Source organism: Alosa alosa, chromosome 2, assembly GCF_017589495.1.
Source record: "Alosa alosa isolate M-15738 ecotype Scorff River chromosome 2, AALO_Geno_1.1, whole genome shotgun sequence".
Taxonomy (NCBI): Eukaryota; Metazoa; Chordata; class Actinopteri; order Clupeiformes; family Clupeidae; genus Alosa; species Alosa alosa.
The window spans coordinates 21,181,763-21,323,508 of NC_063190.1; the positions used below are offsets into that span (position 1 = coordinate 21,181,763).

At 40.8% G+C, this 141,746-nt stretch overlaps 11 protein-coding genes across 21 annotated transcripts; 7 read left to right on the forward strand and 4 right to left on the reverse strand.

Annotated features, from left to right (window-relative positions):
* Window positions 1–3,711: 3,711 nt before the first annotated feature.
* On the reverse strand, window positions 3,712–11,203 carry si:ch211-114c12.5 (zinc-binding protein A33). Its single transcript, XM_048237152.1, has 11 exons — window positions 10,055–11,203; window positions 9,665–9,747; window positions 7,340–7,464; window positions 7,158–7,238; window positions 6,233–6,346; window positions 5,821–5,928; window positions 5,601–5,729; window positions 5,194–5,245; window positions 5,040–5,066; window positions 4,901–4,927; window positions 3,712–4,437 (listed from the first exon to the last, which is right to left on the reverse strand). The coding sequence occupies exons 2-11, from the start codon at window positions 9,696–9,698 to the stop codon at window positions 3,908–3,910; spliced, it is 1,227 nt and encodes a 408-aa protein (XP_048093109.1). The 5' UTR covers window positions 9,699–9,747; window positions 10,055–11,203; the 3' UTR covers window positions 3,712–3,907.
* Window positions 11,204–17,565: 6,362 nt separating this feature from the next.
* Window positions 17,566–25,118, reverse strand: LOC125288437 (macrophage-capping protein-like). Of its 4 annotated transcripts, none has more exons than XM_048234825.1 (9): window positions 25,002–25,118; window positions 23,812–24,005; window positions 22,770–22,924; window positions 21,911–22,072; window positions 21,547–21,696; window positions 21,193–21,279; window positions 20,865–20,997; window positions 19,733–19,824; window positions 17,566–18,612 (listed from the first exon to the last, which is right to left on the reverse strand). In XM_048234825.1, the coding sequence occupies exons 2-9, from the start codon at window positions 24,002–24,004 to the stop codon at window positions 18,547–18,549; spliced, it is 1,038 nt and encodes a 345-aa protein (XP_048090782.1). In that variant the 5' UTR covers window position 24,005; window positions 25,002–25,118; the 3' UTR covers window positions 17,566–18,546. The 4 variants fall into 4 exon arrangements, with proteins under 4 accessions (XP_048090782.1, XP_048090773.1, XP_048090792.1 ...); XM_048234816.1 differs by having other exon boundaries at window positions 23,812–24,044; XM_048234835.1 differs by having other exon boundaries at window positions 19,733–19,821; window positions 23,812–25,118.
* A 1,492-nt stretch (window positions 25,119–26,610) lies between these two features.
* Window positions 26,611–32,133, forward strand: slc25a35 (solute carrier family 25 member 35). Its single transcript, XM_048234847.1, has 5 exons — window positions 26,611–28,292; window positions 28,575–28,640; window positions 28,764–28,916; window positions 29,361–29,495; window positions 30,787–32,133. Exons 1-5 carry the CDS (start codon window positions 27,921–27,923, stop codon window positions 30,955–30,957), a joined length of 897 nt encoding a protein of 298 aa, XP_048090804.1. The 5' UTR covers window positions 26,611–27,920; the 3' UTR covers window positions 30,958–32,133.
* A 447-nt stretch (window positions 32,134–32,580) lies between these two features.
* rangrf (RAN guanine nucleotide release factor) lies at window positions 32,581–42,290 on the reverse strand. Of its 3 annotated transcripts, none has more exons than XM_048234878.1 (6): window positions 42,160–42,290; window positions 41,552–41,741; window positions 41,277–41,393; window positions 36,669–36,831; window positions 35,826–35,872; window positions 32,581–33,272 (listed from the first exon to the last, which is right to left on the reverse strand). In XM_048234878.1, exons 2-6 carry the CDS (start codon window positions 41,614–41,616, stop codon window positions 33,149–33,151), a joined length of 516 nt encoding a protein of 171 aa, XP_048090835.1. In that variant the 5' UTR covers window positions 41,617–41,741; window positions 42,160–42,290; the 3' UTR covers window positions 32,581–33,148. The 3 variants fall into 3 exon arrangements, with proteins under 3 accessions (XP_048090835.1, XP_048090817.1, XP_048090826.1); XM_048234860.1 differs by having other exon boundaries at window positions 35,826–35,920; window positions 42,160–42,264; XM_048234869.1 differs by having other exon boundaries at window positions 35,826–35,920; window positions 42,145–42,235.
* A 3,919-nt stretch (window positions 42,291–46,209) lies between these two features.
* LOC125288479 lies at window positions 46,210–50,866 on the forward strand. Of its 2 annotated transcripts, none has more exons than XM_048234888.1 (9): window positions 46,210–46,305; window positions 46,414–46,671; window positions 47,471–47,572; window positions 48,554–48,610; window positions 48,742–48,930; window positions 49,424–49,519; window positions 49,853–49,995; window positions 50,336–50,557; window positions 50,690–50,866. In XM_048234888.1, the coding sequence occupies exons 2-8, from the start codon at window positions 46,424–46,426 to the stop codon at window positions 50,536–50,538; spliced, it is 1,038 nt and encodes a 345-aa protein (XP_048090845.1). In that variant the 5' UTR covers window positions 46,210–46,305; window positions 46,414–46,423; the 3' UTR covers window positions 50,539–50,557; window positions 50,690–50,866. The 2 variants fall into 2 exon arrangements, with proteins under 2 accessions (XP_048090845.1, XP_048090853.1); XM_048234896.1 differs by having other exon boundaries at window positions 48,820–48,930.
* A 15,175-nt stretch (window positions 50,867–66,041) lies between these two features.
* On the forward strand, window positions 66,042–77,300 carry grk1b (G protein-coupled receptor kinase 1 b). The gene is made up of 8 exons (XM_048238198.1): window positions 66,042–66,254; window positions 67,613–68,324; window positions 69,883–70,010; window positions 71,665–71,822; window positions 73,117–73,200; window positions 73,899–74,023; window positions 74,194–74,395; window positions 74,988–77,300. Exons 2-8 carry the CDS (start codon window positions 67,626–67,628, stop codon window positions 75,272–75,274), a joined length of 1,683 nt encoding a protein of 560 aa, XP_048094155.1. The 5' UTR covers window positions 66,042–66,254; window positions 67,613–67,625; the 3' UTR covers window positions 75,275–77,300.
* Window positions 77,301–77,817: 517 nt separating this feature from the next.
* On the forward strand, window positions 77,818–90,238 carry arhgef15a (Rho guanine nucleotide exchange factor (GEF) 15). The gene is made up of 16 exons (XM_048238088.1): window positions 77,818–77,902; window positions 78,047–78,522; window positions 84,990–85,712; window positions 85,979–86,027; window positions 86,195–86,267; window positions 86,412–86,645; window positions 86,981–87,141; window positions 87,298–87,450; window positions 87,635–87,764; window positions 87,906–87,980; window positions 88,205–88,297; window positions 88,470–88,624; window positions 88,739–88,903; window positions 89,041–89,126; window positions 89,434–89,538; window positions 89,824–90,238. The coding sequence occupies exons 2-16, from the start codon at window positions 78,132–78,134 to the stop codon at window positions 89,973–89,975; spliced, it is 2,745 nt and encodes a 914-aa protein (XP_048094045.1). The 5' UTR covers window positions 77,818–77,902; window positions 78,047–78,131; the 3' UTR covers window positions 89,976–90,238.
* On the reverse strand, window positions 90,195–98,123 carry LOC125291367. The gene is made up of 18 exons (XM_048238090.1): window positions 98,021–98,123; window positions 97,808–97,897; window positions 97,553–97,677; window positions 97,207–97,350; window positions 96,209–96,274; window positions 95,836–96,036; window positions 94,410–94,506; window positions 93,987–94,204; window positions 93,597–93,750; window positions 92,996–93,204; window positions 92,694–92,811; window positions 92,328–92,533; window positions 92,009–92,123; window positions 91,631–91,800; window positions 91,152–91,249; window positions 90,754–90,902; window positions 90,569–90,620; window positions 90,195–90,428 (listed from the first exon to the last, which is right to left on the reverse strand). Exons 2-17 carry the CDS (start codon window positions 97,893–97,895, stop codon window positions 90,580–90,582), a joined length of 2,199 nt encoding a protein of 732 aa, XP_048094047.1. The 5' UTR covers window positions 97,896–97,897; window positions 98,021–98,123; the 3' UTR covers window positions 90,195–90,428; window positions 90,569–90,579.
* Window positions 98,124–116,895: 18,772 nt separating this feature from the next.
* Window positions 116,896–120,953, forward strand: LOC125291094 (claudin-15-like). Of its 2 annotated transcripts, XM_048237638.1 has the most exons (5): window positions 116,896–117,341; window positions 119,664–119,828; window positions 119,924–120,005; window positions 120,230–120,340; window positions 120,561–120,953. In XM_048237638.1, exons 1-5 carry the CDS (start codon window positions 117,116–117,118, stop codon window positions 120,658–120,660), a joined length of 684 nt encoding a protein of 227 aa, XP_048093595.1. In that variant the 5' UTR covers window positions 116,896–117,115; the 3' UTR covers window positions 120,661–120,953. The 2 variants fall into 2 exon arrangements, with proteins under 2 accessions (XP_048093595.1, XP_048093596.1); XM_048237639.1 differs by lacking the exon at window positions 120,561–120,953 and having other exon boundaries at window positions 120,230–120,344.
* A 1,923-nt stretch (window positions 120,954–122,876) lies between these two features.
* On the forward strand, window positions 122,877–127,171 carry LOC125291095 (claudin-15-like). 3 transcript variants are annotated; one of them, XM_048237640.1, is made up of 5 exons: window positions 122,877–123,321; window positions 125,659–125,823; window positions 125,919–126,000; window positions 126,224–126,334; window positions 126,555–127,171. In XM_048237640.1, exons 1-5 carry the CDS (start codon window positions 123,096–123,098, stop codon window positions 126,652–126,654), a joined length of 684 nt encoding a protein of 227 aa, XP_048093597.1. In that variant the 5' UTR covers window positions 122,877–123,095; the 3' UTR covers window positions 126,655–127,171. The 3 variants fall into 3 exon arrangements, with proteins under 3 accessions (XP_048093597.1, XP_048093599.1, XP_048093598.1); XM_048237641.1 differs by lacking the exon at window positions 122,877–123,321 and adding an exon at window positions 124,396–124,974; XM_048237642.1 differs by lacking the exon at window positions 126,555–127,171 and having other exon boundaries at window positions 126,224–126,338.
* A 3,193-nt stretch (window positions 127,172–130,364) lies between these two features.
* On the forward strand, window positions 130,365–135,043 carry LOC125291097 (claudin-15-like). Of its 2 annotated transcripts, XM_048237643.1 has the most exons (6): window positions 130,365–130,447; window positions 131,916–132,136; window positions 134,106–134,270; window positions 134,348–134,429; window positions 134,706–134,816; window positions 134,903–135,043. In XM_048237643.1, the coding sequence occupies exons 2-6, from the start codon at window positions 131,920–131,922 to the stop codon at window positions 134,997–134,999; spliced, it is 672 nt and encodes a 223-aa protein (XP_048093600.1). In that variant the 5' UTR covers window positions 130,365–130,447; window positions 131,916–131,919; the 3' UTR covers window positions 135,000–135,043. The 2 variants fall into 2 exon arrangements, with proteins under 2 accessions (XP_048093600.1, XP_048093601.1); XM_048237644.1 differs by lacking the exons at window positions 130,365–130,447; window positions 134,706–134,816 and having other exon boundaries at window positions 131,799–132,136.
* Window positions 135,044–141,746: the final 6,703 nt, after the last annotated feature.

Below are 141,746 nucleotides of genomic sequence, written 5' to 3' on the forward strand. Positions count from 1 at the left end.
GTACATTTAGTGGCGTTACACCAACAAGGATTCCGGGACACTGAAAGACCGGGTACACAAAACTTGGTGGGCATGTACCCCACATGGATAGCATGGAACCGTCATTCTTCGTTTTGATCTGTAGCCCCCCGCTGGACTGGACCCTTCAAAGGAGGGTAGGGCAGACACAGTTCTCTGTGAATATCTTGAGAACTGTAGGGCCTAGGATGACCAATTTTTTTTCGTATATGTTTGCCTCCAGGGTCATGTTAGCCCATTCCATGTGCACACATGTGCATAAACAGATACACACGCACACACATACATTTACAGTAATCATCAATTATGACACATACTCACACAGTAGACATATGTGCGCATGCATGCACATGCACAAACACACATATCACGCAGGCAAACACAACAAGCACACATACACACACACACACACACACACCCACACACATAAACATAAATTTGTACACGCACACATGCACACAATTCAAGAATTTTTCCGTCATCTACTCCCTGAATTTTTGGTCATTGATACCGGGACACCGAACCACCGGGTACATGAAATTTGGTGGGTATGTAGCCCCACTAGACTTTTACGGAAAAATTTCATTTCGTCCCGGGGACCACCACCACCCCCACCCGCCCACCCGTGCTGGGCCCCTGAACCATAAAAAAAACAGTTTTTCCTAAATAACTACCTGAACCGTGGCACTGAGGATGAAGAATCTTTTTATGGTATGTTGGTCTCAAGGGCCCACATCAACCTGGCTCATAATCACTCATTTGTGATTTGCACCCCACCCCGGTAAAAATGAAAATGCAATATTATTCTGCTTTAATCGCCCCTATCTTCAGTTAAGATGTTCAGAACTGCACCAAATTTTATGTGTATGATTGACCTGGCATTCTCTGGGGGTATGCCAAGTTTCGTAGAATTTCATCCATGGGGGGGTCTAAAAAAATTAGGTTATGTGTACATTTAGTGACTGTACACTCATTGGCCTGTAAATGGCGGTGCACACATATACACATGCACACACACAGGCACCCACATACTATCGGTATTAGAACGGCCGATACATAATTACAAATTCAGTAGGATTAAAAGAAAGCCAAAATAAATATTCATCATCATCATGGCTGCATTTTCAGTATTGGCGAGAAGTAGTCGTTTGTCCACTAGATGGCGATCGTTGCAGTGAGGCGTAATTTTGTTGGAAGTTAAAAGTGGGTTGGAAAAACAATGGACGCTTTAAGGACTGTAATTTACCGCGAGCGAACATCTAATAAGGATAGGACGATGTTCACATGAAGTGTAATTCCCATTTCTTCTTGAAGCCGAAATAAATCTGAGGATGTTTATCGGACATGCTTGGTTTTTACTGCAGGTAGGTTAATCTTGTAATATCAATAAGGACCTAGGTAATGTTACCGTTAGCGTTGGTTGAGTGATGGAGGCATTTGATTGATTGCATTTGTAGAAAACTATAAATGCGGTTATACCAAACAAATGTATAGCAGCACTGTTTGTATCTTCGACTGTCATTTATTGCCGTGCTACAAAATCATTCTGTGCAATGGAAGATTTACCAACGTTACACCGGTCTGATACAGTTTTGCCTATACATGCGTGAGACTGAGACGCCTGTTTATTTTGTTTTAAGTGCGTGCAGGGTGTGAGAGGGGAATCGATGTGCTTTGATTACAGCTTGGTAGTTGTAGTCTGTGAAATTAAAAAGCACGTGTGTGTGAAGTATCCAAACAATGACACCTTCATTTCATTATGGCTGCTTTAGCAAAACACCTTAAGCTACTGTGTAGTGGGTCCCATTTAGAAGTGGCTACTTCTTTCGCGCTTTCCTTGACTCGTGGAGCTGCGTGAATGTTATTACAACTTTTCGCCGCGATATGACAGTTTAAGTCCGCTTGATACTGTAAGGCGTAAAGCCATTGGTTTCAAAGGAGATTTTATTTTTGTAGCCAGCATAGCCTATTGACAATTTATGTTGTAAATAGGCCTACCTTATAATCCTACCTGTAGCTTAGGGAAGCTAACAGCTTTCTATTAGGATCTAGTTTGTTAGTTACCGTTTTGTCATAACTTCCTGATGCATTTTTGCATTTAGAATAGCCAGAGCGTGTATATCTCAATCGGAAAATTAAACAATGTCGGGTGCCTTTGGACTAGGCTGGGTGAACCCAGCCTGATCTGCCCGCTATTTATTTTTTGATTTCTTAAAAGATTGAGCTTGGTCTGATGAAAGCCAGACTAGCCATGGACCTCAGTTAAACAATGCAAGGGAACATGAATCAGCCTATATTTGCACGAACAATAACGGACAAAAGCTCTTCAACTTTGGCCCGTTAAAATGTGTATGAACAGTCTAGCGACGCATTTCATCAAGGCCCATTTGGACATGTCAGTTATTTGCACCACTGGTTAGATGTAAAACAGCATTTCGTTTCAGACTAGGCTACTGTTACTTAATTTGTGCATTAACAATAACGTTTCAGACTACTGTTACTTAATTTGTGCATTGACAATAAAGTATTACATGAACTAAAGATGACTAAAATCTTATGTAGAAGAAGAAACATTCACAAAAAATCCATCCATCCAAAAATGACGTTTGTTTTTGATAGCTGTTGAAAACGGCATGGAACTGACAGAGATGTTTTTGTTTATAAATACATAAAAAAAATAAAAATAATAAATAACATTATGCTGATACCTTTTGCTTTTCCCAAATACAATGTAGCCTACAGGTGTAAGTGACCTTTCATCAATCCAGTTGCAATGGATGAACTGTGATGAACTGCCCTACTTGTGATTGTTTAGAGATTTTAAAGGTTTTATAACAATGCTATATCTTCTTTGGCTATTCTACAATCTATTCACCTTTTCAGCACCAGTAGGCTACTTTCTGTGCAGCCCTTTTAACACACTCAGGCATGCCAAACAAGCATACACAAAAGTTTCAAGAGTGGGGATGGAGTAAAATATGGAGACAAATTGAAGTGTGATTTATTTTGCCCAGAGCGGATGTACAGGACTGGCTGGGCGGTCATATTTTTGTACCGCTATCGCGGTACATCTAGTTATTATTATTATTATTATTATTACCATCGCTTTGAGCCCCACGGTGCTGCGCCCTATCGAGATATAAGCATACCCACTTTTTGCGCCACTGGGTAAGGAGTTGACAGGTGGGGGTGGTGGGGTACGGAAAGAGTTGACAGGTGGGTAAGGTGGGTAAGGGCTTGTAACCAGTGGCATTGGTAACAACAATGGGGGAGGAGGTGGTACTGAAACTATGGCTAGTGGCTGTGGATAGCCATACTGGAGTGGAGCAGTTTGATGATGGTTGGTTGCAGACGTTATTCCTTGTCTTTGTGGATTGTAGAAAGCAGTGGCTGCTGATGGGGCCAGAATGATTTGTTTTGTGTTACCTGCTGGCTGTTGGTCAGGCGGGGTGCTGTTTCTTGGCCCATGTGGGGTTCCCATAACAGCAGCATTCTGTCCAATGAAGCTGTCTTTATCAATGTCCACTGCACTTCTAGATGTCTCCACCATGTTACACAGGCCTAAGGCACAGTTATGTTATGTACAATAGTATGGACCTCTCCCCGTTGTATACTACACACAGAAGTAACATATGAACACATCAGAATACAGTAAGAATACCCCAGAACACATAGTATGCAAGGATACAGGAATAATTTGAAGCATTGCATTTTATTCACATTGAATTTTGTCATGTTACACCATTTCAAGGGTAGAGACTGACCAGTCTGATGTGAAAATAATGTACCATAATTTATCATAAGAATAATTCAGATGGGGGAGCAGAAATGGAAATGAGTTGTTGACAATAAATTGGAATTTGTTTTGTTGCCAAAGCTTTTGAAAGCATTACATTAACATTATCTCAGGGGATGAAATAGTCATGAGCGTACGTCCATCCAGAGGTGCGAAGAGGGGGTAAAGCTTTTCACGGAAGGTACCCTTGAATGTGAAGATATGTGACCGTGTCTCCACGTTGTAGAAGGAGATCTGACCTTCGTCATAGTCCAAGTAAATGCCCATTCTGGTGGGCACCAACTCCTGAGGCAGAGGGGTCTCCGGAGTAGTGCAGGCATAGAACTGCCGAGTGCTTCGCCACAGTGTCCAGTAGCCCTCCTCAGGGCACATGGTGAAGCGACCCTGGCGCTTTGAGGAGGCTGTGGTCAAGCCTAGCCTCCAATAGCCATTGTTGGCCAACTGTACCTCCCAGTAGTGCCGGCCGACGACCATACCCTCCCAGCCCAGTACACATGGCCAACCGTCAAAGCGCTGTGCGCTGAAGGACACTTCTATCTCCGTGTGCGCCTCCTGCACCCTCTTATGGTCATCAGACACGATCAGCCATGGGTGATTGGTCATTGTGTCCAGCATTACATTGACTGTGTGAAAACCAAAGTCATAAACATATGGTTACCATCTCAAAGGATCAGTGTTTCATTATGCTATTATTCATATGATATATGAATGAGTCACAAGGCACAGCATGCAGTATACATTAATACAGGTGTTGCTATTAAATAACAAGACCTGCTATAAACCTGTTACTGACAGTCTCAGATGAGAAGAAGATACTTGCAACTAACTATAACTTACTCATGGAAGAAGACCCACTACATTATGGAAGATGGAAGATCAGAATGCAGGGGTGTGTAGTTGCAAGTTTTATACATTAAAATTGGATCACACTTTTCATTTATATGTAATAGTTACTCCTCTAATTGATTAGTAGCCTAGAGTAAATGTATGAAAATAAAATCTAAAAAGTTGAGACATGCAACAAATATTATCTGACAAGTCTCACAAATATGATCTAACAACAGAAAACAGCAGCGGAAACCCTACCTGATGCACTACAGATCCAATCCCACACTAAGGGAAATATGAATTACACAATTTAATTTCATATGTTATCAAAATAAAAAAATAATTAAGATGACCATATATTTAATAAAGAATAATGTAAAAATGTCAACACTGATACCTGAATTTGGGATGTACTTTGGTGTCTCTGTTTTGGGAAGAGAAACTCAATTAGCGTTAATAGCTTACCTTTACAATAAGATATCACACATCCAAAATAAATTGCTAATGAGACATTGAAATGCATCAGCTCCACTGATATTAATGAGTTTAACCTGTCTTCCAGGTGCGCTGTTTGGTGACAAGCCACAGCTGAGACACAGAGTCCTGAAACAGAGGGACAAAACAAACAAACTTTGTAGAATGCAAAAGCGTGCCTGTCGTTTGTTGCTTTGTATTAATTCATACTGTGCTGCATAGATGTAGTCAAGCTCAGGTGGGACCATGAAGATAATTTTGGTGAGATGAAATCTCCAGAAAGCAATGGGGTGAGAAAAGTACTTGCACATACTATTATCTGACCCGCTACCTTCTTGAATGCAACCGATAGACGATTGAGATGTTGACAATTGCTATTGTTTGGAGTAGGGAAGAGCTCTTTCTTGAGAGGACTTTCAGCAGTCACAGTGATTGCATGGCCTTTGGCAGTTTGTCAAGTGAAATTTGCTGACTCATGTCTTACCCGGTCTTCTTTCAGCATCGACCAGGTGATAAATTCCAGGAAGGGGAGCAGGGTCATCATCAGTTTCTTCTTCCGCAGTTCCAGTAGTCTCAGAGCCTGGAGAATCTCCTCTCTCATCAGACCACAGCTCTTTTCACACACACACACACACACACACTCTTTTTTACAGCAGATCCATATCATGAGAAAAGTATTTTCAAGCGATATACATGAGATGTACCTCGGTGATACGCTGAAGCTCTTTGGCCCATTCTATGATCCTCTGGTCTACTTCAGTGTTGTCACTCTGTGTTGTTGCCTTCTTCTCCTCACTAACATCACTGAACAGCTGTGAAACACACACATACGAGGCAGACCATTGGACTACTACGAATATCAGCCACTTGTCAGATGTCATCATAATGCTCTGTACCTGTACTCTGCTAAATGACAATAAAGTTGAATCTAATTTAATCTAATCTAATGTCATCATAATGCAGCTACACAGACATATACAGTATATTACAGTACAGTACAGTACTGTACAGTATATTAATAATCTACACTTTGTTCTTTGGTTTACGTATGCTTTGAAACAGACATGAAGAGTAACAGACATTAAATGTTATATAAGCATGATAGAAGCTGCCTACCGCGTCTACTGTCTTGAGCTGCTCAGCCCATTTTAGAATGAGTTTGCGACTCCGCTCGAGACTACTGGGTTGGTCTTTCTGGTCTTTGCTGCTGCCAGCGTCCGTTCTGCTGTTCTGATCATGTGCGGGAACACACACACACACACACACACACACACACACACACACACACACACACACACACACACACACACACAAAGGAATGTGACCACCCAATACCATAATCATCATCATGACCATTTCCAAAAAAACTTGACTGGCTATATTCAAGATGGTTTGTGATCATGGTCTCTTCCCCAGATAACTGCATATGAGAACCTTGTCTTGATAGTCCACTGATCATAGGACACATGTGATTGTTATGGCTCCCATTGTCGTCTAAGGCAACAGAATGAACAGATGATGACCTGTGATAAGTGGCGAGACGAGCTGTTGTCTTTATTATTACTTAAAACTTATTACTATAAACTTTATACAGCAGTTTATATGATGCCACCACTATATTATCCAGTGTTTTCACCCACTTCATCTCACTTGAGATTACTCAGCGTCTCCCTACTATTCTGATTGGGCTCTAAACAGTGCAGAGATTCTTGCCCTGTGCCATAAAAATAGAAGTGATGACTGGACAGCTACATGGTGCCATCATATAAACTGCTGTGTAAAAGAATAATCAAACAAAAAGACAAAAGACTCATCTCACAAATGATCATGGCTAAATCAGCATTAGTTAAGAGAATTTATAATGGATATACTAATAACAGAGTTAGAATAGTAAGAATGACATCAACATCATCAACAGTTCATCAACATTCTGTAGTGTTACAAAGTTACACACATGTTAAGTTGATATCAGCAGTGGGAACTGTATTACTTCTATGACCAGAATGATAAAACGGCATTAAATCAGATTAAGATAGCCAACCTTGCAAACATTCTCAACTTGTTGCTTCCAGTTTATGATAAATTTTGTGCATTCCTGTAGGCCACGCAGATCTTTCAGGTCCTGAGGAGGACAGTAACAAAAGGGGTGATATAAGTACACAAAAACATAAATAATAAAAAAAAAAACAATATGTAAACTATTGACAGATTATCCGAATTAACCTTTGGTTTGCGGGTGGTAATTTTGGTGGGTGCTGAGCTGTGCATATGAAGGAACTCATATGGAAGTGCCCAGCGCACAGCTCCAGTGGAGCTGCTCTGGGCAATGTTCTCCGGGTCTTGGAGTCCTGACACACACACACACACACACAGGCAGACAAATAGACACACAAACACACACACACACACACACACACACACACACAGAGGCAGACACATAGACACACAAACACACACACACACAAAGGCAGACACACAAACACACACACACACACACACAAAGGCAGACACATAGACACACAAACACAGACAAAAACACACACACACACACACACACACACACACACACCGAGAGAGAGGTAGACACAAACACACACACACACAGAGGCAGACATAGACACACAAAAACATATTGGTACCAATATACTGTGCAGGTTTCTATTCACACGTGCATACACATTTTAGACATACACATATGGAGGGATCCCATAACGTATGAGGACTAGGGCTGTAACGATATGCGTATCGAAATCGAAATCGCAACACTCGGTGTGAGAAGGCAGAATCGCACCCCTTCCAGTGTTTCCCGCAGCGCTTGCTACCTAAACAACACACATCTCCCGCCTTAACTACCGGTAGGCCTATGTTGTCAAAAATAAATAAACAAATCATAATTTCGTAGCTCTCGTAGCTTTCATTGTGGCCTAGAGCTATGGGTGCAACTTTACCAAACAGTATAGAGGTACCTTAAACCCCCTCTACTTGCCCACTCTCTCTCTCTCTCTCACGCGTGCTCAATGGACACTCAGCATGCACATTTAATCCAAATAAAACATTCACAATTGTGAAAGCAAGGACGCATAGAAGACCATTCTTATTAATATTATAGCCTACAATAGCCTATTGTATATTATTATATCCTCCTGACTACCAGAGTTACATTTTATCCTCTCTAGAGGACAACTTGACTTAACTATCTCCCAGACCATGCATACTACTGAGCTAAATCATTTTGTTCTTTACAGAGGACATTCAGGACTTAATTGATAACAAATATATATATATAAAAATTTTTTTTTTTGTTTGTTTTACCATCGCTTTGGCGCCCCGTGGTGCCCTATGTGCCGCATATAACGCGCTTCAGCTTCACTACAAGGCATATGAAGTGCGTCCAAATTTACCCATTCTTCGGAACTCCTCGAGAAGTAGGCTCACGGTTAAGAGTTTGTCAATGTAGCCTTAATGATTTCTTTTCACAAAATGCTAAGCATGCATGTATTTCAGTTTCTTAAATGGGTCAATGCATGATTTCATAACATACCAAATAGAAAATAAATTTTAAATATAGCCTACATATCTGTACATATTAAAATCAGATTATGTAGGCTACACAGTATAGTTAGATCAAGTTGGACAGTAGCACATTTTAATCATGGATAGTAGTTGGACAGTAGCACATAATTTTATATATCTATAGTGGCTGGTGAAAGAGTTGAGTGGCTTTTTTTTTTTGGGGGTTATAGTGGTGTCCCCACCAAAGCTCAGACCAAACCTACTCCCTTGAGGGGGGGCCACTATCCCCCATTTATGCAGTGATCGGGCTCCCTTTTTAACATTGAGGTCTATGGCAGAATCCAAGAATTTCCCAGAATTTGTCAAAGCCTTATTTTTGTAGTTTTGTACTCCGGCTTCTGTCTGGCGTGGAACCGAGGCGTTCAAACGTCAGTCATACGTCAGTGACACGCCCCTGTGCAGGCGGGGACTGAACCAGAGCCCGTCTCTGACTGAACTCCACTTTGCCCTCATAGACATGAACTAGGACGACCCATCTTGCTACGCATTAATTATCTTTGGCCCAATGCAGTATCTAGCTTTCTAATATCTATGGTGATGGACGCCATTTTCCAGGAAGAGAACGAGGAAGTTCCCAAAACCCCACCCCCATACATTTGATACCATTTAAAAGTCCTAAACTCCTCTTCAGAGAACAAAAGGAGTTAGCAGTATATATGTTAGGAGTTAGTTGTATATATGTTGTGGGAAATATTCCAGTTTATAAAGGTCCTCTAGAGAGGACAAAATATACAATTTATATGTGTATCTATATTCAGTGTTCAAATCAGTCCAGTTTATACAGGTTTTCAAATATTCTAATCCTCGAGTGTTCCAAATGAATAAAATGTCTAAAAAAAATCGAGGGGATGTATCGAACCGTGGGTCAAAAATCGTGATACAAACCGAATCGTGAGTTTGGTGTATCGTTACAGCCCTAATGATGACCATATGAAAACATAAAAAATATATATTTTAAAATGAAAGAGAACATACTGGTCTTCTTCACTTTCTTCTCAACTGTGCTCATCGTTGTGGATGATTGTTGTGTTATTCCAGTGTCACCGTTTAGGCTGTGCCTATAGCATAAACTTTTATGAAAAATGTATACATGCAGTTATACTACTTCTACTACTAATACGGTCCGGGTTCGATTCCTCAACCCACCATTGTGAGTTAGTGTCACTTTGGATAAAAACATCTGCTAAATACCAGTCAACTTTAACTTTACTACTACTACTACTACTACTACTAATATTAATAATAATAATAATAATAATAATAATAATAATAATAACAATAAAACTTTTTGATTTTTTAGCTTAGTATATTGTAATGTAAACCTTATACTATAAACTATATGAACATGATAGTTAAATGCCTTACCTTTATGAGGAGCCTCAGAGACCTGTGCATTCCAGATGGAGCAGCGAGGAAAGACACCGTTCTTCCTGGGTCAGCTCGATTTTCTTTTTGTGTTGTTCGTCATCTCACCAACCTTTGTGCTTTCATACAAGGAAGGTTCATCAGTTGGTAGTTTATTTTATTGCCATATCATGGTTTGGGAAGGGAGAGGGAGATAGCACCAGCACATTTTATGACTTTATGTAATCAGTTTTACTTGTGGTTAGGGAGAGGTGGTCTTTTGATTAGCGGATTGAAACCGCCAAGGAGGTTATCTTCTGGTCTGGGTTGTTTGTTTGTTATCGGAACAGGACATAATAAGCCTTTAAGACTGTCCAAATGCCCTTCTATTATTATGTAACCCTTATAAGCTTTGCTGGTGAAACTTCTAATAAAATAATTGCAAGGGGAGCAAGTGAGCAGACATTCCCTGCTGTTTAATGCTGTATATGTTAATACTTTTTGATCCTGCACCTGTTTTTTGGATGTGAGCACCACAAAATATTTTTTGAACCCTTAAACGGTCACTGCTTCCGTCTGATCTCTGTATCTCAGAGTGCCATCCAGTAAATAAAAAAATATCGAGTGAGAATTGATGAAGACACTGTTATAAATCATAAAGACTGGTTGATTATCAAATATGGTATGGTTGTTTTGCATGCACAAATGATAATGCCACACCCATGACAGTGACTGTATCTATTGATTTGGTCCTGATAACAAATCAGGATCATCACAGAGGTTACAAGGAAGACCTGAGTCAGGTAGAGATTCTCCTGCCTGGAGGTTTTGCCATGTTGTCAGATTTGATTTACTGACATCTAACTGAATTCATAATTGTGAAAAACCTTTGTTTGACATGCAATGCAATGCAATGTGTGTAAAACATAGACTGTAAAATATAGCACAGACAAAACTAATGGTTGACACAAACACAAAAATTGTGACTGGAGGATGACTGACTCATAATGTCCTGTCTGTGTTTCAAAGTCAGTCCACATATGTCTACATGCCTTGTTAAAAGAGCACTGCATTAACGATGCATAAACATTATTGCCACATTTGGGGCCGATGACATTATGGGGGGCAGCCGTTGCCTACTGGTTTGGGCTTCGGGCTTGTAACCGAAGGGTTGCTGGTTCGATCCCCGACCAGTAGGAACAATGTGAGCGGGGAAAGTGGTTAAGCACTGCTCTCCCATGCCCACATTCATGGCTGAAGTGTCCTTGAGCAAGGCACCTAACCCCTCACTGCTCCCCGAGCGCCGCTGTAGCAGGCAGCTCACTGCTCCGGGTTAGTGTGTGCTTCACCTCACTGTGTGCTGTTTGTGTTTCACTAATTCACAGATTGGGATAAATGCAGAAATCCAATCTGTGAATTTCCCTCACGGGATCAAAACAGTATACAGTACCCTCCAGAATTATTGGCACCTCTGCTAAAGTTGACTAAAAACCGGTATAAAAAACAATCTGTTGGTGATTTATTGTAATCTCACAATGAAAGAAATTAGGAAAAATCCAACCATGAAGGGAAGCAAATTTATTTTGAGAAAAAGGAAAATCTCATAAAGAAATAAATATTTTTAACTAAAGCACATTGCTCACAATTATTGGCATATCTTATATACAAAACCTAACAGAAGCATTTTCCTATCTAATTTCAATTTATTTAAGTTAATCAGACTGTCTGTGAACTTTCAGAAGTAGTTCATGACTTTCTTTTAATAAAGTCACAAAGAGGCTAAATCCTCCAGTCATTTTTCAACATTGGACAGACAAGAGAATACATTAAATTTAAATAAAAAGAAAGTGTGTTGAAATTTGTAACTCAAAGAATGTCTATGACAACTAGGTACTTTGTTGAAAATGCCTATATTTACAGTTAAAACAATGATTAAAAGGTTCTAATTATCTGGAAATGTGACAAACAAGGACCCATGGTTATCTTGCCCCCACATACAGTAAAATTCCACACAAATTCCACAAATTCCAAAAGAACCACTGTTGGAGAGTTACAGACAAAGGTAACATCTTGGTGTCACCAAGTCCCCCAAAAAATCTTCAAAAGTGACCTCACTGATAACAGATTATTTAGAGGGCATGCCAAGTAAAACCCTGTCCAGTCATTTTACCAGTTGCGTGTGTTGCAGTGCTGGAGACGCATCCTGTTCACTTTACATGGGCTTACGTCATCCGTTGCCGAACTGAATTGTGGGTCCGTTGCATCGCTTTGCTCCCTTCGCTCGCGTTGGGAAGTTCAGCTGTTGCTGCGCCGACGGACGACACCGGCAAATCAAGCCAATCGACGGACGGTACCAGCCAATCAAATTACGGTTATTGACCGTTTCAAGAGAGTTCCATTATCAGCATCATAGTTGTTCCCACAAGGCTTCCGTTTTAACATTCCATATTAGGCTAGTGACAAATGGTCAGAAAGGATTTTAGTTTTTGAGATACCCCTACCGGAGGTAGAACTAAACCCAACAATGTTTTTCCTCATCTCTAAGGTCTCCCATATATGAAATGGATTCTTAGCTAAAAATATTTTACAGCTAAGATTGTTAAATTAAAGGGACACCAGGCAAGCCTGATGCTTAGGCCAAGTATACTTGCGTATACAAGGAATTTGGTCTCTGCATTTATCCCATCCGTGAATTAGTGAACACACAGAGCACACAGTGAACACAATTAGGTGAAGCACACACTAACCCGGAGCAGTGAGCTGTCTTATTACAGTGGCGCTCGGGGAGCAGTGAGGGGTTAGGTGCCTTGCTCAAGGCACCTAACCCCTCTCCCATGCCCACCATGGATGTGGGCATGGGAGAGCAGTGCTCAACCGCTTCCCCCGCTTTTTTCCCTTCTGGGTCGGGGATCGAACCGGTAACTCTTCGGTTACAAGCCCGAACCCCTAACCAGTAGGCCACGGCTGTCCCCAGTACCAGAGACAAGGTCCTTCGGGCAGCTTCTGAAAGGCTTGATGAAGATGTACATTCAAATTCTTTCATGCCCAGATCTCTTTGCATATGATGCCAAATACCATAAAATGTGCCTTGCACACTACATCTCTAAAAGAAATATAACAGCAGCCATAGAAAAGAATAAAAAAAGCAGACCAATGTCTATAACAAAGCGTTTATTAAGCTCACTGAAGACATTGATAAAACAGTATTGTCCAAAGATATAAAAGTGAGATCTCAATTCTTTGACTGATAGCTATGACAACCTACTAATGACCATTGCTGAGCAAGAAGGTGTGTCTATAGTTCAACACAAGAAATATAGATCCTGGAAACTAAAGGAAAAGCTGATACAGCATTACAAAGACAGAGTTGCATTTGTTCCACGTCCAAGACAGTCAGATCTGATCTGCTCAGATAGTATGACCATATTGTGCACTGAGGGAAGCTGCTAAACTCACAGAAATAACAGTAGACTGAGACTACGTTTCCACAGACAAGTCAGAGTCTTTCCGAAATCCAAATATTACACAGGGCTGCAGACATATTGAGGAAAAGCATGGATCAGGTAGAGCATGACAGTGAGTAATATGTCAGCAGTGACTGTCTATTATGTTTCCAATGCAGCAAGTATGTACCCAACATCCTGTATGACTGTGAACTGGTGTGTTGATTAACATGCCCACAGAAATTACCAAACATGTGGTGATGACCCAGCTTCAAAGGAGAATCTGTGTGTTAATTTGTCATGATCTCATTGAACAGAGCTGTCACATCCATACGCCAATCACACTGGGACTTCCCATTTTGATACATCATGAGTTTGGTAGTAAGACAGTCATCAATGAGCTCAGTGCAATGGGACACTGTGTTTCCTATACAGAAGTTAGGCACTTCTCACATCTGTTGCAGCAGACCAGATACCAAGGACAGGGAGTGGTGTCTACATCCCAACTGGCCCCACTGGAGTTGCTGAACATGGAATTTGTGATGCAGCCATCAGCAACTTTGACCAAAATGAAGACACCCTGGATGTGAAGCGTAAAAGAATGGACAAAATGTACCTGTAAAGTTTATCTCCATCCATTCATATCAATCGTGTTTAAGGTGGTGAGGGACCTCTGAACCTGAGGGAACCTGTGCTAGGCATTTATCTGCTGTGGAGACTTGGCCTCTTCAGAACACAACAGACGTCAAAGCATGAGTTGTACACTTCCCATCCAGGGTGTCTTCATTTTGGTAAAAGTTGTCGATGGCTGCATCAACAATTCCATGTTCAGCAACTTAAGTGAGAACAGTTGGGATGTAGACACCACTGTCCTTGATCTATATTTCTTGTGTTGACACACCTTCTTGCTCAGCAATGATCTTTAGTATGTTCTCATAGCTATCAGTTAAGGAGTTGAGTCCTCACTTTCATACCTTTGGACAATACTGTTTTATCAATGTCTTCAGTGAGCTTAATAAAGGCTTTGTTATAGACATTGGTCTGCTTTTTTCATTCTTTTCTATGGCTTCTGCTATATTTCATTTAGAGATGTAGTGTGCAAGGCATTTTATGGTATTTGGTATCATGCAAAAAGATCTGGGCATGAAAGAATTCGAAGATGTACATCTACAAGCCTTTCAGAAGCTGCCCGAAGGACCTTGTCTCTGGTACTTGCGACTGTTCCAGTTGAAATTGCAGTCAGAGGTTCTGGTTTAGAGCTGGCCTTCCCACAAATGAAACAATCTCTCCGCATTTGAAATTATGATGTATCAGCACTACTCAGCCTTCTTGGTGCAGATGTGCTCTCACTCTCAACATTTGCAACTTGCTGCTGCTCACTGATTTTTGTCTTACTGCAGTAGTTCGCTATACATGATACATGATATGAAACTTTGATTTTGGAGAAAATATCATCTGTATATGGAGTTTTATGGACATCACCATCTCTCTCTCTGCTGAGCAAGGGTAAGTATGCGTTGGAGGCCTTCTACTGTGGGGTTTTGGACATAAGGATCTTTTTTCTTGCCCTTTTCAAAATGTTTCCCACAAACTTTGGATCCAATGTCTGTAAGTAAGACATTCTCAGTAGGCCTTTTCACACTGCCAAAATCGCCGCGATTTTATGTACCAGAATCGCGGAACGACTGTCCCTTTCACATAGACCGAGGCGGAACAGCGGGACAAAGTGTCTCGCCAAATTTACTACCAAGCCCCCTTGACATTTTGCCGAGTTTTTTCGTTCCGGCATCAGTGTGAATGGGTCATAAGCAACAACAAAGCAACTTCACCCTACAAATGCAAGCTAACCAAAGTGCAGTCGGTGCTCCCACCAAGGTTTTGGAAATCACACACCTGCTGCATCTGAAGGCCCACACATAATAAGGCCTACGACTATCACTCTACATGCCCCCTATTGCACTTCACATTTTAATTTGCTAGCTGATCCTGCCTCCTGGCTCCCCAAAATGCCTCATCGTGTGAACAGATGAGCAGGCCGGCAAATTTTCACCTCATTTTCAGACACACGTTGCGGCAAAAGGACGTCTCCTCTTCCCGCAAATTTAGCGTAATCTCTGTATGAAAAGGCCTTATAATTCAAGAGACTAGTGAAAAGGAAAAATTTCAGAATTTTCATTGAAATGCAAATCAAGTTGAATTACACATGCAACATTAGTGAGAGCGCTAAGTACTTTCTTAGCTAGGGAAAGTAGTTTCTACAACTAACTGTTTAGCTACTTAGGGGTGAAGTAAGCAGTGTAGGCTCTACTGTCCACTGCTGGTCTGGACAGACAAAAGCTAACAATATTATTTTCCATTATTCAGTATTCATGACTTGACCAAAACAAAATTCAAGTGAATGTAAATATTTTAATAAAGGTGTTCCATTCCAGTGTTAACCTGATTCAATTGGATCTGTGTTTCATATGAAATGTATCATTATTAAATGTGAATATAGGTCAGCACTTGCCTTGCAGTAACAATGAATTTATCAACATTCTTCTAACCACTGATAATGTGATTTGGACTTGAGACTGTATTTTGCTAGTGTTCTGTTTTCTTTCATTTTGGACACCTCATACATTGAGTGACAGAACACCCTAACTTGTCATACTATATTTACATATTTGGTATTGTTAGATTCAGTACAACCCCACCTTTCCCATATCGCCATCATATGTGTTTCTATGACAATCCCTGGTAAAGCAGTAAATGAAAACATTCTGCATTCATTTTTTACATGTCCGCTTATTTTAGGTGTATGTTTACATGTCTCTATTTATTCCATACATCAGTCTTTTCTAGTAGGTAAAGCAACTTCCTGACTATAAACATGCCATGTTTCAAAGCTCTCAGAGCTTGTGTGATTGATCTGCACTAGTTTATATGCCTTAACTCCCATACGGACAGGCTATATTTTAGTCCTTTTTTGGTTTTGGGGTATATATAACAATATCTGTTAATTTAACAATCTTAGCAGTAAAATATTTTTAGCTAAGAATCCATTTCATATATGGGAGACCTTAGAGATAAGGAAAAACATTGTTGCATTTAGTTCTACCTCCGGTAGGGGTATCTCAAAAATGTGGGGCCATTGTCACCAGCCTATATGTTATCTCAATGAAACGGAAGTAGATTGGGAACAAAATAGAACGTTCAAGCATTGTTTTTGTTTTTCTTGTTGAAAAGGTCTATACTTCAAGTCATTTGCCTAGCTACCGTCGGGAACACCCACTGGCATGCGTTGACGGAACACAACTGTGTGTATGAGCCGTTACTGAATGGTACAGTGACTTTGTCTGGAAGTGTGGTCTATTGTCAGATGAAATGAAAATTGCGCTCTTTGGCTAGAAACACTTTGGTGTTTTTGGCGTACATAGAAGAATGGCTATACTGAAAAGAACCCCATGCCTAATGATAATTATGGTGGAGGGCTGTGCTATTGTGGGGCTGTTTTTATTCCCAAAGGCCTTGGGAATCTAATTAAGATGCATGGTATCATGAGCACCAAGAAAAACCTGAACATTTTCAATGGAAATCTGTCAATCTCTGTCAAGACACTAAAAGTTGGTCTTAATTGGATCATTCATCAGGTCAATGAACCAAAACAAACGTCCAGATCACAACAAATATTGTTTGCTGAACACAAAATCATACTTCAGACATTGCCATCTCTGTCCCCTGATCTAAACTCCATAGGAAAACAGTGGAGTGAGTCAAAGAGGAGAGAAAGTGTGGACCTAGGAATCTGGACGATCTAGGGAGATTTTGTAAAGCCGACGGTCTTAAATCCCTTGCTTTGTATTATCTAACTTTATGGGGTGTCATTGGAGAATATTACAAGCTGTTTTATTGGCAAAGGGAGGCTTAAGAAGGTATTACAAGCAGGGGTGCCAATAATTGTGAGCAATGTGTTTTTGTTAAAAATATTTCTTTCTTTATGAGATTTTCCTTTTTCTCAAAATAAATTAAATATGAAATAAAACATTTTCATTGTGAGATTACAACAAATCACCAACAGATTATGTTTTATACCGGTTTTTAGTCAACTTTAGCAGAGGTGCCAATAATTCTGGAGGGTACTGTATATACTTATACTTATGGAGAACTGACTCAGTGTCAGCATCAGTAAAAACTTTTTTTTTCAATTCTGTGGAAACTAAAACTGTGACCTTAGCATCGCTGGCACCGTGGTCATTCTAGTGAATTACGGGAAGGCTGTTTATGGTCAATAAGCCTGCCCTCTGTCTAAAGTTGCTATCTACAGTAGTCGGTGCCAACATTTGGGCCTTAAGTCAGGATATGCAGTAAAACAGGATAGCCTACTTACCAAGGATCAATGATCTGCTTTAAGAAAATGTACTTCTGACATTTTCCCTTTTGTATTCTTTATTATGTTTTTCTAGCTTTAGCTAAAATATTGTTTAGAAAGATGGTGGTGATTGATTCTGTTGGTGATGATAGGATCAGGATCCAAGGCTGTTTATCTTGTTTCTCAACCAAGAAGAAGTAAATGGATTTCTTATACTTTAGTACAACCACAGTGTTTTATCAACATTTTTCTAATTGTACATCAGTAAATACATAAGGAAGCCCCAGAGATGTTGGAGACACATCAATATACAAACTGTGAACTATTGGCTTTGATTAGATAATAATAGACAAAAGTGGTGCCTATCATAGTCTATTAGCACTGATAGATCTATAGTTTAGAGTAGACTATTGGGACTGATAGATCTATAGTTTAGACTATTAGCACTGATAGATCTATAGTTTAGAGTAGACTATTGGGACTGATAGATCTATAGTTTAGAGTAGACTATTGGGACTGATAGATCTATAGTTTAGACTATTAGCACTGATAGATCTATAGTTTAGAGTAGACTATTGGGACTGATAGATCTATAGTTTAGACTATTAGCACTGATAGATCTATAGTTTAGAGTAGACTATCGATCTGTTTTTTTGTCACTCCAGTTTCCATTTTGTGTCCCTCCAGTTCAGTGTATGTATGTCACTCCAGTTTTTTTTTTAACTCCAGTTTTTGAAAAATTGCTTAAAGAGGATTGATTCGCGGCCCTGAGGGAGAATTTCCACCTACAAGAAAGGAAAAAAACAGGTGTTAGTCAGCACTTAGCAGTCTGAGATTTTCTTGGGAAATTATACATGGTTCTTGCTCTCATGGGGGAAATACTCCCATGTGCGTAACTCAAAAGCGCTTAACTAGAAGTTCGTAAAAAAGGACTTTCGAGAGAACTGGAGAATGCGGGACACAGTCAAGTCAAGTCAAGTCACGTTTATTTATACAGCGCATTTCATACGCAGAGGTCATTCAATGTGCTTTACATAAACGCAGCAAACAGAAATAGCAAATAAAAGCATAGAAGGACAAAAGTCAAAGAATAGTTTAAAAAGTAAAGAATAAAAGAAAACATAAAACACAAAGGTAAAGGTACATAAAAGTATAAAAGGGCAATAGTTTAAAAGTGTTTAAAAAGTAATAATTAAAAGACATAAAAAACAACACAGAATGATTACTCAGAGATAGTGATACTAGTCAAGCACCCAGTGAACAGCAGCACTATATGGAGATTCTTGAAGTAGTCCCAAACAGTGAATACCCTGGACTCTTCCATTATGTATGTAGTATTTACATAATTACTAATTACTACATAAGCTTAATATGGGCACTAACTTACATTGTTCAGATGTACACTCTATACAGAGGAGGCTGATGTTACTGAAATGTCACAAGGCATGGAATGAACCGCACACCATATAGCTCCCGTGTGATTTCATTTTGTTTTACAGAGCACTTACATTTTTAAATCACATGGGAGTTAGATGGTTAGAGGTTTATTCCATACTTTAAGTTTAACATTTTTGAATCAGCATGCAACCTTTTTAAGTTTGGATTGTATGTGATTGTTGTACCTGTTACTGAAATGCTCGCAGTCTTAACAGGAGACTGCTACCAGGGCTTAAAAGCAAGGAACATTTCTGTGTCTGAAGTTATCTATTTTCAAATCATAAACGGCCAGGTCCACGCCTAAATGCTGTCACCGAGCCTGAGAACTTTAAGCCCTGTGCTACTGTCAGCACAAAACTTCAATCTGTGGTTTGACTTTCTAAAAATCTGTGGTTCGAGTCACATGCCATGATGTGGTTTTACTTTTACTTTCTGAGTTAACAGTGATATAAAATACCTGTGTCCTACCTGTGTTTCCAAGGGATAGCTCATCCGCTGGATAAATTGGTCAGCTATTTTCAGAGACATCATCTTCTCCTCAGAGTTGGCTCCATGCCCTGCTGGTCAGTCAATCATTTCATTAGCCACCAAAAGTAAACTCACTGCAAAGCATACTTGATCTTCACACACACAGACACAGACACACACACACACACCCAGATGGGCAGTATTTATGATAAATGTATTTAAAATATGTATTTTGTCATTTGTATTTTATTGAGTTGAAGAAAATGCCTTCGTATTTTGTATCAAAATACTTCATAGGTGTGTATTTTTGTAGTTTAACAATACTGCCAAATATTTTCGGGTAAAACCAATACTTCACAATCACATCATAAAAGTGTAAAACAGTTAATGCAGCCTCTGACTGGTGCTGACTTCTTGTGGTCAGAGTATTGAGATTCAGGAAGATGCTCCACTGCAAGATCATGCAGGTTGCTCACACACACTGTGCTGTACATTTCCTCTCTCGCACCAACCTCAAGTTTCTTGAGAACTTTACCACAAAACCATCAGCTTTTTCTTGAGAACTTTATCGACTTTAACAACTCGATATTGGTTTTTCACATTGCTCTCCGTTTTTTTTAACATAGATCTCACCATAGAGCTATGTGAAAACTCGGATTTCTCCTTTAATCAAACATTCTGTATCTCTCAGGTTCGGTCGTTAGTTTGTGCCACTTGACAAGTTAGGTTGTGACTTTTTGAGTACATCTCCGATTCAGTATTTAGGCTATAAGATGTAACAGGCAGGTCAGCATAGTTGATCTGTTGACCATTTGCAGATTTATGGCATGCCAGAGTAAAGCTGTTGCTCTCAAACACTGTCCACTTAATCGAGTCAGTGTACTGATGAAGGAATAGATAAAATAGACAGATATGGAATGTTTGCAAAGTGATTCATGCTCCTTTTAAAGAGTAGTACTGTACTTACTCTCAATTACAGTATTTTATTTTGATACATGGTGTGGCTACTGTATTTAGTAGTTTATTTTGTATCTTATATTGTTTATTAGTTTATTATTTAGTAGTTTATTTTGTATTTTATATCTTATTTTAAAATACATTTTGATGGATTTTTGCCCATCCCTGCACACACCTTTCCAGACATATATTTTGCCGTTGTAGCCATTGTCCAGTATGAAGCAGTCGTCTCTTTCTAGTAGCTCTTGACAAAAAGGGCATTTGTCAGACAACATGGTCAGTGCCATGGATCCTGTGGCATCAGACACCTGTGGAGGGAGAGAGAGAGAGAGAAAAAGCGAGACAGAGAGAGAGAGAGAGAGAGAGAAAGAAAGAAAAAGAAAGGAAGAGAGAGATAGAGATAGAGAGAGAGAGGTTCCAAGGTGACTGGAGGATGACTGACAAGTTTAGAGACGCTCAATCATGAGGCAGAAAGTACAACAGTGCTATTTGAGTCCCCTCACCTTGTACAAAGTGGCTGAGTTCAACACGTCTGTCTGGGTGTCATCCTCTGGTGTACTCTCTCCCAAACGTGGAATAGGTCCAAGAACCTGTAATTGAAGAAGTCCATTGTCTTGCCTACATGCTCTAGTAACCTTAGTGTCAATGTATCTGTGTCTGTAACATGTTAGTGTCACTAACATCTGTGTTGGTCATTTGTCTGTGTTAGTAATGTGTTTGAGTTATTGATCAGTGTCAGTGTCAGCGTCAGCGTCTGTGTCTGTGTCAGTAATGTGTCAGTATCAGTTACATGTCTGTCAGTAATGTGACTGTCAATAATATTATCCTGTTTATTTTTGCTGGTGTTGACCTCTGACCTCAACCATTTCCAGTGGCTCCTCTCCCTCTCTGACATAGATGATTTGGGCTTTGCTGTTTCTCTCCGTGTCACGTATGAGTGCAGCGATTTCCCGTACCTTCTGACGCTCAAACATGTTTGCCTTTGATCCGCTCCATGATACAATGGTCTGAACAAGTGCACAAAGACACACACACACACACAGGTGCATGATGAATACATTACATAATCATACACTTTTTCAAAGCCTTATCTCCCCAGCTATCAATGAGTCTCCACACCCCCATTACGCCCATTCACACCCAAGATTCGCCCATTCAAACCTTTTCATGTGCCTCAACACACACACACACACACACACACACACACACATGCACACACACCTCCCCCAGATCTAAGACAAAGCAGTCCCCTTTGTTGAAACTCTTCCAGCTCAGCTCAACCTCCTTGGCTCGGACATTGCGCTTCCCTTTGACCTGGTAGAGACGGTGGACCAGACCAGAAGCCCTCTGGGCCCTCCTAAAGCCAGACTCCACACCACCCTCCTTCAAACAGAATAGAACACAAGCAGATACATCAAAAGGATTCACTGTGTATCATTTTACTTGACACTTGTCATAGGACATAAGATCTGTAAATGTAATGTAAGACTTCAATAAATTGAGAGCAGATGGTAAATCTGATTATTTTGAGTTATTTGAGTGTGAGTTATTTTGAGAGTTGGTTTGCAGAACAGAGTCATGTGATCACTATTGGTAACGGCCTTGACAGTATTCTGAATGTCTGGTGCTGTGACAGTGTATGAGCATTTGTCACCCTCATGCCTAGAGCATGACCTAACACAGTAACATGACACAGTTATGATGACATGATTATGCCTAATCATGGGATATATGTTCGCATATCTATACAAAGGCTATGTCCCTCTTAAGCTGATGATACAGAGGGCAACCTTTGGAGCAATGAGGCTGGACTTTGTTCCTGAGTATTGTTGTTCTGGTTCTGGTGTTGTTCTCATTCATATTGGGTAACAATTTGTTTCCTGGAGAACTTTAATCGTCAGTAGGCAAACTGTCGGTGTGAGATCGGTCATGTGGTTGCTTGCCACCATTGCTCAATTAGTTTCCACCTTCATGGTGGAGAGCTGGTTGCCTACTACTCTCCTTGGGGCCTCATGTAATCCATGTGCCCCTGCAGATAAGGACACAAAGAATAAAGTCTATCTTGGTCAGCGTAGCTCACCTTGTAGCTGACTCCGTTGGGGAAGAGGCTCATGAACTCGAGTGTCTCGTAGCCCTGGACCTGCCGGTGCTGGACTGGGTGTCCGCCCAGGAAGTGGTCCAGCTGGATGGCCAGCATGGCACACGCCCCCTGCTCATCCCGTGAGGACTTCTCTCCTGAAAGGGCAAGGTTGGGTTGCAGTTAGGATATGGTTGGTTGGAGCCTTTCTTGAACTCTCTGAACTCGCTGGCAAGCTAATAAACTTGTATCATGGTGACACATTGTCAGGGTTTGTTTCAGTCTCACGCATACACGCACACGCACACGCACACGCACACCCCACCTGTTAGTGGTGGTGGGATAAGGACATAAAGTTATGATTATCTACATATTGTAACTAAGAAGCCAGGGATCTCCTTCTGTACATCCGTGTCTGTCTTTGTGTTCTTCACATGAACCGTTCACACTTGGCGAGTGTAAACACTGTGTCAACTGGCATAGTGAGACTGTTACAGACTGTTGCTGACAAGAAAACAGTTAGCAGATTTTGACCTCTTCTATATGGCAACTGAGGAGGGGAACAGCTGCTGTGTTATACAAGTGGTATTTGCAGTTGCCATATTGGAGAGGTCGAAATCCAAAATCCAATACTGGACTAGAATGTTGAGAAAAAGAAAGAACTTCTAATCCTCAATCCCTTTCACCCTCTATCTCCACTTCAAGACTTTTCAAATCAACCTTATAGCCATCATATTCAATGAGGTTATTTCCTCTGGCCCTCTTGACTCAGTTGACTTACCATTTTCGAAATGTAAAAAAATAGCACAACAAAAAATCATTCATAAAAACTATCAATGTGTATGGCAACTGCCTTAATCTGATTTTGGCCTAATCTCACTCCAACAAATCCCCCCAAATTTCAATTCTGCTTTATAATCCTGTCTAATCCAGTCAAATCCAGTCAGTCTGTTTCCAACCAAAGCCTCCACTAGGACACGCACTCTTTCTCTCTCTCTCTCTCTCTCTCTCTCGGTTTCTCTGTCTCAGAACTAACCCTACACACCCATCCACATGTGCAGGTCCGCTCCCTCCTCTCCGCGGTTGCTCAGCACCAGGTAGGCGTCCCCGTTGAAGAACACCCCCAGCCGCTCCGACTCAAGAGGCACGGCCTTCATCTTCTCCACCCTCCACGCGCGCAGCCCCGGCTCGCGGACCTCCGGGCCAAACTGACCCGGCACAGCCCGGAGAGGAAGCATCCTGCCGGGGCAGATGAGAGGGGTCAACAGGTAGGGCGAGCTGGTAGGGGAGTCCAAGAACGCGAAAGAAAGCGCTGTGTCAAAGCTGGAAGTAATTAGGAAAATAATTATGATGAAAGGAAAGCCGCATCAAATACATTTCAGATTAACGACGAGGGCCAGAAAAGGAATGAAGAGTATCCGGAGAGAAAAGCGAAGAAGAAAAGGATGACAAACACGAAGAGCAAGAACAAAAAAACATTGAGCGGACTTGAAGGGGTACACTGAAGGGGAAGGAGAGATGGGGTCAAAAGAAAGGCAAGAAGGGGGGTGTGGTGGGTCCATTAGAGGAAGACAAAAGGGAAAGGATGGTAGGTGAGAGAGCAGAGAATCCGGGCATAATGGCAGCGTAAAATGAGACGCGATTGGACAGGGCAAATAATTCATGAGGCAAGCCGATGCTGAAATCATAGTGAGATTAGAGAGGTGACGGGGCAATGGGGCCGAACTGCGGAAGAGCGCAAGAGGCACAAGATGTCCATAAATCCCACAGTTTCCCCTTTCTGGCATTACTCAAAGGCTTTGCTCAATGTGTTGCTATTTATGATTTTACAAAATAATTTATTCTCATCAAGTTTGGTTTATTTCATTATTTTCAGAATACAGATCAATATGTTCTTGTTTACGATCATATCTTGTCTATCACACAGCCACCAGGTCCAGAAGTTGGATGTGTGCCTTTTAGAATGGCTCCTAAATATTCAAAAAAATAGTATTTCCTCAGTCGAATTCACCAGATTTGTTGTCATTACTGGTCAACATTAAATCTTCCTTTGTGTCATGTTAAGTCTAGCTCTAGCATACAGAAAGCATCTTTCAGACAACCAAATATCCTTACTATCAGTATGATGTCACAAATATACTATTGATTCAACTTCATATATTGTAACTTAAGGTCATCTAATGTTTTGGCAATAAGGACTCCAACCAGCAACAGATTGATTTGAGGTTTTCTTACCTTGTGGTTTATCCTCTTGAGCTTCTAGTCCTCTTCAGACTTCAGAGATTAGACTGTGGTGTGTGTTACCGTTTCACAGTACTACTTATTGTGAAAAGTGACTTCCCCAGTGGTTTCCTGAAGTCATCATCCAGCTCAGTAGTTTTGAAAGGCAAGTGCAGTGACTGAGACACAGGCCATACAGTGCATCATACCTCCAGTGGACCAGAACTCCCACACATGTTAGTCCAAGAAAGGTTTTCTGTCCATATTTTTGGAAGATTATGTTTCACTACTTCTTTGCACCTGTAAACATGCATTCTCTTTGGAGAAACAAACATGGAATGGAAATTAATTCATTATCTTAACCTGCCTGGTGCAAAAGTAAATGCAGACCTGCACTGGATTGATGATAACAACACTGCTATACACAGTATTGTTCAACCATTGTTTGCATTATGTAAAGTTTAATTAATCATCAGCAGAAATAATCAGGCAACTCCTTATTCCAAGTAATACAGAATAGAATTCAGCATTGGAAAACGGGTAATGGAAAGACATAATGGTACGGAACACTTTGATACAGTAAATTGCTAAATACTGCCACTAGGGGGAGATCTCACCGTATTTTTCATCATTCAGGCCGTATTTGGCCTAATAAAAATCAAGACTGGCAAAGGTCAACAGAGAAACTTGTGTAACTAATTACACAGGCAGGTATTGTAAACAGCCTAAAAGGGCAGTCCAGGGATAGCCAGTGTGAAATGTGACTATATTGTTTATAATAGCCAATCATGATGTAAGGGAAAAGGCTAAAGGTGCTTCTGCTTCTACCACTGTGATGCTGTAAAATTTTCTTTGGAAAAGGAGGGTAGTGGTGAGTGAGAACTCCATGGAGGTTGGTTATACGGAGAAAGCTTATCTTGGGATTTGTGGGAGAGTCGCTTGGTGTACCTCATAGAGGAACATAATATGACTGACGTACAGTGCTGCATGTATCTGAAGAAAATCACACTTCTTAACTTCTCCCCATCCCCTACTCCTGCAATTCCTTGTAAACCACAAGTCTGACATGCTCTCCCCCTTGGTTGCTCAATAATTGTTGAAACTCTGCTTATGTATGCATATGTATATTTCACAAAATGTTCAAATGTTTGTACAAAAATATATGTTCTAAAACCACACTCATCCTCATATTCTCTACAAGGTCACATAAGAACTAAAGACAGGTTTACAATGACAAACAAAGATGACACCCAAATGTACATCTGTATTTGCATTGCACAAGTATTTATTATGATACTACACACATCTATGCATGTGCGTATGTGTGAGTGTGTGTTTGTGTGTGTGTCAGTGTGATTTTTAGTACCAGTATGTGTGTCTCTGTGTGTGTGTGTGTGTATGTGTGTGTGTGTGTCCCCGATGTGTTTATGTACGTATGTGTATGCCAGTTTTGTGTGTGTGTGTGTGTGTGTATGTACAAAATTGTGTGCACTGTCATTGTGTTGAACCAAATGTGTGTATGGTGGATGAAATCAGTCCCTGCCATTCTATTATATGCAAACACTTTTTAATCACACCCAATCTGGGATTCCTACTTTGTCAAACTCATAAAAATTCAGACCAACATACTACCAAAAAAATGGTTTTGGGAGTTATGGGACAGTTTTACTGCAGTGGATTTCTGTGTCCAAAATATTGCATTTGTGTAGTAAAATGCAGTGTAGTGTAATGCAGTTTTCCTTGTATAACATGTTGCATTTCTTGCATATGAACTGCAGTTTTGATACTTATGTGGGTGGGTGGGGGTTCTATTCATGCTGAGATAGTGTAGGGGCGGTATAATTACAGAGGGAGCCTTGTACTGTAGGACTGAGAGGGTGGGTTTCATTCACTCATCCCATTCTCAGACCTCCTCCTTTTCTAAATATATAGCTAGTTAACCGTTAACCTCTCCAGGCTACTAAACATGCTTATTTGTGTGTTAAATGGAGTTAAATCCATATTTGCTTAATTGGGTTATTTAATGGAGCAATAGAAAATATATTAACATCCTATAGGCTTTACAGGCAGCTCTTGCTCTTGCATTCCCCTTTCCCACCGACCCCCCTCGGATACCAACTGAGAGCCAAACTCGTGAGTCATGATCCAAGTTAAACGTTCACAGTCAGCCCTCAGAATAGCCTTTTCATAACAATGGGGACTATCTGACACAGCAAGTACAACTAGATGAACTGCACAAGACAAAGAGGGCCCTCTGGGCTAACCCTATCACATGGTTATTCCGAAGGCAAATGCAGGCTGAAGTTACAGGACACCTCGCTATAGGCTACATTTTCGTGCGCTAGACGTATATGTAGCCTATGATATCATAGACATTTGATTAATTTATTTAAAGGAGCAATTTCAAAAAAACAAATAATGTCAGTGACTAGACAAAGGCCTATGCCCTATTTTAACACTCATGTCATGTTATAAAAATGCATGATACATCTGTTGGTAGCCATAACTCAAAACACGATGCAAATATGCAACGTTACTAAAGTCACGTGGAAATAGACCGTGTTTTGGATATCCAATCAAAGGGGGCACGATGAAGGTTGGAGCAGCATCTCGATTTTAATTGGATAAGACGCAAAGCCTCAGGTTTGGTCGGAGAATCATACGTTGACATAATGTACGAGCATGATGCCTATACGTTGTCGTGAATGGCGTAAAGGGACGTAGCAAGGCTTTGAATTGTATATTACCGTTATGCAATGTAGTGACTTTATACGGGACTTTTGCTGAATACCTTTGCTTTTTTGTATCACCCCCAGACGTTTACAAGACAGTGGTGAAATCAGTCAAATGAAACAATGTAACGTTAGCATCGCGGCTAAATTCATTAATAGCATCTGTCGACAACTGTAGCGCCCTACAACAACATAGTTAATCATGGATTTCGTTTTGAGTGGGATGGCTGCTTGTGGGGCTTGTTTATTTACAAACCCACTCGAGGTAGTGAAGACGCGGATGCAACTTCAAGGAGAGCTGAAGAGCCGGGGAACGTACCAGGTCTACTATCGAAATGTGTTTCATGCCTTCTACACAATTGGCAAAGTCGATGGACTTGCGGGATTACAAAAAGGCTTGGTACCAGGACTCATTTATCAGTTCTTTATGAATGGGGTGCGTCTCGGTTCATATGCCATCATCGAATCCGCCGGTTACATTCAAACTGACGGCAAGGTCAGCGCGGTGAAGAGCATATTGGCAGGGGCTATTGCTGGGGTCGTCGGTGCCTACATGGGCAGCCCGATTTACCTGGTAAGTCCAAAATGTCGCTTTAGCTGGGTATGTTTCCTAGTACGGATTACTACCCGTGTTAGTGTGATAACCTAATCTGTTTTGATTGACAGAATGACGGGTGCAATCGATATTACATTGTTAATATGAGCCAGAATCAAGAGTGAAAAATGAAAGCGAATGCTTACAACAGTGAATTTGGGGGTCCAAATGAATAGGCGTGCCTTTGTATGCACTTGCTTCAGTCGATTTGCATCAATACGCTGTTTAATGGTTCTGAGATGATCATGTTCTCGTGTCTAGGTCAAGACACATCTACAGAGCCAGGCAACGTCCTCCATTGCCGTTGGGCATCAGCACAGACATAGGGTTGGTTAATTACGTTTGCCATTTTGTATGTTTTTTTTTTTTATTATTATTATTATTATTATTTCCAGTTTCAGTCTTCATTTCGAACCCCAAGATTTACAAGTGTTCTTGCTACTGTGTCAGGGGATGCTTCATGCACTGGCGGCCATCCACAAAAAGCATGGCATGATGGGATTGTGGAGGGGTTCCAGTGCTGCTATTCCAAGGGTCAGCGTGGGTTCAGCTGCCCAACTCTCCACTTTCTCCTCCTCCAAGGAGCTTGTAACAGATCTACAGGTTGGGTCTGAAGCCACAGAGAGCTTAAATATGAACTGGAAATAAGATTGAATAATATTAAAAGTTTCACTGTTGAATTATACATTGTTATATATGGTGTTGAATAGTTACTTTTGCTATTTCTACTTTTACTATTTCTACATGCATTCCAGATTAATAATATTGACTGCTATAGTAGATTTTAATATAGATTAGTTCTTGGAATTTGCATATGTCTATCAGTGCACACGTTGTGTAGGTAGATATGGAGAAATTCCACTGGAAACTCCAATGTGAATACACACATTACATAACACTCTCTTACAGCAAATGAGGAACAGAAAAAAACCCTCAGTGGTCTTATTTCAACATAAGAGGAATACTGGCTTATTCAGGAATGTTTGACTTTTGATTTTACTTGCTAAATGTCTCCCAGACTCAACCTGTGCTCTTGTTATCTCTAAGCTGTTTCCAGAAGGCAGCTGGCTGATAGGCTTAACCGCTGGAATGGTCAGTAGTGTGGCGGTGGTGATGGCCATGACTCCATTTGATGTGGTCAGCACACGACTCTACAACCAGCCAGTGGACCACCTCGGCAAGGTAAGAAGACATGGTCCAGGGTTTCCACTCTAAGTCAAATGTAAAATTCCATGGCTTTTCCCTGACAAAAAACCTGAATTTCCATGACTAACTATATAATTAAAGTGATGGTTCGGAGTAATTTCACCCTAGGGTCCTTTGCACCATGACCCGAGCCAAACACCCTCCCAGAACCTTTTTTCCCTTGGTCGAACCCTGGTCGAGTAGCGCTGTCAGAAACGGATGACGTTCTGCAGTCGTAATGGAACCAACTTTTATCTCGTAAATTACCCCACTAATAATGCCCTGAATGGTACGAAACTTCTACAGCAGTACAAGTGCACCAGGAGTTTTAAGGAGTTTATTTAAATAACACTTGCCTGATTATCTGCTACTATACCGTTGCATCGACGTTTCTTACGGGTAATTTACGAGATAAAAGTTGGTTCCTAGCCTGGGTGTTCCCATGCTGCCTTGCGCGCGATTTGATTCACGCTGCTAAGGCAGCCTGGAAACTACCGCCCTAATTTTTGCCTCAGATAGGGAACCAATCACAGAACAGGGGGGAAAGCAAGACGATGATGAGCTATGCACAGACACATTTGATAGACATCCGTGGCACCCAATAAACGGATCTGGGTATTTTTTTCAAATACGAGAAAATGAACGTTTGGTTCCCAGACCACGTCTCATTGAGAAGTGGTGGCGCTAGCCAGGCTAGTTGGTTCCATTAAGACTGCAGAACGTCATTAGTTTCTGACAGCGCTACTCGACCAGGGTTCGACCAAGGGAAAAAAGGTTCTGGGAGGGTGTTTGGCTCGGGTCATGGTGCAAAGGACCCTAGGGTGAAATTACTCCAAACCATCGCTTTAATTGTACAATATACCAACCAATGAGTTCAGAGCAGCCGCGTAGCGTTCCATCTTTTACTTCTTTAGAGCGGGAGATGAATAAATGCGCATTGAATAAATAAATTTGGGCTACTCAAGCAAGCAGTAAAGCGAATAACCAGATATACGCCAATTCTGCCTGGAAATATTTGAATTAATGTATTATTTTCGGCAAGTACATTTTAAACTGCTACAACAAAATTCCCTGATATTCCATGACTTTGTCCCAAAAATGATCAAATTCCCTGACTTTCCATGTCTGGAATAGACTTTCCAAAATTCCATGATATTCCAGAAATTCCATGACCCGTGGGAACCCTGATGGTCGTTGAAAACACTACACAAGTTACACAAGCTCACCTCCTATGTGTGAATTGCGTGTGGAATTCATGACATGAGCGTCTGGCACTTCTCATCCACAGGGCGAACTTTACCGGGGCTTCAGCGACTGCTTCTCCAAAACACTGAAGAAGGAGGGAGTTACAGGCCTCTACAAGGGCCTGGGCGCTTCATACTTCCGCCTCGGTCCACACACCATCCTTTCTTTGGTCTTCTGGAATGAGCTGCGAAAGGTTTACCAGAAACACAGTTAGTACCTTAAGGGGAAATGTGTGAGTGTGTATGGGAGTGAGCGAGCAAGCAAGTGAGGGAGGAAGGGAGAGTGTAGAGATCACTCCTGATAGGACAAAACTACTCACACACAAAGCTCTCAGGTAAACAGATGTCTCATTTGCAATGGATGCAATGCTAGTTACTTAAAAGAGGAGGCCAGTGTATACAGTATGCCACAGGAGAATGGAAGTATGTGGTATGAGGAGTGTTTTTTTAAATAGACCTTCTGATATGCAAAGGGACAGCATGTCCTTTAGGCATACAACAAGGCCATAATGCATATATAGCAAGTTACATCTTCTCAGATTACTAACGGGAAATAATGAATAATTTTGCTTAAAATGTTTAAGCACCTATAGAATGTGTACGTTAAATATGCTATCTTGCAATGGGATGCCAAATAGTTTCACAAGTTTTAGTTTTTAAAATGTATTATATTTTAAAGGTATAAATATTTTCAAATTCCATGATGTAACTGGAACAGTAAGCAAATAACATTTCTGAATACAGTAGAGGCAAAGGAAAGAGGAAGGGGTGTGATGTAATGTCTTTATGAACAAACTGTTACTCAATATTACTGACTTATGACTCTGGTTAGACATTCCACAGTCATTTTTACAAAGATTGGTGATGGGACTCAAGATTAGAAAACCAGTGCGAAGGTATGCCCTTTCGGAAGCTAGTAGTGCAACCAAAACATATGGGAGGATTGCTCACATAATGGTCGTGGTTCTTCTCATACTGGCATTCGTTTGGTTTTGGTGTGATGCAGTACAGGGGCCCGCTTCATACTCATTCCCAACTTAAATGAAAGACAAACTGGTCTTACATTGGTAAGACTGAGAAACAATAGTCAATGTTGACAGTATAGTGTTGTTTCTAATGACACTTGCTTTGTCCTTGTACTTAAGAGATCATTTGCATGTCAGTGGTTTGAAGATGACCAGTGGATTGTGCTGAAAGAAAACATAAACCCTTTGCCTTACTTTAGAATAACTTTTGATACAGAGTATAGCGCTTTTTTGTGATGCTTGATATAGGAAATGTACTGATACAGATATTGTAAATCTGCAAATACAGCAGATATATTGGCATTAATTGAACTGGTATTTGAAACTGACCGAAATGAATCAACAATAAATTGTGTTAAAATAAAATACTTGGTCTATTCACTATTCACAGATGTTAAGGGAAAACAAAGTTAGGAGTACTGAAACATCCTCTGCCCAAGTGTCTCAGTTAAACATTACATAGACGCTGTGGCCTTGTTGCATTACAATGAATGAAAAGAGCCTGGTTTCTATGACAACCTGAAAAGAATAATGTTCCGTCACACTTGATATGTTTACCAGACTCACAAACAATTCAAGAGAAACACCCATGGGAATATGAGTCTAGGGTGGTAAGAAGCATGTAAGAAAGTTAAGGAAAAAGTTTTACAGGGACGCTCTTAATTACTTCCACGTTTAAATGTCAGGTAATGTTTAACAAACCATTTAAATAATTCGGCCAACACTTCAACCAGTATGAGCACACATTCTCCTCAGGTACATTTCATGGGTAAGCGATAAGCCGTTTCCCTAATGTAATTAAAACACGAAACAAACAAGTATTTTTTTTTAATTTTACAATCAAATGTTTTCAAACATGTTAACTACTAACTAAAAGATGAACAGACCATCATCTAACTTCAAATTATAAATGTAAATTTAGTCAATGTCAAACTGTGACACATTATCATATGAAACGCAAGCCCCTTTGCACTTCAACTGCTTCTAGCTTTTGGTCAGAAGTCAACTGCACACTACCCATAAGTTATGAGGCTGACCAGTCAGTCACAAGGTACAGTGCCGTTTATTGTGGACAAACTTGTGTAAGTCAGGAAACACCCCTGTGTGAATGTCTTTGACTTGCATTCTTTAACCAGGCAGACGGAAGAAGGAACTATGCAACACTTTTAATAGTGTTCATTAATTAATCTGTCTCAAACTGACACACAGTGTCACTGTTGAATATAAAATTCTTCAGGAAACTAAATATATTTGAATAACACCTCAGTCATCCTTTGTTTAATTTTCCCTAATTCTAGATCAATCTTTGATAGGACATCCACTTCACAGTAACACCTAAAAGTCTTTACATAACATTTGGCTTTGCGTCCAGCCCGATAAGCTATCCAAATACTCCAGGGTCGAGCAGCTGTAAGGACGTCATCACACACTGGAAGTCCTGTACTGTCCAGGGCTCTGCAGCCGGCCCAGCCACTCCACTGGCACCTTTACTGCTGCTGAGAGGGCTGAGGGCAAACACAAACACACATACACACACACACTGAGTTCAGCCAGGAGGAGGAAATTATATAATATATATGATCTACAGTGTATACGGAAAGTATTCACAGCGCTTCACTTTTGCCACATTTCGTTATGTTTCAGACTAATCTTAAAATGGATTACATTTTTTTTTGTTCTCATCAATCTACACAGAAAACTCCAACACCCCACAAAAAAGCAAGTGTTTGGAGTGTTTTGTAATAAAGAATGTAGCTGATAATTTTTTTGCAGCTTGGTCTGAAGATCATGTGTGTCAAGTTAGGTGACTATCGGACAAAATGTGTGACCTGTGAAGCTTTAGTTTCACCTTCACTAAAATCCATTATGGCGGAAATTGATGTCATACAACTCGTTGAACTCATCTTCGTCCAAGGATTCCAACGATACCTCATTTCTGAATTGGGCCAACGGGTCAAAAGTTACGTGTGTGAACGTACGTCCAACTTTGTCATGTTGGTGGCTCTAGAGGGCTCGAGGTGCCGACATGAAGCTTGGTGAAATTAATCATGGGACTGTCCCCAATCAGTGTACAAAATTTCACAACTTTTTACCAGACGGTTCTATGGGCTGCCAATTCACCTTATTCCGCGCGCAAACATGGGGGCGCTACATTGTCTCCGAACTTCCGATTGAGCAGTACATCCATTGCGATACATTGAGATAGCAGAGCTCTATCGAGATGACTGGCATCATATATTATGGGTCATCCTAAAGTTAGGAACGTTTATTTAGGATTTTGGTGACTTAAGACATTTCTGTTATACAGCTTTCCTATCTGAAGTTAGGAAAAAACTGACTTTGGAGTGGCTGTTCTGTAAGTTAGCCTCTCTATCCTCTTCTGCCGTGTTATCCCAATGAAGCTAACTAGACGTAGCTAGCCGACCGGAAGTTTAAAGACAACGTGGAATTTAAAAAAATGGGCGGGGCTGAATAAGGTGAATAGGGCTGAAACGATTCATCAAGTGCCTCTGCCGCCCTCGAAGCCTCGTTAAATTCCTATGACGCGCACTATACGCGCAGGGATCCGATTGTTCCACACGGACTGTTGTTCAGGAAGCACACCACTAGCGCGTGATACATTCCAGAGAATGTCTAATAAGGGGAGAACCTCCACTCTCGGGAAACTTCCGGTTTATGAACTGGTTGCAGTTCCTCTTCTGGTTCCACATGAGGGCGCTCACGAATAAGTGCAGAATGAATGGAGGTCTATGGAGCTGTACCCCTCAAATCCACTTTTCTCTGGATATAATTTTTTGCCCAGAAATTTGAAGGGTGCAGAGAAAATACAGACCGCTGAGTATTATATTTTTTGAGACACTTATTTGTTCTAAAAAGCCTTTCAAAAGTGTCAATGACCTCATTCATTAGCAGAAAGCTAGTGTGTTATGGGCAACAACGACCTAACCTGTAAGAAATCGAAAGGACGCAAGTACTCGTTCATTCAACTCAATAGGGAGTGATCCGGCTCTCCGTAAACGGGCTCTGTACATTCTGAGAAGTTTGCCTACAAAAAAGATCCAAAACGGCCATCTTTGCCCATATAAGGAGATCCGGTTGTTAATTGAAGCTAACAATTGCATTGCAAGTTAGCTCTGGGTAGCAAAAATCTAAGTGTGCCGCCTTCACTTACGGGAGATAACAGTATCCACTCGAAGGCAGAGGACAAAAGTGTGTTTCATACTTTTTCATCCCCACGAGACTAACAGGTGCGATTATTCAAAATGCAAAAAAAAATAAAAAAATATCCGATTAATCGATCGATAAAGTGCTAGATTAATCGATTACAAAAAGAATCGATAGCTGCAGCCCTAGCTGCAATAGACTCCCATGGAAGCGTAATAATAGGAATACGTAGAAACACAATCGGTGCCTAAGCAGCTTCGCCTGGTTTTCACTCTGACATACACCATCACTTTTGGCTTGGTTTTCACTCTGACATACACCAACTGTGAGACCTTATATAAAGGAGATGTGTGCCTCTCCTAATTATGTCCAGTGAATTGATTTAGGCACAGGTGGACTCCAATCAAGTTGTTGAAGCATCTCAAAGATCATTGATAGAAGTAGGATGCACCAGAGCTCAATGGCAAGTGAATAAATAAATAAATTTTAAGATGAGTCTGAAATATAACGAAATGTGGAAAAAGTGAAGCGCTAGGAACTTTCCGTATGCACTGTACTTTGACCAGGTGCTTCTCAGTAGGACAGCAGACTTTAAGATAAAGAGAGGAAGCTGGAGCACACTGATCGCTTGCAGTCTTTTATTTCAGTGCAAACACTGAAATGTTTCAACACTACTATGTCTTCCTCAGAGGACACCGATGCTGTAAGTTCCTTCCCATGATATGATATGATAATTCAGTTTAAATTCCCTCATTTGACACTTGTAGACGGTCTACTCCCATGCCTATTCTATATTGGATGGCCCTCACAGATAGATAGTTGTGAGGGCTCACCTCTACAACAACTCACTGACTGGGACATAAATAATGAATGAGAACATGAAAGACACTCACTTGATGATAACTGGATCATTGAAGGTTACAAGGACGTCTGTGGAGAACTGAGGAAGCCGAAAGAGGCACATGTGGATATTCACTGTGTTTTTCGCCTAAAGATGGTCACACAAGGTCAATCAGATAACAGGCAGGCCTCAAAGAGAAAGTGCTTCAATTGTCTTATGCACCATTTTCAATCAGATTGTTTTGTAATTAAGCATTCCACTGTACAAATATTTCGGTGAATTGGTTCAGTTGTGGTAGTTCAAACTTCCAGTAGTTCAAGTTCAAGTAGTTCAAACTGTCTGTGATAGAGATATTCTGGGTTGATACTGGCTTTTAAATTATTGCATTTTACAGTCCTGTTATTATTATAGCCAGGTTAAAGTTACAACAGATTTCTTTTTTATCGTTAAACATATTTTGCACAAATCTTTTTAAATTTTAGCTGATTGTTCCTCATTGTGGCCTAGCGATCCAGTCTGTGTATATGCATTCAAAACTCAAAAAGGTGTTCCTGCACCCTCCTTGCTACAAAGTGGCTGGAACTGAGGAATATACTACTGCCGACAGTCAATATGCTGCTTCAGGAGCGCAGATAAGAGGGGTGCAATTATACTGGAGCCCAAATATCAACAGTCTTTTGTCAGAATCTTTACAAAGTCAGAAAGACTTTACCTTAAGTGTCAAAAATCAATCATGGATGTGCAAAAGCTATGCCAGCATATTGTTTGCTGTTATAGCATTTTACAAAATAACTCCCTTGTCAGTTCCAGTACTTCAAACAACAGCTCTACACCCGTTAACAATCAATTTCACTGGGAAAAGACATTACAGTCTGCACTCTGCAGCCTAACTCACTTCCTCGTTGAATTTCGAGACAAGCTGCCCCCCCGTCAGGAGCCAGGCGGAAGCGCACTGCTGCAGCGACAGCTCTGCTTTGGGGATGGCCTGGACCGACCGCACCTCACAGGTCCCTGGCTCAGAGGCTTTGTTGCTTCCCGCCACATCTTCAAAGTGATACCTGGGGTATCAAAGAAACAGTCTAATCAGAATCAGCTTTATTGTATAGTATAAGTATATATACTTTTTTGATCCCGTGAGGGAAATTTGGTCTCTGCATTTAACCCAATTGTTGAATTAGTGAAACTAAAAACAGCACACAGTGAACACACAGTGAGGTGAAGCACACACTAATCCCGGCGCAGTGAGCTGCCTGCTGCTTGGCCGGGCGGGGGGGAGCAGTGAGGAGTTAGGTGCCTTGCTCAAGGGCACTTCAGCCGCGGCCCACTGGTCGGGGCTCGAACCGGCAACCCTCCGGTTACAGGTCCAGAGTGCAAACCAGTGGGCCACGGCTGCCCAACAACCTGGCGTATTGGCCAGGTTTGCTTAAAACAAACAAGGAATTTAACAAGTACAACACTCACTTAACATAAGAATAAAAAAAATAAAGAAAACAGAACAGTAAGAATAAAATGAAGAGCAGTAGAATGGCTTTTATGTTTATGTTCTCATTTATGTTCTTCAATGTTCATTAATGTACTGACACTTAATTGTAATGAATTCTGTGGAGCTCTGTGGAGGGAGATCTGGACAAGGCGAACCAGTTGTATCATTTCTACAACAGGTTCAACTGCCCAGCCCCAGCGGCAGTGGTCTGTCCACCCCCCTTTGCTGACTCGCTTGCTTGCCTGTCCAACCCACACCTCCCCCCTCACTCTCAGTGCAACACTCACCCCCACCATCAAAGGCTGATGCACCCCTCCCCCACAAGGTGACTCATGCTCCATTCGATTTGTGTTTGCAAACTCGGAGCTCGTCAGTGACGTCATGTCATACGAGCTGTTTGTGTTCTGTTTGTCAATCAGCTGTGCTACCACGCATTAGCATTTGGCTATTGTTAGCAGTTTGTAACGAAGCATTGCACAGTGTTTTACCCAAACAAACGTCATAGCATCATGGCGACAGATAGAGGTTGGACACTGTTGTTTCTACGACTGATTTAATGTGCCACAAATGCAACAGAACTGCTAATAAACAGTACATATAAGGCTCGCATTTACTATTAATGGGCGCAGCCATCTTGGAAATTCATACTCGTTGTACTCTGGGTTCGATCAAGTTGACGAGTCGTGTTTGAACTTCAGAGGGCGTTCCCTGAGCGTTTCCTTTGCAAGTTTGAACCAAAAACAGCTCGGAAAAAGACAAATGGAAAGACCCATAATGCCCCGTTCTATTAGTCTCGTACGCCCATGAACGAATGAGTTGCTAGCGTTAACCCTGGGGTTTGTAGTCTTTTTGGGAAGAACATGGATGCCACCAGGGCAGCAGCTGTCTCTAAGTGCTGGACATTTGTCTAGAACACGTCCCTCATTCTCCCTTGTTGGGTATGGTCAATGTGAATTAATAATAAAAACTTTTTTTAGTAACTCAATTTCACCTATTTCAATTTCAACAAGTGCTGTCGCGTTTCTGTCGAGCCACGAGGGGCAATAGCAGGCTAGTCATTGTTATTGTTTTATGTAGCCTCTTTAGCAAACCGGCTGGAAAACAAATCGTTACATTGTATTGCACGCACAGCAAGACCGTGCAATGCATGAATTAGTGACCGGATTGAAGCAGCAATGTAATCTAGTGTGTAAGAGCATTGCATCGACATTAAAATTACCAACACAGTACAAATGCAAAGAAAATAGGCCCTGACAGACGGTGTCCATAGCTGCTCAGGGTCTGTGCTGCGCTGAACTGGGGAGCCACTGAAGCACATCTTCCACCTGAGTCTCCGTCTCGGAAGAGTCCCAACCCTGTTTAAGACAGTCATCCCCATCCCAAAGAAGCCACACCCAAGTGAGCCTCTCTGACACTGTGATCAGCAGCACCGGAGCTTCACATGGAACTGTGCTGTCTCCAGTCCTGTTCACACTGTACATGTCTTACTTCTGCTACAAAACAGCAGCCATGCCACATGCAGACATCTTTGGGCGATACTGCAATGGTGGGGTGTATCAGGGATAGGCAGGAGGAGGAGAACAGGAGCCTGGTGGAGGACTTTGTGCAATGGTGAAAACTCAATTACCTACAACTCAACACTGCTAAGACCAAAGAGGAGGTGGTGGATTTCCGTAGGTCTAAGCCCGTTCTGCTGCCAGTCTCCATTAAGGGGGTCAATGTGGAGGTGGTAAACACTTACGAGTATTTGGGGATACACCTGGACAATAAACTGGACTGGTCAGCCAACACTGAAGCACTCTACAAGAAAGGGCAGTGTTTCCCATACATTGACTTATTTGTGGCAGCCCGCCACAATATCAACATTGACCACCACACAATGATTTTCCAGGTTGTACTAAATTGTGCTTGAATTTGGTTAGAATCGTAACCGCGCTGCACTAATTTGTTAAAAACTGTTGCATTCGAGTTAATTCTGCAAACCTACCACCACAAATAGAATTCAATTCTGTGGGAAACACTGAAGGGCAGAGCTGGCTGTACTTCCTGAGGAGGCTGCGGTCCTTTAATGTCTACAGCAAGCTCCTCTGAATGTTTTACCAGTCTGTTGTTGCCAGCATCCTCTTCTATGCTGTAGTATGCTGGGAAGGAACCACTAAGAAGAGGGATGCTGAGCGACTGGACAGGCTGGTAAGGAAAGCTGGGTCTGTCGTGGGCGCATAACTTCCCTCAAGTACCCTCAACAAACTAATCAACATTTTGGACAATGACTGTCATCCACTTCACGGCACTATCACAAAGCAGAAGAGCATGATCAGCTCAAGACTACGCACACTGCCATGCACAACTGACAAACTGAAGAAGTAATTTGTTCAAAGGGCCATACAACTCTACAATGCTTCAAGGGAAGAGGAGCGATTGACTTCTCTGCATAGTCTGTCTGCCTCTCCATTCTCTCCACCACTTCCACTACCACCTATAACAATGTGTGTGTACTAACTGTCCACTGGCCCACTGTTTGCTGCTTGCGTTGTTTACTGGCTAGATTAGCCCATATGCACAACCCCTCCCTCCTTCCCCCAGCCTAGACTGAGGCCTAACTTCATACTTGACCAATGGCTGTAACCCTTTTACTTCAAACCTCTAATATTGACTGTTGATTTTTGTCTCATACTTTCTACTAAACTTTATCCCGTATGCACTGCTATCCTTGCACTGCTATAGTTTCTACATTACTATGCCTACATTACTCTCTTATATTGGCCATATGTAATGCTGGTCTCTAGACTCTATCCTTGCACTGTTGAACTTATTTGCACTACCACCATGGCGCACATACTCTCATAGAGCACCTTACATGCATACTGAATCACAGGGTCAGTCCCTACCCTGTCACTGCAAGTGTCTCATGCTATACATCCCTTAGTACATTCATGTGGATTTTTGATTTAGTATCTTTTACTATCCATATTATTTAGGTGGATTAAGTTATTTTATCATACTGTTTATGTTGTAAGTGTATGTTGTGTGAGACGTCTAAGCTACTGGGACCTTGAATTTCCCCTTGGGGATCAATAAAGTATCTATCTATCTATCTATCTATCTATCTATCTATCTATCTATCTTTTCATTGGCTTTTAATTCAAACATTATCTGCATCATGAATGTATAGTAATATAATTCTGAACCCTCTTGGTAGTCTTAAACATAAGAGTAAACATAATTTATTCCACTGCTTGGTTGAATTTCCCATTGTCCTACGTAATTTAGAACGACCATTAACCGTATGTTATCTGCACATCTATGAAGTAGATCCAATTTTTGGCCATTATCACACTTGTATATTAATTAAGCAGAACTTCGTTGTGAAGTTTAAATGAACTGTCACGTTGCATCCGAGCTGTAAAATGCAGGCGTTCAGAACATTTGCAACATTGTAGCATATGACGGAGGTGGCTTTTAGCTAGATGGATGACAGCAGGCTAAGTAAAAGCGATGTTTCAAAGCTAAAGTTCATCAGAATCTTGGGATACGCCCGCTTGACAACGGGAGAGATAGAACTAACGACTGGCCTTTGGCCGTAGCAACCATCCATTTAGAACTAGTAACGGGAGTTTGTCTTGTGAGTTGAGAAATTAGTTGATATGTGTCGGAAGAAATTAGTTCTACAAACAAGACAGTTTTAGCGATTAAAACGTTTAAATTGTAACAGGAAATGAACACAACGCAAGTGGCAACAGTGGAATAAGCGGGATAATGGCTTCGCGTCGGGGCCGTTTTACAACCTCGACCGTGCATTAACTTCTGTGAACAGACCACCGTGTCGTCCATTATCCCTTAGCACATAATAACCTTGGAGAATCATACTGTTTTTGAAGTTTTGGGGGTGACAAACCAAAACCTTTTGTACTGATGTGAAATATACCTAACTTGCTGTAAAGATCATTTCAAAATTTTGAATAGCTTAGGTCACTTATCACCCCTAAACAATGATTCTTTATAGTTTGTTTTAATAATTACTTTGCTGCATCTTCATTTTCCACTTGGCTCTGGTACTCCAGCAGTTCAACTATGATGCTCTGGTCAGTGTCCCGATGAGCAAACACCTCCTGGTTGTCTGGGATCTCCCGTAGCTCACTGCTCTCAAACAGATCAACAGGAGTCATCTCAGCAAAAAACAGGATCATTAACCATAGTAATGTGACTGTCATGAGTATTGGATTTCAATTTACAAGAAATGTGATCTGATCTGTCAGCAGAGGTAACACAAAACCATATAATAATGCTACACTTACCTGATATCTTGAACACTGGGCGGGAAAGTGGCTGACAAGGCTCCTCCAAACAGTGGCCGAGCCATCTCACTGCTTTTAGGGAGAAGATGTTCTTCTAGAAGTGGTTACTTCTCGGACAGAGTTGCAGGTTCCAGACGCAGTAGAATGTAAAGGTGCCTTGTCATCTTCCAGGAATCAGCTAACATGAAAACTAAAAGTATAGGCCTAAATAAGTCTCAACTTGGGGCAATTACAGTAAGATCGATCCATGTCAGTACAGGACAATATTGTGTCTACACCATAGACTGTATAAATAGAACTATATAGTTTTAAGTCTAATGACTACCCTACTTATTAGGTCATCACACTTGCTCCGGTGACTTGTCCTCTATTTAAGGACACCAAGTACACATTAGATACACGACAAAGCTCTGTGTTGTGTCATGTTTGCAAGTACCATTGACAAGTAATCTAGGTTAGCATAGTCGCTATCTTAGCAACAAAACATCAGCAATATATCAAATACTAGAGTCGGAATCTGTCTTATACCGTATCCCTTATATGTCATTGTAAAACATTGCAAGAAAAGTTACTACGGCAGCAAAAAAACTAACATGTAATTTCTTTACCAGGATCACAATGTTACACATGTCTCGGCTTCAAACCATCAGCATCAGCCACATGCGTCGCACGGATATGAGGTAAGAGATTGTTATGAGCTTTTACTGTTTATGTGCTGCACTCTAGTGGCTGTATTATGTCTTGCTTAGCCCTTTGCAGACGGCCCATTCTAATCAAAGATTGTTAAGGCGGAGCAAGATCATGTCTATGGGCTAGAAAACTAGCTAAGTTAGGTAACGTTAGCATCAGGAGAGGCTGCAACATGTCCTTGACGCGTAGTCGCGATAAAGTTCCCGTGCTTCATGACTGCCAACTTTAGGCTGTCAAGTACACCTAATCGGTATTTTATTGTCAAATAAACGTTTCATTCCTTCGTAATATGTATAGCACAATTTTACATGAATGACAACGTTAATGTTACGTTACCGACGTGAAGACTGTGTTGATCACCGATGGTGTAACGTAAGGATTTTATTCATTGACTGCTGTTTTCATTAATACATGACTGAAGATTTGTTATAAATGTGTCTTAGTATTGTTTAGCTTTTAGGTTGTAAGGTTGGCTGCTACGATTATGAGGTTTTTGGGTGGCTAACTATGATGGGAGCTCATTCACCCAAGCCTACTCGTCGACACATTATTTTCTAAGGGGGTGTTTTGTCTTTACGCAACTGCAGTAGCCTATGCACGGTGTGTATGTGTATGCATACGCTGTTTAGATGTTTAGATGTGTATGTGTATGCATACGTTGTTTAGATGTTTAGATGTGTATGTGTATGCATACGCTGTTTAGATTACACCAACTCCAATAGCATTTACACCCCATCATCTGCTAGGCTGAGATGGACACACACACGCATGCACACACACACACAACCACGCCACAGCTGTGACAATGCACACACCACAGATCTGGTGTGAATGTGGCGTTAGTGTATCACCTTACGTGTAGGGCAAATGATATCGATAATTATATATTGTATCGAATTATATGCTGTATTGTTGTTAAATGTATTGAATTTCTTCTAACATTTTAATTGTTTATATATATATGTGTGTGAATGTTAGTATGAATTGTTGTGTTAGTATGAAATGTTTTGTTCACCATGTAAGATTTGTTGATCTTTGTTATACTGTTGTCTTGTCATTCTTGTAGTTCTAATAGTTACTGCATGTTTGCAAACATATGTTTATGTTATTTACCTGAAGTTGTTGTTCCTGGTTATTTAATCACATTGTTTAAGACTAAAATGATTTATTTCTCCTTTCGTAAACCTAACACATGTGCCAGTGTCTCTATATTCTTGTTTTCATAGTAGAATGAAGCACACGGAGAAGCAGTTACAATCAGCTAGTCTGTCTTTCAGCCTTTATCTGTCCTCCCCACAATTGATTTAGCCTCTCCTGAATACAGTAAGACATCCCATATTGAGCTTGTTTTGATGGTAAAACATCTTATTTTTTTTTACATGACCATTATATCTGTATTTTTAGGTCAGATGCCAAACCGGGAAATTCTACATTCTACTCTTTAAAAATTCTACTTGTTACTGTTATGAGTAAATTAATCATAACTTCTGAACCAAAGGTGATTAAATTGATTCTGTTTTTTTCACTGAGGAGAACACAACACTGGCTATCCTTTGCACACTATATCTACAACAGACATTAGGTGAAAAGAAAGATTCATCTTGACATTGATATTTTCACGTTTTTTGATGTTGAATTTTGAAGGTTTTGTTTAAAAACAATGTGTGGTACTCTCAAATGTATTAACTATGACGTGTACCATTTTAAAGAGCTAGTTTTCCTGATTACAATGGTGGGTATATCTTATCTCTGTCATGTAGCATGGCCACACAATAAGCCTTTTTGTCTCACAAGGGCATCAAGTATGAAAAAACTGAATGTTTCGTGCCGTCTGCAAAGGTCTAATAAATTTATCATCACTTTTGAACCAAAGGTGACACATTGATTCTGTTTTTATCACTGAGTAGAGGACAAAATTGTGAATCTCCCATACACTCAATGTTTTTCTCTATCTACAATAGAAATTGGGAGAAAAATTAGATTAATCTTGACAAACTGATATTTTCGTGTTTTTTGGGGTTGAATTTTAAAGATATTTTTTTTAAATTATGTATGTTCTCCTCAAACTCAAACTAAATTAATTATATTTTATACCATTTGAAAGGGCTATTTCTCCTGATTACAGTGGTGGGTATATTGTATCTCTGTCATGTAGCATAATCATACAATAAGCCTTTTTGTGCCATAAGGCCATCGAGTATGAAAGAATGGAATGTTCGGCACAGTCTGCAAAGGATATTTTCTATTAGGAATATGTATCATGGTTAGCCTAGAAATCTAGACGCACCCTAGCGGCAGCAAATTACATTTTAATGTGGGTCTGGCTTGTCAGGCTATATCATGGTAGTATTTATGAAACAAATAGGTATTCCATATATGCAGCACATAGTGAACACAGCTGGATGGATTATTGGTGCTTCACTCCCCTCCCTGAAGGACATTTACACCTTCCACCTCACCCGCAAGGCGACCACAATTGTGAGTGATGCAAGTCACCCCGCTCACAATTTGTTTGATCTACTGCCCTCTGGGAAGAGGTACAGAAGCCTGCGCCCTCAAGCACCACCAGACTCACCAACAGCTTCATACACCAGGCTGTTAGGATGCTGAACTCTCTCCCCCCTCCACCCTCAGCTACATAACATCCTGGACTTTGGACCCACAATGGCTGCCTTGCACTACTCCACCTGCACTACTCCACTTGTACACTTGCACACTTTGCAACTTGTTGTTGTCCTGTTGTCCTGAAAACACTTCTGAACACACTTCTGCTGCTCTTACATAACTTGCACCACTATGCCACTTGCATACTTAGGTCAAACAGAACTACCTCAGCCATTTATTGGCCTGACTTTTGCACTATTATATTGACTGTCTACTGTATGCACAATTACACAATTTCAACCCAAAATGTGCTGCTCTTATTTCTTCATTGTATGTGCCTTCTTATTTACTTTTTATATTGTTTACTTGAATGTTATGTTTGTCTGTGGACCTAATTGGTAAAATATGTCTTGTCTCCACCGTGGGATAGTGGGAAATGTAATTTCGATCTCTTTGTATGTCTTGACATGTGAAGAAATTGACAATAAAGCAGACTTTGACTTTGACTTATATCAGTAGGCCTAAGAATGGTAAATAGAAATAAAATAGTTTATGGGTTATGGTTATAGTATTTAGGCGATGCTTATGTCCAAGTGACCTACAGAATTACAATAGTTAGAAATTATTTATTTATTTAATTAATTAATTTGAAATGTTGGTAATCCTACATTAAGCAACACAATAATATCAATAACATAAAATAAACATACAAATCATATTAATTCATTAAAAGTCTGTCTTAAAACCCCTCTTGAAAGACCCACAACTACCACAGGGACTCAGAAAACTAGGCGACTCATTCCACAAGGAGGAACCTTCGAGAGTGTTGAATGTGACCTCTTAACATTATAATTCGTTCGACACAGCAGACGCTCATCAGTGAACCAGCAGTGAAAGATTGTGGATGTAGCCTAAAGTGTCCTATAGGCCTTGATAGGATTTCAATTCTAGCTGCTATAGAAATCTAATGGAGAGTAAGAGTCGCGTGTCCTCTTTGGCTGATTAAAGCAGGCGCGCTGCAGCATTCTGAACCTGGTCTACATAACCAGACAAGCCAGCTAACAAAATGCAATAGCTCAGTTAGGAAAGAACCATGGCCTCTTAAGAAGTTGTGTGGCATCTTGTGTTAGATAAGGTCTGATGTTAAGTATATAAACCGATATACTAGCCTATTACATGGACCTAAACTGCAAACTTGTTGCATTTAGGCCTAGGCCAGCAGAAAATCCAGATACAAACTAGAGTGCGGTTATTTCTAGGAAGGTCACATTTGCTCAGAGCACATTCTGAGCAGATCGGGCCTACTCTGACTCATAACCAAAGAGGTCATAACGTCATAATCTCATGAGGCAACGTCACGCCGGCTAATTGTTAGCTGTGCTTGGGCCTTGCCATGCTTATTACGCTATATTTCAGTCTAGACATAAAGCTACACAAATCCTAAATGAATCACTGTGTGGGTAAGTTAAATAATTATTATCAACCCATAGGCTACTTATTATTATAAAACGTTTAAAAAAACAACAACAACAAAAGAAAACGAGAAAATGTTTTTCTCTTTCTGACAGGCTGTTGTCCATGGGAATGGATGACCCTGGACCATCGAAACCCCTGAAAGGTATTCTCAAGGGCACATCCCGTCAGCAAGAGCCCACTGTGCACCAAATGGACTGTCCGATGAGCGCATCTTCGGCTGGCCTACCTCAGACCAACCTGCAGAGCAGCAGTGGTACTGATGTCGCTAATGCACAGGGTCGACCGCTGAAAGGCATCCTTCGAAATAATCTCAGTGACAGTGTGTCTGACTCGAACGGGAAGAAGCGTCGGTGAGTTTAGCCTATACAGTGCCTATAAAAAAGTCTTCAGCCCCATGCTAAAGTTGACCAAAAGAGGAATAAAAAAAATCTTCATTATAATACAGGGTGCATAAGTATCCATGCCATTATGTTGAATTCCCATAGAGCCATTTCATGGATCCAGGGTACTATACATCCTGATAAAGTTCGCTTGGCCTTTAGAATTAAAATAACCCCACATCATCGCATACCCTTTACCATATCTCACGATTGGCATGGGGTACTTTCCACTTTAAGATCATCTCTCAATGCAAATCAAACCAGCTATTAGGCTAACTGAAATAAAACCATCCCAATCTCTAGGTACAGTATGTTGAGGGGTATGTGATGATGTGGGGTTATTTTAATCCAGGCCAAGGGAACTTTATCAGGATGTATAGTACCCTGAATCCATGAAATAAATGGCCTTTAAAAATAAAAAATCTGTCTGCTTTTATGGAAATTTAACATAGGGGTATGAATACTTATGCACCCTGTATTTTAATGAAGAACATTTATTTATTTACGATACATTATTCATTCACAAAGAAAATTGGTGTCCTTAAAGGTTGGATTTTTCCTCATTTTTTAAATTAAGTCATTAAGATCCATTTACAAAAGATGATTTTTTTTTATTCCTCTTTTTAGTCAACTTTAGCATGGGGCTGAAGACTTTTTATAGGCACTGTATATTTACCATGCACGAACCAGCTTTACATACAGACATTATGAACATTTTCATTAGAGTTGTTATCAAAAGGAGAAAATGTATCCACCCTGTATGTGGTAGAAAGCAGCAAAGATGGGATGAAGGAAATATTCTTGCCACCAGCTGCCACTCATGGCTGAAGACTGCTGCTGGCTGCAGAGACTCCAAAAGTGGACCATATCTGTGAGCAAAGATTTGCTTTGCATAAATAATGGGATACTGTTTTAAGTAAATAAATTACCAGTTCCATGTTCCATTGGAAAGTGTGTTCTATCTATATGCAGAGGCGGACAGAGAACACAGCTTCATTACTTGAGTAAAAGTACAGATACCCTTTGCTAAATTTTTACTCAAGTACAAGTAAATGTACAACAGTCAAATGTCTACTTAACTAAAAGTACTGAAGTACTTGTTTTTAAAAGTACTTGAGTATTAAGAGTACAAGAGTAGCCTACATTTTCCAAATATTGCATTACTACTGCCACAGTTTCTCACATTTATGTACAGAAACGTCCGACATGGAGTTATGAAAAATGTTAATGTTAATACCTAGGAGAAGTCATTTTCATATTTTCACCATGTTGCCAGGAATGGGCAGTATTTCTAATACATGTATTTAAAATACGTATTTCAAATACAAAATACTATTTTGTAATTGAAACACTTGAAGTGAAAACTATCATTAACTTGTTCAGAAAATTGAAATAGTCTGGAGAGGTGGGGCCTCAGGTTCCCGGGATGGACCTGCTGCGTCTTCATCCATTGTTTCATCTATGGCTTCGTCTCTTACCTAAATCTGACCATAGAGTTGACTTTGGCGGAAAGCTGAAGGTGATTGCTGATAGGCTGTCTCAATCAGTGGTGCCTGCACAATCCAATCACGTTTGAGAGGAAAACAACAAATTGAGGGTTTCCGAGATTTTTCTAAGTAATGGGTACTCACGGTTATGGATAGAAATGTAGTGGAGTAAAGAGTCCAATATTTGCCTCTCAAATGTACTTGAGTAAAGTCATGAGTACTCCCCAAAAATGATACTCGAGTAAAGTACAGATCCCTCAAAATTGTACTCAAGTACTGTACTCAAGTAAATGTACTCCGTTACTGTCCGGCTCTGTCTATATGTGCTCTCTTTCTTTATACCTTGCCGTCCTTGATTACTGCAGCTGCAGCATAACCATGTTGGATGACGAATTTGAAGAGGACAGGTGCCTGTGCAAAAGGTGAGGCATCTTACCCATGGGTGTATGTTTGTTTGTAGAGATTACTGTATATTCAATAGTTATATTACATAGCCTATTAATCTTTTATGAAAACTGGGTGCTTATCCTGAGGAAATATCCCCAACTTATAGAAGACCCATTCTCCACCTGAATCAAGACCAGGCCTGTAAACAGGGTGTGTTTGTCAATGATAATCTCATACTGCACAGGAAGAAGTCTCAGAGTTGGGATGAAATAAGTATCTTGGAGACCCAGCATCCCAGCACGCAAGATACCTCCTCCACACAGCCCTGCCACTGGGGCATAGGGAACAGGACTTGGTATCCATCCAAACCTTTCAATGTACTTTATTCTATATTTAAAGGGACACCAGGCAAGCCTGATGCTTTTTCTCTACGAAACTCCCCCTCGCTCGGTCTGAAGCTCTTTTCCTTTTCTTTGCGTCTTCCGTCAAGGGTTTTCGCTGCTTCTTCGCCGGCTCTGCCATTATACACACGTTTGCAACAATCTCTAGCGTTTCGTTAGCCTGCCTCTGTGCTGTAAACTGATCCTGCTTCAGTCGGCGGGTAGGATACACCGAACTTGCAAGTGGGATATTCTTCCTACAGGCAGTAGGGGCGGGCGAGAGACCCCGTAATGAGTCATTTAACCATATACCGACTTACGAAGATGATTAATTAACACGAAAATGTTGCCTGGTGTCCCTTTAAATGAAGATTAGTATTGTTATTTTTATGCACAGCACAGGTATATTGTGCAGTTGCAAAATTAATGTCAATATTCTTTAGCCTACTTCTTCTCTGCATTTTTTAGTGTTGCTGATGGTGTTAAAGAGGACTGCAGGAGTATTGAGTGCTTTCCTGAACCGCAGCCTATGAGCCCTCAACCAGACCCAGAGCCTCAGGCCGAGTAAGGAAGTGTTCATGCACATGCCACACACTGACTGAACAAGAAGTTTCTTGGTGTTTTAAGCCCCCAATGTTGTCTTCAAGGCAGCGCTGCCTGGTAGGCGCTAGGGTTAGGCATGGGTTAAGGTTAGAGTTAGGGTTACGTTTAGGTACGATTAGGTGCCTTTAAGTCGACAGTGGCAGCGCTGCCTGGAAGACGACGTCGGGGGCTTAAAACACCATTGACCGAACAAGAAGCCTACATATTGAAACACTACAGAGAAACACAGACACACACACACACACACACACACAGGACATACTGGCTTTACACCTAAAACTGTCCTTCCTTCAGAGAGTCACTTGAGCACCCCAAGCCACTGGACCAGGTGCAAGTCATGGACACCTCACCTGTAGGCATGCATCTCTCACTGGAGGCTGTCTCAAAGGCAGAGGGGCTGGAGGAGGACAGCACAGACAAAGTGATAGGTCATGACGGTAAGGACATGCTATGGCAGAATAGTTTAACCTCAAGATACCTTAGCTGTATGCTCAGCTAGACTGAAGCACATGTTTAAAAGACATGATCGAATAGTTGGGTAATGAAAGAAGGCATCATATGCACAGGTACTGTGTTTTGGATGGAGTTTTGTTTGCTTGTTTTTTTTTTTTTATGTTTTTTTTTTTTTTGGTACTTAAATGCTCATGTTTTTATGTAAAAACCTGTATTTGCATGTACATGCACACACACACACACACACACACACACACACACACACACACACACACACACACACACACACACACACACACACACACACACATAAAACACACATAGAGAGCACACACTTTGAGGAGCTGAGGAAAGCATACATCAGGGAGAGCCGTCAGGTTCTGTTGGATAAGGCCTTTCAGGCGAGATGCAGCGATGAGGATGAAAATGACGAAGAGGCGGAAAATGGAACATTTCCTGCCACAGCTGCCGACTCTGCTGATGCTGCACACACTGATGCCAGTGAATGGAGTGGCCAGACAAGCTAAAAAATCCAGACAGAAACAGGTAGACTACACATTCAAAATATCTATGAAACAGTGAAAAGGATGTGACATTTGGCCCATGTATTGTACAGTGCCAAAGCTGTATACTCTGCCAAGATGAATTTGTCCTCATTGTCTGGTTAACTCCACACAGGGACTGAAAAGCAATGATCTCTCCAGATAACAGCTCATTCTATGATGCCTCAAAAGATATGTAAACTAAAAATGGAGGATTATTCTGTGACAACTTTTCAACTTTCTCCACTTTCAACTTCATCAGAAAAGCAACCTCTCAATGGACTTTGAGTAGATATAAACAATGATCACAATATCTCATTAGTGCAGTGTCATTATTTTTCATAGTAATTTAAATTTAAGTTTGAAGATTATTATAATTGTTTTTATCTTTTTTATCTATCAAGAAACATACAAAATAATACCTTTAAAGGTTGTATCAGCAATAGCGGGGATACGTCACTTCTGTTGATGTTCAAACAAAACAAAGAGCTAGCTCGCTACTCCCTTCACCTCCCTCCTGTGCAATTAAAACTCTCCTAAACGCGCATCTCGTCGGTTATTGGTTGAAACACTTTATTTTGCTTTTGAGGGGTTGCCAACCCTTGTTGGTAGTATTACCGGCCTCCAAGTCTAGGGGAGCTTGGGGCACGGCACAACCACGTTCTCTTGCTTGATCTTAAAATACAAAGAGAACGGACAAGGCAAGGTTCAGGTGTTGCACACTGGCATTCCATTTATTAGTTAAAATACTTTAAGCATCAATACTCAACTATTCAAACATGTCCAACAATGTTCAGACACACTCAACATTAAATATAAATACTTAAATATTCAAACATGTTTAACAATGTTCAAACACACTCAACATTAAATTGATTAACACACACATTTACAGCATTAACCCCTTTCATAAGAATATACATGTGGTGAGAATAAACACAACATTTAGCAACCAATTAATTCCTTTGTAACCTCACTAAAAAGCCATGGCCACATGGTTAATGGTGGCAAACAAACATTTGCTTGAATCAACATTTACTTCAATTTAATAAGAATCATATCAGGATCATTCAACACATTAACCAGCAATTTCTACAAAACAACCTTAGATGGCAACATTAAGAATAAAATGACACATACCTTAAAATACAAAGAGAACGGACAAGGCAAGGTTCAGGTGTTGCACACTGCCATTCAAAATTCTTCTTCTTCTTCTTCTTCTTCTTCTTCTTCTTCTTCTTCTTCTTCTTCTTCTTCTTCTTCTTCTTCTTCTTCTGGCGGTTGGCAACCAGCTTTTTGGTGCATTACCGCCACCATCTGGACTGGAGTGTGGATCAAATGGTCATCCTACACTTTCCTAAATTCTTTTAAATAACCCAGTTACCTTCAAAAAAGAAAACAAAAAGGAAAAACAAATTTCACCTGATTCTCTTTGCAGTATATCATTCAAATTTAATGTCATCTGGATTTCACCAAGTTGTGAGATAAATCTTTGTTTGGCTTGATGGTACTCAGGACAAAACATAATTACATGCTCTATGGTCTCTTGACTATTACAATATTCACACATTCCATCAACATGCTTTTTCATGGTAACTAATGTTCTGTTTAATCCTGTATGTCCTAGCCTCATTCTGGACACCACATCTTCTTCTTGCTTGCTTCTGCATGTATTCCTGCTCCTCCCCACCTTTCCTTGAATACTATGCAGGTGTCTTCCAGACTGTTCATTATCCCATACAAATTGCCATTTTTCATTTATTTTAGCTTTGATTATACTTTTGACTTCAGCTTTGCTGTATTTAATATTCAACTCTATATCAGACTTCCCTGCTGCTTTCTTTTGCACATTTATCTGCTAATTCATTACCTCCTACACCTATATGAGCTGGTACCCATATAAATGTAGTACTAATACCAGACTTAAGCAGATTGTTGGCTAATTGCATTACTTCATATACTATGTCCTGTCTAGACTCAGAGTGACAACATTTAAGGCTTATTAAAGCTGAGCTAGAGTCTGACGCAATCACAGCTTGCTTAGGTCTATTGCTCTCTACCCACAATAAGGCCATCCATATTCCTATAATTTCTGCTGTGTATACAGCTAAATCATCATTGATTCTCTTTCCAGATTCAATGTTTAATTGAGGGATAACATAAGCAACTCCCATTTTCTTATCAGTCTGCTTAGATGCATCAGTATATAAAATGACTGCTTCTTTATATTTGCTCGCAATGTAACTCTGGACCCTGTAATGATCCACTTCAACATCCTTCTTTTTCCTCTAATAAGCCCAAGTCTACTGGAACCTCTGACATCAGCCAAGGAGGAACAACAGGATATGCCACTGTAGGGCTTATTTCAAGAGCACTGATTCCCATATTTATTACCTTTTGTTTTATTGTCCAACCAAAACTTTTAATAAGGTAACTCTCTCTCTCTTGACACTGCCATAAGACTGATTGACTCATGTGTTTTCACTATGACCCCTTAGATTTGTCCAATACACAAGAGACAGCTGGTCTCTTCTAAGATAGAGAGGCATCTCTCCCATCTCTACCTGGACTGCTGCCACTGGCGTGGTCTTAATTGCCCCACAGCATAGCTTCAAACCTTGGTTCTGAATTACATCTAGTTTCTTAAGTGATGTTTTAGCAGCAGACCCATACACTACACACCCATAGTCAAATACAGATCTCATCAGCCCTGTATAAATGGCTTTTTTAAAGCAGGTCTACTTGCTCCCCATTCAACTCCACGCAGACACCTCATCACATTCAACACTTTCTTGCATTTTCTCAATATTTTTTGTATATGCATTGTCCAAGTTAATCGTTTGTCAAACCACATTCCTAAATATTTGAAGAATTCCACTCTTTCTAAATCTGCCCCAGATAATTTGATTTTAACATCTACATTTATTTTCTTCCTAGAGAAGAATAAAGTCTTTGTTTTATCTATTGAGATCCTAAACCCCCATTGAAGGGCCCATTCTTGGACTCTGTTCACTGCCTGTTGCATCTTACCCACCACAAAATCTATATTTCTTCCTTTTTTCCACATTGCTCCATCATCTGCAAACAATGCCACCCCAACTGAATTTTGTATGTCTTTAAAAATATCATCAATCATTATTGAAAATAATAGTGGACTAACAATACTTCCTTGTGGGACACCATTTTCCACACTGTATTGCTCACTTAATTCTCCATTTATTTTAATTTGAGTTGTTCTATTAGACAAAAACCCTTTAATCCATTGGAACATCCGTCCCTTTATTCCCAATATTTTAACCTTTATCAGTATACCTTCTTTCCACAACATATCAAATCCCTTCTCAATGTCAAAAAACACTGCCACTACATTTTCTTTGTTCACTTGAGCCTTCCTTATTGTATCTTCAAGGCATACAATGGGATCCATGGTGCCTCTACCTTTCCTGAATCCACTTTGATAATGACTCATTAATCCTTTCGTTTCAACCCAATATGTAAGCCTGTCATTAATCATCCTTTCCATAGTTTTTCCCATCTGGGATGTTAATGCAATAGGTCTATAGTTAATTGCTATTTTAGGATCTTTCCCAGGTTTCCTAATAGGAATAATTATAGACTCCTTCCATGTTCTAGGAATACAGCCATCTATCCATACTTTATTATATAGACTTAACAAAACTTCCTTCCCCTTATCACTTAAGTTCTCCAACATGGAATAGCAGATTTTATCCATCCCTGGAGATGACTTACCTAATTTACTTAATGCCTTATTGAGTTCAGATTTCGTAAAATAACACATCCAATACCCCTTCTTCGCTATCCTCAATGTCAAACACATTGCGATATTTTCCAATTGTAACTTCTCTACCTCTTTTTTCTTCTTGATTTAAATTCCCTGAGCTGTGCACCTTGGCTAATGTTTTAGCCATAACCTCTGCTTTTTCCTTATTATTGGTGATCGTTCTTTGCCCCTCAACCAACACTGGGTATCCATATTCCCTTCCATTCCCTTTCATTTTTTTAATCATATTCCAAACTCTCTCCACTGGAGTAGTTCGACCAATAGAGTCACAGAACTTTTTCCAATGATCTTTTTTAGCTTGTCTTATTGTTTTCCTAACTATTGCCGGAGATCTTTTATATTGAACTAAATTCTGAAAATTATGTGTTCTTTTTAACTCTTTAAACGCTCTATTTCTACCTTTAATTGCTTCCTTACATTCTGTAGACCACCATGGCACTATTTTAGTTAACGTCTTAGGCTTAGTTTTTGGGATTGATACTCCTGCTGCAACAATTATTCCACTGCCATAGACAATTTCTCAATATCCTGATTTTTATCAATAGATAGTAACAATTCATCACTTACTTCTCTATACTTACCCCAATCTGCTTTTCCTAAAATCCATCTCTCTTCTCTTATGTCATGTTCATTTCTTAATTCCACTCCTATCTGAATTCTAATAGGATAATGATCACTTCCTACTGTGCTTTCCCTCACTACCTCCCAATCACATCTATCTGCAATGGTTTTTGTGACAATAGTTAGATCTATTGCTGACTCTGTACCCCTTGCCACATCTATTCTAGTCCCAGATCCATCATTCAAACATACTAACTCTTTCTCTTCCATAAATTCTTCGACTACATTTCCATTCCCATCATCCCTCTCTCCCCATAATGTACTATGTGCATTAAAATCCCCACACCAGATAATTCTCCCTGTCAAATCCTTCCAAATATCCTCCAGTTGCCTTATCTCCACTTGTCTACATGGGTTATAAAAGTTTATAATTGTCACATTATCTTCATTTGTCCATACTTCTGTAGCAATGTATTCCAAGTCATTCCCCCTCTTTACCTCTCTATACTGAAGTCCCCTTTGTATAAAAATTACAACTCCTCCTCCTTTACCTATTTCCCTATCCCTTCTTATAGAGTCATACCCCTTTATTACAAAATCCAACCTAGGCACTAGCCAGGTTTCTTGTATACAAATAATATTAGGTTTCTCTTGTAAATTTTCAACATATTTTTTTGAATTCTTGGCCGTTTGCAATTAAACTCCTAGCATTCCACTGAAGTATAATTAAAACCATTATACAGGCCCACTCCATGACTGTGATTGTTGTGTTTCATCATTAAGAATATCTCTTACTCTTTCCCAAGGCATTCCCTTTGCATCCAGGTATTTTTCAGCTGACTTTACAATTATTTTAATTCTTTCAGTTCTACTAGTGGTCTGTGCTGAGCAATTGATTATCTCAGCCATGAAGAGCACAAAATCACCTTTACTCACAATCAACGTATCTTCTTTTAGTTGATCACACTTTACACATTCCTTTACATCTTTAGTCCCATCCTTTATTGTTTCTACCGGTACACCTACACCTCTTGGGACTTTCTTAGTTGCCTCTGCATAGGAAACCCCTTGGACTACTTTAATTCGCTGTACCTCCTGCATTCTTTTGTTAGCCTCACAACCTCCATATGCTGCACTATGTTCTCCTCCACAGTTGCAACATTTTAGTTTTGCCCCTTCTTCACACTTTCCATATTCATGTTAGCTTCGTCAAAAGTTAACAGTACTGATAGACTGTCACATATAACTCCATTCCTTCTTGTTTTAAGTCGCTTTGCTTCCCTTACTTTAACATTTTGTATTCCTTCTTTCACTGAATCCACTGACTCACTTAGAGGAATCCCAGAGATCACACCCTAACAAAGTTTTTGTCATATGCCATTGAACACTTCACTCGCTGTCCATTTAGTTTATTTGTCTTTATTGCTTTCTGTTGTTGTTCATCACTTTTACATATTACCAGTAAAGAACCATTCCTCAATTGTTTAGCGCTCCTTACCTCCCCAATGTCTTTATGCAGACTTTTGGTTAGTTGGATTGGACTCCACTCGTTAAAAGTAGTCCCCTCTTGTAACAATTTGATTAACACCTTGAACTCATCTTCACTCCTTTTCACCATTTTTATTTCTTTATCAATGTCACTATAATCTGATTCGTCTCTATCTTTAGTTTTCCGTTTCCTAATGATTACTTTCCACTCATCCAAACTCCCGCGTCCAACATCCATCTCCCCATCCTCACTTCCTGATCCGTCATTTCCTGACCTCTGACCATTCACAGTCCAGTTGTTGCCAACCGCCTGTAGCTCACGCTCACCAGACAAACGCCTACGCTCCTTTCCTCCAGATGCCAGATGCCGCCATTCCAACCGACCGTCTATTCTTCCCCATTCAAAATTCCTTCTTCTCTGCCAGCTATATGGTACCTGCCCCCATCCCCGTCCCTCCCTCCCAGGGTGCCATCTACAGGCCTGGAGATACTCTCCAAGACATTTTCCCTGACAGCAGACTAAATGTGTGCAATGTGTGCTATGTAATGAGTGTGCAAATACTAAAACATACAAACTTTTAATTGACAATATTAATCATAAGAATTAAAATGTTACCACAGAAACACACAAAACATTTCCCCTCTGGACCCCCAACAGTAGCAATTGTTTTTGTGTACAGATCTCGGAGCCTAGGCTGCCTACAGAGATGCAATTTTTTGACAGCCTGCTTATTGGGCAGGCAGCTAGTGGATCGTTAGGAAAGATTAGAGGAATGTGATCATTTGGGCCTTTTTGGGCCTGAAATCGCTGATACAACCTTTAATACTGAAGTAGTGTGAACTTGTAGAAACGAATTAGTATCACCTCTAGAGGGCCTCACAGATGCACCGTTAGCAGAGGGACCATTAGCAGAGGCGTAAATAATTCTCAGCTCTGAGCAGTAGCCATGCCAGCTGCATGGGTGAAAGCTTTGTGTGATAGTGTTAAAGAAATAAGTTAATTTGCAAAAACAGATAAGAAACAGATTTGAATGAATTTTCACAAATCTTTTTATTCGTTTTAATCTTTATATTTATTTATTTATTTATTTATTTATTCATCATATGCACAGGTACTGTGTTTTGGAGGGAGTTTTGTTTGTTTTCTTTTTTATTTAATTTATTGGGACTTAAATGCCCATGTTTTTATGTACAAAACTATATTTGCATGTGTATGTGCCCCCACTACAGCACCCCCAACCAAAACTCACTCCACGGCCTGCTGATGCTGCACACACTGATGGCAGTGAATGGAGTGGTCATGGTTTATACCTTCTGAGGAAAACCATGGTAATGTTAAGTATATATACCCTTGTAAGATGTTACTCAGCCAATGTTCCCAGGTCTGGTGGAGCCACCACATTATTAGGCTTTTAAATCAATACAGCCATAACAATTTATGTTAGAATACTCAAGATGTTTACTTTAGCTCAATTTCCAATGATAATGACATAATTTATGGTTCATATTTGCAGTCTACCCCTGTGAGATCACATGATCATATGATCATTTTCATTTTGTGTGAGAAAACGAGAAAAAAGGGCAGCTGTAGCCTACTGGTTAGCGCTTCAGACTTGAAACCGGAGGCTTGCCGGTTCGAACCCCGACCAGTAGGCACGGCTGAAGTGCCCTTGAGCAAGGCACCTAACCCCTCACTGCTCCCCGAGCGCCGCTGTTGTTGCAGGCAGCTCACTGCGCCGGGATTAGTGTGTGCTTCACCTCACTGTGTGTTCACTGTGTGCTGAGTGTGTTTCACTAATTCATGGATTGGGACAAATGCAGAGACCAAATTTCCCTCACGGGATCAAAAGAGTATATATACTTATACTTACTTAAATTCAATTATGAAAAGGTAGCTATAAAAATAGAAACAAGATTTTTGATCTTTATAAGTGCCTATTTTCTCGGACTTAATCAGAACATGTGAAAGTGCTTGAAATTAAACAATTTTGTAACTTTGTGTAGATATAGCAGGTGCAGAAAGACAGCATTCCCGCACACAGACACCTACAATCAGACACGCACACATACAGTACAGACACAGACACACACAGCAGGCTCAGTTGGGGGGAGGACACAGTTAAGGTACATAGCACCTAATTATTACACTCGGGTCTAGTAGAGGTCGCTGTACTGACATCTGTAGCTGAAGCCTCATTAGCGCAGTAGGTAACACATCTCATCACATCACGTCTCGTAATTTGAAGGTTGTTCAATCCTCACACGGAGCATCAGGGGGGAATGAGGACGATTCTAAAGCCTAAAGTATGGTCCCGTGTCTCGTCCCCCGGCGCTGCACTGGTGAGCTGACTGCGTCATTTTACAGCACCGCCGTCTTTGAGTCGACCGAAATTCAAAGTGGTCAAAGTGACGCGCGTAGATTGCATGTGTGAAACGGAACTACTGTAAACACTCCCCTCCAGTAGGTGGACCACATAGAAGAACAACACTTAAACGTAGAAACAAACCTAGACAGAAGAAGACTTGTTTGGTTACCATAACGACGATGGAACAGAGCGCCTGTCCTCAGCTTGCCTGGCTTTGAGTTACGTGAGACACCACGACATGGAGTCAACTTCGACCGATGTAAAGCCACAATCCACAGATACATTCTTTAACATTATATTTACAAGGATACAAGGATACAAGGAAGTTTATTGTCACATGCATATAGTTACTGGAAGTAAGAAATGCAGTGAAATTATGTCTGGTGTCAGCCTATTTGTGCATTAATGGGGGTAAAAGTGCAGTAGAAGAGGGGTTTAGTAGATTAAGTGGCAAGGGCTGCATAAAAAAGGTGGGGAGGATTGGGATTGGGTGGGGGCACCAACAAGGAGCACCCAAGAGCAACAGGGGCAAGGAAAACTCCCTTACCAAGGAAGAAACCTTGGGCAGATCCACGGCTCAAGGGGCTAACCCAACTGCCAGGGGTCTTGGTGTGTGTGTTGGGGGATGACAGGGGAGATGGGATAGTGTGCTGTGTATGTGGGGAGAGGGCAGTGTGCAATATGTGTGTTGGAGAAGCTTCCTGATGAGACAATGTGCTGTGTATTGGGGGCAGTGTGCTGTAAGTATGTTGGGGATGTGTGTTGGAGAAGCTTCCTGATGAAATAATGTGCTGTGTATGTAGGGGGGGGGGGGCAGGGACTTACTATTGCAAACAGAGTACTGTATGTAATGTATATGAGTGATGACAGTGAAGATGTGTGTGTGGGCGGGAGGGGAGTGGAGCAGTGACTGTGTGTGTGTGTGTGTGTAGTGTGTGTGTGTGGGTAGGTGGGGGCAGTGTGCTGTAAGTATGTAGAGGATGTGTGTTGGAGAAGATCCTGAAGACAATGTGCTGTGTATGTGGGGGGCAGTGTGCAGCAAGTATGTAGAGGAGTGCTGTATGTATGTGAAGTGATGACAGTGATGATGTAAGTGTGTGTGTTGGGGATGGGGGGGGGGGGGGGGGGGGGGGGGGCAGAAAGGCTAGGCAATCAAGGACATGGGTAGATGGAGGAGAAATCAAAAATAATAAATAAAAAGTGTGCAAAAGTTGGAGAAAGTCAGATATGTGTGTGTGTGTGTGTGTGTGTGTGTGTTTGTGTGTTTTTGCGATGTGATGAAATAAGAAAATAAATAAAAGGTCTGTAGCATAGGGAGAGGGATGTAAAAGTGCTAAAAGTATTGTAGGTGTGTGTGGGTGTGTGTGTGTGTGGGGGGGGGGGGGTCATGAGTGCTGAGGAGTGAATGAGTGCAAAGTCAGTATAGTGTGAGTTCAGAGTTGGGAAATGTTTGAGAGTGCTGAGGAGTGAATGTGTGCAAAGTCAGTATAGTGTGAGTTCAGAGTTCGGATGGCCTGGGGATAAAAACTTCTCCTGAGTCACGATTTAACGGTCACTTTACCATCTATGATGTAGAACCCAAAGTATTTCAAGACACCACATTTTAGATGAGTTGGGGACGTAATTATCTGTCTGCTGGCCGTTCTGTGCGTTACCTTTGATTGTCGGAACAGGGTGGCTGCATGGGCTCATTGTGGCTACTGGCTATTATATTGGCTTGATTTGGTCATGAGCCCTGGATCATATAGCACTGAATGAGATGGTAAACAATAAAATAAAACTAATCATAGACAGTGACAGCCTTACTCCATGCATGGAGAGCTGACATGACTTCGGATTAAATGCATCTTTTAAAAATGAGCGTATGCTGAAATCAAATCGCAAAACCCAGAGCCAATTAAAGGTATCTATCTACAACGCTCAGGCGAAACCCATGTAACACTTGCTGATCGAGATGCATTCTCGCCTGTTCCTTATATAATGCGTTATCAATAGTGATTATAATAATAAAGGGAATGTAGCCTACCTCTCCCAGGTGCAATCATTATCACCTAGCCTACTCCTGAACAATGCTGAACTCAAATCTCGAAACTCGCCTGTCAACGCCGGGAAATGCGCTACACAGCACTAAAAACCGAATAGTTTATTTATAGTTCGACTACGGATATTTCACGTCATGTTCGAATAAAAGTGACAGCCCTACTCCCTGCATAGAGAGCTGACATGACTTCGGATTAAATGCATCTTTTAAAAATGAGCGTATGCTGAAATCAAATCGCAAAACCCAGAGCCAATTAAAGGTATCTATCTACAACGCTCAGGCGAAACCCATGTAACACTTGCTGATCTAGATGCATTCTCGCCTGTTCCTTATATAATGCGTTATCAAGTGATTATAATAATAAAGGGAATGTAGCCTACCTCTCTCTAAGGGTACAGCACTGACAGATGCCCAGAATTATTGTCTGTCATAGGGCCCAAATTTTCTAGCAGCACCCCATGTGGGGCATAGTGCTTAATGATCAACTATAGTGATAAACCATGGTTATCATGGTTACCCATGAAAACAAAAAAAACATGGTCAAACTATAGTCATGGTTAACCAAAAAACCACGAAACCGAAAAACCATGGTTATTAAGCCATGGTTAATTTGCGTAAGGGCCAGTAAGTCACAGAATTTATTTTAAAGCACTACTGCTTGTTTATAAATCAGTAAATGGAGCAGGACCTAAATAACTACATGATTCAGCAGTACACACCTTCTTGACCTCAGGTCTCAGGAAAACCTGTTAGTAAAACCTGCTGTTAAACTAAACATGGTGAAGGAGCTTTTAGCTGCTATATAATCTCTGGAATCTCTGTTAATCTCTGGAACCAACTTTTGGATGATATCAAAAGGCCCCAAACTGTAGCCAGTTTAAATCTAGACTTAAGAACAAACTGTTCTCAGATGCCTTCTGCTAACTGCACTGAGTTACAAATTCTGAATCTGCCTTTAAATTATTCTACCTTGTCTCTTTTATTTTGTCTTTTTAATTATTCTTTATTTTTAAATTATTTCACCTTGTGCATGTTATGTTTTCTTTTTTATTATTATATGATCTTTACCTTTTATACTATTCTTTGACTGTTGCCGTTCTATGCTTTTATTTGCTATTACTGTTTGCTTTTGTTTATGGAAAGCACATTGAATGACCTCTGTGTATAAAATGTGCTATATAAATAAACTTTACTTGTCTTGACTTGGTTGTGATTTAATATTAATCAAACTGACACTGGATTGATTTGATTTAATTTTTTTTTTTTTTTTTAAAAACAATCAACCTCAGTTTGATTGGTATTACCTGGTAAATAAAAGCCATGATTTCAAAATATTTGTATAAATGGAGTAATGAACTCTTCATCATGTCTATGAGTACACCTCACACATTTTACATATTTTTACCAACTTCTGCTCCCTAAGAAATAAACTCAGGACTTTTTTACCAGTCGGTCGGTTTTACCAGTGGCATCCCATGCTATCTCTTTTGGACATTTGTGCAAAACAAAGGTAAAATGTTGTATTGTGCATAAAGAATGGCAGCTTTGACTGTTGTCCAGATGTGATGTATAAACTCTTTGTAAACCAAAGTCCTGAGTTCTAAATTGAACCAAATAAGGGCCTCTCTGTTTGGAGTACATTTGCTGTCAAAGTGCCGTCCAAACATCTTAGCTGGAGATTGCAGTCGCTGGAAAAAATTGCTGTGTGCCTGCAGAGTGCCTCGCACTATCAGCGTGAGTGAGGGCATGGTGTGAGTGTGTGTGTTTGTTTGTTTGTTTGTTAGTGTCTGTTTGCGTACACACACATACAGAGAGAGAAACACTAAACACACACACACAGACTCTGTGTGTGTCTGTTTAGTGTTTCTATCTCTCTCTCTGTATGTGTGTGTGTGTGAGAGAGAAAGAGTAGGAGAAATGTGAATCAATTTGGATTCAATTGACTTTTGTTGAAATCACTTTATAACATAAATTATGTGGTTCTTTAAATAAGCTGTGGGTCCACTTTAGGTCTGAATAATCAAGCTTGTGTGTGTCATCAATTTTAACTGACATCATGAAAGACAGGACATCACATTCCAGTCCAGTTAAAAAAAAAACCTCCACAAACTGATATCCAGGGTGAAAGGGAACTTAGTGGCATCATTATCAGCTTTATGTACAAAGACAAGCACTCACACACACACACACACACACACACACACACACATACACACTGACAAATACACACAAGCACACTCGTAGACACAAAAGGTTCTGGCCCCTTGCCAAGGGAGTTTCACATCACACTTATCTTGTTATAGTCTTAAGGAGCGAGCTGTGGTGAAGTCAATTACTGCAACTGTGCTTTAAACTTAGCCAAGGGTCATGAAAGACACATTATCATGATCTATTGTTGCTCTTCTGAAATAGCGGCAAACATTAATACATGAATAAATGCAGTTTTGCGTACTTTGTGCATTATTTTAACCACATAACTCACCCTATATGCTATTACTGATTGGCCAGCTGACATTATTGTAGCCTATATTATACTGAGGAAATGACCACAAACTCACTTTGAAACATGGCAAAACTGTAATGGAAACTTCAGGTGATTATTAATGTTCATCTGATCATTAACAGTTTGTTTGTGCTGCCTTTAATTTAAATTCACTTATGTTATAGAGAACATTTTCTGGGACAGGCTTATCTTTTTGCATGGCAGAGACATAATGTGAGAAGAAAAATGACCCTCCACTGACCCTGAAGCCCAGAAACAAGAATTAAAACCAACGCAGGTTCACAGAATTAGACATGAGCACAAGTACTGCTTGTCTTCATTATACGGACGGAAAGCTACTTAGCGGTCATCAGCACACTGAGATATACTGTTTACAGCAACACTAAGGAGTTTTAGCCTAGAAAGAGTTATCTAGCCATGGGGGGGAAAAAACACCACCCAAAGTCCAGTTAGCATGGCTAGAAACTTGCCCATATGCTAACTTGGGTATTTTAACGATATTGTTGGTGATGTACAGTGAAAGCTTTTTCTTTTACTTTTTTTGTGGACCACAGAATAATGTAATGCATGGCCTATAAAGCCTAGGAAGCACAGGTCTGTTAATTTCTCCCTCAATTGACCATACGGTATATATACCATTCAAAATTCATTTGAGCTTGATATCAAAACTAGCTGCCTCAAAAAGTGCCAACATGTTTTGCTTTTTGACTTATTTGTTTGAACTAGTCCTAAAAAATCAAATATCAGAGGTGGCCATATACCATGTGCTCCAAGAGTAAAGAGTATGCCAGGGCATGTCATCAGTTTTGAAAACATGTCATCAACACTGGATAGCCACAAATACACAGGAAGTATGTGAAGTACAACTAAAGCAAACATGCAGAAGGCCTACTGGTAAAAATGTAGCATCAGTCAGCAAGAGCCGATCATCAGCCATTACGAACAACGTGCAATTTTCTTCATTGTACATACATGTTATTAGTGTGTGGTGTACATTTACTTTGTATACACAACACTGTGGACCAAACGGATCCCAATGTGTGCAGTTAAAGTACAAGAGATATGATTGGGCACAGTGTGCATCCCTGTGGAAGTGCAGAAGAAGCTCTAATGACAGCAGCTTTGATGCTACAGTGCTTAATACCTGCTTAATACCTAAGGCCTTTCAGTGCTTTCCTTCGGCTGCTCTCTCTCTCTCTGTGTGTGTGTGTGTGTGTAATGGCTACTCCTGTAAAATCATTGCCTTCATTTTTGGTAGTTTAGGCCATGTGCACAAGATGGGTGTACTAGGCCTGCAGATCTGTGGACTGAACAAGGCCAAAACATGGACAAAACATTGTTCTGTATCAGCAGTAAATGGTAGCTTCTACATATGGAGGCGTAAGTGTCACCTTTACCCTTAATGTGCATATGGACTGGGATATTAGCTGCTGTTGTAAATTTTTTTGTTGAATTTGGATTATGCTATGATATACGCTTATCTTCTAATCAAAATAAATAATTTAAACGTGTGTGTGTGTGTCAGTTAACTGTGTTGTGCTCAGTTAACTTCTGCATAAAATGCACAGCCATTTATTTTTTCAACAACACACCAATGAAAACCATAAAAAAAAGTCTTTTGTTTTGTTTACTCTGAGTCTGGCCAAGGGAACAATCCCAGAAACAGATTCACAGTTGTCAGTCCTGCACCTGGCCTGTTCCCCACCCATGTTCCTCATTTTCTCTATTGCTACCTGCCACTCGCGATTAACTGAACACGCCCGAGGTCGCTAGTAAGGACTATCATAATTACCAGGGTTACCAACTTGCATGCTTTTGGTGTGAGAGACATGCTTTTATGACCTGCCTCATGCATTTAAAAAGATATTCCATTAATTTCAGTACATTTCAGTGCACCTAAATCTACCTGTTTGGATCAATCTGTGTCCATCTTGATTCTTGTAGCAGCTGTGTAATGACAGGGCTCAATCATGTGTCAATCAAGAAGTTTTCGCCATACAGATGGACCCCAGTAACAAAACCACGAGATGTACTTCATAACTGAAGTAAATGAAAGATGACAAAACATCTCCATGTGTTCCCCATGGCCGGATGTAGGTCAGATGGTGAGCTAGTGCATGTTTGGGTCATTATGTCAATCCCATCCGACTCTTCCTCTCTCTGATCTCATTAGCACCATGAAACTAATCCTGTTAGCGCAGTCATGGCTACCACACGTCCAGTGTCTCGGAAATACCAATACATATTCCATTTAATCCCCATCTGATCTCAATCTCTCATCCCTAGTCCCTGTAGGAGGAGTGTTCTAATTTCCGTCTTTGGCCTTCTTATCCTGCTATGTCTTGTACGTCGTGTCTGTGTGAGTGAAATACAGACTTCATGCCATATATGTTCAAACTATAGTGTTGATCGATGCTTCTTAATGAGAAAAAGGGACTGAAAGGAAGAGAGTATGAGAGTTTGTGTGTGTATGATGGTGGTGGCAGGGGGGTCGATGCTGTGTAGATTTGGGGTATTTTGGGGTTTCCTATACTGTCTTATAGGCCCACTAATGAGTGACTGAGACCTCAGCAGACCACAGTCAATAGTTTCTGACAAATTGGCTTCCTTGGTGATGTACAGACATAATCCCCACTAGCTAATGAACTATCAAGTGGGATTAGAGCAGCACCGTAATCCATGGCTCGTCTTCCCACTTCGTCACCACCTTGCCGGACAGACTGGGAAAGAAGGGAAGATAGTGGCAGAGAGATGGAGAGAATAGGGGACTGATGGACTGATGAAAATGCTTTTCTTTTGAACTCAATAAAGCACAGGATCGTTTTGGATGGGATATTGAATACTTCTGGACTGTGGAGTGGATTAATTCAGTTGGGATTTGTGTTTTTGTGTTTGTCACATCTGTCTAAAGGTCTTCTTGCAGTCACTAGAGTGAAAAAGGTATGGATGTGCTGCTATAACTTCAACTAGCAATGCATGGTACATGCATCCATACAGTAACATTTCTTTAGCATTGCTTTGAGAAATGTGCAATGTTTATGTTGTTCAGTTGACAACTGTTCAGAAGTTTAGACAGCACCTTTAGAGATTCAGTTTTTTTAAAGGGCTGTTATAAAAATGACATTCTCCTCTGAAATGAAGCCAGGAGACAGAAAAACCTTTAAGTGTATCAAAAGTACTAAAATTTGGTTGTCCTTCCTTTTCTTTTTGTCTTCTAGTATGGATAACTTTCTCCTTTGCTTGGAGAAATGAATGCATTCTTCTTTTTTTTTCAAGCAAAGCAGGCTAATAATGATATCTATTCCACAGCAAAATGCTGTTTTGAATGGACTCATAATCCTGTCTCATGTCAATCCTACCTTGTGTTAATCAATAATGAACTTCAGACATTACAATGGTGTGTTCCTCTAGCATCTGGAAAGTTTTAATAATTGTTTGTTTATTGTGCATGTTTGTTTTCAAAATGTATACATTCAGGTAAATGTGTTCTATCACATTGTTAAGGGCAATAGAGTGAGACAAAACATGCTATTTTTGGTAAATATACTGAGTAGACATTTCTAAGCAGAAATGAACATACTAGGGACTGTACAGTATCTGTGAAACTTCAGTTTGCACTTTGCAGGCAGTCAGGGGATTATAGTTGAGCAGTTGGCATCGTTACCAGTGAGGATTAATTGGATCATGAGAAATCTAGATAACATCACTCAAGTGAAACCCAGCCAACTCAAGTGCTATTACTTGCACTCACTTGGAACCAGAGTCCAAGATTAGATCTTTATTTACACATAACAGTGGATTTAGTGGAGGCTACTGTTTCTGCTCTGTTTTTACTGTAAATTACATTTACAGTACGTGCCACACATTTCATTATTTGTTATTTAGTAGATGGTGCTATCCAGAGCCATTTATAGTGAGGTAACTACAGGGACAGTCCGTCATTTATAGGGAGGTAACTACAGGGACAGTCTGTCTGGAGCAACTCGGACTTAAGTCAGGCTCAGGAGCACAAAGCTGGCAGCCCCTGGGATCAAGTTCACAACCCACAGATGTTTTATTTGGGTGCACAGATCTGTTTCTACCACACCACCTCCTCCACCATACTGGCCTACTATGGGCATTCACTGTAAAGCATCACCTGCACGACTGACATTTTGGTGCAGTGCACAAAGTAGCCAACTACTGATACTTCCATCAATGCATAAGGACTATACAACTTGTATGTTTATCAGCTATGGCTTTATGGCTAAGCATGAGTGTCTTTTTTTTTATTCTCCCTGTTGTCCTCTTTGTGATAGGTGAAACTCGGTCATGGATATCGGTGGTCTGGAGACGGTGGTGGCCAACTCGGCCTACGTATCAGCACGAGGCAGCGTGGATGGCGCGGCCGCTGCCACCATGCGCGACAAGAAGTACCGCGCCAAGCTCGAGCTGCCGCACATCAAGAAGTTTGAGCACATGAAGGCCACCGTCGACTCGACTTTCAACAGCATGTGTGTGACGCAGCCCATTGGCAAGCGCCTCTTCCAGCAGTACCTGGAGAGCGACCCCACGCACAAGAACGCCGCCGACCTCTGGAAGGACATCGAGGACTACAATGTGGCCCAGGAGAAGGACAGGCAACAGAAGGCTCAGAAGATCGTCAACAAGTACTACGAGTCGGCCTCCAAGACGTTCTGCAGCTTCCTTGACGAGAAGGCCGTGAGCCGCATCAAGGAGGATCTCAAGAACACACGCGGCGACCTGTTCAAGGAGAGCGAACAGATCCTGCTCAAGCACCTGGAAGCCAAGGCCCACGCCGGCTTCAAGGACAGCATGTACTTCCTGCGCTTTATTCAGTTCAAGTGGCTGGAGGGCCAGTCAGTGGCGGAGGACTGGTTCAACGACTTCCGCGTGCTGGGCAAGGGCGGCTTTGGGGAGGTGTGCGCCTGCCAGATGAAGGCCACTGGGAAGATGTACGCCAACAAGAAGCTCAACAAAAAGAGGCTGAAGAAGCGCAAAGGGTATGAGGTGAGATCCTGCCCACGGGTCAAAGCCCCGTTCACATGTGGCAATTCACTCATTGCCAGTCATTTGTCGCCTCTTTTTCAAACAGCATTCCACGTTGGCAGTGGTTATTCCGCCTGTGATCGTTGATCTACATTGACATTACATTGCCTCTTATCACTAGTCACTAGCGGTCTGAATGGGGCTTTAATCTCAACCCCTGTGTGGAACTGCCAGTTTGGCAACCTGAACTAACCTAGGCCTATGTTGGGTTCATATTCCAACTGAAATGACTCTTAGGGGTGCTTGCTCAACACTGCAGTATTCAAGGCTTGACGAGGGCATTATTGTCATGCTCACAAAAAAATAAATATCAGTTATTGATTGTCATTGTTACCATTACTGCACAAAAGCATCAGCATAACAGATTTGTGCCTAACTTGGACTACATGAAGTGTTCACCCGTAAAGTCACTCAGACTGGGCCTTGAGCATCAGCAGAGAGTGGGGAGGAGGGACAGCAGGGGTTGGTGGGTGGGAAGGAGGTGAGTGATGCGATTACTTTAGCCACCTGAGTGCAGAGAATTAGATCACACTAATTCTGTATTTGCTAAATGCAAAGAGGCTTGCAGGCCCAAACCCAGCAAAGCAGCTCAGGTGACTGAGATAGTAGAACAATGAGAAAGGGACAGAGAGAGAGAGAACAAATGATTGCACTTGGTTTCATAACAAAGGCACATGCAAATATGGACTGAGTTATTCGGGAAAGAGGGGTGCCACACATAGTTGAAATAGATTTTATTGATCAGAGGAACAGGTATGCATAATTAAACCTGTACTATTACATTGCACTCCATAGTGATGTCATAAAATCTATTTCACTGATCTATAAAATATGCACCTACTTTTCAAACGGTGTGAACACATGACTGGATGCAACGCCAGTTGGACTATACAAGATTCCATATGTGAACTTGTTGCCTAACGGCAGTGTAAATGTTTATTTGTTGATGCCTTTTTTATGTCTGAGTAATCCTGCAGGAGTCCCTATCAGTTTAGATCCCCAGACAGGAGATACCTTTGACTCCACATGGCTGATAGATCAGCAATAGGTCACTGTGCTTTAGCCATTCAGCACTAAACCTCTCTTGAGCTATTTAATATGGTCACTTTTGAGGAAATGTGACTGGCAAATAGCTCTATCATAAGCTTTACCTGGTTGATGATAGAATATGATAGAAGATACAATACAAGATGCCTGAAACCCCACCACCACTGTGGCTAAAAAGGCAGAAAATATTGCTGCAATTTACCTCAATCAAGTGTGGATGTGATTTTTGCCTTTGGCAGAATTCAGATGCACTACTGTTTTCGTTTATAGACTGTGTTTAATAATAAATGTGTCTCAAGATACTTTACAGATCGAAACCACTATGAGCAACAAGGCTACAACAAAAAACACAAGTGGCAACTCAAAAATGCATTGAGTTGAGCATGGAGGTCTATTAAGAGTTTACATTGACTTTTGTGTGTGTGTGTGTGTGTGTGTGTGTGTGTGTGTGTGTGTGTGTGTTGTATTTTAGGGGGCTATCGTTGAGAAGAGGATCCTAGCCAAGGTGCACAGTCGCTTCATTGTGACGCTGGCGTATGCCTTCCAGACCAAGAATGATCTGTGTCTGGTCATGACTATCATGAATGGAGGAGACCTCAGGTACAGATGGTTCTGTTGGAAACAACATACACACAGATATAGTGTTGATGTGTGACACAGCAGATAAAAACACAGAAAGAGAGAGATAGAGAGAGTTAACGAGACTAAGTATTGATCTTATTTTACTCCTCCTGGTGTGTGTGTGTGTGTATGTGTGTGTGTGCGGGGGGTGTACACAGTGACGGCTCTTTCTTTAATCCTCCGTAATCTGGTCAGATTAGACCGACTTCAAGGCTAATATGATGGGGTATTTGGGGATAGAGTGGAGTAACTGCGTCAGCATCTGACCTCGAGAGATTCAGAGGTGTCACTGATAGGAATATCTGCACACTTAAAAACCCATAACAACCACAGTCTTACAGTCTTACTGTCCCCTACTGGCAATAATTTGTAGAAAAAGTTAGAAATTCTGTCATTCAGAAATGTTATATTTTGAAATGGTTAATGTTAAAGGAACCATATGTAAGATTGTGGCCAAAACTGGTACTGCAATCACTTTCAAAATACTGAAGAGCGGTGTATCCCCTCCCCTTCCCCCCTGACTCGAGGTTGCACACGTGGATGGTGAAACACTACTGACTTTGTGATTAGTAGATAGGTGGAGGGTGGCGCATCAGGCCAAAACACAACATGACATGACACAACACAACATCAACAACAGTTGAGGGCTGCAACTTCACTTTTTAAATGACAATATCCTGGCTGGACTACTGTTGTCAGTGATATAAGTATTTGAAATTAACATGATTTCTTAATGTCTAGTGACATATCAGGGCCATTTTATGATTAGTTGAAATATTTTTCTTACATACGGTTCCTTTAAGTAATAAATAGAGTAACTGTTGAATCTCAATATCTTTATCTCTGTATATTGTTATAGTGTGTGATTTAATGTTTACTGGTGTGAAAATGTATGATTTTGAAAATATGTTTCTTATCCTTCCCCTCTCTGCCCAATAATCTGTCTCACACATTGGGTGGGTTGCACCAACAAGGATTATGTTTTAACCTGGATTAAATTAAATTTTATCCATTAATCCAGTTACCAAACTTTACACATAGTTTAAAGGTAAGCAGGTTTAAATTTAAACCATCCTTTTGATCTTGGTTTAAATGTTCACATAAACCTGTATTATTTAAATCCTGAGATAGTATTTTAATCCTGTTGCTCAACTGCTTTAAAATCAGATTTAAATTTCAGTTAGGGATTCATTTTAAACCTGCTGCTGATGTTTAAATTAATTTAAATTTACATTCCTGAAATGGCTGCAAATATTAGATGGATTTAAGAAAATCGAGGCTCACAAAGGAAAATAAGAGACCATCTCAACTCTATGATGATGAGGAATTTTCAAGGAGGTACCGATTCACCAAGGATTCTGTAATAAAACTCGATTTAAAAATCATGTACGCAATTATACATGGCCTGATTATCTTTAAACTAGGTTTAATGGATAAACCTTGATATAATTCAGGTTAAAACTTAATCCTTTGTTGGTACAACCCACCGGTCAAGGTTTTAATCACAGGTTAAACCATGCTTAAAATTAGGTCGTGCAACATAGCTCAAATTAAATTTAGATCTACAAATCCTTCATTAAGCCTAAACTAAGATTAATTTAATCCTTGTTGGTGCAACCCACCCATTGTGTAGGTATCACATGTATAACGTGGATGAGAAGAACCCAGGCTTCAATGAGCAGAGGGCATGCTTCTACACGGCTCAGATCATCTGTGGACTTGAGCATCTCCACCAGCACCGGATCGTCTACAGAGATCTCAAGCCTGAGAATGTTTTACTGGACGATGCAGGTGAGTAATACAAACGTGCACAGACACACACACACACACACACACACACACACACACACACAGAGAGAGAGAGGGAGAGAAAGAGACGAAAAAGAATGACAAATATTAAATTATACAAATATTAATAGTAGCATGGTACAGCTTACAGACATGGCCAGGATGGCCAGGTCACTTCAGAATGTTGAAAGATGAGGAATATTTCACAGACACTGCCTTAGTGGAAAAATATTTCCTGACAGGTGATTGGAGATTGGTTCATTCATCATGTTCTTCACTGAACCAAGATGTATAACTATATGTTTGTAAAGCTTTTACATTGTGGAACACACTGGCTCTATTTAAAGACTCACAATCATTTCCATTGATTCAAAGGGCCACAGTGTGAAAATAGACACCAATTGTGCAACAAACCAGTCTGGAATAAGCCTGCGAATTCACTAACTCTTTGGAAATAAAAGTGTTGAGTGTTCCTCAACAATGCAAGATTCTAAAACCCCATGTTAGTTTAGATGGGATCAGACATTCTTATTACAGTTTTGTCAGTATTTGCTGAAGGATAATGCATAAAAACATCCTATGTTTTCCACCAACTGGATTTTCATGGACTTTTACTATGGTGTCTATCACCAATTGATATATAAAAAAAGTGAATTAGTTTTGGGTCAGACCTTACTTTGCCATGTCATGTCATGTTGACTGTAAGGCATGATGCTGAGTTGAGGTGAAGACTGGTGGAAATTTCCTTTTTGAACTTGAATCCACCCAGCAGAAGTTTACTGTATATGATTATCACCAACTTGGAAATGGTTACACAGCTCTTAGGAAGAGAGAGTCCGACATTCATTTTTTGAGCTGTGAGGCTTGTTTGCATTAGACAACAACCTGGATATCAGAGCCTGTCAGGCACACGCAGTACTTTATTTAGCTTGTTTTACAAAAAATCAAAGGTAAACATTTCAACGCAGACAAGGAGGAAACGAGAGGGAAAGCATTTGTATCTCACTGACCACTTTATCTCTCTATTGCACAGAATAAAATACTCCAACAGCAAGAGTGCTGTTAAGCAAAGAAGTGCAAAACACTCTGAAAGTTTTGCATGCACACACATATCATATGCATATGCATGAACACCATGTACCAGTTGTGCATGAACACATGTAACCATATGCTGGTTTACAAGGCTGATATCAATGACTTGCTTCTTTTTAGAAAATCTATATGAATATGTCTGATTGAATTACATCACTCAATTAAACTGTAAGATTAAAAGGCCCTTGGACCTTTTTTTTTTCAGGACACGTGCGTCTTTCAGACCTGGGTTTGGCTGTTGAACTCCCGCCAGGAAAAGACAAGACTAAGGGATATGCAGGCACCCCAGGTCAGTCTAACCATCCCAACATCATATCTCCATGTATATGTCATGTAACTTAACTTAATGTAAACAGACATTTTACAGGGTCTGTGAGGCCATGGGAGTTTGAATCTGACTTTTCTAAAACGGTTACTACATATACCTGACAAGATTTAATAAAATAAAGGCACAGCAACGATAAACGAGAAATGTAACGATTTATTCATAGATAATTATTCTTCCGCCAAGAAATATATTTCCTCTATCAGAATTGTTGCCAAGCAATATCGAGACGCAGCAACTGTAACTTTTGGATCAATTTGTGGTGGTGCAGTAATCTAGAACAAAATGCTGTCAAGGTGTAGGGTTATGCTGGATGGCGATTTTTGCAGCGATTCAGCCAATTATGATGAAGGATACCGGAACTATCCGTTTTAGAAAAAAAAATTGTAAAAGGGCCCACGAATACAGGCATGAAGAACTGTTTACTTACAGTTGTACTCTCCAAAGCCTACTACTTGGAAGTCTTACCTATGACTTTAAACCTGCACTCTGTCAGGGGAACTGTGGTGCAAGTTCTATAGTGGCCACAGGGACCCGGGTTCAAATCCGACCTGCGGTCATTTCCCAATCCCATCCCGTCGCTTCCAGTCATTCTCCATCTGAATAAAGCCAAAAGCCCAAACAAATATGTAAAACTGTCTGTGTTCGGTTGGGTTCCCCAGGCTTCATGGCCCCTGAGCTGCTGGAGCATAAAGAGTATGACTACACCGTGGACTACTTCACCCTGGGGGTCACCCTCTACGAGATGGTCGCCGCCAAAGGGCCTTTTCGCGTTCGAGGAGAACAGGTGCTGACAACCGAACGTAATGTTAGACTTTTTCAGCACAGCTTGATTATTTCAGATAGACTTATGCTCTCTCTACACACACATACACACACACCACTTAGGTACTAACAGGTAACTCTAACTACAGTATTCAGTGACTTTCTACTGTATACTGCTACTTCACGTTTTAGGTGGAAAATGATGAGGTGAAGCGGCGCATCCTGAAGGACCCGGTGTCCTACCCCGACAAGTTCAGCAAGGAGCTGAAGGACATCTGTGAGGGCCTGATGGAGAAGGACCCAGTCAAACGGCTCGGCTTCAAGGACAACGAATGCGCTGAGCTCAAGAACCAAGCCTTCTTTAAAGAACTCAACTGGGGACGACTGGAAGCAGGTTTGTAGCTTTTTGTTAAAAGACTATAGCTCCACCAGCCCAACCTGTGTGCTAGTATACACACATTTGTCACTGCAAACTATTTGTATTGGTACTAGTGCAATAGGCATATCATGTGTAACTATCTATTTATTTAATTTATTTTATGCATACTTTTAGTCTTTTTTTTAGCTTATCTGTGGGCATCTCAGGGTTGTTCCAAACAATGTCTCGTTGTATTCTGTGTACAATGACAATAAAGTATCTAATCTAAAATCTAATCTTGTGCTATTAGGTCTGTCACGTAAAACCAACTCACCAATGGAACTTTTTTCATTCGCATGCATGGGGTGTGCCAACATTACAATGCCATCTACATTACAACTCATTTTGGACCTGCACAGATAGTTCAGTCATAATTATCTAATCACAAAACACAAAATAATTGTACATGTTTTGTTTACGATGTGGAAATGAGTATTGATAAATTCTTTCTAATCACTATAGGGTAGCTGGAAACCCCTTTAAAAAAGAGTGTGCGCTGAATGTCACAGACATTCACACATATTGTAACTTTTCAGTCACTTTTTCACCTTCCCAATACATCTTGCAGGCATGTTACCACCTCCATTCGTCCCGGACCCTAAACAGGTTTATGCAAAGGACATCGGTGACGTGGGCGCCTTCAGCACGGTCAAGGGCGTGGTCCTCGACAACAAGGACACCGAGTTCTATGACGACTTCTCCTCGGGCAACATCCCCATCCCCTGGCAGGAGGAGATGATAGAGACGGGTGTGTTCGGCGAGCTAAACCTCTGGGCCGAGAAAGGCAAGCTGCCCAACGACCTCGACCCCAACTTCGTCCCCCAGGTCCAGGGCGGGGCCTGCGTGCTGCTGTGAGCCAATAGGAAAGGACCGAGTCAAGGGTACAAGAAAAGACAGGGGAAGAATTGACCAATTAAATGACTGAAGCAAAAATGGATTGAGATAAGTTGGAAATTTTAGGAAACACTAGTAGGATAAAAATTGATGAATTGACCAAAAGAATTAGAGTGAGTGGACGTATGGATATGAGGATGAAAAGACAGACAAAGTAGGAGGAGGGTAGGGTAAAGCACATGCAAAGTCTTTGCAACAAATGAACTGAGTGAAAGAGAAAGAATATACTGATATGTGTACATAATTCCTTTAAATGAGAGACCCATCCAGTTTTACCAGAATACCTAAGGTCATTGCAGGTGACTGTACAGCAGTCTAACTTCAGTGAGGAGGATGTTGGTGCTTTAGATCCTCCATGGGTCACAGGTAGCTTGAAACACCCAAATAGTTGAATGTTGAATATGTTTTATACTTCATCTTCATCTTCATCTTCATGTACAGTTTTTACTACTCTGCTCTTTTTCCCATGTCTCAGACTGTTTGCGACAGCAACAACAAAACACATACATCTCAAAAACTCACAAATCACTTTGATTCACTTTTCAGCAAGTTTTTCAGCACAGATTATGACGTTCATACTTTCAACTTTAATCCAGCTAGAACCAATACTGCACCTCAAAGGTTGGTAAAGCCATCAGCTTGCTTTAATCTGGAGGTTAGACTATTTTTGGTTAACTTTCCTTGGCAGAATATCTCTATGGAATAAGTAGAATGCAGAAAGAAAATAAAATCTATTTTTATAATAAAACATTATTTTAATTAAAATGATAGAATAACAAAAAATCCTGACATCTTGTTTTCATCTCACCAACTACTGATGTGAATAAAAGCAAGCCGAAAGAGCAATCATTAATAGTTTTATTATATCATATTATTCATTATTTTATTATTTTAAAACAGCGTAAGTTTTTGTAGATGTTTGATATAATATAAAACTATACCTGAATGACAAAATAATCTATAATTATTTTGTGTAATCAATAAAACATGCATCAGCAACTTGTGTTTTCCTCATTTCCTGATATTCATGTGGTTTAGCCCACTACTGTTGGCACACTGCGTCTTTTCATTTCATCCTAATAAGTTAGTGTTGCAAAATGAATGGAAAAGTTTTCATTTTCATTTTACATTTCTGGATTCAGAATTAGAGGTGCAATGTGCATGAAGTGATATTATGTGCAAATCTGGAATAACCTGTACATCACCCACAAATGCAAAAATGGAAATTGTCTGATGAACTGAGAGAGTTGATTTTCAGAAGTATTATTCAGTCACTCCCACTGCTCGGGATGGAATTGTGTCTGTGGCCACAGGCCTGTCTGCTGACTTCTCTCTTTTGGAGTCTGTTTAGGCCACAGTCTCTACGGCTTCCTCTTTGATTGACTTTTGCATCCACTCACCTGAGACCACAGACTTAACAGCAGTTCCACTTTCCACATTTGGCTTTTGCTTTTCTGCACGGAAACGCAGTTGATTTGCACAAGACTGACAAAACAAATTACAGATAAAATGGCGACAACCTATGTATTAGTACAAACAGCCTAAACCATATGTGTCTTTTTTTCACTGTGGCACGGAGAGCGGAAGCCAAATGTGTCTGAATGACAATATTCCTGTGACACATTAACCCACCACCCAACATTACCAACTGGACAAACAACTGGGTTCTCTGTCAAACTAATGTTATCTATGTTAGGACTCACCTTATCATCAAATACTGATATGTTTGAGGGATGGTAAATAGTTGTAGTTGGAGAGATTTTCAGAAGGGAGAAACTTGAATGGGTTCAGCTATACTGTTTGAGAAGCTTATTATCTTGTTCAGTTGATACCCTCCACACACAGTATAAGTCCACTGATATCTGTCAGGCGGTAATGTCACAAAACATTTTGTATACACTGTTAGATTATGCTTGCTCATACATGTGACATGTTGAAATGAACATTTAAAGACCTTCCCTGATCTATGCATGCAAATAAAGAGAAGTGAAACTCTGTGTGTTTGTGGAAATCAGCCTAATTCTATGGGAAGAACTTGGGGCTATGCTTTTTATATAAATCCACTTGTTTTTTACCTGTTACAATTTCACAGAGGTTACATAAACAGTGCAAGAAACATAACAACGTCCTATCAAGCGTTCAGTGCAGTTGCAACTGAAGTTATGAAAGAGATCTCCAGCATGCTAATGTAGATGACGCTGATATTTTAGGATACTAACATGTTTGTATGTTGTTCATACAGACCTTGTGTTCTAAGACACAAGTGTGCTTTGTTTGCAAATGTACCCACACACAAAAATATACACCCGAATTCAAATTCACTCCAAAATCACACTCACACTTGAATAAGTCTCTCTCTCTCTCTCTCTCTCTCACACACACACACACACACACAAAACTGAAATTCACAACTTCCCTCTTTGCCAATGGAACATGAAGCAGCCATCACCCAAAAGGAGAAGTGCATCTAAAAGTGAGGCATGTGACATTAGAGGACAGTACTAAGCTGACCCATTCCTCCACACACACGTATTCACCGCATTCACTGACCGATCCCTACTCACGCACATTCAGCTCAAACAACATGAGGTAAATATCTTTTATTTTCCATACACCTTATAAAATTTTATGTATCTGTTACATGTTAAAAGCTATGGAGTGTGCAAATGTTTCATGCACTTTAGAGCAACATGTATATTTCCCCCAAGTATTGTTGTGTGCTATCTTATTTAGGCCAAACAGGCAAGTCGTATGAGAAACGTCCAGGACATTAGCAAAGAATTCCATACGACGACGCAGAATCCCCTGCACACACGCCATGCAATCAAGGAGGCCTCCTCTGCCACGCAAGCCTGTTCTTCCCCCTAAACCGAACATCCAGCCCTCCCTGGCTTCAGGCGGCCCTAGACCCTGGGTGTCGACAGGGGGCTCCCAGAGCAACAACAACACCAGGCAACTTCACCCCCATCTCACCCTGCGGAGGAATGAGGTCCAGTTGCAACCTTCAGAGGAAAGGAAGCCCCCAGCGCATCTAAAGCCCCTCAGTACAGGCCTGTATGGCAGAGGCACCACAGAGGAGTTCCTCACACCACAGGTGTCCCCCAAGGAAACAGGTCTCACTGTGAAAGAGGGAGGAAGGAGAGAGAAGACGGGGTTACAACGGCCAAAGCCACTCTGTAAGTTGGCACCTCAGCATGGATGTCGATCAGGTAAAAAGCACTGTGTTTTGAGCTGTTGTCAGGGTTGTTGGATGCTGAAGAATAGCTTTACTGTGAATCTGCAGTAGAGGATCATTTTCAAGCCGCAAATGCAAATTGGAGTGATGTGTGGCAATAATGTGTAATTAACCGTTCCGCATATAGTGCAGATATGAGCGCGCCGACACTTGCCATGCACATCAACGTAAATTCTTTAACTGACAAGCATCTGAAAAACTATGGATTTTATTGAGCAGCACTGCCAAAAATACAACCGAATCATAATCGACACAACGGTGGTGGCTGAGTTTGGTATGTGGGGTTGTATTGGAAGTAATGGAATCTACTGTAATCAAACTACGCATGAGGAGACCACCACAATCATGTCAGCGCCTATGTGCGGAGTAGTGTCACATAAACTACACCTGTATTAGCCTACTATGGGTGTGTTACAGATCGCCCAATCAAAACTCTTTTATGAAAACAGTAGAGGCGTGGAAAGAGAATGCATTCTATTAGGAGACTTTAACCAGAGACTTTCTAATGAGGAGACACAGCACTAACACACTCCATATAAATACATGGGGTTCGTTCGTAACGCCAATATGGCAGTTGTCTATATCCCGTCCCTTCTGCGGGCAAAAGTCGACATGTGAATACATCATACCAATCATGTGTTGTGTAGTGAATACATCGTGCAAATCATGTGTTGTGTTGTGAATACATCGTGCCAATCATGTAGTGTATTGTGAATACATCATGCCCAGTGGCGCAAAAAGTGGGTATGCGCTATATGCGGCGCATAGGGGCGCAGCACCGTGGGGGCACCAAAGCGATGGTAATGATAATAATAATAATAATAATAATAATATATTTGGTATATTCTATATGTAGCTACTGTTATACGTTTCTAAATCATTTCTGAATTTCCTCAATGTTAAATAACATTTTAGAGAACTAACAGGCTAGAGTAGGCGCCCTATCTTATAAGATTCCATCATAGAATTTTGACATAGAAAAGGGAGTGGGGGCACCGTGAGCGCTGAGTGAGCAGGGAGTAGTAAGTTGCCGTCTATGAAAAAAGATGGATACAGCAAAAAAAGCTGTCGGGGGCTAAACATAGAAAAAGAAAGAGGGAAAATGAGATGGCATGTCAAGGGATGCGACAGTAGTTAAATAAGTAAATGGTGAAAAGCAACAGGTAGGATTTAAAGTGTGACGTCTGCTTGGAGGCTTGCAAATATTCATGTTAACAGACTAACGAGCGTTTGCTAAGCATATGCCGATTAAAACATGACCTATTCCATTAATATAGCTAGGTGGCTGCCATGCTCATATTGAACTTTTAATGGCAAACTGCAAACAGAAATGTCACTCTAGCAACAACTCATTACATATTTCCATTTCCTAACAATCCTAATATCAATAGCTTAATATTGTGCTGATAATGTGGCAAACAAAGGCTAGAGTTGGATCAGCCGTATCCTTCGTGAGCAACAACTGGCAAAAGGACGTTATGAGAACCGTTTAGACTCTCTTAAAATGACAATGCACCATTTAACAATACTTCAAGCGCCAATTTGTTATTGCATACCCCTCAAAAAATGGGTAGCTGCGCCCCTGATCATGCCAATCATGTGTTGTGATCTCACTGCTGGAGTGAGGTTGGTGTCTTGAAGCCTTGCACACGCATTGTTCTGCCTGAAATAGATGTCCAATAAGTGCCCAAAGTGTGTTGCAATATGGCTGCCTAAAAGGACTTTGCTTTAACATGCCATCACAGACTTCATGGGAAGGATTTCTATAAGATTTTAGTCTGTGCAATTTTTTGCCCACTCATTCAGATGAGTATTACATCTGAGGCACTGATGTTATGTTAATATCCGTATTTATTCTGTGTCCTATATTATATTCTGCTAATGCACTGCATATATCTATATTATTCTTACAACTATTATAATATTACTGCTACTATATTGCACATACCTGTACATGTTTTTCATACATTGTTCATATTACATAGCCATATTTATTCGGCTCTTACACTGCACATATTTATATTTAATTTATATTACTTTAAACCACCCTCTGTAAATCAACTGTACACATACTACTGTCTACACTGCACTATATTTCTTGACCTGTCTATGCATTACCTGCCTATACTTTGTATATCACATTGCACTTTTCTGCTTTTTTTGCACTTCTGGTTAGACGCAAACTGCATTTAGTTGTCTTTGTACTTGTACTCTGCACAATGACAATAAAGTTGAATTTAATCTAATCTAATCTACTGTTGGACAAGACTTAGACAGTTCTCTATTCTAGTTCATCCCAAAGGTGTTTGATGGAATAAAAAACTGTTCTATGTGGGACAGTCAAGTTCTTCCATAATAATCTCACTCAACATCTTAAAGGATAATTCTGGTTTTTAGCACTTTGAGTCCCTTTTCTGGTTTGTTTTGGATGAACTAGGGTGGTGGACACCGAATTTTTGACGATGGGTCCTGTCTCGACTTTTCTGACTATTGAATTGCCTTTGACTACTTCAGAGTGGCTGCCTATGGGCATGCACAAACATGTCCTTAAAACAACCCTTAACGTTCGTTTTCAATGAATCTGCTTTTGTGCACTTTCATACTGAAACCAAAAGGAGCTTCCTCAAACTGTTGCCAATATGTTGTAAGCTTAGAATGGTCCAAAAGTCTTAGTCAAAGTCAAAGTCAAAGTCAGCTTTATTGTCAATTTCTTCACATGTTCCAGACATACAAAGAGATCGAAATTACGTTTCTCACTATCCCACGGTGAAGACAAGACATATTTTACCAATTTTAAGTCCACAGACAAACATAACATTCAAGTAAACAAAAAAGTAAGTAAATAAGTAAATAAGAGGGCACATATAATAATGAAAAAATAAGAGCAGCAAAATTTTGTTGAAATTGTGCATAGACAGTCAATAAAAAAACTAGTGCAAAGTCAGGCCAATAAGAGGCTTGGGTAGTTCTGTTTGACCTGAGTAATAAAGAAAGTGGCATAGTGGTGCAAGTTATGTAAGAGCAGCAGAAGTGTTGTGTTTTCAGGACAACAACACCAAGTTGTAAAGTGTACAAGTGTGCAAGTGTTCAAGTGTGCAAGTGGAGTAGTGCAGGCTGGCCATTGTGGGTCCAATGTCCAGGATGTTATGTAGCTGAGGGTGGAGGGGGGAGAGGAGGGAGAGAGTTCAGCATCCTTACAGCTTGGTGTATGAAGCTGTTGGTGAGTCTGGTAGTCTTGGGAGCGCGCAGGCTTCTGTACCTCTTCCCAGAGGGCAGTAGATCAAACAGATTGTGAGCGGGGTGACTTGCATCACTCACAATTTTGGTCGCCGGCGGGTGAGGTGGGTGGTGTAAATGTCCTTCAGGGAGGGGAGTGAAGCACCAATGATCCTTCCAGCTGTGTTCACTATGCGCTGCAGGGCTTTCCTGTTGTATTCAGTGCAGCTTCCGCCCCCACACAGCGATACAGCTGGAGAGGATGCTCTCAATGGTGCCTCGGTAGAATGTGGTCATGATGGCTGGTGGAGCACTTGCTCGCCTGAGTTTCGCGAGGAAGTACAGGCGGCGCTGAGCTCTTCGCCAGTGATGCAGTGTTGGTGGTCCAGGAGAGGTCTTCACTGATGTGCACCCCAGGAATTTGGTGCTGCTCGCTCTCTCCACCACAGCACCGTCGATGGTCAGTGGCAGGTGTTGGGTGTGACCTCTCCGAAGTCAACAACAATCTCTTTGGTCTTGCTGACGTTCAGCAGGAGGTTGTTGTCCCTGCACCACGTGGTCAGATGGTCGACCTCCAACCTGTATTGAGTCTCGTAAGCCCTTGGTGATGAGACCCACCAGAGTTGTGTCGTCAGCAAATTTCACTATGTGATTGTTGCTGTAGGTTGCAGTGCAGTCATCGCCAGCAGGGTGAAGAGCAACGGACTGAGCACGCAGCCTTGGGGGCCCCTGTGCTCAGTGTGATGCTGCTTGAGGTATTGTTGCCAACACGTACTACTTGGGGCCTCTGACAGAGGAAGTCCAGTAGCCAGTTGCAGAGGTAGGTACTGAGTCCCAGTTTGTCGAAGTTTGCAGATGAGTTGTTGTGGTATTATGGTGTTGAATGCAGAACTGAAGTCTATAAACAGCAATCTCACATATGAGTCTCTTTTTTTCCAGGTGGGTGAGGGCTGGGTGGAGGGCAGAGCAGATTGCATCCTCTGTAGACCGCTTGGCTCGGTATGCAAACTGGAAGGGGTCAGGGTGGGGGGAGAATGGCTTTGATATGTGACATGACAAGCCGCTCAAAGCACTTCATGATGATGGGTGTCAGTGCCACAGGGCGGTAGTCATTGAAGCAGGATGGAGCAGTTTTCTTCGGCACAGGTATGATGGTGGCAGCTTTGAAACATGATGGGACGATGGCTTGCTTCAGGGAAGTGTTAAAGATGTCTGTGAAGACATCCTTAAGCTCCCCGCGCAGTCCTTCAGCATCGACCTGGGATGTTGTCTGGACCTGTTGCCTTACGGTGTTGATAGCAGCAAGTGTCCTCTTCACGCTGTCGGCAGAGAGGCACAGGGGCTGCTCATGTAGAGGGGATGGGTCTTCTGTGGGCAGGTGCTGTTTTGTGCTTCGTGAGCAAAGAAGCGGTTCAGGTTGTTGAGCAGAGGGATGTTGCTCTCACAGCTCTGTGGCGTGGGCTTGTAGTCCGTGAGGGCCTGAATGCCCTGCCATAGGCTTTGTGAGTTCCTGCTGTCTTTGAAGTGGGTGGTTATCTTGTGAGTGTATTCCTTTTTGCTTCCTTGATGCCACGGGACAGGTTGGCTCTCGCTGTTTTCATGCCAGCTTCATCCCCAGCTCTGTAGGCTTTTGTCTCTGGCCCTCAGCAGCCTGAGGACATCCCCTGTCAGCCATGGCTTCCAGTTAGCCCGAGTGATGATGTCTTTTGTGTGGGTCACATCATCGATGCACTTGGTGATGTAAGAGGTCACAGTGTCTGTATACTCCTCTATGTCTGTCCGGTTGTTGTAAGTGGCTGCCTGCTTAAACATTTCCCAGTCTGTTGTGTCAAAGCAGTCTTGAAGAGCATCGGAGGCTCCCTCAGGCCACACTTTTACCTGCTTACTTAACCGGTTTGTTCGCTTTTACCCTTTGTCTGTATCACGGGCATTAGCATAACAGTGATATGGTCTGAAAGTCCAATGTGGGGGGGGGGGTGGCTTTGTATGCTCCTTTTGTGTGTAGTGTAGACCAGGTCCAGGATGTTATCTCCTCTTGTTGGAAAATCAACATGCTGGTGTAGCTTTGGAAGTACAGTTTTTAGATCAGCATGGTTAAAATCTCCAGTGAAGATGGTGAAACCGTCTGGTTTGAAGATGGTGAAACCATCTTAGTACCGGTATACTGAACCCTTAAATTTCCCTTAAATTTTCCTGAAAACTCCCTGAAAAAACATTATTTTACCATTATCCCTCCACCTTTTCATCAATATGTACATGTTCATCTATTTATTTGTATATCATTAATATCTTACACCTTTTAAAATTCCTCTCTTTTTCTTTTCTTTATGCTGTTACCACAACCCCATAGAATTTCTAACACTTCATTGCTGCTCTTGCCTTTTAACAACAAGGACAACAAAGTCTCTGACTTTATCATTTGACATGGCTTTATCATTTGACATGGCTTTATCATTTGACATGACTTTATCATTTGACATGGCTTTATCATTTTGACATGGCTTTATCATTTGACATGGCTTTATCATTTGACATGGCTTTATCATTTGATTTGACATGGCTTTATCATTTGACATGGCTTTATCATTTGACATGGCTTTATCATTTATCATTTTATCATTTGACATGGCTTTATCATTTGACATGACATGGCTTTATCATTTGACATGACTTTATCATTTGACATGACATGGCTTTATCATTTGACATGACTTTATCATTTGACATGGCTTTATCATTTTGACATGGCTTTATCATTTGACATGGCTTTATCATTTGACATGGCTTTATGGCTTTATCATTTGACATGGCTTTATCATTTGACATGGCTTTATCATTTGACATGGCTTTATCATTTGACATGGCTTTTAGTTCTTTTTTTACCTCAAGTATGGTGCTTATGTCTAATAAAATGATAGATGTATAGAAAAACTATATGGATGTGCCCACAGCAGCATCGTGTGAATGAGATAATGATAATGATAACATAGCAGATGCCACAAAAACAATAAAAGTACAATCACAGACAGTACACTGATAGTAAATAGTACTCACTCATATTTGGACCTATTCATGTTTGCCCTATGTCTCTATTTCAAGCTAAAGTAACAGGTTACAAGGCATCTATTCAGCTGTAGCACAGTCACAGACCCTTTCTCTCTCTCTCTCTCTCTCTTTTCCCTTTTCCATCTCTCTCTCTCTCTTCCATCTCTCCCTCTGTTTCAGCACCAGATGGGAGTGAAAAGGCAGACAGTGGGGGAGTGGAGAGTGAGCAGCCCCTGCCAACCCCCTGCAGCCCCACCGAGCACAAGCCCAACCAACCGTGCCACTGCAGGTGCCATCAGCACCGGCCTGGCATGAAGCTGGTCTGGGTCCCGGATGGAGCTGGCATCCCCGGGCCTAACATCCCCGCAGGGAAGAACACCGAACAGAACACGGAAGCCACGTGGGAAAGGGCAGATGAAAAGGAGAAGCCGGCCAGTGGGGAAGTAAAAGAGACTTGTGTCCATACAGAGGAGCCAGACTTACGAGAGTATGAGTGTATGATCACCGCTGACACACCAGTTCCTGTACCGGCACAGCTCTCAGTGCCGTCTCCCCCCATGAGGCGGCCCCAGCGGGCAGGGACACCTCCGCAGCCTCCCCTGCGTCCACTGCCCAACACTAGCCCCAGACTGGACACTAAATTCAAGACAAACTCTCCAACTCCCCCACGCAGGGCTGAGTCCCCTTCCCCAGGCTCCAAAGCCAATCTCTCCGTGGAGAGTCGCCCCCTGCCCCCCATTCCCGTTCCCCAGAGCTACAAAGAACGCACCCGACCCGTTCTGTCCTACATGCTGTCCCCGCGGGGTTGTCCTCCACCAATCAGAAAGCAGTCCGTCAAGAGCAAAGATGACACATATGAAACCTACAACTATCCTCTCTGTCAGACATCACCAGAGACAGCAGGTGATGGATATTTCAGCTTTGTTCATTATCTTTATTAACAATATTACAGACTGGTATGCTCAAAGTGACCATTAGTGAGCATTTGTGGAACAGCTATACCTGACTTTCTGAAATACCGTTTTTCAGGTGCTTCTACTGTATGTCAATACAAGTCTGTCACACTATCTGCTACAATCAGCCGGGTTTAATTACCATCAATGTGTTTATCACTGAGTGATATTTAGGACATTTAAGATCAAATTAACCTTTGCTGAACTCTCTTTCAGATGTGAACTTGAATAATTTTTATGAGTGGATATCTGTGGAGGAAGAAGAGTAAGTTTGTGCATTATGCTTACACAGAGAGAGAGAGAGAGAGAGAGAGAGAGAGAGAGAGAGAGAGAGAGAGAGAGAGAGAGAGAGAGAGAGAGAGGAGAGAGAAAGTTATAGTTATCCAATCACAACAGACACCATTACATTTTGATATGTCTTTTTGTATATAGTATTCCTGTGTACATTGAGATTCAAGCAGATTCTACCCCTGGCCAGCAACCCTTGAAAGAAGGGCACAAACCTGTAAGTTTGACCTATTCCTCCAGATCCAGTACATACAGTCATTGGCCACTCTGTGATACTGACTAAAATCACACGATGCATTGAGTTGACCACAAGTATGGCTAAAACTGACCATCACTCTCTTTTACTTAACTTCCCCCATAGAAGCACCGCAGAACTCTCATGGCTACCGCAAAGTGCATGGACTCGTCGATCAAACAGGTGAATGGCCCAGGCAATGCCCAGGTGCGCAGGGCCGTCTCACTGGGTCTCCCGGGCTCCACCATGCAGTGTCCGAGGAAGGCCGTGCTGATGGTCGCGCTGTGGCAGGAGCGGCCTGCAGTGAAGGCCAGCGGCGTGCTGGACTCGCTCAGCCACAGGGAGCGCCAGCTGCAGGAGGTGAGTGGGGGGAACTCAGTAGCAGAGGAGAAACGGAGCGTGTTTTTAAAGGGGCTGTGTGTACATATGTGGAATTTGTTTGTTTAACGCTAAGTATGTTAGCAATGGTAAGCATAGGTTGGAGCCCTCTGGTTGGTGGGCCAGCAGACAGGCAGACCAGCAGACCAATCAGAGGGCCAACAAAGGGTCAATTCTGTAGGATTCAAGTCACCTTGAACACACTAATACATTTGTGATGTCATAGGAGGCGGTGGTAGCGTAGTTGCTAGAGTTGACTTGAGCACTTGACACTGATTACAACGCTGATGTCTGTTGGCCCTTGAACATCCTGCTAGAGCATGTTTGAGGTGTTGACCTCTGAGGAGTCCTACCTGAGTTCCTTGAAGGTTTTGAGGGATCACTTCTTGGGGTCACGAGAGCTGAACGAAACCCTTGTGATCCAAGACAAGAAGAGGCTTTTCTCAAACATCCTCCAAGTATATGAAGCCAGCGAGAGGTGAGAAAACATAGAATACAGAAAAATATAATAATTCAAAATATATATGAAAGATAGTAATGATAAATAAAAAAACAAGCCTCAGTTCATGTTTATGGAGCATTGAAGGACTCTGGTAGCATGATGTCGACCAACAAACTGTGGGCCATCTCCCAGATTCTTGACAGATTTGCAGGACAGAGTGGATGAGAGTGTGATTATCTCAGACGTGTGTGACATCATCCACCATCACGCCCAGAACTACTTCTCTGTGTACACTGACTATGTCCGTGACCAAGTCTACCAAGAGAAAACATACAGTTCCCTCATGTAAGCACAATGTCCTGGTATACAATCTAATCAAATGCTAGCAACTTAAAGTATGATCTAACTCGAACCACTGCCTTGTATGTAATAATCATACTATAGTATGCTAAACTCCCAGTAGTCACACAGCTCAGAAAAATTTAGATTTGTGTTAGAGCTCAGCTCATCTTAAAATTTATTTCAACAGGCAGGCGAACAAGTCCTTTGCCATGGTGATGCGGAGGCTGGAGGAGTCTCCACTGTGCAAACGACTTCCATTCACCTCCTTCCTGCTTCTGCCCTTCCAAAGGATAACTCGACTGAAAATACTCATCCAGGTAGTTAAAAGTTGTGTGCTGACTCTATAAATATGCAACCGTAGTGTGTGTGTGTGTGTGTGTGTGTGAAAGTAGTACCTGAATCAAACACAGACGCTGAACGTTTTGACTTTCTTGATGTCTTTTGACTCATTTCTTTAGAATATTTTGAAAAAGACAGAAGAAGGGTCAAAAGAAGAGCAAACGTCTTCCCAAGCCCTTGCTATCGTGTCTGAAGTAAGTCAACAGCCATTTTTGATTAGTCTAACTGGTGTTTAGTGTGCTCACATCCCAAAGCAAGATGTTTGCTTGGCAAGGTGATTCCATCATCCAATATTGTGCTCCGCCAGTATTTCCCACACAAATACCATAAGACCATAGCCATTGTAGTCTAGTACCCACAATTACAATAGTCTTCTGCATCTTTGTAAACATTTGATGAGCATATACCCTTCTTTCAGATCATAAAGGATACAAACAATCAGGTTGGTAAGATGAAGCAGATGGAGGAGCTAATTAGCATTGCTAACAAGCTGGAATTTCAAAAACTCAAGGTCAGTACATTATGTCTCAGGAATCAGAGTTGGAATGTTGGAGCCCATATGTTTTCCTAAACAAATAACCATAAAGTTATTTGTTGATAGACAGCTGAAGCTGAGAGGAATTAGAGTATGTTGACTTTATACATGAACCATGTTTTCTGATCCATCTGTTGACAAACCACAGGCCGTCCCAATAGTGTCTAAGACACGGTACCTGGAGAAACAGGGCGAGCTCCTGGAACTGTCTAAAGCTGGTTCCCTTTTCAACATCCGCCTCAGATTCCTGCCTGTCTATGTCTTCCTCTTCAACGATCTTTTCATCCTCACCAGTAAAAAAAGGTCAGCTGAACACAAAATGCCATTTAGTCAGTGATTATTTACACAAGTATTTGAAATTCCTTGACTTGTTTTTTTTTCCGTAAACACGATGATGCTGGGGCTTGCTATCCCCAGCTCGGACAGGTATGTAGTCATTGACCACGCTCACCGGTCCCTGGTCCAGGCCCAGGCGGTTGGGGAGGATGAGCTCCGCGCGAGGTTTGAGCACTGCTTCTCCCTGACCCTCCTGGAGAACCACCTGGGTCAACATTGTGAGAGGCTCCTGAGGGCCAATACAGAGTATGTCAACACATACATACAGTACACATGGTTATTCTTTGACATCTCATCTCATCACATATGTGTAAATATATGAATATACCTTTTGGTAAAATAGACTGAAAGATCTGTCCTGTACACTCATGTCTTGTGTGTAGGTCTGATATGCACCGCTGGATAGCAGCACTGCCCTCTCTGACCACACCTCAGAAGAATAACAAGGAGGTGATATATGAAGACTGGGGTGAGTAGCAACCTGCAGCATCTCCAGTGGGTATACGGGGACCAGGGGACCAAAGGTGGGATTCATGTTTAGCCTGTGTTAATGCGTTCAAAGCAGACCAAATGGTGTTATTTGCCCTCCTGAAATCTGCAGTTTTATAGTTTACATGTGCTGGTGTAGAATATTATGTGGGGCATTTATTTCTGTTTCATTGCACAACAAATGCAAAACCTGTCAGTTTATTTAATGGTTCTCTTATGTGTACCAATATGATAGTGTGTGTGTGTGTCTGTCTGTCTGTCTGTCTGTCGGTCTGTGTGTGTCTCAGACTGTCCACAAGTTCAGTGTGTGGAACAGTACGCAGCCCAGCAGGCAGACGAGCTCTCATTGGAGCCCACCGACATAATCAATGTGCTGCGCAAGACCAACGAAGGTGCCCATACCTCCCACCCACCTGCCTCAGCTGCATGTTTTTATTGGCATCAAATAACCATTTGACACAAAGTCATTATTGTCTGACATAATCTATTACCTACATCTGTTTTCTTCTGTTGACAACTGGAGGAGAAAGTTGTTTTGATGAGTAATCCACTAATTGGTGATAACTTGGAGCCACCTCCATACAGATGAGCACGAATCATGCTGCTACTCTAGCCTCTCTTCATCTTTATGTATCTCAACATCTGCCTCTTTCTATTCTGCTCCTGTTCATCATTAGGGTGGTATGAGGGGATGCGTCTCTCTGACGGACAGAAGGGCTGGTTCCCTCCCACGCATGTGCTGGAGATCACCAATGAGCACCAGAGAAGACGCAACCTCCTCGAACAGTTCCGTCTTAACAAATTAGCTGCAAATGCACCAAAGAGTTAACGAAAACAATTGATTGGACATATTCTCTTTGTCTAGATGTTTTATTAAATTACCATGTTGTACAGTACATCAAAATGTGTTATTTCCACACAAACTATGTCGTACAGTTTCTGTGTGTTGTCTTTGATAACTGAGACACAGATGAATCACAGTCTCCACAACTCAAACATACAGTTCATATCATAATCTAGTTGACATCATTAACATTATTTGTGTACATTATTTGTATTACTCAAATATGTAAATAAAGGCATTCAAAAATACACAGAATAGAATGTCAGGTTTATGATGCAAAAAAATAAAAAAAATAAATGAAAAGTTGTATTAGTTTTACTGCGCTCCCATGTGATCGTTGCCATGGGAGCAAGGCCTTCTTGTGGGAATGCATGGATCTGACCCCAGCGCCATGGCAGCTGTTGCAGGTAACAGGAATTTCACCTCAGACAACAGAAACTTCAAAATGCAAACAGAAGAACGGACACACACATATGCACACACACACACACACACACACACACACAAAGTAAGGCTTGTTAAAGTAGTGGCAAAAATCAGGCATAGATTAACACAGAGAGAAAAGGGGCATCACATACCAACTGCACCGTCATCCACCACTTTCAATAATGTCCTTTTGCTTTTTTTGTCCTTTAAGAACAGAAGAAACATGAGAGTGAGTGAGTCAGTGAGTAATACAGGAAAACAAGTTTAAGTGAAGAGTATGCTCAATGTGCATATCAGTTAGTACAAATCCAGTGTGACCATATGGCTGTAGTCTCACCCATGAGGAAGGGCCATTTCCAGTGCCCAGCCATGCGGTGTAGGCGAGGCCTCCTGGAGCGGGCGGCTGCAGGAGTAGTGTTGCTCTGAGACTGGAAGATGCTCAGGGTGTGTGTGCCTTTGGCAGGATGAACACATTCAACAGGGACCCTAGTTTGGCAAAACACACCAGAATGGCCATCACCGTCAGGCGATTCGCTCAGGAAACGACAACATAATCGTCCTCGATGGAAAAAGGCAGGAGGTCAAGGTAGGATGTGAGGAAAAACTCATACGGACTTGGTGAAAGGCAACTGTTTCATTAAGAGAATCTGACTGTACTTGAACTACGCTACGTAATTATGGGACGGAGAGTGTTATTGACAAACGTCACATGGTCAGTTCAGCTGCGTCTCTCACCTGAAGTTGAGGTGGTGGCTGCCAGGAGGCTTCAGATGAGGCTGATATGGCGGCATGTATCTCACTTCATTGTAGTAGCTCCGCCGGCCATCTTTCAGCTGCAATTACATTCAGAAATGTGGGTGTGGATGCTCAATTTGTGAATTAACTACTTGCATGACTTATTTATACAGAATTATATTAGAAATAGTGCACCACTTGCTTGGGATACCTGCCTTTTAGTTTTAGGAAGAGCCTGCTTGAAACACTTAATTAAGATCCAAACACAATAACCGTCTTGATTATATATCCATGAAACCTTTTTCTCTGCACCTCATTTAGTCTTTGACTACCTTTGCCACTTTTATCATTTATACTGTGCAAATATAATATCTATATTTCTCTGTTTTCTTATCTATACATATTCTATACAGATAATTGACCTTAAATACAAATTAAATTCAACCTGCCACATGCCATCATGGTGACTATGTACTCACAGTTTTGATGGTGCCACAGGTTTCTATGCTGAAGCTAAATAAAGCTCGGCTCTCGTTAGTCTCCAGGGGTCGGCAGGTTGGGTTCAGAAGGGAGGTCCATTTAGGGTCAATGGATGGGAACACATCTGATGTGTCAATCAAAACCACTACCCTTCCATCTGGCAAACAAACTACAGTACAAAAGGGACATTACGGACATCAGCACCTGCTAAGTCATATCTTAATCCTTTAATAATTCAATAAACTACATTAAGAGTGTTTTTAATGAGAGAGTGGTCATCATATCTCACAATATATTTTAGCTTGTAAACATATTTTACAGTATAATCAATATGCCAGGACAATACATTTTAAAAGGCACCATTCATTTATTTTTACCCAGCAACTCCTGCACAGGGAAAACACAGTGTTGTCTGTAAGTGATGTCCTCTCCTGTGTCAGGGTGCACTAGAGTCAGCTCCGCACTGACCAGCAAACCCTCCATCCCAAGACCCTGATAGGAAGAGAGACAGATAGAAGATAGGAGGTAGAGAGATAGGATAGAGATAGAGATAGATAACGAGATAGGCAGTGAGATCGAGATAGATGGAGATGGAGAGGAAAGAGAGAGAGAGCACAGACATGCTTTTGAAGGTGATGTCTTGCAAAGAGGTATTTCTCCAGTATGTGTATGTGACTGCTGCTTCTTCAAGCGTACCTCATAGGTCATCCCTTGACTATACAGGGGCACATCCACACTGAGCTGATCTTTCTCTGCCACTAAGCTGAAGCCTGCTAGCTGCACTAGCTCCCAGTCCAGCCTCTGACCCCCCATATACATTGCCCAGTCTGTGTCCATATTCCCATAATGCAACAGCAACTCCACTCCCCGCTGTGTGCATTGTCCTTCTATGTTGGGCAACACTGTGGAATGTCAGTTAGTGGGACATCAGACAAGAGGATTGAGAAACCACTGAAAAAATGTCACTGAAAAGAACAGAGTAAAGCTTCACAAAAATGAGCACATCAACAAAGACTCAAAAAGTGCACAGAGCGCAATCACTGTATCCATTACTATACACACCCACATCCTGCAGGTCAGTCTCCACTGCTGCAGGATGGTGATACAGGTCAGCCTCAGGTGACACCAGCAGGGAGAAGATCACCGAGAGCGAATACCTCCTGCCCCCATCGCCCAAATACTGACAAGAGAGCACCACCAACACAAACAAAAAGATTAGAAAGTGGGTAGCTCCATTGCGATATCTGATGACTGTGATGCTTGCAAATAGTTTTTAAACAAGAGTGATGGCCTCTGAGCTATGGAATGAACAATAGGTTGCGCTGAAGTACTTGGGCACACAGTGTTTAATGTTTAACCCTGACCTGCTGGGAGACGAGAGGGTGGGAGAAGGGGACCTGCAGTAAGTAGGCGTGAGTTCCATTCGGGAAAGGGATGTGAGAGAGCTGGAGTCCCAGGCTACCTGCTTCAGACACGGACACGGTCTGTCCCGCTACAGTGACGTTGACCAGGGACACGTCGGGTGGGAACACACCCAGAGCCACGGAGAACACACCCTCAGAGACGATGGTACCTGGGAGAGACAAGACCTGACGTGACCAACAGCGAAAATACTAAAAACATTATCTTTGACACATGGAATATGGGTGTCAAAGAGTACCTGAGCAGTGCAAAAGTCAGAGAAGAAGTCAGGGAGAGGATGAGAACAATGAATGAGTTCTGCACATTACAGCAATTCATTGAAATGTGTTTACTTTTGCCATGAGGACAGGTCAACATAGATGGTTTCACTGGGGTCTGGGACAAGAGGATGATACAAAACTGACTGTAAATAAGCAGTCACATCAAGGTGCTCCCACATCAAGGTGTCAACATACTAATTATTAGCGGTTATATAACCCTCCATAAAATAGCTTGTCTGTTGTACATCTTCCCATTGTCTGTTTACAAGATCTGAAACCTCACTGTTGATGACTCTGGGTGTCCGAGGCAGGCGTAGGATGAACACTGGCCTAAAGGTGCGCTGCTGTGTCAGGGACCCCTGGGCGTTCTTCCACTCGTGCAGGTAGAACAGGTCCAGGAAGTAGGACTGGAAGTATTCATTGTTACTCACATGGCTCTGGTGAAGAGAAAGGAGATGGAGAGGGAGAGGGAGAGAGTTACAGTTAGGGAGTCTAGGAATAAGTGGAAGCCAGACACCCAAAACATCAAGATCACAAAAACAAAAATAAACATCAACAAATGGACAGCTATGGCTATACTTACACCAGCCATTTCATAAACTGTCCTGACAGAATTATTAGATTAGATCTTGGAGTTTGTCCAGTTTCCTCTTGCACTTCCCCATTTCTGTACCTTCAACAATCCTCCTTCGGCACCAAACGGGACCCTTATTTCCACTGTTCCATTCACTTCCTGGATCTGATAGCCCCACTGCTGGGCCAGGCAGCTGCTGAGGTACTGGCCCTCCACACCGACTCGCACCTCTCTGTCTGTGACTGGGAGCTGCACCAAAGGAGACAGGACCGAGGGGAAAGACCACATAACGTGTGTCCCCTCCAGTGAGGCCTTGCCTAAAACATGCAATCAAAGCATGAAGTCAGTGCAACAAAACATTTATGAAAGTGAAATATCAGAATTACATTATATTTGAATTAAATTATGTATAAATAATGATAATAGAATAACATCTGAAAGGGTCATTCAAATGCAGTGCATCAAAGCCAAACTTATTTGAGCTAAATTATTATGTAGGTACAGGAAGAAAGTAGCACAAACGTGTGGTGCACGCCACTGAAGTATCCACTCTGAGTAGTGTCCATTGGTGCCTGTACAGCACAGTAGCACTGACCAGCTCCATCTCAATCCCATTCACCTGAGAAAAACAGAGAATGTATCAGTTAGATGAACACAGACACCTACGGACAAATCTGGACACCATGATGGGGAAAGTCAGGATGATTCCAAGGGCCCTTCACTTACAGAAGGCCCTCATCCAGGGGCGTCGAACTGGGGGTAAAAGTCGGACTGATTACCAGGGTCCCAAGAGGAGAGAGGGCCCTTGAAAAGTCTGGAATATATGCTGTCTGTCTGTGTATCAATGTGCATGTTAACCGCATATCTGTCAAACCATTCACCTGATTTATTTCAAACTTGGCAGCTGTCTGGCTACAGGCATGAGTAAGTGCAGTGCTAAGTTTGACGTTGTTTGGAAAAAGAAGCACACATTGGCTTTTGCCACTCTACTGTAGCCACTCCCCTCTCGCACAGCACTGTAGGCTACCAGAAAGGATAGAAGCTTTCGCAGAACTGAATCAGTGTAGACTACACGGGTGAAAAGTTAAGCGAGTGCAAGATGTCTGGATGATCATCATGCATGTCCTCAACAATAAAGACCTCCATTACTGTATGCGCTTTGCTTGCAAAAAACAATTCCGCAGATTTTGCAACAACACGGCAACAAACACAGGTAGGCTATGCAGTGGCTATTCAAAACAATGTAAAAAATGATGTGAAGGGCTCTTTGGGCTCTCTTTAGACTTTAAATAAACAAACGACTATTCCGACTGCAATGTCCCAAATTGAAACGAGTGATAATGGTCCTGAATTTAAGGACGTTTCAGAATGCCACACATGCAAAGTATAACCAGCTACAGACAACAAGAGGCAGATGATGATGCATCATTCCACAAAATGGTGTGTTCTCTATTCTCTATCATCAAGTTATCCAATAGGTTAAACAGTCTTAACTCAAAGCTTTAGGCTTATGCCATTTTTATCAGCTACAGACAACAAGTGGCAGAGCGTGATGTCAATAGGCTAATAGAGACTGTTTTTGAGCTTTTAAAGCAGGCCTACCTGCAGGCATGTAATTGGGCTACAGTGTTTCTACAGGAATAGCATGTTTGAATGGACACTGCACTAGTACATATAATGACATAATATTGACATATAAAGGATATTATATCCTGTGCAAGAGAGTTCAAAGATACAGCATGCACATCCAAAAACGATGAATACTGGGTGCGGGACAGAAAAGCACATGCATGGAAAAGAACGATGAGTCCGCACACCAGAATCTGCTCCTTAGCGTTTTTTTAAATGGTAGATCACCACGTGTAACGTTGGGCTCAACATTTTGAGCAACACCCCTGAGCATCTGCACTGTGACGCAATGCAGCACACCAGCCTGTGAGCTCCTCGCCTGTATGGGGTAGGACAGTCTGACGCCGTAGGGGCACCGCAGGAGCACGCGTGACCCCGTGCTGTTGATGTGAAGTCCCAGCAGGTGGGCCATGCCCACGGGCACAGTCTCCTCCCTCATGGCCATGGTCTCTCCGCTCTCCTGACTGACCACGGGCACATGGAACACAACCCTCCACTCACTTAGACCCTCCTCAGCGCCCTGGAGAAAGAAACGGTGTGGGTCAGAATAAGCAACAGCTCGAACAAGGCGTAAAAGTAGCTATGAATTATATTTAGCTATGAATGATCTGGGAATTAATATTTGCTATAATGAATGATGATGGTAATGGATGATAGTCTAGTTTTGACAAGGTAGCATTAATAGCACAAACCACTGGAGCAGGGTTCATCCATTCTGTGCCCTCTTGATCAGGGGGAATGGGTTTACGCACAGACACCTAGGACATGAATTGGAGATATGTGGTAAAGAACACCTCAATTCTTTCACACAAACTCGCGTCACAGACATACGTCACACTTGGAGGTGCAAACAATCGGAGTTTTGGTTGATTTGACCATCAGTTAACTTCAAAACAGGTATTTTACTTTGGATAGACAATAGCAATACATCATAGGAGTGATTAACTTCAAAAAATCTAGACTGGAGTAACTCAACATTTGACACCTCCACCTGTTTAGTGTTCTAAAGACGTCAAATAGTCCGCTATCGTTACCAAATTCATAGCCAAGGAGCTAGAAGGGAAGACGCATGGATGGCTATAAAAGTTGTGCTTTCATTATACAACTGAACACGACAAAATACATTTATAACCCTTGAGCCAGCTCCTTACTATGTGATCTCAATGGCGATGCAGCGGTTGTTTGCACCTCCAAAAGCATGGCGTACCTGGTTCTCACAAAAACGCCCACAAATACCCGTATGTTTGTGTGAAAGAATTACTGCCCATATAGCCAAAATGCCCAAATGAAAGCATTTCATGCAAACTGCAGTGAAATAAGCATTCAACATAATGTCATGTCAACTACTATTACTAAGCACAGGATGCAATCACGATACATCATGTAGTAAACTGATTTCAAAAGTTGTTTTCAGTTAATTTCACAATGAGCTGGATAGTGTTGGCCAAACTCATGGGTGTGGTAGTCTGGATATGTTTGGGATCCTGGAATAGTGACTGACTAATACATCCCTAGTTATTGAAATTAATCATCTTCTATAAATAGATGGTAAAAATCAGTATGTAATCGCAACCACAATTCTGGTCATCACTGCAGAGAGAATTTTAAAAAAAATCCCGTCTGTGACCACATCCTCATTGCACCACTGTTGAGACAACCATCCTTTTGCAAACACTAGTCCCCGCCTCACCTCCATGTAGTTTTCCTCACAGACAATCTCTCTGGGGCTCCAGGGCTCTTTCAGAGGGCAGGTGAGCAAGAGTGGATAAGAGGTCTCCTCACCATTCACATCCTGATTTACAAACCACACCAGCAGGTGGAATTCAGAGTCCGCCTGCAATCGCACAACATGGCAACATGGTATTGCATGTCATTTACCTCTAAGGGGGCTCAGGATGAACATATCTGAGTAAAGCCTAATTTATCAAATCTGAAGGCATAACACAGGGTTCATCACCAAAAATGGGCAAACACTTTGTGACCGATTCTGTTTAAGTCTTATGATACCTCATCGTTGATCTCAATGCTGGTCCTACCTGGTTTTCAACATGGCAGGCCAGGTAAGATGCTCGTAAAACCAAGTCTCCGGACAAATCCAGCGTCATGGTATAACCACACTCAGCAGCCCATGAACCAGTTACAGCATGGGTACCATGGCCATCTAAGAGCACAAACTGGTTGAGTGAACATGTGTGTATATGTACATGGTTATGGATTTAGCAGACGCCTTTGTCCAAAGCACATCAAAGGCTCTCTGTTGCCACTGAAAAATGTTCTGGTAAATCACAAACCTTCAACATCAAACCGAAACTTGTACCCAAGAAAGATTGATTTGACTGCCAACCAGAAGTGACGGTCCTCGCATTCGGTCCTAAACATGCCTTGCATGGATAAAGATAAGATAAAAGAAAAATAATATGACACAATGTCTCATTTGTCATATTGAAACAGCTAAAACTCTGGGCATTTAATTGTGTCAAATTACAGATTTTCTATCAACTTACCAATGGGTATGCTCTTAGAGTCAAAAATTGGTAATATACAAAGCCAAATAACGCTAGAAGAGAAATGACATAAAGCTTAGGCCTATAAGAAAACAATATCATTTCGCACTTTAGTGACAGAGGCCCTTGTAGGACACTGTACAACTGATAATGCAGGTAGAAGATATTTCGCTGGCCATTAAGCTCACCAAAGCATTTTTGTGTAATCCATTTTTTTTTAAGTTTTCCAAAGTAATAACTGTTAGCGTAATTACAAACGCGAGGTTCGTTCTACGTCGCCTATCTTTACTACCTACGTCTCTTCAATCAACAGGTAAACAATGTACACCTGAAAACTGGACAAAATCAATTTGTGCCACGTGACGTGACTACACTCGACGCGTTATCCTTAGGACAGAATGCAAATTATTTATGCCACAGTCTGGCAGATGCAAAGTTCTACGTGACAAAAATCTTAGGCGTTTTTAGGAAAAAGGTGGAAGCTAAAATCGCGTTTATAACGATTATAACGACTTGAAGCCAAGCAGATTTACACATCAGCTGCAGTGCTTCTTAGAGCCACCCATGGCAAGACTCGCGTACATTGTATTTCTTCCGTTTTGGTAGGCTACAACTAAAGCATGCACTCATCTCCAGATGCTTAATTGTACGCTAGAGTGTGGCTACCCGACCCGAGCCCGACGGTACCCGACCGGTCGGGTCGGGTTCGGACAAATATTTAGAAATTGTAGTCGGGTTCGGTTCGGGTTCGGACACATGGGGGCGATATGCATTGGAAGCTTTACATTTAAAATTCCTTATTATGTTGGGTAACCAACAGGTCTGCTTTACATGATGCAAACGTTTGTTTTTTGAGAATAAAGTAAAATGTAAAAAAGACCTAGGCCTAATAACTTTCTTCCTGTGTGAAAGATTTGTTTATCGTGACAATGCATCACGACTAGGCTACATAAACAAATGGTTATGCACTTTTCGCACATAAGCACAATCTTGGGCGACGTTAAAAAAAGTTGTTAGCCTATCAGGAGATTTTAAGATTATTTGCGTTGCATAGGCCTACTGTGGTAAAGACATAGGCTACCGGTAGGCTATAAGGTCGTCTCGTTCAACTGGATGAGTTGATGCTGCATATGGATCAGTGACAGAGGCACTTGTAGTTTCAAAGACTGTTGCAGTTCATTTCAAGACTTTTCGTCAATGGTAAGACAAGAATTCTATTTCAATAGGCTATGCTTGCTTGGGCCTCTTGTGTTAATGTGCGCTGTGTGTGACCTGCGTGCGTGCACGCTCGCGTCTGATTCTGTAGACAATTTGTTGTGTGTTCCGTTTAATGGGCTAAAAAGACAGGCTATCCACAAACGTGAACGTTTAATCACTAGCATCTGTATAACTGAGGCATCATCTGCGTCGGGCTCGGTGGGGTTCGGACATAAAAATGAAAATGCCTGTCGGGTTCAGGTCTGGTTTGGACGCAACTCTGTCGGACGCGGGCCGGGTTCGGACAGAAATTTGCGGATCGATCCGCACTCTGTTGTACGCATTGGGTGGAACCCTCATCAGTGCTATTTCTGAGAGCCTTCCTTAAAATATTAGAAGTAAGCAGTCTAGATATTACTTTCCATTTACTCTGACAGATAGCCTCGACAGTTTGAAAATATCCACAAAAAACGATACCTCAAAAGAATGGATCCACATTCAGAAAATAATATATAGCTGAATAGCAATATTGCCAAACCTGTAGGTGGCAGTGTAACGAGAAGCTCAAGCCCACGTTAGCCAATCAGAATCCCGAAAATAGCAACAACAGCAACAAATCATTTCCTCTTTTAAACTGTATTTGCAATAGCAAACAGACGAAAAGAGTTTAGGCTACACCAACATAAATGTGACTGCTACTCATGATCACCATAGCTAAATGAAAATGCAGGCTAAACCAGACCCAGCGGCAGACACAAATTCACGGACGGGCATTACACCTTAACTTAAATTGATCACGGTAGTTTAAGCTTACACTTGACAAAACATTCTAATATGAAAATGTAGATGCAATTGTAAAATGGTGCAGCTCCTTTAAGAGAGCCCCGTGCACAGGGATGGAGAGAGAGAAAGCGAGAGGGGATATGTGTGTTAGAACTGAGATGCGTGTGGAAAAAGTAGACGTGCTGTTGAGACTGGAGCTAGTCATATTCAAAATAATGCAAAAATAAATCCGCAGATGAAACCAAAATCCTCGTTCATTTGCTAACCACTTTCAGATAGAGTGTTAGGGAGTTAGCCCCGAAGTTACGGATAACTTCGGCCCTGGAGTGGAGTTCGGCTCCCTGTTCTCCAGCTAGGTCAGAAGAAAAAAATTATGTTATATGCCCCAAACACCCATGACTGATTAAAAAACCTAAGAACACCTTGTTGCGCCATGCGCTCGACGTTTCATAACGAAAACCCTCCCAATGTGGACTGGACATAATACTAACGTGTGACGATGCGCTTTTGACTGTCATAATAGGGCCCAAGGGTTCCTATGCGGAACAGGGAAAAGACCCTGCCCTGATAGCTGAAAGAGTTACAGGAACTGCGGCCATAGGAACTTAATAATCCCCAAATTTGAAAAAAAGGGTTATAGGAACATTATGTTCTAGGAACTGCAAAAATCCCGTCGGTGGGAAAGCGCCTTATATTTTATGAACGGGCAGCCGTGGCCTAGCCTGGAAATATCCAGACTCTTGTACGAACATTTCATTTGTACAGAGTCTGGCCACTTTCCATTGCTAAGTGTTAACTTCCTTGAAGGCGAGTACTCTGTTGAAGTTTAAAACTATTGGATCTGCCCAGAGCCACTCTGGATCTGCCATAACCAATCACTAACGTTAGGTCGTGACGTATGTCTGGCTCAAACTAGCACACGACCTCAACGTCATCGTTCTCAGCTACTCCCTCTGTTCGCTGATTGGACCTGCTGATTTTTGCAGGAGAAAACCCACGAATATACCGCAGACCCATGGTGCATTCAGGGCACTTCGGAATGACAAGGACCGCCCCCATGGCTACTTTGTTTTTCCAACAGCAAGTGTTCATGTGCTTTGCCGTTGGAATGTGTGACAAACACGGATGCCACAAGAAAGGTTAAAACATACACTCACTAATCCTAAACAAACAACTGTATTTGCTTAAAATATAGTGTAAGACGCTCGTGAAGGAAAGATATGCAGCTTTCAAGTGACAAAAACGGCAAATTCCCAAGTTCACATTAAAACTGTTGGACATGAAAGGCCACATGGACTACAAACAAACTACATGACGACAAAAGTGATGACGAGCCCCTAACTGGGCAACTCACAACTGACTCACACATTACGTAACGTGAATGACACGGAATGATGATGTTTTCACTCGGAGAAAGTTTTTTCCAAAGCCCATGAACGCTAGGCCAGACGACATACTGAAGGGAAATTAAAATTGAGCGGAAGTACGTAGGAGGGCGGAGTCAGGCTAGCCGTGGCCTACTGGTTAGGGCTTTGGGCTTGAAACCGAAGAGTTGCCGGTTCGATCCCCGACCAGTAGGAAAAATGTGGGCGGGGGAAGTGGTTGAGCACTGCTCTCCCATGCCCACGGCTGAATTGCCCTTGAGCAGGGAACCTACTGTAACTCCTCACTGCTCCCCGAGCGCTGCTGTAGCAAGGCATCTCACTGCTCCAGGTTAGTGTGTGCTTCACCTCACTGTGTGCTCTGTGTGTTCACTTATTCACGGATGGGATAAATACAGAGACCAAAATTCCTTAAAGTTGCAGTTGGGAAGTCTGACAGATTGAGGGGACTTAGTCAAAATTTTGAATGTTTACAACTCTCATGCCCCTCCCCCACAGTTTTATATATGTCATGTTATATTGGTATTATTAATATTCCAAAGATTCTTGGGATTTGGGACAAAAAATGTAAAGATTAAAAGGTTTTGTAGTAAAAATATGCACAGTATTATTATTTGAAAAACTACTCAAAATCTTAATCAGGAGAAGAGTAGTAAAACACAGAATGATTTCATGTTACCTCATAAATTGTTTTTATTCTAAACTAGTGCAGTGCCCGTTCAAACATGCTATTCCTGTAGCCCAATTATGTCTGCAGTAGGCCTGCTTTAAAAATAGGATGATAGGGAAAAACATAATTCCAGCTAAGCATTCAATAATGAATAGGCCTACAGAAAATATAATAATAAATGTGAAGTGAGCAGAATTTAAGCATGGCTGGCTGCATGTGACATTTTTTACAAATCAAAACGACATAGTCCTAAAAGCTGTTTTAAGTCAAGGCTATATGCTTACTTAGCCTATTGAATAACTTGATGATAGAGAAAACAAACCATTTTGAGGAATGATGCATCAAATGGAATTTGCAACGGTGTGACTCAAAAACAGTCTCTGGTGGCCTATAAGTGACATCACACTCTGTCTGCCACTCATTGCTTGTCGCTGGTTATGCTTTGCATGTGTGGCATTCTGAGACGTTCTTTAATTTGGACCATTATTGCTCGTTTCAATTTAGGACCTTGCAGTTGGAATTGTCGTTTGCTTATTCAGTCTAAAGACAGTCCAAAGTAGCCTGGGCTGTTCATATAGGCCTAAGTGACATCACACTCTGCCTGCCACTCGTTGCTGATTATGCTTTGCATGTGTGGCATTCTGAGACGTTCTTTAATTCGGGACCATTATCGCTCGTTTCAATTTAGGACCTTGCAGTTGGAATTGTCGTTTGCTTATTCAAAGTCTAAAGACAGTCCAAAGTAGCCTGGGCTATTCGAAGTGTCTACTTATTGCACATCATTTTTGCGTCATTTTGAAGAGCCACTGCATAGCCTACCTGTGTGTGTTGGCGTGTTCCGTGTTGCAAAATCCGTGGAGTTATCTTGCACTCGCTTAAATTTTTACCAGTGTAAACTACACTGATCCAGTTCTGCCAAAGCCCTGCTTCTATCCTCACTGGTAGCTTACAGTACAGTGCTGTGTGGGAGTGGGAGTGGCTAGCAGCGAAAGCCAATGTGCTTCTTTTACCGATATATTTAACAATATCTTTTGCATTTGTTATTCAAACATCAAATTTGGCACTGTACTTACTCATGCCCGTAGCAAGACACCTGCCAAGTCAGTCTGACAAACGATCTGCGAGATATGTGTGCCACAGACACACAGACATCCGGACACAGACACACAGACGCTTCTTGCTTTATGATACAGAATGTAATCAGTGCCTGGAAACCCCCATGTCCGGAAGCAGATCTCCTCACTGTATCTTTGTGTGTGTTTGCATGTGTTCATGAGTGCGTGTGTGCATACGTAGTGTACAGTCACTAAATGTACACATATATTAATTTATTATATGGTCCCCATGAATGTAACTCCACGAAACTTGGCATGCATATAAAAAAGGGTGTCATAATGATCCTATTTACGAATTCCGTGCAGTTCTGAACCTGTCAGCCAAAGATACCTGGGTCATTCCACGTCAATTCAACCAGGACCCAGGCACTTAGGTCTCAAAAATTTCTGAAAAAATGACCAGGTACCGTTACCCAGGAGATCAATACTTTCCAAGATGCAGCCAGTTTTACGGGGGGAGGGGGGTGTCGATTTTGTTCGGCCTCTTTTTTTTGTCAAAGTTCACAAGCCCATAGCACAAGAACTAAACCATGTAGGAGGCTCAAATTTTGCTTGCTGGTACAGGAATAGTATATAGCAAAATCGTTGTATTGGAGTTTTTGGCTGGACTTTGTTTAGGCCTTCAGAAGACATATACATATACTCAACATGGGCTCTTGAATTATGTTCATTATTGAGATAAGTTGGAGTGAGTGTTGTACTTTGAGAGCAGAGAAAACAAATTCCTTGTTTGTTTACGCAAACCTGGCCGATAAAGCTGATTCTGATTCTGAAACCCTATTTAGCAAAAATAAATGATACATCCAGATGTTTAGGATGCATCGTAGACAGGTTATCTTTCATGTATATCTTCCATTAGCAAACCATTGTGTTAGCGAACGTTAGCATTGTGGCTAACTAACTTAGCTCCTGTCAGAAAACAATGAGATGATAGTCGAAAGAGACAATTACAGTGCTGTTATCAATTTGCTTGGTATAACCGCATTTATGTTTCACAAATACACCAACAATCAAACTAGCCTCCATCATTCAACCAATGCTAACAGTAGGCTAACATTATTTTACCTTTGGATATAACATTAAGCTGGTGTAAGATTGACGTAGGCCTATAGTAAAAGCCAAGCATGTCCGATAAACATTCTCAGGTTTATTTCGGCTTCAATAAGAAATGGGAATTACATTTTATGTGAAAATCATCTACCCTTATTAGACATTCTCTGCCATAAGGTCTTGTGTTTTCCTATAGGAAGTAAGTGTGTAACAAGCATAGACAGTAAAATATATGAGGCTGTATTTTGCACACTGGCGCATGGCGTAAAACTCGTTTTCCACCCGCGCAAAGTTTAATTCGGTATTTTGCACGTTTATTTTAACAATGCGCCCAGGGGTGTGGCGATTAACAACCTAGGGAGGGGCCTGGCGCACTGTCTAAAAATCGCTATTGTACACCTGGTCAGAAGTCTATGGCGAGTTGTTTATTTGTTATTTTAAGAGCGCATTGTCAACAGTCATATTGGCAGGTGCACGCACCATTCTTCTATCATTCATGAATGCACACCAGCGCACGTCCATGCAAAATATTACAAATTGTGAAATACTGTACATCTCATGATGAGTAGTTATTCACCATCATTTGCAAATTGGTTATGACAGTTAAAAGTGATTAGGGGAGAGGCGATAGACACGTATGGAGCACAGCTGAAGACGCACTGTCACGAGATATAAGCAACTCCTCTGCAGGATAAATGTTGTTTTATTCAGTCATTTGAGCAATATTAGGGTAAGTGTTGCTTTTTCCAGCCTATGTTTTCGATGGTAACCCATTGTCAGTCAATAGTGAAAGTAACTGCATATAACTGTCTTGTCGTTGACTGACACCTTGGTGAAGTTAGTTTCACTTTGCCAATGAGTTAAAATAATAGACGAGTGCAAATGTGTGAAGGCTATGCTAGGTTTTAGTAAAGCATGGTTTAGGGATTTATATTCCATATGGTCTCGCAAGCAGCCTCCTTCAAATGCGCTGTTAAATGCCAAAATACCAATGCATTTATTTGACATATCGCGCTTTGCGCTGTTAAAGAAAATTACAGATGTCATTCTCATTGGTTTAAATGATGTTACGCCCCAAACACACCCATATGACTGATTAAAAAACCTAGGAACACCTTGTTGCGCCATGCGCTTCACGTTTGATAAAGAAACCCCTCCCAATGTGAACTGGACATCCTACTAAATTTGAATAAACTTTTGACGAGTGACGATGCACTTTAGAATGTCATGATGGGGCCCATGGACAGAGTTATCACGTACACGTCAGTCGAGACGGGTGAAGCAAAGTCCTATTGGTCGACGAGATTTTCTGCGCAGGCTATCATTGATTCCACAAATTGGACCGGTAACACTAAAGAAGGGATTGGTTCTGAGTCATATATGCTGACTATCATTACACTTCTGCTGATTCTGTTGAGTTGTTTCTGAGAACAAAATAACAATTCACAAAGACATCCTTATCGGAAGTTTATGATACAGGGAGTGTTTTTCTCCAGTTTAGGTGATACTAATATACAGTGTATTTTTGTCCAAAGTCATAAAGCACCACATTCTTAAGATATAAGATACATCCACTGATGACACCAGCAGGCAATAATCAGGCATAACATAATGTCTGACATGCTGTGAAATCTGTTGCCAAACAATAAAGCTTTATAAAATATCTTATAAGAGGTGTAATGGCATATTTTTTGTATCCTTCTTTAGTGATTTTGCTATCCAGACCATTTGAAGTAAACATTGATTATAAATTTGGCTCCACATAAAATAAAAGTAAAGTAGTTTAAATTGGATTTTTTTTTTCTTTTATTGCAAAAATTCTGCCTTAGGGAGCGTGAATGAAACCCACAAAAACCATAATCCTAATGGGCTAATTTAATTATGAATGTAGTTAGATCTTTTTGGTTTGTCAACATGTAGAACCCAACAACCGGCTTGATCCCCAAACTCTTGTTGTCAATGAAAGTAGGCCTACAATTCAGGCATTTTCAATGACCACTTTCAACATAGCTCACGTGCAAACACACTACAACAGTGTGGGTCGGGACCCAAAAGTGGGCCCAGACCGTTCTGGGTGCGTCGCGGACTTAGTGGTTAAGAAAAAGAATCGTCCATTTAATATGCTACCCTATCAGATCTAATATTGGACCTTTATTAGATGAAAGGCGACACAGGATTTGAGGTTTTTTGTCTTACATCAGCATGTTCCAAACGAGTGCAGGCACTTTGCTCGTCTTTTTTACACATAGCTCACAATATCAGTTGGCTTAAAAAGTAAAATTTGGGTCTCAATGGGAAATTAAGGCTCCCAAGGCCAGACCAGTTAAGAAACACTGCACTACAACATAAGACAGGTGTTTCGCCAGTGTTTGTTTTGGCACCTAGCCATTTTTAAACAACTTGAGGGTTTTTAATGTTTAAACTGTTCTTGGAAAGATTTTATATAGTTGTGAGAACAAAGGCCAAAGTCTTTGTGTCACTCCATTCTCCTTTATGGGTCCCTGCTTATTATCCATGGCTGCCCAGAGAAGAGGAGATGGAGGAAGAGCGGCTGACAGCAGGCCAATGTCCCCTAGGCGATGCCTTGTTCTCATCAGGAATGAGGCAAGGGGGCAAATGGAGCTCTACTATGGAAAACATCCGGCCATGCAGCTTCAGCCTTCGGTCTATGTGGCATTACCCTGCAGATGAATGTGTGCCGACTACCCCTGGCTGTAGCTCAATGGAATGGAGGAATTGTCAGGCAACTCACACACAGAGGCCCCAAGATGACGTGAAAACATGGGGGTTTACACAGAAGTTGTCCAGAAGTGGAGCCCATTTTTTCAGACAAATGTATACAGTTTCTTTAGTTTTTCCAAACTTGGAAAATAAAATAACTTTTTTGCTCTTGTTCAGATTTAACATTTTTGACAGCAATGACCATTATCAACAGTGACAATGCATTTGTTTACAATCCCTGTCTTATCTTAAAGCTATGACGCAATTCACAGATTGATGAAGTCAGAGTAGTTAAACAGATATCTGTGGACATGAGGTACTAAAGACAATATTAACACTGTGTTTTATTCCGTTCCATGTAAGTGGAGGCTTGATAACAGCAGAAAAAGAACTAGTGTTAATCTATGGGAAACACTGCATGATGATGAAACCTGAAGCTTTGAAACCAAGTTGCATTATTAAAGAACCTAAAAATGTTTTAGTATTGAAGCTCTGCACACACTTGGGGGCATTTTAAAGTCCATTTGCACAATATCTCCCTTGGGAGTTGAAAGATCTCAATCAAACTAGAAGTAGAACTAATCAGTAGAAAAGGCTAGCTTTGGTTCTCCAACATGTGAGGTCAAAGGTTAAATTCAAATTGTATTTGTCACATACAATATCATACATAGTAAAGCATGCTGTGAAATGCTTAGTGCAATGCACCGTCTTGAAAGATAAGGCTTAATTTTTTATTTTTTTTAAATACAATAGTTAAATTTAACAGTGAACAATTTAATAAAAAATGTTTTGATATCTCACAAATGGCTTAACCTATGTTCAACTTGCACAGTTATTCATGGCAAAGTCTCAATGGACTGACTAGGTATTGTAGGTCATGGGGTCAAAGGTCAGGATAACATGGGGTCCTAAATATAATACAGTGTCTTACAGTGATATCTCCCAAATGGCTCAACAGATCTTCATCAAACAATGCATAGTTCACTGCTACAAAGACTGGACTCAAGGTTGTGAGGTCAAAGGTCAAGGTCACTTGTGGTTAGAGAGTTTGTTTTCATTACTATAAGGTTGAATATAACTCAATATTAGGGTGTTTTCAAGACTATCTTAATCCTTCAGTCTGGTAAAATCTTGGGATGAACGGATAACATGAAATGCTTTATCCAGATTATCTGGGTTGAATGCATCAGTTCCTATGTCTCGTTGTTCACAACCGACTTAATTGCTTTTCTTGGAAATCACAGAAGACAAAAACAATTCAACTCAGGTTAAAAGAATGGAACAGGAAAAAAATCAACTGTTTGACATAAACCATAAAAGGTAGGTGTATCCAGGGCCGTTTCAAGGAATTTGGGGGCCCCAAGCAAAATGGACATGGAGCCCTCCCCCCCGCCCGCAAAGCCTACAGGAACCACAGCATAGCCATACAGTTTAAGTTCACCCACACTATATAAATAAAAAATGTTGACAGTGCAAATACTGCTGTTGCATATATATACTGTGCATTAGTTTTGAACATTTGAACATTTGCAAAAACACCACCGTACCATAATATCCAATGTCAGCTTCTTCCTCATGAATGGAGGATGAAGTTGATGGTGTACCTGGGAAAATAATTGAAAAAAAAATCTAACATTTCCTGTGAAGTACGTTTGACCATGTCACTGTTAGCATATTGGAAAAGGTCATTAATAGCTCAGCTCAGTGAGAGAAATTCACTCTACCTTCATCAGTGGAGGCAGGGGCGCCTTAATATCACCTGAGGCCCCTGGGCTATATGTTTTAAGCCCCCACATAACGTGCGCTTTTGGTTAATATAGCCTATAACATGCAGTGTAGCCTATCATTATTGAGCCTATGTAAAACCTTTACATAAACAGGAACAGAAAGCCCTTCTTAATCACGTCAGCCTACCCCTGACATCGCTTATCAAAAAGGCTAGCCTACTGCACGAAAACAAGCATTGAACTCTTACAACACTGGCTGGCTAAGTTAAAAAATGCGTTATAGGCTACACATATGGACGTTTCAAGCTTTTCAAAAGTGCATGTGTTTGTCGTGTCGGGGTGTTCCCCAGGAGGTTTTTTGAAATTCTGTCCACTTAACACACCATTTTAACGCAGCTTGGGAGGGACAAATACTTTTAGCCTACAGAACAAGCTGGCTCATGTGACGTGAACATTGGCTACCTTATGCATTATCACTACTACCCTACATAGAGACATATCTCACGTCAACAATGGAGAAAACATAACATAGGCTATTATTTGTGAGAATGGGTTAGCACAAACTTAGCTTTTGGTGAAGGGAGATGCTGATCACTAATTCATTTCTTTGCGCAGCAGCCCATGTTCTGCGTTCACTCCAGTGAGACAAGTGAAATACATGTTTTTAAAGCCCTTTCATTGCCAGGCTATTTGCTACGATATTTACCTGCTATGCCTTCTGTTTTCATGGACAGTTACAGGAATCCACATCATTCGTTTATCGTTGCTTCAATCCTACCCACGTTATCTCCAGAGTTTGTAAGTTTGTCAGTCAGTTTCAGCCTCTCCTCTAGCTCCTCTACACACCCATTGGGTTACATTTTTGTTACATTTTGTTACAGTTTAGAAGAGAAGACAAAGGGGGCCTCTGCATGGATGTCATTGTAGAGCAGTGCGATGTGCTCAATTAGGCTAGCTCCAGAGTAGGCTATGACTGGCCGCTATCTGGGACACGGCCGTTTAATATTATTGATTATCATTATTACTATTAGGAGGCCCCTCATTGGCCGAGGCCCCTGGGCTGAAGCCCAGGTAAGCCCCTGCATTAAGGCGCCAGTGAGTGGAGGTATCCTTAGGAAGAGCCTGAGGGCTGAGCAATTTAAACAAAGCACCTTGAGGGAGAAAGAAAAGATATGTTAGCATTTCCATATTTTGATATTTAGAAGGGATGCGGCTGCTTTCACAACTACCAATGCTTACTGTAAAAACATCCCAAGCTAATGTTATACATGGACCTAGGCCTACTTGTAGCTTAACATAGCATTTCAGCATTCTGCTGTTTGAGAATTAGACAGACGCACCTGGTGCTTTAAAGACAGTAAACAGCTGGCATGCATGAATACTGCTAGACATGAATGTTCCAGTCTGCTTTGATGCACGGAATTTATCGTGTGGTTTTCCTAACCCCCATTTGGTAAATAGATTATCACGGTCGAATAGTTAGTATAGCAGAGAAGCTATGCCACTTTCATCAAAACCTATTACAAAGCTATAGCAATGTTATGTCATTAAATCCGATTAACAGTGATTCTGGAACAGATCTGCGTCTTCCTTACCCCGTTAATACACATATTACAGTATGTAACCATATTCTGTCCGTTCGGAAAAAAAAGTTGCGCTAACTGTTCTAGTTTGTTACAAGCAGCATGGGTTATCAGGCAGGTAGTTAACATAAACATTTTTGCTAGGCTAGCCTTCCTGCTGCGACATTACACTATTTGTACAAGACAAGTAGAGCTATTTTATCCAGTGTAATTTATCACTTACCACTATCTTGTTTTTTCTTGTCATCCTCTTCCTTTCTCTTCTTTCTTTTCTGGCTTCCGGACGCATAATTCCACTTCATTATGACTGCCAAGGTTTTTATATTTTCGCGGCAGCAGAGATCACGAACCTGGCTGGCTGGCTGCTGACAGCGACTACTGAGAGGGTATTGCCGGTAACAGTGTTGTTGCACTTTACTGCATTGACTATCAAAGGGGCGCTCACAGTTTCTCGCTGCATTTTAGGGGCCGTGCACACGACGCCAGTTTTTGTGAAACCGGTGAGGTTTTGTTAACGGTTACGCCTTGCATGTATACGACGCCGGCAGTTTAGGAGACTGAAACCGATAGCTTTTGAAACCGGCTTCCGAAGTGGGAACTTTTGAAACCGCCGGGCTAACTTTTCGCCGTGTAGGCGCCTGTAGGTGCGAAGCCGGCAACTTTATGACGACATAGCCCCACCTCTCAACTCAGCCACGGCACTCGACCTGACATGTTGCTTGTCAAAACAAACCAAACCCTTTATTTATCATATTAAAATGTTTTTCTTTCCCCTGTCATGATTTATGTGCACAATGTAGCCTATCAGCCTTTAGTGGCTAAGTTAGAAGCACACGTTAGCTTAACTTAGTTAAACATTAGCTTACTGCATGTTAGTGTTTTCTCCAGTGGTGCTCAGACCTAATGCAATGCGTAGGCTAAGCATTTGAAATTTCACATAGCAGTCACATACCTTGAAAATGAACTTTATTAGTTTAACAGTTGAATTGAAAACCGAATTGTCTGTAGTCTCCTTATTTCATGCGACTGCTTAACCAGAGCACTTATTAGACATTCTCTGGCTTAACAAACTGTTTCAACAATGTTTTCTTCTACGTGATTCACGCGAAATTATCGTGAAGCTTCTGCACAGCGGCGCCATCGACTGGTCTGGCATATGCACTACAGCACATTTAGCCGGTTACACCTCTGTGTGTACACGCAAGTTTTTTTCTTGCCGGAGTCGTTAAAGGTGTGAAAGCGGTAAGAGAAAATCCACCCGGCGGTGTCGTGTAAACGGCCTCTTATTCTTAACCAGTCGTTGTCTTGGGGCCCCTAGCCAGCTCGGGGCCCCAAGCAATTACTTGGTTTGCTTGCCTGGGTGTATCTGAGATGACTACATGTTCTGTGATATGAAGAGGTCAAAATTGCTGCTATTGGTGCATGCTCCCATGATGGCAAGAAAATGGTCATCATTTCAGGGAGGAATTTCACACCAAATGTATGCAAACAAATTATTTTTGTAAAGAAATGTCAAATGTTAGGCAGAGCTGGGAGTGGTGTGTTTAAAATATGATTCACGTTATTCTTATCTAGACTTTCAATCTGGTTAAATTGCTTCTCACAATGAACAGGGCATATCTCACGCTTTATGAATTCAATACTTAATGAAAAGGGATTGTCGTATTATGACCGTCGCTAGCGTAGCGATCATATAGGTTTAGTCAGAGTTTTTTTCTTCCGAATGTTTTTTTTTTTTTCTTCAGTCATTTTGTGGCGATTCCCAGGACACTGAAAGACCGGGCAGCACGAAACTTGGTGGGCATGCCGTCCCACAAGGATTACACGGAACCATTGATTTCCGCTTTGATCCATCATTCTGTTTATGGGGGGCCATACCATACATTAAAGGTGCCATGTGTAATATCTGCCAAAAAATCCATTCATACTCCACATTCCATAAAAGATGGGGGCAGTATACCTCCAGAAAGTGAGTTGGTCTACCCTAGAGTAACAACCGAGAATCGCGTATTGCAGTTTGGCTGGCGGTTATTTTGCCCGCATACCGCCTCCCATGGCCGAAACTGGTATTATGACACCTGTAGGGCTGTGGCTAGTAATTTAGCATGCTAATTCTGGTTGATATCTCTGCAGCACTATACCTTGGCATTTTTTTAATGACATCATCGCCCTTATTTCTTCTCATTCGTTTGATGCGTGTAGCTCATTTTTTGGATATTTTTACCTCAATTTTTACACATGGCACCTTTAATATATGTGTACATTTAGTGACTGTACACCAATCGGCTTGTAGATGGCCAGACACAGTTTTCTGGGAATATCTCGAGAACCATAGGACTTAGGACGACCAAATTATTTTGGTATGTTGGTCTCCAGGGGCCATGTCAATGCATCCCATATCCACTGATTTGAGGTGTAGCGCCATCTAGTTAAAAATGAAAAGGCAAACACGATGCGTTGTAATTGCAGGTATCTTTGGCTGACAGGTTAAAAACTGCATGAGTATAAGTATATATACTCTTTTGATCCCGTGAGGGAAATTTGGTCTCTGCATTTATCCCAATCCGTGAATTAGTGAAACACCCTCAGCATACAGTGAACACACAGTGAGGTGAAGCACACACTAATCCCGGCGCAGTGAGCTGCCTGCAACAACAGCGGCGCTCGGGGAGCAGTGAGGGGTTAGGTGCCTTGCTCAAGGACACTTCAGCCGGTCCTACTGGGGGTCGTTTCTAGAAAATTTAGCAACGACGTTGCTTAACCACCATGGTACGACGCAACTTGCGACCAAACAGCGACACTGTTACACCTGTTTCCAGAAAGCATCGTACCTGTGTCGCAATTCGCTACCTCCGACGTTCGAACACCATAGTTCCAACAACGTTGTTGATGATGCAGCGATACATATCATTGGTGGAAACAGTGGAAACATGTAATACCCCACCCCCTAGAAATGTTCTGTCACGGCCTATGTCGACATGTTTCTAATCTAAACCGAGTGATTAATGCTGGTATTGTCATTGCCATCAGTCAAAACCTAAACCTATTGCAAGCATATAAAACAGTTAACTTAAGCAGACCAATATGAGTCATTATTTGTGTTAAATATCTGTGTTGGAAAAAATATATAGCCTGGACAAATATCTGGGTATCCATAGGTTATAGGTTATCAACATCCTATCTCTTCTTTTTTATCTCTGAGTAGGCCTGAGACACAACAATAGGGACCATACATATTTATGTATATAGCATCGTACAATAGGTAGGTATACATGCACGTGTCACACTAGTTCACCTGCAGGTAGCGAGAAGCAAGAGGGAACCTACAACATTGGGAGTTGCTTTAGCCACTACACCCTGTTGTTAGGGACTGTGAAGATTATAATCTCAATACTTTTTGTAAATCTCTGAGTCTTCATCAAGGCCTATGAGACACAACAATGAGGTTTTGACCATACATCAAACAACCAAATTTATGTATATAGTTACCAACTCAGTTAGCAAACAATGCTTTCGAGAGTACAATAGGTAGGTATACTTTGAATGCCTAACTAGTATATAAAACCAATTTTTATTTTTAACAATTATTTTTTCCATCCAACCCACACAATTGCCAGCTCACCTGGCTACGTATAAAGTGAAACTCCTTAGTTTCAGTAGGGTAAATCTCTTAAAGTCTATTCCTAGAAAGGAAGGCTTACACAGTGCATTTATGCATTTTCATTGTGATGTGATTTTGAATAATGTTCTTTTGTCTGAGATTCAACACTGCTATTTCAAGATAGATTATTACTCTTTGCCTATTCTAGTTTTGCAACAATGCTGAGATTGACACACTTTACAGTTTTTCTCGATTGCTTTGACCTGCTTAAGGAAACTGGGATCCACTTGGTCTTCATGAACACTTTCTTTGCACAGCAGAAGTCATCTCTTGCGAATGTGTTCACACGTTTTTATTGGGTTCACACATTTCTCATACCCTTTTGCAAAACAGTTACTGTATGCAAGATGTCATTCAAAAACACCAAACTCTATTTGTTTCCCTGTGCTAAACAAAAGGAAAACATCTTTTCACAAATGGTATAGATTCCTTGCATAAGTTAGAATCTCTGATACACCTGTGTGAAACTCCTTTCCACAATTCTTCAATCAGCAATCATTCATTATCCATAAGAGATGCCATGTCTGTTCTGTGTTGCTATTTGCAAGTATGGATCTAATGCACATTTAGAATATATTGCCTATTTGGTGAAGAAAACAGTACAAATGGTGTTTATTGTAGTTCTATTTCGATGAAAGTTGTAGTTCAATGAAATTTGTCTTGCCTAGGTGTTTACTGTAGGTCTTACATGTCAATGACAATTACATCTTGGGAGGAATGAATAAATTATTTTTTATTCAGTAGGCTACATTTTGTCTTTTCACAGTTTTTTTCTGATACCAGAAAAATGAGGAAGAAATTGAACAGACATAGCAAAAATGCTCATTTTGAGAACTAGATTTTGCATTTTGTTGTCCAGTGTGTAATGATTGATTGAAATCACACAGTGATTTGGCAACAGGATGTGTTGTTTGAAGGCAAGATTTGCTTTTGATACATGTTTTAAGTGTTTTGAGAGAGTAACAGCCTTTTGCAAGCAAAATGTGTCATTTTGGCCAGATTGCTTTTGATCAGACACGGGTGTTAACTGTTTTGAGAACGTGATATCAGAGTTGACAAGAGCATCAAAACGATCGAGACAAACTGTAATTTCATGATATAGTGTTGGTGAAACTACATATGAATATTAAACCAGGTTTCACCCAACACAACCATAAATGTAACATTTCATATCACCATTTTTATCATTGTTCTTCAAAAAAGATTTTCAGATACATTTATCAATCATTGGTCCTTTTTGGTTCCAGAGACTTAAACAGACAAGTCTGTTTGCATATTGTCCTTGCACAAACTAGATGTACCGCATAGCGGTACAAAATATGCCCGCCGCTCAGTCCTGTACATCCGTTCCGCGAAAATAAATCACACTTCAATTTGTCTCCATATTTTACTCCATCCCCCACTCTTGAAACTTTTGTGTATGCTTGTTTGGCATGCCTGAGTATGTGTGTGCAGCTGCACAGAAAGTACCCTACTGGTGCTGAAAAGGTGAATAGATTGTAGAATAGCCAAAGAAGATGTAGAATTGTTATAAAACCTTTAAAATCTCTAAACAATCACAAGTAGGGCAGTTCATCACAGTTCATCCATTGCAACTGGATTGATGAAAGGTCACTTACACCTGTAGGCTACATTGTATTTGGGAAAAGCAAAAGGTATCAGCATAATGTTATTTTCTTTTTATTTTTTTTTTATGTATTTTTAAACAAAAACATCTCTGTCAGTTCCATGCCGTTTTCAACAGCTATATCAAAACAAAGGTCATTTTGGATGGATGGATTTTTTTGTGAATGTTTCTTCTTCTACATAAGATTTTAGTCATCTTTAGTTCATGTAATACTTTATTGTCAATGCACAAATTAAGTAACAGTAGTCTGAAACGTTATTGTTAATGCACAAATTAAGTAACAGTAGCCTAGTCTGAAACTAAATGCTGGTGTACATCTAACCAGTGGTGCAAATAACTGACATGTCCAAATGGGCCTTGATGAAATGCATTCGCTAGACTGTTCATACACATTTTAACGGGCCAAAGTTGAAGAGCTTTTGTCCGTTATTGTTAGTGCAAATATAGGCTGATTCATGTTCCCTTGCATTGTTTAACTGAGGTCCATGGCTAGTCTGGCTTTCATCAGACCAAGCTCAATCTTTTAAGAAATCAAAAATAAATGGCGGGCAGATCAGGCTGGGTTCACCCAGCCTAGTCCATAGGCACCGATATTGTTTAATTTTCCGATTGAGATATACACGCTCTGGCTATTCTAAATGCAAAAATGCATCAGGGAGTTATGACAAAACGGTAACTAACAAACTAGATCCTAATAGAAAGCTGTTAGCTTCCCTAAGCTAAAGGTAGGATTATAAGGTAGGCCCTATTTACAACATAAATTGTCAATAGGCTATGCTGGCGACACAAAATAAAATCTCCTTTGGAAACCAATGGCTTCACTTTACAGTATCAAAGCCGGATTTAAACTGTCATATCGCATTGGCGAAAAGTTGTAATAACATTCACGCAGCTCCATGAGTCAATGAAAGCCTTGAATGAAGTAGCCACTTCTAAATGGGACCCACTACACAGTAGCTTAAGGTGTTTTGCTAAAGCAGCCATAATGAAATGAAGGTGTCATTGTTTGGATACTTCACACACACGTGCTTTTTAATTTCACAGACTACAACTACCAAGCTGTAATCAAAACACATCGATTCCCCTCTCACACCCTGCACGACTTAAAACAAAATAAACAGGCGTCTCAGTCTCAATGCATGTATAGGCAAAACTGTATCAGACGGTGTAACGTTGGTAAATCTTCCATTGCACAGAATGATTTTTGTAGCACGTGCAATAAATGACTGTCGAAAGATACAAACAGTGCTGCTATACATTTGCTTGGTATAACCGCATTTATAGTTTTCTACAAATGCAATAAATCAAATGCCTCCATCGCTTAGCTGCGCGGCGGTCATAATAATGCTGCAAGTCCTGCTATCCATACCTTGCACGTGGATGGGCATGGCTGGGGCGGGAACAGCACATAGTAGCTGTGGGCTAGTCAGTGGTTCATCCAAGTTGTTGATGAATAGGCTTATATGAAAGAAAAAAAATCAAGTTTTTGCATCTACAAGATTACTGTAGTCATCACATTCAAATAAGGTGCACAGGTGTAGAATTCAACACCAGACGACTGCAGTCCGTTAGAGTAGTCATGAATACTAGTACCAAGGAAATATTACAAGTTGTGGTGCTTTTAGTGGGGTTTGTGAGTACAATAATGGCTTTTATTTCATTATATCATCCATACTGGAAGGAATCGACCAACTATGGCAGTGCCATTACAACTGCCACCATCTACGAGAACCTTTGGATGTCCTGTGCCACTGATACAAATACCAACGACTGCTTTGATTTTCAGTCGCTGCTGGCCTTACCAGGTATGTTGTTGACGTTATCATTTTTATCACTGATATTCATACAATGATAATCACAATGACAAAGATTTTTTTAAAGAGAAAATAATGTCCATTATCTATGGGTTTGCTATATACAACAATATCTCATTCTCACTATAATAGATTATTATCGGTGTATGTGTATATGTTATTTTAAAGGTATATTCATCTGCTGTTGGTTATATTGAGCATATATTTGTCTTTACTGAGTTATTTTTGCTCTTACAAAGCCAGTGAGTGATGCAAGACTGCCAATTATGCGTCACTGAGCTTTTTGGTTCTTTGGCAATACTAGCAAAGTTTCATTATGAGTCTATGTAAAGATGCAAGAAAATGCTAGCCTGGCAGGCCATCCTATATCATAAAATGCCTTTATTTCTTTAAACAACAAACTTGAATAGTAATCTCATGTAAAATGTTAGACCAACTATGGTTCTAAATGTATACATCTACAAATGCTGAAAATATATTCGACATCATAGTAACGTGTATTAGTCAGGTCCTTCTCAACACAACAGTACACTGTACAACAGTACAGTATAGAATGATGTTCTCTAGGTAAGAAACTTACAATACCAAAGTTGTTAATATATTGTCTGTGGAGCTCTGTCAGACATTGTCAGACATATTGGTCCCTATGAGAGAATGTAATATTTCATAATAATAACAACGTTGTTCAATGTGGGCCACCTATTAGTGCAGGGTCCTTCCAATTATTCAACGTTCCTCCTTCAACTGACTGATGTGAACAAAATAAGATGAACAAGGAGATGCAAATATGTCAAAATCCATGATATCAGTGAAGTGTTCTAAAAGGAAATGTGTTCGTTATCACTGTGGTGTGTGTGTGTGTGTGTGTGTGTGTGGGGCGGGCTACTTTATTAACTTCTTATCAATTTTTATGTGTACTGTCAGATGTGGAGCAGAGTTAGCTTAACGAGCAGTTTCAGAAAACGTAGGGCCTATGAGAGGATTTCAGCCTCGTTTTTGTTTTTCAATGATTGATAGTGATACGCTGTCATCACGTTTAGAACCACAGCCGAGATGCTGTGGCTAGGCTGAACATTGAACTGCCGTGCTGTTCAAGGCTTTGATAAATTGTCTACCTGTTACATTTGTGTGGTCTCGGTTGGGATGGAAACGAAAAAGTGGTGAGGAAGGGCGGTACTTTCAAAAGGGCATGAGAGGAATTAATCATTGATCGTTAAATATTTGCGAGCATCAACAAACTCAATGTTTTTTAAATTAAATGTCGAAGCGCATTGTTTAAATTGCGACTCAATGCTTTGAAGAAAAGGTGCGGGCAAACCAAAGCGCAACAAACAGACCGCGCAAAGGGATTTCTTACTTGAGAAGCAAGGGAACTGGGTTCTTAAACATCTCGATATCAATCAGCGGTACGGACATGAATCAATTGTGGAAGCAGTGGCATTTCTTCTGGCTTTTTCTTGGCTGGATAATGGTTGGCGTGGCTCTGCCAAATCGGTACTGGAGGGTATCCACTGTAGACGGCAATGTTATCACGACCTCGACTATTTACGAGAACCTGTGGATGTCCTGCGCAACGGACTCCACGGGAGTCCACAATTGCCGTGATTTTCCGTCATTGCTCGCCCTTTCTGGTACGTAAAAACATAATGTAGACTTAATGGACAACATGAGTTGGTACATTAATCGTGCCCTTAAGAACCTCATCACGTTATCCGTACTTCTCAGTGCTGTACCAGGATGAACTTACGTCCATGAGAATATTAGCCTACAAATGATTCAGTTTCTCATCTTCACCCACAGACGCGCAATTGTTTTTCGAGATGCCAAGTACAAAATCAACTGTGACGTTGTCAAATAAAGTGGGCATTCGTTTTTGGAGTCTTTTAACGAGGTTTTGTCTTCATCCAAGATTTTTCAGTGACTTTATGAACTCACCTTTCATAATGATGAAAATATGGGATGTGGGAGGAAATTAATCCAAGATGGTCTGTGTTTGTGGCTGTGCCCACAATAAATAATTGTTTTAGAAAATATTTTTTTAGAAAACTTGTTTATGTTTATAGGTTTTCTTATGATCTTATCTAGGAACTGGCCACCTGTTAGGTTAGTACATTCGACATTACACACACGCGCGCCCGCGCACACACACACACACGCACACACACTCACACACGCACACACCACACACACTCAAAAGTGCAGAGAGAAACGAGGTTTCGAGGAACGAGGTTTTCAAAAATACAAAACTTTGTTCTTTTAGGCTCTTTATCGATAATTTGTTTAGGTTTTTCATTGTTATCTCCTTTCATTAAGGTTACATCCAGGCATCCCGTGCGCTCATGATTGCCTCAATTGTAATGGGTTTTTTTGGGATCATCGCAACCCTGGTGGGCATGCAGTGTTCAAAGGTGGCTGGAGACAACTATGTACTGAAAGGACGGATTGCTGGAATCGGTGGAGTATTCTTCTTACTTCAAGGTACCACCTAATGGCTGAATGTTTACGTGAATGTAGGCCTACAACAACTTTTTGCAACTGATATGATTATGCCCTTAATGTTTTGCCTGCCCTAGGTCTGTGTACAATGATTGCAGTTTCGTGGTATGCTTTCAACATCACTCAAGAGTTCTTTAATCCAGTGTACCCAGGAACAAAGTAAGAAGTATTTCCTAAACTTTATTTTTGGAAAATACATTATGAACAAATCAAGCAACATCTCCAACCAAGGCCCATTACATGGCTGAATAGCTCTCTGTATTGAAAAACTGCATTCATAGTGGAGACAAATATTTTCTAGATCTGTTATCGATTTATATGGGTTCATATCTTATTTAATATGCTATATTCATAACATTGTGTACATCTTGTGTGTGCTTTAGGTATGAAATTGGACAGGGTCTCTACATTGGCTGGTCCTCCGCCACCCTGGCTCTCTGTGGCGGCTGTTGTCTACTGTGTTCGTGCAAACTGGAGTCTACTAACGAGAAAGTGTGAGTTAATAAGTTAATCAGTCATCTATAGATCTTAGACAAAAAACAAAACAGTCTTTAGTCTGACCAACATTCTTCTTGATCCTACCTTTTGTGTATTTAACAAAAAGCTTTTGTGTGTCCTGCTTGCTTTAAAATATGTTCTTTACCTTAAAGGATGCTAAGTGTTCTGTTTGTCTTCTGTTCAGTGTACTAAATGAAATGTTTTCTCCTTTCCTAGGCCATACCCATACCAGCCTCCTACTCAATTAACAACTTATTCTGGTCCAGTAATGTCCCAGGGGCCGCCCAGTCAATATGTCAGAAATGCTTATGTATAATGTCTGACGCAGTGTGAGGATGTAAATTGCCATAACAACACATGAACAGCAAAACAACCATGCAAAAAGAATGCCAAAACGTCTCTTCTTCATCAAACGTCTGTTTATTACATTCGTAAAATCAAACCTTTTCAGTTTTGTTGACTTTTTGTAAATAATACCCATGCTGGCTATGGAGGGGAACTATGCAAGAGATACAATTCATGTCTTAATTGTTTTTCATGTTGCTATATTATTTTGCTTTATAGGTGTTGTCTTAATCATAAAAAAATAAAAGGATGAATTGTTTTATTCATTACATTTCATTTAATTTACCTTCCTGAAGAAGTTGCCTTGTTGGTAATTGAAGATGACCTGAAACTTAAGCTGAACAAATCAAACAATGCTTTTTTTAATAGTATTTGAGTTATATAAATACACTGTACATATAAAGATTCTTTTATACCAAGACCTTTGGTACACCCCTGCACGCACTTAAAACAAAATAAACAGGCGTCTCAGTCTCACGCATGTATAGGCAAAACTGTATCAGACCGGTGTAACGTTGGTAAATCTTCCATTGCACAGAATGATTTTGTAGCACGTGCAATAAATGACAGTCGAAAGATACAAACAGTGCTGCTATACATTTGCTTGGTATAACCGCATTTATAGTTTTCTACAAATGCAATAAATCAAATGCCTCCATCACTCAACCAACGCTAACGGTAACATTAGCCTACCTAGGTCCTTATTGATATTACAAGATTAACGTACCTGCAGTAAAAACCAAGCATGTCCGATAAACATCCTCAGATTTATTTCGGCTTCAAGAAGAAATGGGAATTACACTTCATGTGAACATCGTCCCTATCCTTATTAGATTTTCGCTGCGTAAATTACAGTCCTTGTATGAAGGCGTCCATTGTTTTTCCAACCCACTTTTAACTTCCAACAAAATTACGTCTCACTGCAACGATGCGCCATCTAGTGGACAAACGACTACTTCTCGCCAATACTGAAAATGCAGCCATGATAATGATGATGAATATTTATTTTGGCTTTCTTTTAATCCTACTGATTTTCATTTTTTACCGGGGGGGAGGCAAATCACAAATGAGTGATTATGAGCCAGGTTGATGTGGGCCCTTGAGACCAACATACCATAAAAGATTCACAGAGAACTGTGTCTGCCCTACCCTCCTTTCGGGGGGTCCAGTCCAGCGGGGGGGCTGCAGATGAAAACGAAAAATGACGGTTCCATGCTATCCATGTGGGGGTACATGTCCACCAAGTTTTGTGTACCCCGGTCTTTCAGTGTCCCGGGAATCCTTGTTGGTGTACGTCACTAAATGTACACATAAATTATTTTATTGTAAGGCCCCCCATGAACGAAAGTACACAAAACTTGGCATGCATTCAGAGGGTGTCATAATGATCCTACACTTTTAATTTTGTGCAGTTTTGACCTTGTCAGCCAGAGATATTGAGATGAAAACACCTAATTTTTTGCTTTTTAATTTTTAACTAGGTGGCGCTATACATGAATTAAGTGATAATGGGATGGGTTGACATGCCCCCTTAAGACCAACATACAAAACAAAGGTGGACCTCCTAGGCCCTACAGTTCTCGAGATATTCACAGAAAACTGTCTCCGGCCACCTACAGGCCAGTTGGTGTATAATAACATAAATTAATTTATTGTGTGGCCCCCCATGAACGGAATTCCACAAAACTTGGCGTGCATACAGAGGGTGTCATAATGATCCTACACTTCCAATTTCGTGCAGTTTTGACTATGTTAGGTCACAGATACCTTCAATTACACCACCTCATTTTTACTTTTTTGTGTTTAACTAGGTGGCGCTATACATGAAATGAGTGGTTATGGAATGGGTTGACATGGCCCCTTGAGATCAACATACAAAAAAAAAAATGGTCCTCCTAAACCCTACGGTTTTCGAGATATTCATAGAAAACTGTGTCTGCCCTACCCTCCTTTGGGGGTCCAATTCAGCGGGGGGCTACAGATCAAAACGAAAACGATGGTTCCATGCTATCCATGTGGGGTTACATGTCCACCAAGTTTCGTGTACCCCGGTCTTTCAGTGTCCCGGGAATCATTGACGGAAATTTGGGCATGCGAAAAAAAAAAAAAAAAAAAAAAAAAAAATGACTAAACCTATATGACCGCCGCTTCGCTGCGCGGCGGTCATAATAATACTGCAAGTCCTGCTATCCATACCTTGCACGTGGATGGGCATGGCTGGGGCGGGAACAGCACATAGTAGCTGTGGGCTAGTCAGTGGTTCATCCAAGTTGTTGATGAATAGGCTTATATGAAAGAAAAAAAATCAAGTTTTTGCATCTACAAGATTACTGTAGTCATCACATTCAAATAAGGTGCACAGGTGTAGAATTCAACACCAGACGACTGCAGTCCGTTAGAGTAGTCATGAATACTAGTACCAAGGAAATATTACAAGTTGTGGTGCTTTTAGTGGGGTTTGTGAGTACAATAATGGCTTTTATTTCATTATATCATCCATACTGGAAGGAATCGACCAACTATGGCAGTGCCATTACAACTGCCACCATCTACGAGAACCTTTGGATGTCCTGTGCCACTGATACAAATACCAACGACTGCTTTGATTTTCAGTCGCTGCTGGCCTTACCAGGTATGTTGTTGACGTTATCATTTTTATCACTGATATTCATACAATGATAATCACAATGACAAAGATTTTTTTAAAGAGAAAATAATGTCCATTATCTATGGGTTTGCTATATACTACAATATCTCATTCTCACTATAATAGATTATTATCGGTGTATGTGTATATGTTATTTTAAAGGTATATTCATCTGCTGTTGGTTATATTGAGCATATATTTGTCTTTACTGAGTTATTTTTGCTCTTACAAAGCCAGTGAGTGATGCAAGACTGCCAATTATGCGTCACTGAGCTTTTTGGTTCTTTGGCAATACTAGCAAAGTTTCATTATGAGTCTATGTAAAGATGCAAGAAAATGCTAGCCTGGCAGGCCATCCTATATCATAAAATGCCTTTATTTCTTTAAACAACAAACTTGAATAGTAATCTCATGTAAAATGTTAGACCAACTATGGTTCTAAATGTATACATCTACAAATGCTGAAAATATATTCGACATCATAGTAACGTGTATTAGTCAGGTCCTTCTCAACACAACAGTACACTGTACAACAGTACAGTATAGAATGATGTTCTCTAGGTAAGAAACTTACAATACCAAAGTTGTTAATATATTGTCTGTGGAGCTCTGTCAGACATTGTCAGACATATTGGTCCCTATGAGAGAATGTAATATTTCATAATAATAACAACGTTGTTCAATGTGGGCCACCTATTAGTGCAGGGTCCTTCCAATTATTCAACGTTCCTCCTTCAACTGACTGATGTGAACAAAATAAGATGAACAGGGAGATGCAAATATGTCAAAATCCATGATATCAGTGAAGTGTTCTAAAAGGAAATGTGTTCGTTATCACTGTGGGTGTGTGTGTGTGGGGGCGATAAAAGGATGACCCGGGCTACTTTATTAACTTCTTATCAATTTTTATGTGTACTGTCAGATGTGGAGCAGAGTTAGCTTAACGAGCAGTTTCAGAAAACGTAGGGCCTATGAGAGGATTTCAGCCTCGTTTTTGTTTTTCAATGATTGATAGCGATACGCTGTCATCACGTTTAGAACCACAGCCGAGATGCTGTGGCTAGGCTGAACATTGAACTGCCGTGCTGTTCAAGGCTTTGATAAATTGTCTACCTGTTACATTTGTGTGGTCTCGGTTGGGATGGAAACGAAAAAGTGGTGAGGAAGGGCGGTACTTTCAAAAGGGCATGAGAGGAATTAATCATTGACCGTTAAATATTTGCGAGCATCAACAAACTCAATGTTTTTGAAATTAAATGTCGAAGCGCATTGTTTAAATTGCGACTCAATGCTTTGAAGAAAAGGTGCGGGCAAACCAAAGCGCAACAAACAGACCGCGCAAAGGGATTTCTTGCTTGAGAAGAAGGCAAGGTTGTGGAACTGGGTTCTTAAACATCTCGATATCAATCAGCGGTACGGACATGAATCCAATTGTGGAAGCAGTGGCATTTCTTCTGGCTTTTCTTGGCTGGATAATGGTTGGCGTGGCTCTGCCAAATCGGTACTGGAGGGTATCCACTGTAGACGGCAATGTTATCACGACCTCGACTATTTACGAGAACCTGTGGATGTCCTGCGCAACGGACTCCACGGGAGTCCACAATTGCCGTGATTTTCCGTCATTGCTCGCCCTTTCTGGTACGTAAAAACATAATGTAGACTTAATGGACAACATGAGTTGGTACATTAATCGTGCCCTTAAGAACCTCATCACGTTATCCGTACTTCTCAGTGCTGTACCAGGATGAACTTACGTCCATGAGAATATTAGCCTACAAATGATTCAGTTTCTCATCTTCACCCACAGACGCGCAATTGTTTTTCGAGATGCCAAGTACAAAATCAACTGTGACGTTGTCAAATAAAGTGGGCATTCGTTTTTGGAGTCTTTTAACGAGGTTTTGTCTTCATCCAAGATTTTTCAGTGACTTTATGAACTCACCTTTCATAATGATGAAAATATGGGATGTGGGAGGAAATTAATCCAAGATGGTCTGTGTTTGTGGCTGTGCCCACAATAAATAATTGTTTTAGAAAATATTTTTTTAGAAAACTTGTTTATGTTTATAGGTTTTCTTATGATCTTATCTAGGAACTGGCCACCTGTTAGGTTAGTACATTCGACATTACACACACGCGCGCCCGCGCACACACACACACACACGCACACACACTCACACACGCACACACCACACACACTCAAAAGTGCAGAGAGAAACGAGGTTTCGAGGAACGAGGTTTTCAAAAATACAAAACTTTGTTCTTTTAGGCTCTTTATCGATAATTTGTTTAGGTTTTTCATTGTTATCTCCTTTCATTAAGGTTACATCCAGGCATCCCGTGCGCTCATGATTGCCTCAATTGTAATGGGTTTTTTTGGGATCATCGCAACCCTGGTGGGCATGCAGTGTTCAAAGGTGGCTGGAGACAACTATGTACTGAAAGGACGGATTGCTGGAATCGGTGGAGTATTCTTCTTACTTCAAGGTACCACCTAATGGCTGAATGTTTACGTGAATGTAGGCCTACAACAACTTTTTGCAACTGATATGATTATGCCCTTAATGTTTTGCCTGCCCTAGGTCTGTGTACAATGATTGCAGTTTCGTGGTATGCTTTCAACATCACTCAAGAGTTCTTTAATCCAGTGTATCCAGGAACAAAGTAAGAAGTATTTCCTAAACTTTATTTTTGGAAAATACGTATGAACAAATCAAGCAACATCTCCAACCAAGGCCCGTACATGGCTGAATAGCTCTCTGTATTGAAAAAACTGCATTCATAGTGGAGACAAATATTTTCTAGATCTGTTATCGATTTATATGGGTTCATATCTTATTTAATATGCTATATTCATAACATTGTGTACATCTTGTGTGTGCTTTAGGTATGAAATTGGACAGGGTCTCTACATTGGCTGGTCCTCCGCCACCCTGGCTCTCTGTGGCGGCTGTTGTCTACTGTGTTCGTGCAAACTGGAGTCTACTAACGAGAAAGTGTGAGTTAATAAGTTAATCAGTCATCTATAGATCTTAGACAAAAAACAAAACAGTCTTTAGTCTGACCAACATTCTTCTTGATCCTACCTTTTGTGTATTTAACAAAAAGCTTTTGTGTGTCCTGCTTGCTTTAAAATATGTTCTTTACCTTAAAGGATGCTAAGTGTTCTGTTTGTCTTCTGTTCAGTGTACTAAATGAAATGTTTTCTCCTTTCCTAGGCCATACCCATACCAGCCTCCTACTCAATTAACAACTTATTCTGGTCCAGTAATGTCCCAGGGGCCGCCCAGTCAATATGTCAGAAATGCTTATGTATAATGTCTGACGCAGTGTGAGGATGTAAATTGCCATAACAACACATGAACAGCAAAACAACCATGCAAAAAGAATGCCAAAACGTCTCTTCTTCATCAAACGTCTGTTTATTACATTCGTAAAATCAAACCTTTTCAGTTTTGTTGACTTTTTGTAAATAATACCCATGCTGGCTATGGAGGGGAACTATGCAAGAGATACAATTCATGTCTTAATTGTTTTTCATGTTGTTATATTATTTTGCTTTATAGGTGTTGTCTTAATCATAAAAAAAATAAAAGGATGAATTGTTTTATTCATTACATTTCATTTAATTTACCTTCCTGAAGAAGTTGCCTTGTTGGTAATTGAAGATGACCTGAAACTTAAGCTGAACAAATCAAACAATGCTTTTTTTAATAGTATTTGAGTTATATAAATACACTGTACATATAAAGATTCTTTTATACCAAGACCTTTGGATATCTAATGTTTTTAATTGTGTATCTAAGTGCTTTCATAATCTAGTTTGGACGTTGAATGTGCCAGCCTTAAATAAATAGATATTTCATAAACAACACATTTTTGGTGCAAGCTGTTTATGTCTGTTCTGGTTTTCATATGCAAGCAGTACTTTGGCCACACACCTCCTTAATGTATGTGATATTTGGTGAACCATAATCATGCGCCATAAAGGCTTTCAAGGACAGTACTACTCTACCCCTTGTGATTTCTCGGAGTCAGACTCCTCAAAGATGGTTGTTATATACAGTGAGGTACACCCCACCCCCAGTCACCTTTGCTGTTTAGGTCATTCCTGTGAGGTCATAAAATCTGCTTTCAGGACAAACAAAAACAAGGCTTAGCCTCTCTAGGCTGCTGACTGAGGTCCAACAAGCTCATTTTCTTTTTTATGTCAAACACTGCATTGGACATTTTCACAGTGCATGGTATATTCACCCTAGCATGGTATGCAACAAATGTTTATTCAAGCAGTGCCTGACTGTTGGATTTACAGGTAATGGCAAGCACATATTTAACATTTAATGTGTCGAAGCATTCACATACATAGTTCCCCATGCACTTCAGACAAAAAGTAGTAGAATGGGTGATGCTAAGACAACCGCAGCATTTGCATATGTTGTGGACATGTTTCATTTATCGGTAGCTATGTAAAGCATTGATTTGGATGCCATTATCATGGAATTTGTACCCAGTAGCAAGACTAGAGTAATGCAATTATTGTATCTGGAGGCACGTTTATTACCAAATGAACTTGATGATCTCTGTAGATGCTGATCCAAGGTGCAATACTCTACTCCACAGCTCCCAGACCACAGAACACTATGACTATTCTAACACTGTGGGACTCCCTCCATGATAGACACTGCCTTCACACCCAGACATGAAAAGGTCAGTCTCTTTAGACAAATAAACTGACATTAAATGGAATACAATTCACTGTGCTTTGATTAAACATCAACATAATCAAAGCAGGCATTGAAATGAAATAAAAAAAAAATCAATTAAAGGGTGACATCTTCATATTTTACATGAGTGTAGCGTTTGTCCAATCAAGCATGTTGATTTTGGATCCAATTTGTAATCATTGTTTAAATGCATCAATAGGTAACACCCTACCGCACATTGATTGCCTCAAATGAGCCCTAGCCTCCCCGCTCAATCAATAACTTGGTAAATATTTGACAGAACATGACCTATATAGTGATAGATAGGCTCCCAATATTTAGACTACAGGAAACCGTCAAAGTGCTTGTTGTCAAAGTGCTTGGAGGGACCACTCGAAGGTCAGTGATGATCTCTCATATTAACCTTTGAATCATACTAATAAAATCAGATCAGCTGGGCTAAGCTTACAAATTAATCGTGAACCTAGATTTCCCTTACTTGTGAAAGTACTACTACTTGTGTTATTTTTCATGTTGACAATGATGATTATCAGTAGTAGTAATCTGTGTTTACACACAAATCTGTGTTTACACAGGATTACTAATAAATACTCCAGGAAATAAAGTTCTAGAAAGGGTGATGTTTGAAAAGAGAAGAGGTTTTATGTTCAAAGTTTCTAAACAAACTCACTTAATTCCTGGATAGAGTGGGTCAAAAAACTCCTGAGTGATGGTGAAAGCATACCAAGACACTGCAACCATTGTACATAGGCCTAAAGGAAAAAAATGGTCAGTTCTTTGAAAACGGCTAACAACTGCAACATGGGAATGTTCTCCACTTTTTCCTTACCCTGCAATAGGAAGCATAATCCACCAAGAGTCACAATTCTTCCCTTAAGGATGTAGTTATCTCCTCCCGTGATTTGAGCACTGCATACCAAACAAGGTTGAGATGATCCCAAATGTTCCCAACACTATAGCCGAAATCATAAATGCTCGACATGCCTGAATATAACCTTATCAACACACAAACAAACAAACAAAAACGTGACAAAAAAACAGACATACCGTTTTATCCTTCATATGTTATATGCTTGTAAAGTAAACTGAGATACATGATCCGTCGGTTTATGTCTGTTCTGGTTTTCATATGCAAGCAGTACTTTGGCCACACACCTCCTTAATGTATGTGATATATGGTGAACCATAATCATGCGCCATAAAGGCTTTCAAGGACAGCACTACTCTACCCCTTGTGATTTCTCGGAGTCAGACTCCTCAAAGATGGTTGTTATATACAGTGAGGTACACCCCACCCCCAGTCACCTTTGCTGTTTAGGTCATTCCTGTGAGGTCATAAAATCTGCTTTCAGGACAAACAAAAACAAGGCTTAGCCTCTCTAGGCTGCTGACTGAGGTCCAACAAGCTCATTTTCTTTTTTATGTCAAACACTGCATTGGACATTTTCACAGTGCATGGTATATTCACCCTAGCATGGTATGCAACAAAGGTTTATTCAAGCAGTGCCTGACTGGTGGATTTACAGGTAATGGCAAGCACATATTTAACATTTAATGTGTCGAAGCACTCACATACATAGTTCCCCATGCACTTCAGACAAAAAGTAGTAGAATGGGTGATGCTAAGACAACCGCAGCATTTGCATATGTTGTGGACATGTTTCATTTATCGGTAGCTATGTAAAGCATTGATTTGGATGCCATTATCATGGAATTTGTACCCAGTAGCAAGACTAGAGTAATGCATTTATTGTATCTGGAGGCACGTTTATTACCAAATGAACTTGATGATCTCTGTAGATGCTGATCCAAGGTGCAATACTCTACTCCACAGCTCCCCGACCACAGAACACTATGACTATTCTAACACTGTGGGACTCCCTCCATGATAGACACTGCCTTCACACCCAGACATGAAAAGGTCAGTCTCTTTAGACAAATAAACTGACATTAAATGGAATACAATTCACTGTGCTTTGATTAAACATCAACATAATCAAAGCAGGCATTGAAATGAAATGAAAAAAAAAATCAATTAAAGGGTGACATCTTCATATTTTACATGAGTGTAGCGTTTGTCCAATCAAGCATGTTGATTTTGGATCCAATTTGTAATCATTGGTTTAAATGCATCAATAGGTAACACCCTACCGCACATTGATTGCCTCAAATGAGCCCTAGCCTCCCCGCTCAATCAATAACTTGGTAAATATTTGACAGAACATGACCTATATAGTGATAGATAGGCTCCCAATATTTAGACTACAGGAAACCGTCAAAGTGCTTGTTGTCAAAGTGCTTGAGGGACCACTCGAGGGTCAGTGATGATCTCTCATATTAACCTTTGAATCATACTAATAAAATCAGATCAGCTGGGCTAAGCTTACATCTGTAGGTTGAGATGATCCCAAATGTTCCCAACACTATAGCGAAATCATAAATGCTTTCGACATGCCTGAATATAACCTTATCAACACACAAACAAACAAACAAAAGCGTGACAAAAAACAGACATACCGTTTTATCCTTCATATGTTATATGCTTGTAAAGTAAACTGAGATACATGATCCGTCGGTTTATGTCTGTTCTGGTTTTTCATATGCAAGCAGTACTTTGGCCACACACCTCCTTAATGTATGTGATATATGGTGAACCATAATCATGCGCCATAAAGGCTTTCAAAGGACAGCACTACTCTACCCCTTGTGATTTCTCGGAGTCAGACTCCTCAAAGATGGTTGTTATATACAGTGAGGTACACCCCACCCCCAGTCACCTTTGCTGTTTAGGTCATTCCTGTGAGGTCATAAAATCTGCTTTCAGGACAAACAAAAACAAGGCTTAGCCTCTCTAGGCTGCTGACTGAGGTCCAACAAGCTCATTTTCTTTTTTATGTCAAACACTGCATTGGACATTTTCACAGTGCATGGTATATTCACCCTAGCATGGTATGCAACAAAGGTTTATTCAAGCAGTGCCTGACTGGTGGATTTACAGGTAATGGCAAGCACATATTTAACATTTAATGTGTCGAAGCACTCACATACATAGTTCCCCATGCACTTCAGACAAAAGTAGTAGAATGGGTGATGCTAAGACAACGCAGCATTTGCATATGTTGTGGACATGTTTCATTTATCGGTAGCTATGTAAAGCATTGATTTGGATGCCATTATCATGGAATTTGTACCCAGTAGCAAGACTAGAGTAATGCATTTATTGTATCTGGAGGCACGTTTATTACCAAATGAACTTGATGATCTCTGTAGATGCTGATCCAAGGTGCAATACTCTACTCCACAGCTCCCCGACCACAGAACACTATGACTATTCTAACACTGTGGGACTCCCTCCATGATAGACACTGCCTTCACACCCAGACATGAAAAGGTCAGTCTCTTTAGACAAATAAACTGACATTAAATGGAATACAATTCACTGTGCTTTGATTAAACATCAACATAATCAAAGCAGGCATTGAAATGAAATAAAAAAAAATCAATTAAAGGGTGACATCTTCATATTTTACATGAGTGTAGCGTTTGTCCAATCAAGCATGTTGATTTTGGATCCAATTTGTAATCATTGGCTAAATGCATCAATAGGTAACACCCTACCGCACATTGATTGCCTCAAATGAGCCCTAGCCTCCCCGCTCAATCAATAACTTGGTAAATATTTGACAGAACATGACGTATATAGTGATAGATAGGCTCCCAATATTTAGACTACAGGAAACCGTCAAAGTGCTTGTTGTCAAAGTGCTTGGAGGGACCACTCGAGGGTCAGTGATGATCTCTCATATTAACCTTTGAATCATACTAATAAAATCAGATCAGCTGGGCTAAGCTTACAAAAATGAGAGACATTTCGGAAGTTGCGGCTCTTTGTTTCGGCTTTCTGGGCTGGGCAACGATCGGAATATCTTTGCAAGACAAATACTGGAGGGAGTCGACCACAGAGGGTAGTGTCATTACTACCTCCACGATCTATGGAAATCTATGGATGTCATGCGCCAGCGATTCATTGGGAGTTTATAATTGTCATGATTTTCAGTCGATGCTTGCGCTTCCTGGTAAGATTGATGAAACAATGCAAACTCGCAAATAGTAGGCTACTATTTGCATTTTAAAAGTGATTGATTGTGTTTATTGTTATGCTGTCCATGGTTTTGTAAATAAACAGATTGGAGACTGGATGGAAAAAATAAAATAGTAGATCAATAACAATGTTACTGTTACTTCCATTATATATTTTTCCATTATATATTTTTACTGTTAATTACAGGCTAGATAAGCCTATAACAAACACCTTTAATCTAAATTGCTAAGTTAGGCCTATCTGGTATACGTTTTATGACATGCATTAGGCATGCATTTCAAGAGCACACAAAACATTAAGATATATGTCAAGTCAAGTCAAGTCAAGTTTATTTATATAGCGCATTTCATACACAGAGGTCATTCAATGTGCTTTACATAAACAAAACCAAACAATAATAACAAATAAAAGCATAGAAAGGCAAAAGTAGTAAAAAAAGTAATAAAAGACAAGGTAGAATAATTATCAAGGCAGATTCAGAATGTATAACTCGCCACAGTTAGCAGAAAGCATGTGAGAGCAGTTTGGTCTTAAAGGAATTATCCGGAGTAAAATGCACTTTAGATCAATTCACGGATGATTGGGAGTACATACGTTGAGTTGACATCAAAATCATGTCATTCGGATGTGTTTTGAGAGTTCGATTTTACCGTTTTTAGTCAAAACTCGTTAGCCTGTTAGTGACCAGGGCATGTCATTTTGCCGCTACAAAACGCTATTTTTATACCTCTTCTACAGTTCCAATCAACATTACACTTACGTGGTAGTGAGTAGAGGGTCCCTAAAGCCAAACCGAAGTATCCCGAGGTCTTTATGTGGTCAGATAGAGAGTCCAGAATGAATTTCATCAAGCCAGTACCTTTCCGGAAATGTTGCCATCTTTGCTGCCATCTTCAGGGGAAAGTCTGTAGTAACACGCTCTGGAAATTCACAAAAAAAAAACAGTCCAGTATGTCTTTCGAAATTGAAATGAAGTTGTATGGACTGGACTATGTTTTTTTAAAAAGCTTAATTTTAAATTGTGAATTTCCAGAGCATGTTACTCCACACTCAGCAATCGACTCCTACAGACTTTCCCCTGAAGATGGCAACATTTGGAAAGGTACTGGCTTGATGAAATTCATTCTGGACTCTCTATCCGACCACATAAAGACCTCGGGATACTTCGGTTTGGCTTTAGGGACCCTCTACTCACTACCACGTAAGTGTAATGTTGTTTGGAACTGTAGAAGAGGTATAAAAATAGCGTTTGTAGATCTAAAATGACATGCCCGGTCACTTCCAGGCTAACGAAGTTTTGACTAAAACGGTAAAATCGAACTTTCTCGAAACACATCCGAATGACATGATTTGGATGTCAACTCAACGTATGTACTCCCAATCATCCGTAAATTGATCTAAAGTGCATTTTACTCCGGATAATTCCTTTAAGTCTAGATTGGTTAATTAAAAGCTTTTTATCAAATGATAATATTGCATGCTATAGGCTAATCAAATAAACTGAAAATATGATATCTGTAGGCCTATTGACTAAATTGGATAATGAATTTTATGATGCTCAATTATGAACTGCCAAGAACCTGATGTGGAAAAGGCAGAAAAGAGTACCGGCAGCTTTTTAAAAAGTTATGGTACAAAAAAAGTGGTAGTGGCGGTAGGCCTACTCAGTACTGTGATAGGCTACCGCCCAATACACTGGTTACATGCAGCTGAAATTTCTCTGTAGCATATCTGAACTATGTTGCTGATAAATGACTGGCGAAATGCTAAAGGACAGGAATAGACGATGAATACCTGACACCTATAAGGCCAGCTACCTACCTACCTACCTACCGACGGATCATGTATCTCAGTTTACTTTACAAGCATATAACATATGAAGGATAAAACGGTATGTCTGTTTTTTTGTCACGTTTTTGTTTGTTTGTTTGTGTGTTGATAAGGTTATATTCAGGCATGTCGAGCATTTATGATTTCGGCTATAGTGTTGGGAACATTTGGGATCATCTCAACCTTGTTTGGTATGCAGTGCTCAAATGCGGGAGGAGATAACTACATCCTTAAGGGAAGAATTGTGACTCTTGGTGGATTATGCTTCCTATTGCAGGGTAAGGAAAAAGTGGAGAACATTCCCATGTTGCAGTTGTTAGCCGTTTTCAAAGAACTGACCATTTTTTTCCTTTAGGCCTATGTACAATGGTTGCAGTGTCTTGGTATGCTTTCACCATCACTCAGGAGTTTTTTGACCCACTCTATCCAGGAATTAAGTGAGTTTGTTTAGAAACTTTGAACATAAAACCTCTTCTCTTTTCAAACATCACCCTTTCTAGAACTTTATTTCCTGGAGTATTTATTAGTAATCCTGTGTAAACACAGATTACTACTACTGATAATCATCATTGTCAACATGCAAAATAACACAAGTAGTAGTACTTTCACAAGTAAGGGAAATCTAGGTTCACGATTAATGACCTTGTGAAGGAACCTATTGAATTGAAGTTGCTAATTATTTGCTGAGTATTATCTGTATTGTATGTATGCAGGTATGAGATTGGAAAGGGTCTGTATATTGGCTGGAGCTCAGCTGTGCTTGCTCTCTGCAGTGGGTCCCTTTTGCTATGCACCTGCAACCTGGAGACAGCAGAAAACAAAATGTGTGTGTCTATCCATATTATGTTGTGAATACAACACTCATGCACATTTAAGTTTCCCCTTATACTCTCTTTTTTTTCTTCTGTAGAGCACTTCCACCCCAGCCCCACACAAGATCTCACAAGACCAGCAGATCTCTATCAGAGAGCACATGTAGTCAATATGAAAAGAATGCGTATGTCTGAAGGAGGAAGAGCTCATCAGGATTAAAACTGGCCTGATACATATATTCAGTTGTTTACCTGCACAATCCAAAAGTTATTTTATTCCAGAAAGGTTAGCTGTATTAGAAGTACCGGTACGCATGCGATGGAAACAATCTAATAAATATTTGTTGAGTGCAAGCCCAAAAATGCATAGAAGGTATACCATTATAACTGAATGTCTCTCTCAGTTGGGAATATTAAGGCACTGGATGTGACAGCTGGGGCCTGGTAGCCTTGCACAGAAGGCACTGTAATCAGGTCCGTCCATCTCTGTGTGTGTGTGTGTGTGTGTGTGTGTGTGTGTGTGTGTGTAAATATTTCTCATGGCTTGTTCCCCCTGTACACAATGGAAATGCTTTTATTGTGGAGGACGCAAAGGACTAATAAGAGGTAAAAACTATCTCCAAAGAGCTGTATCTACTGAAATGGTAATGTTTCACGATTCTCGAGAGATGTCTTCGGAAATTCAGGAAGTTGCATTGCTGGTTCTCTCAGTAACGACCCGCTACTGCTGTGCTCTATGGCTATGCTGGGTGAACGATTCCCCTATTACAAGTTCGTTTACCATCAAATTGACTTCATAGAGGTTATATTAAGGTAAACATCTTACATATTGCACCTTTAATATTACAAGATAGTGGTGATGTTAGTCACCTGGCTGCCCTGGATTTTATTATTAGGCTATATAGTAATTTTCAGATATTTCTTTATTTTCTAACATAACTTTGGCTTCGTATTCAAGACAACAGGAATCATTTATATATGTTGTCAAATACTGTTAACATTTTGTTTAGAGTATGTTCAAAAAGATATAACAACATTTCAGTGGGTGATTCTCATGAAGCTGTGGTTAACATGTCCAGGTTCTATTTTCTGAAAACAATATTTTATTAATAGTAACTATGATATTTTCTACAAAGACAGTAAAGAATACTATAGGGACAGATGTTTTTTACTATCATTATTATAACACTATTTCATAGCAATTTAACCAAAAATCACAGTGAATTCTCATTACCGAAATGTGTCCGGATCCATTATTCTAATGTTTGTTTTAATTTCATGAAAAATCCTTTTTACATAAATTGAAGAAGATTATGCAAAGTTGAATTAAGGAAGGAAAGGGAAGTAAGGAAAATAAATCAAGAGCCTATGTTGAGTACAAATATGTCTTCTGAAGGCTTAAACAGAGCCCAGCCAAAAACTGCAATAAAATTTGTATCAACTTTGAGAGACAGCTATGACCATGCAGGATTATCCAGACCAAACGTGACGATTTTGCTACATACTATTCCTATTTATGTACCAGCATGCAAGATTTGAGTCTCCTACATGGTTTAGTTCTTGCGCTGTGGGCTTGTGAACTTTGACAAAAAAAAGAGCACGAACAAAGTCGACACCCCCTCCCCCTGTAAAACTGGCTGTATCTTGGAAAGTATTGATCTTACATAAGAGTAATTTTACAGCGTGTCTCCTGGGTAACATAGGTACACCTGGTAACTTTTTCAGAATTTTTTGAGACCTAAGTGCGTGGGCCCTGGTTGAATTGACGTGGAATGACCCAACAGCATACTCACATATGAGTCTTTATTGTCCAAGTGGGTGAGGGCTGGTTGGAGGGCAGAGCAGATTGCATCCTCCGTGGATCGTTTGGCTCGGTATGCAAACTGGAAGGGGTCCAGGGTGGGGGGTAGGGTGGCTTTGATGTGTGACATGACTAGCCGTTCGAAGCACTTCATGATTATGGGCGTGAGTGCTACAGGACGGTAGTCATTGAAGCATGATGGTGATGATTTCTTTGGCACGGGTATGATGGTGGCAGCTTTGAAAAATGATGGGATGACTGCTTGCTCCAGAGAGGTAAAAAGGTAAAGGGTAATAATGGTAATGAGAAGCTGAGTTGCGGTAATGATCTTGATATAAGATGACCTGTTCCCTCTACTAGTCAGGTTCACCTAACATCTAGTGTTCTCTCCACTAACTTTTTTCTCAGCCCGTTGTTAAAAGGTGTTAAAACAGTTGATGTGATACCGCTTTGTGATTCCGCTTTGTCCTCTTCAGATGATCATTTTTTCAAGTGTAGCCTATTTCATGTTAAATCTTCTTGGATTTTTGACTAACTTTCCTGTTTTATCTACAGTTTTGCCCGGTCCCTTGACATAATTTTGCCCCGATTGTCTGGTCTGCTCTGTACTGGCTCTGTGTTTTTGACTGTGGATTCTGTCTCATTTTTTGGTTTACTTGCATGGCATACCACAACACAGGCATTAAGACCAATGATAGTGTTTTAATCAGTTGTTTTTTTTTTTTTCTATCTCTTGTCAATCAGTAATGTCATGTTTTCTTTTTATTTCTTTTAACTACAGTACCAGTACCTTTTTATTTCTTTTAAGTACAGTACAGTTTTCACCATGGCAATGGAGGTAATGAGGGCACCATAATGGGTTGTCAAATTGGTTGTTGGAGGTACAGTAAAATGTGCAGGATGGCAGTCAGATACCTCCCATCTGAGCCTATGTGGCCCTACTGAGCCTATGTGAGCACTCAGATACCTCCCATCAGAGCCTATGTGGGTGACATGACCAATGTACCTGTGGCCATGTATCCGTCGGCTCCATTTACCCGTAGGCCAAGTTGAATGATAAAATGGATAACAAGGATATAACCTACCAAATGTACAGGTGTATCTGTTAGGAGAGGAAAACTAGCGGAAGAAAAGTTGTATATTGATGGTGATTCCGTCTATTGTGAAAAACATGACGAATTTAGGGAGGTGGTACAATGTTGTTGGGCAGGACCAGAAAAGAAGAAAAGAGTTTGGTCTTGGTACCAGTTGGAAAGTGTGGGGTACTGTAAGTCTACAGCACTGGAGAAGAGACAGATGATAACCAGCTTGTTTTGAGAACAAGAGGAGCAAACTAGACGTTCAACAGCAATGCCTCAAGCAAAACAAGGAAAATGGATGAACTTGCATGATGTGGAGAAGAAGATCAACTGAGAGAGCTAGGGCCATGGATGCCACTGCAATTGGAGAGACATATGGGTCAGGGATGTGACTAGCCTGGCGGGCCATCCTATATCATTGAAATGTATAGTCTGGAATCGAACCATTTACCTCGCTTTTAATCCAAGGGCGGGCAGAGAATTGTCTTTCAAACTGCCTAGGCATGCAATAGGCCAGCTTAATGACCATATCCATTATCCGGGTCGGCAAAACGGCAAATACATCCTTCTTTCGAAAGGAATTACTTAAGTGCATTGTGTTGCTCAACTTTCAAAGAAAAGCCAACTCCTCCAAAGTTGACGCGTAACGCCGATTCAAACAACCGCTCTTCGTTAGCCAGGTGTAGCCACCTTCTTTGTTGTTCACCGTCACAGGACTGTCGTTATCCTGTTAAGCCCTCGCCTTTAAGACTCTCTAACAAAATAGATGGCTGTGATTGGATGAAGTCCACGGCGTCAGCCAATAGAAATCCCTATGGTTTGATACTAGACGTACAGGCTGAGCAAATTAATTTGCCGCCGCTAGGGTGCGTCTAGATTTCTAGGCTAGGATGTGACTGCTTTGAGACCAGACATGACATTTTTTTTCGGAGAGTAAGCACATTGTCTACTTTATTGCGCTAACTATTCTCTTTTGATGATGTGATGGTGAAAGCCTTTGAAAGTTAAAGTATGCAGAACTGGTATCAGAGGTAAGGGAAGGTGGCTGACACAGTGAAGATGGGTGTTTGAGGCTTTGTAAGTCGACCACAACATTTCTGTTAGATTTTAGTATTCAAAGATGGTCATTAAAGGAGTTGAAAAGGGAAGTCAATGGCCATGACTGAGGCCCTCATAGCAACCTGAATTGACTCTGAGATGTGTTAAATCTTGCTGCTGTGTTTCCGAAGGGGTAGTTGTTGGTGCCCACTCTAGGGCTTGAGGTTTGTCTGGTAATGTTGCTGATTGGATCATAAACAGCCACAGCAATGAACAGGAATACCCAAAGAATTTGTTGGTATTTGTTGGTAGAGAACTAATCAGGAGTGTGTAGTGTAGTGGAGGAGGGTGGATCTGGGAAGCCAGACACCACTGTTTAGCATTCTGGAGGTGTCATGGGTTCTAATTCAACAAAACACAGACGAAGGAAGGTATCTGCTTGTAAGCCAGTGAAATGCTCTCGAAAGCTACTCTTTTGGTGATTTTTTTGCCCACAAAGGTTGCTTTGTTGGTGATTTTTTGGATGGTAAAAGTGCTTGGTTGTTGACTGGCCACTCTGGTAAAACCCCTTCCTGTGACGCAATTTAACACCTCTCCTGTGTGTATCTGAAATTCATTTGGTAAAATGAAATCATTCTCATTACCGTAAGATAAATTATTCTGGATCTTGCTACCATAACATTGAAATAAAGTTATATTAAGTTGTTTTAGTATAGGCTAATACTTTTATCAGAAAATAAAAGTTCACATTCTATTCAGTCACTTAAATTAAAAAATCAATCAAATGAGGTAGATAATATTTTGTTGTCAGTTTGACAGGCTTCGTGAGATTCACCCCAGTATGTTGTCATCTGTAACAACACAAGAAAAATGTCTGACCCTTTACACTATTGTATTATACAAATAGTAACATATATATCTGTCAACAGTGGTGCTGCTTGTAAGCTTTTGAATGAATGAATGAATGAATTCCATAAAGTTGTTGTTTGGGTTTTAATCAACTTGAAGAAAAGCAAAGATGGAGTTAATCCTCTCCCCATGTGTCTATTGCGTAAGGAGCTTAAACAAAGTTGGGTTTTCTTCGTTTTCATTTTCTCTAGGCATATATGCTCAACAAATATCAGCGAGCTTAGCAAGACATATGGGAAGGCTATCAATGAACAGAAAACCGTGTTGGCTAACAATTTGTTAAATATTATTGTCGTCAACGACGTCGCTGTAGGCTACTGCCTTTTCAGCGCCTTCTGCTTATGGTGATTCAGTCTTTTGAATTCGTTTGGCCTTGCCATGCAGTTGTAGGCTACAACGTGCCATTCCCTTCATGTGTTCTATCAAAATGTTGTATGCCCTCATGGACAGTAGCTCCGTGATGTCTGCATCTTTCCAGGTCGGAGATTTTCTGGACAGCACTATGCCACTCCATCATAACACTGGCATTTAAAGCAACACCAAAGAGTTTTTTGTACCTTAAAATAATGTTTCCAAAATCGTTTCAGTGGTTAATCAACTCGTAACAGGGTGAACGGCACTTCTGCATTTCGCCAGCGGCCCTCCCATCGGCTATAACCGCACTATGTAGGCCTAAGTTTGCCAGATCTGGTAGCGGATCTGTAGTTCCATGGAATGAGACATAAGAAACTACAAATTTGACTTGCATCTGATGTCGCAATACATCGTACTTTCATAAAATCATGAAATCATCATACTTTCATAAAATCAAAAGCCAGTGCTGGATAAACAAGCGTGCGTGCGACAGAGGAAAAGTTCTTTGGTGTTGCTTTAAGTCAGATCTAACCACATGGACGCACGAAAGAAACGTCACCAACACGCCCTCTCACTAGGTGTGAATTTTAATCGCATGTTCTACGCCTCGTTCAGACACAGCACATTTACATAATGTCCGGAGGAAATACTTGGGGGGAGTAGTAGAACAACCGGCTAAATTCGGACTTCCATATGACCGGTTATGTCGTTCAGATACGGCCCCACCGTTTAACATCGGCAGAACAGCTTTTTGTAAAGTTTAGACCAGTGGTCCCCAAACTTTTTCTTCCAAGGGCCAGCTCACTATGCCTGGCTCTAAGAGAGGGCCGGAGATTCGGAGTATATTAGTAAACATAAATAGCTTAGTGCTGTGAACAACAGCAATCTACCTTAGTTGAATATTCCATTACATTTAATCATAGGCTACTGCAATTTAATACCATTATTAGCTGTGTTTATATTGCCATCATGCCATATCAGTGTAAAATGTAGCTCAAATGAAATAATACTAATAAAAAGACTTTAACATTCCCAAAAGTATTAGCAGGGAGTCCCAAAAGTGTATTTTATCCAAAATGTGGACTCTGAACTCTGTGTATTTGCATTCACAGCTCAAGTTGTGAACAAGCAATATCCTACAAATAATTTGAAGTTCTCAAACTATGAGAGTTTTATGAAGTGCAGGCAAAAACATCTGAAATGACCACTTTCACTCACCTGATGAGAACTTGTGAATTTGTATGAACATTTGAACGAGTGAATAAAAAATAGAAATAATTATCCCAGAAAGTCCCAGAAATATGACTTGACTTAGTTAGTTATTAAAAATGTATTGATACACTTCTAGAATACTTTGAGCACTAATGCAGTCAGCTTCTTGCATTGTTTGCAGGTAGGCCTACGTTTCATTCCGTTTTCGATAGCAAACGCAAAACAGCGCCAAAACAACCAACAGTGGACAAAAAGAGTATTACATGTGTACTGTTAAGACTCGCCATAGAGAATGAATGGGGGAAATTACGGAAGTTATAGTTTGACGATGTCGTACTCCCATGCGGGCCAGATGCTATATACCGCGGACGTGTTTTGGGGGGCCACCCAAAATGAGGTGGGGGGCCGTATCCGTCCCGCGGGCCGTAGTTTGGGGACCACTGGTTTAGACATAGGCTAGTAATGTTAGGTATTTCTGATCTATGTGATTGGTAAGGCTGGATCAATTTTCAAGGTTAGTTAGAAAGTAAAGTTAGATTCAAAGTAAAG

Bases quoted from the DNA above. Each gene is read 5' to 3' on its own strand.
- grk1b (XM_048238198.1), top strand. From the start codon at position 67,626: ATGGATATCGGTGGTCTGGAGACGGTGGTGGCCAACTCGGCCTACGTA. The intron at 71,823-73,116 runs GTGAGTAATACA...TTTTTTTTTCAG, and splicing joins TGTTTTACTGGACGATGCAG to GACACGTGCGTCTTTCAGAC. The intron at 73,201-73,898 runs GTCAGTCTAACC...TGGGTTCCCCAG, and splicing joins GGGATATGCAGGCACCCCAG to GCTTCATGGCCCCTGAGCTG.
- LOC125291095 (XM_048237640.1), top strand. From the start codon at position 123,096: ATGAATACTAGTACCAAGGAAATATTACAAGTTGTGGTGCTTTTAGTG. The intron at 123,322-125,658 runs GTATGTTGTTGA...CCTTTCATTAAG, and splicing joins GTCGCTGCTGGCCTTACCAG to GTTACATCCAGGCATCCCGT. The intron at 126,335-126,554 runs GTGAGTTAATAA...CTCCTTTCCTAG, and splicing joins GAGTCTACTAACGAGAAAGT to GCCATACCCATACCAGCCTC.
- LOC125291097 (XM_048237643.1), top strand. From the start codon at position 131,920: ATGAGAGACATTTCGGAAGTTGCGGCTCTTTGTTTCGGCTTTCTGGGC. The intron at 132,137-134,105 runs GTAAGATTGATG...TGTGTTGATAAG, and splicing joins GTCGATGCTTGCGCTTCCTG to GTTATATTCAGGCATGTCGA. The intron at 134,430-134,705 runs GTGAGTTTGTTT...GTATGTATGCAG, and splicing joins CCACTCTATCCAGGAATTAA to GTATGAGATTGGAAAGGGTC.
- slc25a35 (XM_048234847.1), top strand. From the start codon at position 27,921: ATGGATTTCGTTTTGAGTGGGATGGCTGCTTGTGGGGCTTGTTTATTT. The intron at 28,641-28,763 runs GTTGGTTAATTA...CTACTGTGTCAG, and splicing joins GGCATCAGCACAGACATAGG to GGGATGCTTCATGCACTGGC. The intron at 29,496-30,786 runs GTAAGAAGACAT...TCTCATCCACAG, and splicing joins CAGTGGACCACCTCGGCAAG to GGCGAACTTTACCGGGGCTT.
- rangrf (XM_048234860.1), bottom strand. From the start codon at position 41,616: ATGGCTCGGCCACTGTTTGGAGGAGCCTTGTCAGCCACTTTCCCGCCC. The intron at 36,832-41,276 runs GTAATTATTAAA...TTGATACCCCAG, and splicing joins GAAAATGAAGATGCAGCAAA to GTATCACTTTGAAGATGTGG. The intron at 35,921-36,668 runs GTGAGTTAGGCT...GACCATCTTTAG, and splicing joins TCTCGAAATTCAACGAGGAA to GCGAAAAACACAGTGAATAT.
- LOC125291367 (XM_048238090.1), bottom strand. From the start codon at position 97,895: ATGTTTAGGACCGAATGCGAGGACCGTCACTTCTGGTTGGCAGTCAAA. The intron at 96,037-96,208 runs GTTTGTGCTATT...TTCTTTCTCCAG, and splicing joins GGATGAACCCTGCTCCAGTG to GGCGCTGAGGAGGGTCTAAG. The intron at 92,124-92,327 runs GTACGCTTGAAG...TCTTCCTATCAG, and splicing joins GTCAAGGGATGACCTATGAG to GGTCTTGGGATGGAGGGTTT.
- arhgef15a (XM_048238088.1), top strand. From the start codon at position 78,132: ATGCAATCAAGGAGGCCTCCTCTGCCACGCAAGCCTGTTCTTCCCCCT. The intron at 87,142-87,297 runs GTGAGAAAACAT...GCCATCTCCCAG, and splicing joins GTATATGAAGCCAGCGAGAG to ATTCTTGACAGATTTGCAGG. The intron at 88,625-88,738 runs GTCAGCTGAACA...TGCTATCCCCAG, and splicing joins ATCCTCACCAGTAAAAAAAG to CTCGGACAGGTATGTAGTCA.
- LOC125288479 (XM_048234888.1), top strand. From the start codon at position 46,424: ATGGGAATGGATGACCCTGGACCATCGAAACCCCTGAAAGGTATTCTC. The intron at 48,931-49,423 runs GTATCCATCCAA...TGCATTTTTTAG, and splicing joins GGCATAGGGAACAGGACTTG to TGTTGCTGATGGTGTTAAAG. The intron at 49,996-50,335 runs GTAAGGACATGC...AAACACACATAG, and splicing joins CAAAGTGATAGGTCATGACG to AGAGCACACACTTTGAGGAG.
- LOC125288437 (XM_048234825.1), bottom strand. From the start codon at position 24,004: ATGCTTCCTCTCCGGGCTGTGCCGGGTCAGTTTGGCCCGGAGGTCCGC. The intron at 21,280-21,546 runs GTCAGAGGTCAA...CTTCAATTACAG, and splicing joins AGCCACTGGAAATGGTTGAG to GTTCTTGGACCTATTCCACG. The intron at 19,825-20,864 runs GTGTGTGCAGGG...TTGACTGACCAG, and splicing joins CAAAATATATGTCTGGAAAG to CAGGGCATGGAGCCAACTCT.
- si:ch211-114c12.5 (XM_048237152.1), bottom strand. From the start codon at position 9,698: ATGAGCACAGTTGAGAAGAAAGTGAAGAAGACCA. The intron at 7,239-7,339 runs GTTAATTCGGAT...TGTCCTCCTCAG, and splicing joins TTACCACCCGCAAACCAAAG to GACCTGAAAGATCTGCGTGG. The intron at 5,246-5,600 runs GTAAGACATGAG...CCTCTGTTTCAG, and splicing joins CGATGCTGAAAGAAGACCGG to GACTCTGTGTCTCAGCTGTG.
- LOC125291094 (XM_048237638.1), top strand. From the start codon at position 117,116: ATGAATACTAGTACCAAGGAAATATTACAAGTTGTGGTGCTTTTAGTG. The intron at 117,342-119,663 runs GTATGTTGTTGA...CCTTTCATTAAG, and splicing joins GTCGCTGCTGGCCTTACCAG to GTTACATCCAGGCATCCCGT. The intron at 119,829-119,923 runs GTACCACCTAAT...TGCCTGCCCTAG, and splicing joins AGTATTCTTCTTACTTCAAG to GTCTGTGTACAATGATTGCA.